At 37.5% G+C, this 136,482-nt stretch overlaps 16 protein-coding genes and 1 long non-coding RNA gene across 27 annotated transcripts; 10 read left to right on the top strand and 7 right to left on the bottom strand.

The window, feature by feature from the left end:
* Nucleotides 1–2,986: 2,986 nt before the first annotated feature.
* Nucleotides 2,987–5,738, bottom strand: LOC132199776 (cuticle protein CP14.6-like). Its single transcript, XM_059624756.1, has 3 exons — nt 5,606–5,738; nt 4,086–4,243; nt 2,987–3,338 (listed from the first exon to the last, which is right to left on the bottom strand). The coding sequence occupies exons 1-3, from the start codon at nt 5,612–5,614 to the stop codon at nt 3,068–3,070; spliced, it is 438 nt and encodes a 145-aa protein (XP_059480739.1). The 5' UTR covers nt 5,615–5,738; the 3' UTR covers nt 2,987–3,067.
* An 18,445-nt stretch (nt 5,739–24,183) lies between these two features.
* On the bottom strand, nt 24,184–29,477 carry LOC132199774 (epsin-2). 9 transcript variants are annotated; one of them, XM_059624749.1, is made up of 12 exons: nt 29,280–29,477; nt 28,120–28,212; nt 27,692–27,901; nt 27,337–27,555; nt 27,171–27,203; nt 26,575–26,596; nt 26,279–26,522; nt 26,116–26,221; nt 25,989–26,052; nt 25,163–25,279; nt 24,956–25,111; nt 24,184–24,828 (listed from the first exon to the last, which is right to left on the bottom strand). In XM_059624749.1, the coding sequence occupies exons 2-12, from the start codon at nt 28,210–28,212 to the stop codon at nt 24,656–24,658; spliced, it is 1,437 nt and encodes a 478-aa protein (XP_059480732.1). In that variant the 5' UTR covers nt 29,280–29,477; the 3' UTR covers nt 24,184–24,655. The 9 variants fall into 9 exon arrangements, with proteins under 9 accessions (XP_059480732.1, XP_059480734.1, XP_059480729.1 ...); XM_059624751.1 differs by having other exon boundaries at nt 24,956–25,108; nt 29,280–29,476; XM_059624746.1 differs by having other exon boundaries at nt 25,163–25,288; nt 29,280–29,475.
* Nucleotides 29,478–30,382: 905 nt separating this feature from the next.
* LOC132200896 (receptor-type tyrosine-protein phosphatase kappa) lies at nt 30,383–42,017 on the top strand. Its single transcript, XM_059626669.1, has 16 exons — nt 30,383–30,632; nt 35,469–35,584; nt 35,925–36,012; nt 36,131–36,207; nt 36,907–37,041; nt 37,111–37,248; nt 37,584–37,747; nt 38,047–38,182; nt 38,286–38,435; nt 38,490–38,589; nt 38,647–38,723; nt 39,137–39,268; nt 39,326–39,463; nt 40,025–40,212; nt 41,052–41,187; nt 41,658–42,017. Exons 1-16 carry the CDS (start codon nt 30,422–30,424, stop codon nt 41,751–41,753), a joined length of 2,082 nt encoding a protein of 693 aa, XP_059482652.1. The 5' UTR covers nt 30,383–30,421; the 3' UTR covers nt 41,754–42,017.
* On the bottom strand, nt 41,815–44,278 carry LOC132200897 (protein snakeskin). The gene is made up of 3 exons (XM_059626670.1): nt 44,108–44,278; nt 42,788–42,994; nt 41,815–42,454 (listed from the first exon to the last, which is right to left on the bottom strand). Exons 1-3 carry the CDS (start codon nt 44,156–44,158, stop codon nt 42,230–42,232), a joined length of 483 nt encoding a protein of 160 aa, XP_059482653.1. The 5' UTR covers nt 44,159–44,278; the 3' UTR covers nt 41,815–42,229.
* An 876-nt stretch (nt 44,279–45,154) lies between these two features.
* On the top strand, nt 45,155–51,709 carry LOC132199383 (phosphate-regulating neutral endopeptidase PHEX-like). The gene is made up of 21 exons (XM_059624042.1): nt 45,155–45,340; nt 46,232–46,355; nt 46,418–46,507; nt 46,557–46,604; nt 46,988–47,062; nt 47,119–47,178; nt 47,225–47,344; nt 47,718–48,005; nt 48,284–48,380; nt 48,567–48,777; nt 48,837–48,983; nt 49,042–49,134; nt 49,771–49,907; nt 49,966–50,152; nt 50,211–50,378; nt 50,436–50,548; nt 50,599–50,663; nt 50,713–50,978; nt 51,038–51,211; nt 51,274–51,350; nt 51,417–51,709. The coding sequence occupies exons 1-21, from the start codon at nt 45,167–45,169 to the stop codon at nt 51,514–51,516; spliced, it is 2,814 nt and encodes a 937-aa protein (XP_059480025.1). The 5' UTR covers nt 45,155–45,166; the 3' UTR covers nt 51,517–51,709.
* Nucleotides 51,564–64,586, bottom strand: LOC132199382 (mucin-2-like). Its single transcript, XM_059624040.1, has 8 exons — nt 64,548–64,586; nt 62,874–63,282; nt 57,476–57,626; nt 53,290–57,403; nt 53,018–53,239; nt 52,597–52,810; nt 52,275–52,540; nt 51,564–52,190 (listed from the first exon to the last, which is right to left on the bottom strand). Exons 3-8 carry the CDS (start codon nt 57,610–57,612, stop codon nt 51,891–51,893), a joined length of 5,253 nt encoding a protein of 1,750 aa, XP_059480023.1. The 5' UTR covers nt 57,613–57,626; nt 62,874–63,282; nt 64,548–64,586; the 3' UTR covers nt 51,564–51,890.
* LOC132199384 (GTP-binding protein 10 homolog) lies at nt 63,146–67,192 on the top strand. The gene is made up of 5 exons (XM_059624043.1): nt 63,146–63,271; nt 64,636–64,811; nt 64,884–65,240; nt 65,753–66,037; nt 66,511–67,192. The coding sequence occupies exons 3-5, from the start codon at nt 64,908–64,910 to the stop codon at nt 67,021–67,023; spliced, it is 1,131 nt and encodes a 376-aa protein (XP_059480026.1). The 5' UTR covers nt 63,146–63,271; nt 64,636–64,811; nt 64,884–64,907; the 3' UTR covers nt 67,024–67,192.
* Nucleotides 67,193–68,037: 845 nt separating this feature from the next.
* LOC132201306 (TATA-binding protein-associated factor 172-like) lies at nt 68,038–91,669 on the top strand. 2 transcript variants are annotated; one of them, XM_059627364.1, is made up of 8 exons: nt 68,038–68,204; nt 68,351–68,680; nt 68,735–69,003; nt 69,233–69,457; nt 69,510–69,671; nt 69,723–69,858; nt 69,991–70,355; nt 88,607–91,669. In XM_059627364.1, exons 2-8 carry the CDS (start codon nt 68,428–68,430, stop codon nt 88,622–88,624), a joined length of 1,428 nt encoding a protein of 475 aa, XP_059483347.1. In that variant the 5' UTR covers nt 68,038–68,204; nt 68,351–68,427; the 3' UTR covers nt 88,625–91,669. The 2 variants fall into 2 exon arrangements, with proteins under 2 accessions (XP_059483347.1, XP_059483348.1); XM_059627365.1 differs by lacking the exon at nt 88,607–91,669 and having other exon boundaries at nt 69,991–70,161; nt 70,213–70,653.
* Nucleotides 91,670–92,096: 427 nt separating this feature from the next.
* On the top strand, nt 92,097–101,676 carry LOC132200393 (TATA-binding protein-associated factor 172). Its single transcript, XM_059625829.1, has 24 exons — nt 92,097–92,277; nt 92,424–92,753; nt 92,808–93,076; nt 93,306–93,530; nt 93,583–93,744; nt 93,796–93,931; nt 94,064–94,698; nt 94,748–94,888; nt 95,046–95,282; nt 95,540–95,961; nt 96,092–96,209; nt 96,267–96,398; nt 96,591–96,806; nt 96,859–97,009; nt 97,062–97,162; nt 97,343–97,607; nt 97,841–98,366; nt 98,627–98,768; nt 98,829–99,036; nt 99,093–99,346; nt 99,741–99,889; nt 100,038–100,472; nt 100,533–100,614; nt 101,193–101,676. The coding sequence occupies exons 2-24, from the start codon at nt 92,501–92,503 to the stop codon at nt 101,370–101,372; spliced, it is 5,439 nt and encodes a 1,812-aa protein (XP_059481812.1). The 5' UTR covers nt 92,097–92,277; nt 92,424–92,500; the 3' UTR covers nt 101,373–101,676.
* On the bottom strand, nt 101,160–103,265 carry LOC132200394 (E3 SUMO-protein ligase RanBP2-like). Its single transcript, XM_059625830.1, has 5 exons — nt 103,033–103,265; nt 102,770–102,851; nt 102,516–102,704; nt 102,180–102,457; nt 101,160–102,120 (listed from the first exon to the last, which is right to left on the bottom strand). The coding sequence occupies exons 2-5, from the start codon at nt 102,837–102,839 to the stop codon at nt 101,908–101,910; spliced, it is 750 nt and encodes a 249-aa protein (XP_059481813.1). The 5' UTR covers nt 102,840–102,851; nt 103,033–103,265; the 3' UTR covers nt 101,160–101,907.
* Nucleotides 103,266–104,774: 1,509 nt separating this feature from the next.
* LOC132201456 (uncharacterized) lies at nt 104,775–108,182 on the top strand. Its single transcript, XM_059627630.1, has 18 exons — nt 104,775–104,896; nt 104,946–105,120; nt 105,187–105,228; nt 105,291–105,327; nt 105,391–105,455; nt 105,522–105,836; nt 105,902–105,967; nt 106,017–106,059; nt 106,113–106,189; nt 106,239–106,335; nt 106,518–106,744; nt 107,114–107,234; nt 107,295–107,407; nt 107,461–107,520; nt 107,578–107,611; nt 107,664–107,734; nt 107,788–107,887; nt 107,942–108,182. The coding sequence occupies exons 1-18, from the start codon at nt 104,775–104,777 to the stop codon at nt 108,160–108,162; spliced, it is 1,986 nt and encodes a 661-aa protein (XP_059483613.1). The 3' UTR covers nt 108,163–108,182.
* Nucleotides 108,183–109,515: 1,333 nt separating this feature from the next.
* On the top strand, nt 109,516–111,967 carry LOC132201452 (uncharacterized). Its single transcript, XM_059627626.1, has 15 exons — nt 109,516–109,639; nt 109,696–109,750; nt 109,804–109,919; nt 109,968–110,092; nt 110,143–110,203; nt 110,262–110,342; nt 110,408–110,449; nt 110,509–110,545; nt 110,615–110,679; nt 110,743–111,057; nt 111,124–111,189; nt 111,239–111,281; nt 111,335–111,411; nt 111,461–111,557; nt 111,726–111,967. The coding sequence occupies exons 1-15, from the start codon at nt 109,595–109,597 to the stop codon at nt 111,965–111,967; spliced, it is 1,467 nt and encodes a 488-aa protein (XP_059483609.1). The 5' UTR covers nt 109,516–109,594.
* Nucleotides 111,968–112,007: 40 nt separating this feature from the next.
* LOC132200797 (uncharacterized) lies at nt 112,008–113,406 on the top strand. Its single transcript, XM_059626524.1, has 10 exons — nt 112,008–112,082; nt 112,146–112,195; nt 112,253–112,288; nt 112,338–112,458; nt 112,519–112,628; nt 112,681–112,740; nt 112,796–112,829; nt 112,890–112,960; nt 113,016–113,115; nt 113,173–113,406. The coding sequence occupies exons 2-10, from the start codon at nt 112,169–112,171 to the stop codon at nt 113,403–113,405; spliced, it is 792 nt and encodes a 263-aa protein (XP_059482507.1). The 5' UTR covers nt 112,008–112,082; nt 112,146–112,168; the 3' UTR covers nt 113,406.
* A 187-nt stretch (nt 113,407–113,593) lies between these two features.
* Nucleotides 113,594–116,832, bottom strand: LOC132200265 (uncharacterized). 2 transcript variants are annotated; one of them, XM_059625605.1, is made up of 8 exons: nt 116,695–116,832; nt 116,551–116,639; nt 116,227–116,396; nt 115,807–116,167; nt 115,483–115,749; nt 115,063–115,422; nt 114,760–115,006; nt 113,594–114,697 (listed from the first exon to the last, which is right to left on the bottom strand). In XM_059625605.1, exons 2-8 carry the CDS (start codon nt 116,577–116,579, stop codon nt 114,422–114,424), a joined length of 1,710 nt encoding a protein of 569 aa, XP_059481588.1. In that variant the 5' UTR covers nt 116,580–116,639; nt 116,695–116,832; the 3' UTR covers nt 113,594–114,421. The 2 variants fall into 2 exon arrangements, with proteins under 2 accessions (XP_059481588.1, XP_059481589.1); XM_059625606.1 differs by having other exon boundaries at nt 116,227–116,391; nt 116,695–116,725.
* Nucleotides 116,833–118,087: 1,255 nt separating this feature from the next.
* LOC132199626 (uncharacterized) lies at nt 118,088–119,164 on the top strand. Its single transcript, XR_009442115.1, has 2 exons — nt 118,088–118,344; nt 118,865–119,164. It is a non-coding gene; the product is annotated as an uncharacterized LOC132199626 (long non-coding RNA).
* On the bottom strand, nt 119,054–121,397 carry LOC132199625 (protein Spindly-like). Its single transcript, XM_059624492.1, has 10 exons — nt 121,189–121,397; nt 120,953–121,135; nt 120,763–120,897; nt 120,539–120,709; nt 120,268–120,486; nt 120,112–120,219; nt 119,938–120,056; nt 119,665–119,873; nt 119,465–119,613; nt 119,054–119,408 (listed from the first exon to the last, which is right to left on the bottom strand). Exons 1-10 carry the CDS (start codon nt 121,258–121,260, stop codon nt 119,340–119,342), a joined length of 1,434 nt encoding a protein of 477 aa, XP_059480475.1. The 5' UTR covers nt 121,261–121,397; the 3' UTR covers nt 119,054–119,339.
* Nucleotides 121,398–131,818: 10,421 nt separating this feature from the next.
* LOC132200980 (uncharacterized) lies at nt 131,819–134,034 on the top strand. Its single transcript, XM_059626817.1, has 2 exons — nt 131,819–131,952; nt 132,276–134,034. The coding sequence occupies exon 2, from the start codon at nt 132,284–132,286 to the stop codon at nt 133,205–133,207; it is 924 nt and encodes a 307-aa protein (XP_059482800.1). The 5' UTR covers nt 131,819–131,952; nt 132,276–132,283; the 3' UTR covers nt 133,208–134,034.
* Nucleotides 134,035–136,482: the final 2,448 nt, after the last annotated feature.

The following is a 136,482-nucleotide window of genomic DNA, read 5'->3' as shown; positions in this document are numbered from 1 at the left end:
ATTATAATTCGCTATTTAAAAAAATGACGATTTATTTATGTTACAAATAGTTTTCTTGGTTTTTACCGTCGCAGGCAGTCACTGAAGTTAATGAAATGCAGCAAAAATCGCCAATTAAATACATTTTAAATTGATTTAGAGCAGGCAAAACAAATATGGTATGTTTTAGGCAAAAGATACATTTATTATTATTTTGCTTTTTAAAATCACAAAATTTCTTTCTATCAGACCAAGTTGTGACCTTATTACTTTTGAACTTCGATCCAATTTTATTCGGGCCAATTCAAAAGCAATTTGCGGCTCTGTAAAATAGTAATTGCAGTTGTCCATGTATGATCGCAGGTGCAGCGCAATCAAACGATAAATTACTGCGATGATGGCATGATTGCCGTTGGCCTGTTCGCGTAACCTCTCCGCCGCGCGACACTTTAAGGGATTAATTATGCATTTTTTCTGTAAAGAGGAGCTGCAAGGTCGAGATGCGGCGACACCGGCCGAGATTGAGACTGACTGTCAGTTGCTCACCTTTGCTTTTCTCACTCTCACTCTCTTTAGACTGAATTCGGTCTATAAATAAAACCGGCTTTTTATGCATTCATTATAATATAAACTATGCTCCATAATCGATTCTCACATACGCGACACCGCACTACTTGCAAATGAGAGATGCCTTTCTAATTGAAAAAATTAATCCCATTGCAAAAGTGAATAAACTCGCCTTTGCACAATGCGACGTATATAATCCTTCCCTTTTTTTCTCCGTCAAGAATGGAAATTACTTGCAATTATTACAACAAAACTCCGGTGGCACTTTTTAAGTAAAATTTATCGCGCGAGATTGGGGAAGGTCAAGTCTTTTGGCTGCCGCGAGCGCGAGGTATTTTAAATCAAAACAATAAAATGTCAGCTGCTGCGGTCGGCTCTCTTCAATGCAAGGGCAAATAACGTGTTTAAGGCACAACAGCTTTATTGGGAGCAGCGAGACCATTTCAACTGGTCTAGAAACACGCGCGTCACATTAATTCAGTTTATGGTCTTAAAAGCAGGTTCTAGTGAACTGAAATGTGATATAAAATTGGAATTATTGCGTTACTTTTAAGTTTCAAATAAAAAATGAACAAGCATAGCTAATTTTGGTAACAAAGATACAAAATTATATATCTCTGAATAAAAATAAATCCCCTTCTTTCAGAGACTTGCAATTAAAGTGGGAGTTAATCTTTGGTTTCAAATGAAAAATTTATTGGAAAAAATATAGAAGACTATAAATAAGAACAAGGAAACACATCCTTAATCCATGCAATATAATAAAATTATATATATCTTAATGTGTTTTGGGTATATCTGGGTATATCCATGATATATATTCAAGGAACAGGGATCAAATAGTGCTCTGATTCACATCAATTCACATCAATAAATAATTCAAATTAATATTTTCATGTAAATTATGCTAAATGTGTAGATTTGTTTTTTTAAAGTCTATATAATTTTGAAAACCTATTTCCCGAATTTCATTCTGAGGTATTTCGACTGCAGCGATAATTTGGAAAGGATCTGACTTTGTGCACATACTTGTAACCAAGTCAAAAATTTGTTTGGGTCTTTATTGAATTTAAATTAATTACATATATTTAAATCTATAAATACAATTATTACACCTCATTTTAGCCAATTAAAAAAAAAATGGATGGTACTTTTGCAAATAGAAGTTAAGGTCCATCACATTGACCCTGCATTTTTGTTTTTCTTGTTGCATACTTTCGTCCTATCAAATGAAGCAAATAATCAAAATTAGATTGAAATCGGAGACTCCGGGAAATTCCTCCCCAGCGAATCAAAATTTAAAGTCCAAAGGTAATTTCTAAAACTTGCCACGTTAATTTTTGAAGGATTCGAATGTAGCTGAAAGTGAGAGCTAGCGATTATTATTTTGCATGAAATATTGAGCACAAAGAGATTAAATTTTACCCCAAAAATCGCGAATTTAAAACATATTATTAGTATATGAAACTCAGTTCCTGATTTCCTGGGTTATGAAAGTTTCAACTTGTCAGTATATGCTTGTAAAAGTTAAAAGTCAATTTAAATGTTTCTCCGAGTTCATTCTCCTGTATGAATCAAATTGCACTTGACTGCTTGCAAATGATTCACTCCCCTCTCTCGTTCTATTTGAAGCCAAGTTAGACGATAGATGACTCACATCAGAGATTGTACACTCGTCGTATTATGTATTATTTACATTTTTCTGAGATTTTGTTTTCGTCTCTCTCGCGTTTCACCTCGCCAAGGTTTTCTGCTGCCGCTCATTTCAAATTCTGTCACCGCACGCTCTGTTTTTCCATTTGTTTTGCGGTTGTTTTGAATTTTGGCGCCGCGCCGCGCCGAGCTTCAGTTTCAGTTCTTTCAATTTATTATGTACCTCAGTTGGCATTTTAAAAAAGTATCTCCCGGCGGGGTGCAATCAAATTTATGGCTTTTTTATTTCCTCCAACAATGAAGACAGAAGAAAGGCCGCGCGCAAAAACCATCAACTCCCACACCGAGTCTCTTCTCCATTCAACGCCCAGCGCAAATGATCTTTTCTTTACTCGTAAAATAAATTAACTCCGGAGAAAAGAAATCACGTTTCTGAGCAGTAGAAAGGGCAACAAGTTGTTTTCATTTGAAAAAAAATGCAGCTTTTAATAATAATTTTATTAATTGGAATTGAATTGATTGTGGATCAAATGTCAAATATAATAATCAAGACAATTAAGAAAATTATTTCATTGCCCTTTGTTGAAGGCGGAGTTTTGCGGGAGGTCGTCCGGAGCGATTTGGGTTCGGTCGAGAATTATAATAATAGAGAGACGAGCACAAGCGTGAAAATTATTAATTCGTCTGCTCTGTTCTCACGGCTGTTGCGCAAAAGCAGACCGGCCGGAGGAAATCCTTGACATTTGCAGCGCCACGATTTTATTTGGGTAAAAGAAGAAGACCTCGATTTTATTGAAAACACAATTTTTGCATTTATTTTTGATTCGCTTTTCTACGAAGTAGGTACATAAGAAAGAAGTGCTCAGGGTCAACCGCTGAAACGGTTGGCGCCGGCGGCCTGCTGCTGCTGCGCGAACCTGATCTGCTCGAGGGCGTGCGCGGGCAGGGGTGGCGGGGTGGGCAGGTGCGCGCCCTCCGCCCTGAAGCCGTTCTCGTCGGCGATGTACGTCACCGTGTACAGGATGCCGTCAGGGCCGGTGTACGAGTACGATCCCTGCGCCACCTGCGCCTCCACGTTCGTGCCGGGGTTCTTCAGGTAGCCCTGCTCCTGGGCCTGGATTCCGTTGCTCGTCGAGTATCTGCAAAAAGTTTTTTATTATTTCAAATTCGGACAGTCCTCGGCAGGACGAGTTCAACCATATGTTGGAAGACCAACTTTAAATTGATTTTAAAAGGTACTTGAATGGCCGCCAGATTTATGGTGGCCAATTTGAGATTTCAAAGTCTTGTAATTTCCTCCATATGAGTCCAATTTAAGTCACTACATATATTTAGAATAGACTAGTCGTGATCTAACACAGAATGAAAAGAACTAGAAATTTCATTTCTGGAAAACTTTATAACACTTTAATGATAAATATTTATTTATTTTAATTGTTGGTTGAAAGTTCTGAAGAAATATAAAGTAAAATTTACAAGGCAAATTTAGTTCCTGAGAGAATTAACTTTATTCCCTCATCCAATGATAAATTTGTAAAAAATTTAATGATAAGGTTAATTAAAATATTTATAAAAATTAAGATATTAAAAATCACTATATCCTATTGTTATTGTAAAAAGAAATGATTGTTTAGTATTTTTACAATTTAAATTGATTGACACCAAAAGAAATTAGGAGATTATTTTCAATATTTTAAATTTTTATTTGATTAAAAAGTTATAATAGATAAAACTTGATAAATTTTAATTAAAGAAAAGCACAAAACCAATTAAATATTTTGAACTTTTATACAAATTGAATCAGTATAAGAAACAAAGGAGAATAAAATATATAAGAAATTCTATATATTATTTTGATATAATTCAGAGTAGTTTGTAATAATTACCCGTATCTGTAGTCGCCGTTGAAGCCGTGGTCGTTGTTGTAGGTGAGGATGGCGGCGCTGGCTTCGGGCGAGCGGTAGATGGGGCCGGCGGGGGCCACGGGCCGTCGGTTGAACTGGGCCGAAGCCACGCTCAGCAGGCAGGTGCACAGCAGACAGGTCTGCAATCAAATCGTGATGATTTGCGTCGTCTCGTGACCGACTAATTGCGCTCGGCAGTAAAATTGATTGACACAAACTGCATTAGAAAAGTGCACGTTGCAATATTTTCTCGACTGATTGCTTTTTAAATTGTTTTGCAAATACATTAAAACCGCCTTCACGTTTTCTATGAGAAAGTTTCAATTAATATTTATAATCTAAATATTCTTTTATAATTATATTTTAATTGAGAGTTTCAATAAATTAAATGTTTAAAACAAATGATATTTTTGAAATTTTGTAATTGAATTTTAAAATTTTGTCTCCAATTTAACAAGATTTATAAAAAATTTTATCAATGCTAATGAAACAATTTTTCAGTAAAAGAAATAAACCCGAGTAAAAATAGAAGGGAATTTGATTTGAGAATTTGCTGGTGGGAGCGAGCGAGAAAATGAAATATTGCGTATGCAAATTTGCCGAGCTGCAATTCGGTCTTGTTACACACATTTGAGATCGAAAAGTCGCGAGAGAGGGCGAATTATGTGCGCGCCGCCCTTTCTTTCTCTCACGCGAGTGAAATGTTGGGAAAAAAAGAATCAGAGAGTTTGTCCGCGGTGGGTGGAAAGAACGAAAGAAGAGGGAAAATCAGCGAACGGCTGGATGGATGCGCTGCTGGCGGCTGACATTTGTTTTGTTTTGCGACCTCGTTAAAAAGGGAGGAGGAGGACGGGACGCCACTTTGGCATAAAAATTCATGCAAAGGCCGAGATGGCTTCGTGAGTCGCAACAAAAGAATGCAGAGTTCAGAAAAATTGGGTGCAAAAATTAATTTCTTGCAAAAGAACAATTATTTTTGGATAATAATATAGGGCAAGTTATTTGAAATAATTTACTCTAAACATTTAATTAAAAGAAAGTGGGGCGAATAAATTTAATTGGAGAAACTTTTGCATCAAAATCAGGTCCAATATTTAATGGAAGAAATTAATTTATAAGTGGCTGAATCTTTTGTTTAAAAAAATTGTGTATAGATGGAAATTTTTAAATTAGACCACTTTTAAAAATAATTAATTTATGGAATTATTTAAATTATTGGAGTACAGAAATAAAAGGAATATTAAAAGGAAAAACTTGGTAAAAAAAAAAGAAATAAAATTTTGAACTTTTTTTTTAAATTTAACAAGTGAATTAGTACAAAATGAATTCAATTGTAAATTGGAGCACGAAAATAAAAAAGTGCGAATTATTGATAGGAGTTTTGTGCAGGTTTTGAAAATCGAACGGTCTCACCGAATGGGATCAGTAGATGTTGGGAAATCCGAGTTTGCATGCAGAGTTTGATTTGGTGGGTGGAAAAGTAGCGAGACTAGAGCACTTACAATCTTCATTGTTGAGGTGTTGGAGTGAATTTGACATGGGTTTGCGGCGGCTGGGTGCTTTTATAGTGGATCGTGATACACATAACTCCAGAGGGAAGGGTGTCTACCTACTCGCAGGACCGATCCCCACTCGCTGCAGGTTGCAGGGAAGTCGATTATTCGACCGGGTTATTAATAATAATAGAGAGAAGAAAGAACACAACTCACGAGAAGCGCCTCCCCTTTTTATTTCTCATCTCACTCTCAATGTTACGCCGCCGTGCAATTTTTCTTCTCGAGAGTTATGAAACGCGCGGCGTGCACGAGATTATTATTATTTTTTTTTTCCATTTTTTGCCGCACTCGATGCGTGAAGTAGTCGCTCCTTTGAACAATGCAGCGGCGGAGGAAGCGCCTTAAAAGATAAAATACAAGTAATTAGCAACGCGCTGACCAGTAGCGCGGCAGGAAGAAGCCCAACTTCATTCTTTCTTTCTTTTGATGCAACACACACACGTGGCATTTCAGATAAATAAAATTAAGCGTGAAATTTATTGTGCCTGAATCCTCTCTCTCTCTTGCAAAACCGCGCCTATCTTATATGTTGTACTTCTTTTTATATTCTAGTTTAAAGTTCGAAATTGAATATTTTTTCGGATTCGTCCTGGGAAAAGCGCTGAATTGCCTAATTCCATTAAGCATTGCACGGCACGGTTTTGCGGTTTTCAATTATTATGTGGAGGATTCCAGCGGTAAAGCACGTACTCCAATCTTGCGCGAATTGTAGTCTTCATGGTGGTCAAAGGTCATTTAATTGGGCCAATTTCATAATAATAAGAACAATATTTTTATTATTTAAGAGGCTTTTGCTGAAAAATAAACGGCCTGATTAATTTTGATGATAATTAGCTTTGGATTTTAGTTCTAAGGAGATGAAGATAGAAATATTCCATTCATTTGGAGAAATCAATTTTTGAAATGTAACTATTTTTCTTATGGGAATTTTCTAAAATAATTTTGACCTCTAAATTTGCCCAACCAAAATTTATAAAATTTCACCTAATCGCGTTCATATCACCCCAATGAAGATTGGTATGGAAAAAGGTTCAAAAGTTTTCATTCAGTGTATCATATTTGAAGCTTAAATTGATTTTTTACTTGGAATTTTTTATGTCTTTATTTCAGTGAAAACCATAAAGTAATTAATTTTAAAAAGTTGCAAAAATTTGAGTGCAAAAGCAGATGCAGCGACGACAAGCAAAACAATGCGCCTCTATAGAGTTTTACGACTTCCAAACTTCTCACGCGACACATTTTACGAAGGAAAAAAAACGGAGCAACTTTTTAAATGGGCCACACTTCTTTGTTAATGAGCTCGGCAGTTTAACGCTCTTTTGAAGGTAAAGTGGCTAATTATCTCTCTCTTGATTCTAATTGTTAAATAATTGTTGTTTGTGCTTTTCATCTCTTTCTCAATGGACCAGAGCATTTTTTTTTCTTACTTGAATGAAATTTATGGTTTAAGTTGAAAGGTATCAAGTAGCGTGTTGCGGATAATGCCGCGTGATTTGTGTAAGCAGGCCTGTCATCCTGTTTTGTGGGCTAAATATTTTTCAGATAAATTAAAAGGCTTTCCGCGTTGAACATCTGCTGCTGTAATAATTCCAAAAAAATAACAAGAAAAACCTCGTCTGACTAGTCTGAGCATCTCTTTCGTTACGAAATGAATAAATATATTTTTGACGCCCATTCCCGCTGCGAACAAGATCTGCTTTTCCAATCTCTCTTCGCATGTCTCTCTCTCTCGTTTTCACTCTCAAAAGCAAATGACTATTATTTTTACGAGATTATGCAACGGACACCTTTTCAATCGCCTATCTCGGACGAATCTGATGCACGAAAGACGAATTAAGAGTTATTTTTTTTATCTTGACTGATGCGCCGTTGAGGAATGCGCCGAGGAATTACGACATGGGATGAAAACGAAAGTGTCCATTTCAAGTGGACTGAAACAAATGATATAATAAAATAAACGAAGAGGCAATTAGTGGAAATTGATAAAGAAGTGAATATAAATAAAAGGCACTGAAATTTTCACGGTCCGAAGGATTTTATTTGGTCATAAAATGAAAAGAAAAAATAAAATGAAATGAATAAAATTTTACAAAAAAAGTAGGGAAATTTTTGTATTATAAAAAGCAATGAATATGAATCCCCACAGATTTTCTTGTTATAAAAACGATGCTATTGATGCTAATAAAAGTGTAATTAAATTATAATTCTTGCAGAAAGAACATTGAAAAGCTGGAAATACAAGTTGATTGAATTTTTCACCGTGTTATTGAAATTCAATTTAAGGAAGAAAAAATCATAGCAAATATTTATGTCATTGCAAGGATTTTTTTACTTCTTTTAAACTATAATTTTGACTTATTTGCAAACATAGGAATACAAATTAATATTTTCTGTTTGAAATAAAAGAAAAATCATTCCCAGCCCCCCAGCCCTTTATGATGAGATAAATTGCTTAGATATAGATAAATGAATAAAACTAAACCGAACTCGTCTCCTATTTAGGTGAAATTTTTAACGCAAAGAAAAAAACAACAATGTTTTTGGCTTTTTGAGGCGCGACGCGCGCGTAATTGCAGTTTACGAGCGGAGTCTGCCTGCGTCGCGTGCTTAACCTATTCGGCGGCGAAACAAAGAAAATGTCAAAAGCACGCACGTGTCTTGCATTTTATCTCGCGCCAAGTGCCTTTTAATTTGGCCTCAAATTAAAAGAGCGCACTTCCTCGAGAGCGCCGAAATTTATGCAAAATGCGTTTCGACCTCTCAAAGAAGATGGAGAGACTTCATTATTTTTGCTCGTCAGTTTGAAAAGCTGCACCTGTGCAGAACATTTTTCGAGACTCGCCTCGGGACTTTGCACTTGATCTCGTTAATTTGTCGACTTGTTTATTGCGATTTTCGACCTTCCGCCGAGAAAGAAAGCGACGTTTTGATTTAGATCGGATTTTAATGCGAGCGCACTTTTAATTTATTGCGTTAAAATATATAGACGGGGAGAAGATCTGCAAGGTTTTATTTATATGCAGTCCTCAACCCAAAAAGTTGCGTGACGCATTTGGAGGCTAAAGATGTTTTTAATCGACGATCCCTCTTTGGAATGTAGTTCCATCAATTTTAAATTATTATTCAGGTCAATTGAGATTGTTTAATAATTAAAGTCAAGTTTTAAATATGAACATTATGAGATTCTCTAAATCCTTTTTTTTTTGTAGAGCAAGGTGAGATTTCGGATATATTTTATATATATATTTTATAATAATTATTTACTAGCTATTTATTGATTTGCAAAATTTGACCATTTCATCAATAAAAAATGCATTTTTTTTTGTTAATTAATTGAGAGTGTGTGATTCTCCAAAAAATTTACTGTATAAGATTCAGAAACTGAGCGAGGAAACGAATTAAAAATTAAATGTTTAGCTATTAATTGGAAATCTGAAAGATCAGGATTTCTGTTTTCAATTTTTCTGTACTACTTTTATTTTGATCCATACTTTGGAAAGAAAAATTAATTTAACATCGAATTTTAGCCGCTTGGCAGAATTATGGATAAGTTTGAGCAGGAAATGACTAAAATAAAATTTAAATTTACGTTTTGCCAAGCTAAAATGGTAATGCAAAACGTCGCACAATCTCTGTTTGTTTTCGGGCATGAATCATGGAGCGGCTTTTTGTCGCAACACAAAATCAATTTTCCATTTCGGGGGACGTATGCTGTGTGTTTGCAGTTTATGGGCACTTTTGCGCTTTTCAATTACATAACAACTGCACATCAACAGCAGACACGAGAGAGAGAGAGAGAGAGAGAGCGAGAGGGGTTGGAATTTAAGGGATGCGGCGCGTTATTACATTATGTAAATGGGCGCGCGCGAGATAATTCGAGTAGAGAGCGGGGGCGTGATGTGGCCTAATAAATTGGCTCTATCAGATCGAGCCAGGGATGCTGCAACACCGACCAGCCGCTCCTCGCAATCGATACTTTGCAAACTCGTTCGCGGAGCGAGAGATGATATTTGATTGCGGCCTCTTATTCTAATTGATTCCCCCGTTCGCACCTTCTCAGTGCGTGTCCGAGCGAAGGATGACTTCCCCCCCCCCCTCCTCCTGGCCGCCACTTTTCCTATAAAACGATCGCACCCGTTCGCATTTGCATCTTTGCCAATCGTCTGCCTACACACACACGTCGCTTCCAACTTTTTTAACACATATTTTTCTTTTAATTAAAATCTTTCTATTAACATTTGAAGCAAAAGAGACTTGTTTTATATCAAAAAAGAGATAAATCTTCTTCAAGTGGCATTTCGGTTCAAAACTGAGACAGATAACTTTTACATTCCTTTTACTGTGCTTTTTCTGAGGTTGAAAACGTTTTTGTTTCAACTTTTTAAGCTTTAACTTTTGCAGCACTTAAGAAATTAAAAATTTCAGACATTTCAAGTGCAAAATTTTGAGATTCAATTAAATTATTTCTCATACAATGCATGCAAAATTGTAAAAAAAATCCTATTAAGAAAAGGAAATCGGTGTTTATTTGAATTCAGAATGTTGAAAGGAAATGATCTGGGATCTGGGGCACTTTTCTGATATAGGTCTTTGAATTTTAAATTAATTTATATCCAGATCAATCCAGATTCTGTCAATTTTACCAACAGAAAAATTAGTTGCAATTATATTTATTGATATGTCACAGAGGCAACCACTGCCCATATCAAGATTATGTTGAATAAATTCAAAATTTTTACATTTTATTCTATAATTGAGAATAAAAAGTACAGTTGTTTATACATTACAAATTTTAAAACAACAAAATTTAAACATTGATTCATCACATAACAAACATAATTAAAAGTTTTTTGCTGAAGGTTTGCATTTCTTTAGACGCATGATTATCCTCCAAATGTTTTATTTTGTTCTCCTATTCCTGGAAAAAAAAACTGCAGCTCCCTTGTCATAATTAGGATCAGACTTTATTTTCGTCTTTTCTTTTAGCCCGATGGCACTCCAGCTTTCTTTTATTTCTTTCAATCAGTCCAATTGCATTTATTTTTTGGGTGAAATCGGGAAAGAATGAGGTGTAATTGGCAGTGAAAAGTTACCATTTTGATTTTCACATATGTTGTTGGGGTTGTTGAAAGGTAGCTTCTCCTAAATTTTCAGCTTAAAATATGGTGCGCTTTTCCGGGAAATCGGATTTTTCCAAAAACAGAAAATATTGAATATCTTTGCTAAAAATGAGAATATATGAATGCTCTCTTCACTACCAGACGTAACTTTTCACGCCCGACAACTTTGCTGTTGATTATTTTCGTGTAGGTCAAAGGTCAAGGTCACTAATTAGCAAATTTCACTTTCAAACGCAATTTTCGCAAAGAAGCACACCTTGGATTTTTTTCGTGATATACAAAAAAATGTAGCCCTAAGTGTGTAGAACAAAATACTTGATTTCCAGATTGGTAACTTTTTCTGTTTAATTGATATTTTTAATTGAATATAAAAAAACAATGAAAAATCACTTTTCCGCAAACGAAATTAATTTTCAAACAGCGATAATTTTTTTTCTGTTAGAGATACGCAAAAACATGTAAGTACAAAAAGTGTTTCTAATGACCTAACCTATCGAACCATGTATCGATCATGTAGGTCGAGTCACTTAAGGTCATTGACCTCAGTGACCTGTGACCTTGAAAAACGATATTGCAAAAAATTGGAAACTTTTCGAAAAAGGCGCACTTTTTTCATTATTTAATGAACCAATATTTTGCAAAATCATTTTTCAAGGTCACAGGTCACTGAGGTCAATGACCTTAAGTGGCTCGACCTACATGATCGATACATGGTTCGATAGGTTAGGTCATTAGAAACACTTTTTGTACTTACATGTTTTTGCGTATCTCTAGCAGAAAAAAAATTATCGATGTTTGAAAATTAATTTCGTTTGCGGAAAAGTGATTTTTCACTGTTTTTTATATTCAATTAAAAATATCAATTAAACAGAAAAAGTTACCAATCTGGAAATCAAGTATTTTGTTCTACACACTTAGGGCTACATTTTTTTGTATATCACGAAAAAAATTCAAGGTGTGCTTCTTTGCGAAAATTGCGTTTGAAAGTGAAATTTGCTAATTAGTGACCTTGACCTTTGACCTATACGAAAATAATCAACAGCAAAGTTGTCGGGCGTGAAAAGTTACGTCTGGTAGTGAAGAGAGCATTCATATATTCTCATTTTTAGCAAAGATATTCAATATTTTCTGTTTTTGGAAAAATCTGATTTCCCGGAAAAGCGCACCATATTTTAAGCTGAAAATTTAGGAGAAGCTACCTTTCAACAACCCCAACAACATATGTGAAAATCAAAATGGTAACTTTTTACTGCCAATTACACCTCATCCTTTCCCGATTTCACCCTTTTATATTTTTCTCATAAATGAAAAGACAAATTTCAGGAATTATCTGTTGATATTATCATAAGACAAATTTTAATATCATTAAGGTTTAGATTTTTTTTATTAAATTGAAATATTTCAAATAATTTCCTCTTCAAAATTTAAAAATGCAACGACGCTGATGTAGATTAAAGGTTCATACTTTATCCATTTTTTTTATCCCCCTTTCGGTGAACTCGGACGTCTTACAACTCTGTTAAACACATAAAATGCACATAATAGCAGAAGTGAACACGATGTTTTGTTGTTTTTGTTATTGTACAATCGGTGCTCGAACACTGCACGGACGACTCGCTCCTCTCGTTTTTCAAAGGCGCTCTTTTAATAAAATAAAAACATTCGTGTTTATTTTTTTTTTTCAACTTTGGCTTTGGTGCACAATGAGCTGCCGTCTCTAATTGCTTCGCACTTGCAAGGTTTGTGCGCATCAAGTGTGACTTGATACGTCAAGTAAAAGAAGTTTTTTCTTGGAAATTAAAAAAAAAATGAATTATCGGATTCCAATAAAAAAATTAAAAAGTCAGCTCATGCAAATTCCAGCCAAGCAGGCTGCGAGTGTTGCATAAATTGAAAGGTCACACCGCATTTCACTCTTTATACAAATAAAAATCTTCATAATTTTCCGCGAATTATAAAAATAAGTTTAAATTATTCAAGTTAAGTAAACTTGGCCAACTTGGTTTTCAAAACTGTGAAGTTTTCAATTGAAATATAGAAGCACCTTAAGGCCTTTTCCTTTAATACAGCTGTCAGCGACAATTTATGAAAGACCGCTGCTTGAATATTAATTAAATTGCAGCGGCGGAAGCGAATTTTTTTTCTGAATGGCTTTGAATTTTCCGTCTGCGAAGCAAAAACAAAACTCGTTGCTCAAGAGGGCGTTTGAGGCGCGCGAAAATCGATTTCTATCAAAATATTATTTATAAATATAGGATTTAAAAGGAAGTGCGACGCCCCAGCCACACACGCGCGCCATGACACTGCACAATTTGCATTTTGACATCCGACCCCGGCGTGGCCCTTTATTTTCCGTAAATGAAAAGTGAGAGCAGTTTTTTAAAACTTTTATATCTTTGGAGCCGATTCAAATGCATTGGAAAGTGTTTAATTCTCGATTCAGCACATATGCGAGTTAATCGGCGCGTTGAGTGAAATTGGTTTTTCATTGTTTCTCGTCGCTACATAATAATCACCCGCAGCCGGATCGCAACAAAAGTCGCAGCCGTCAATATATTTTGTGCTCACATACTTTGCGCAACGGCAAAAAGCTCTTTCTTAACATATCTATTAATTGGACACACACAATTGAAATAACAATCAGCTTTAGAAGGGAGTTTGCACACCTAATACATTTCAATTAGTTAAGTGGCCCGAATTTAGTAATAATCGCTTTTTCAATGTGAGAGAAACAAAAAATTGAAAGTTAAAAATTCCTTTCGTGCATTTAAAGGAATGAAAGTAAAATAATCATTCCTAACTTTCTTAATTGATGTTTTAATAGTTATTTATTATTATCTAATTTCCATAGCTTTTCTTTATATGATGAAGAAAAATTGTAGTTTATTCTATTTTATTAATAATTTTTTATCAACAAACAGAAAAATGTGGATTTGTAATTATGAAATTTGTTGAAAACTCTATTGATTGCGAGTACAACTTTCAAACTTACATCTTTAAAGGTTAAAATTAAAATTCACTTACCAGTTTTAGCGACAAGATTTTCAGTATTTTCACTTATTTTTAGAATAATCATTAATGCTAAGCACTCGGTTTGTGCACGCGGTGTGAATTTATTATTATTTTTACTCTTCATAAATTAATTTACATTTGGAGAAGGTGATAATAAAAATAAAATGTGAAAAAACGGCAGCACCTCCGGCGAACAAGTCGCTAACATGAGTGGAGCAAAAAAAAAGGACGGAATTGAATTAACAAGATAATTTAATCCTAAAAAAAGAATGCCTCTTCAGCAAAGAATTAGTCTGGGACAGAATTTATTATAGATTTTTCAAGAAAAACATGAAAATAAGCTAAAAAAAATCTCAAAATCTGCTCTCAAAGAGGTTGAAAATAATGAAATTCAATGAAAAAGTCAAGTTACTATCAATGGTGAAGTTTTTTCCCTCCAAAATAGCAGCAACCAAAATTCCTCCATTTTAATTTTATTGCTATATTTTTTCTTTTCCTTAAGTCAGATGAGTCAGGCGTTCTTCCTCTCCAAAATGTTGTGTTAAAAAAATGAAAACTGTCAGATTTTTTTACATTTTCAATTCAAAATTAAACCATCGAAAAATCAGATGATTCGTTAGATTCACTCGTATAATTTGTGGCAAAATATGTTACTAACAACATTATTTGCAAATTGATTTACGACGGGGATTGTAATTTGGCTGGATCATGCAACTCTAATGCGTTTACAATCGTCGTGCTTGGGATTGCGGCACAGACGGATCGATGGCCATAAAAGCGCCGCCGACACATGTAATAATAATTTGCGACAGATATAAAAATGCAAATTTCGAGTCGTTGAATTTGGCCGCCGCCGCCGCCGCGTTCCACTGATCGCGAACAGGAAGATGCGAGGCCTTCAGACGAAGAAGGCAATTGTTGTGAAAATATTAAGCAGGCCTTTCTCCGCGCCTAGCCAAAGACTCAACTTTGCACTGACAAAATCGCGCGCGCGCGCGACCTTCAACCGCTCCCATCCGAAAGTGAAAGAGAGATGCTGCTCGCGGATGGATGGATGGACTAGAATAATGTGAAAGGTCAACTCTTCGACAATTGCAGTTGCATAATTAACAACCCAAAATAAAATCGCCGCGTTGATCTTTAATCGAACGTAATTTCAAAGAATCTATTGCGAATAATGGAAAACCCTGAGAGAAAGATTTTTATCTCCCTGAGTGAGCGAGGAGGAGAATTTCCTCCTTACATTCTTCACTGCACCCATTTGAACTAAGAGCTCTTGACATTTCCTCGATTTCCTTGAAATGTCACACCAGTTCTTCTCTATTAGTATTATTTATTAATAAGGATGCCGTAATTTTTCATGTCAACCGTTTCCTTTTTTTATCAAGGAAATATTTTGAAATCTTCCTGAATCAATTTAAATATCTCAAATTTCTTTATTATCCAGGATCTTGCGATATCCACTCTGCAATTAAAACTTCCAAAGCAGCAGATCTATGTAAATTTTTTATGTAGATTGACCTATTGATTTTATTTTTCCGTTCAATTGGGGTCATATGAACATGATTTGGTGAAATTTTCATCAATTTTAGTTGGACCAATTTTTAACAATAAAATATTTTAGTAAATAAAAATAAGAATATTATAATTGAGGGTAAAAATAAAAGCGAACAGGTTAATTTTTTAATGCAAGACACTACCAGAAAATATGAAAATAATATGATAAATTAATGAAATTTAATTTCACCTACTAATTTTAAATATTATTTTGAAGAGTTACGCTTAATTGAGGGTGTTGAATTAAAAAAAATTAAGCAACCTTCCATTTGGTTGCTCATGAATAGATTTTTCCTTATTCTCTTTCGGTAATCCACTCTTCCCATTTTTATAATTTTTTTAACATATTTTTTTTCTCGTAAATTGGCGTGTGCTCGGAATGGTCTGGAAGGTCATTTATCATCTGCTGTGTTAGAGAGACGCCGCGAAAAAAAGTTGTCCGCCTCTCGTCCATATATTCCGTGGCATTTGCCGCGAGTGCGTTATTTCGAGCTGAAAATGGAACGCGTAACCTTTTCCAACTGCAGCTTTTCCTTCGTGCATAATGAACGTGTACAATATTCGTGACGCAAAACGTGTCCAATTAACTCTCACTGCTTGAAAAAAAAGATGAGTCGCGTTGCAAAATGCATCGATTTCAATGTCACCCGTGCAGCAGGTCACTCAGCGTGAAATGCACACTCACTTTTGACGAATTACTTTTCAATTAGCACGCAAATTGAATAATCCATCACTCGCAACTGACGTAACCGGCAAGTTGGAAAACTTGCAAAAATTTGCATGAATTTTTTACCATCAAGGATTGAAGAGACTAATTAATTAATCTTAATTAGAAAGGCTTTCTTTAAATTACTTATTAATAAAAATTTTTATCAAACCCATTTAATTCAGCAATTTGATCAGAAATTAACTATTAAAGACTAATTAAAAAAAATTGTGTTCATGAAAATATTTTAATTTTTTCTTTTTAATTTTAGGAGAGTTTTAAATCACCAAGAATCACCACTCTTGTTTTATTTATTTTATATTGCTCCTTCATATAAAATGCAGTACATTTTCTAAATTCAGTGAAGTAAAAAGGGTAAAAAGCAGAAATATCAGTATATTGGAATAATAGCCCAGTATTGGATGATAAGTTTTTTTTAAAAATCCCATCAATTTTCAAATTTGTTCTCATTTCCTGTTCAAAGAAAGTAAATTATTATTAACAAAACTGTGGGAAAGATCTAAATTTAAAACATTCGCCTAATATTTTTTTGAATAAATTACTAATTTGTTTTAAAAATTTCTCCTACTTTTTATTTCCATAATTTTTAAAGAAAAATATGAATGAATTTTCTAAATTTCCTTAGAAATTAATGAACTTTAAATTACAATTGTAAATTAATATTTTGATGTTGAAGTGGGATGAAGAAACCAGAAGGTGCAGGTTTATCAATTTGAGGTTGAAACGAGAGCGATAATTGCGCGGTGGCGCGATAAGGAAACGAGCAAAGCGAGGTGAAGCAAAGTGGGCAGATCAGTTGCTGGACTTTGTCAGGTTCTCCGTGACCTAAGAATGCACTTTCACTCTCCTCGCGGACGAGAGGATGCTCCTCGCTCCGGCGGTGGCCAACAACTGGTCGGACACCAACGCGCCATAAACGCTTATGTGTTTGCCAAGCCGACAAATGTTAAACTCGCCTGCAGGCCTCGCGTGGTGTTGCGCGCCGAGCCAGCAAAGGACCCAACCAACCTTTCGCTACCCGTAACCTTTCAGTTGTGACGAAACCACTCCGCCTAATACCAGCGCATTCAAATATCGTTTCAATTCCTTGTCATCTGAAAAGATTCAATTTCAAATCATTTGAATTCATGTATCAATTTTTTTTTTTTTCAATATTTATGTTGAATTTTAAAATTTATTTTACTTATTGAAACTTTCAATTTTTACACCAAATAAAAAGGAAATTTCTGGCATTCTCAGCAATTTGAACGAATAAAAATTATAAAGGAAAATTTTTTGAATGCAAAAGAATGTTCAATTTTTCTTGCTATAATCAACTTTTTATTATATATCTCAATAGATTCAAACGTTTCATTAAAATAAAACCTATTAAAACTGCGACTTAATAAAATATTATATTGGATTAAAGAGTATTTTCTTGCTTATAAAATATTAATAAGGAAACATAACTTTTCCTCCTCAATCTACTTTTGTGCTCATCAAAATTGTGCGTTGCGCAAGACGGAGTCGAGTTGGAGCGGAATTGAAACTCTGCACAATCCTATATGCGAGAAATTATTAATAAGGACGGAAAATAGAGTGAGAGAATTTGCATGTTCGCCAGAGAGAAAACGCGATCAATCTTGCCCCGCGATCCTCCGAGCGAGGGGAAATTCAAATTGGCCTGCCAGACATGAGCTCGACACAAAACACACCGCGCGCGAATGAATTTGCATCGCTCCTGCAGACTTGATTTTTTTAACACTGAATGCACTCGAATCACATGCTCAACAACAGGCATCTACAAATTCAATAAAAATTCTGTTTTTATTTTATTTTTGTAAAATTAACTAAGTAGTTCATATCATGCTGCGGAGTTTTATCAAATTGTCAAGCAATAAAATTGACATAAGTTTCAAGCTGCAAATCTCATGAAAACACACTTTTCTGGCCACAATGATCTTTACCGACTCTTTTTTTAAAATTTTCATACCTATTTTATAATTTTTAATTCCATATAATTATTGTATATGTAAAAACATTTATAAATTCTAATGGTATTCAAATATTACAAAAATTGAAGTATTTAAACTTTTGTAATTTGTATTCGTTTGTAAGACCAAAAAATTCACACATTTAATAGATATTAATTTTTAATATAATAATCTTATTTTCTCCTTTTTAGTGTTGAATATTTTTTATACTTTGTAATGAGTTGAGTAGAATAAAAAAAAATAATGATAGTAAAATAAATAATTTTTGGCAAAAAAAAAAAAGAATTTCAGATCCGTCTTGTAAAAATTTCGTGATTGGGAGAAAAATGTCAGCGTTTTTCACCCGATTGAGTTTAAAATTAAGTACGCGGAGCCGTCACGGATTTGTATGGAGATTTTTATCATCGCCGTACAAAAGCAGAAATCGAGGAGAAGCAAAAGAGTCGCGGGAAAATCCACGGTTTGTTTGTGAATTCTGTAAAGCGCTCGGCCGACTGATGGCAATTTGATGTGCATCTGCCTTTAGAAAAAGTGATGTTGTCGACGGGTGCAGCGGCCGCTTTAATTCTACGGCAGAAAAATGATTCGCTGCTGGGAAAAAGCAAAATCCTGGATTGCCTCACGCGCGCGCCGTAATTTATGGTTTTTGCCGGCGATCGCAACACAAAAGGGCGCCGCGGCGCGCTGCAGACACAAAGATGCATTTTCATTTTTATTGATGTGCACCAACCGGAGCGCGCAAAACACACGTTCGTGACGTGAATCATTGTGTGGAAAATTAACACCTGTTTAAATTTTAAATTAGAATTTTGAAGCAAAATATTAGTATTTTTTCCAAAATAAAATTATTGTTAATTGTAGACACTTTTATTTTAAGTATTTTTAACCTGAATATTATTGTTGAAAATTTTATTTATTCTTATAAGAGTTTAAAAAATAAAAACAAGTTTTACTCTTTGCTTAATTTTTTTTTATTTTATAATTCAGATAAAAAATTCACTCTAAGGATTTCCCAGTAAGCTTCCAAACAAAGAGCAAATTCAGATTAAATTCTGTTTCATAAAAATTATGATCGCTGACAATGAGAGTCGCAGACCGTGACCAAAACTTATTTGTTTAATGAACAAATCAAATTTCTTTATAGCCTAATTTTTCACTTCATTGCTTCTTGTTTATGGTAAATCTAAAATAATTCGTTTCGGAAAATTTTACAACATGTGATGTTGTAAGTAAAATTTTAGATCTAATTAATTAAAAATGCCTTATTTTACAGAATAATTAATTTTGGAGCAAATTGAAGAAGAATTAAATAAATAATTAATTCTCTCCACTTGACCAAAAAATTAATAGTTTTAAAAATTAATCAACTTTTATCTCCACGTCTTTTATGATTTTGGTAATTTGAAATGGATTTGAATAATATATGTGTTGGCGACGATGGAACTTTTGTTCATTGTGCGAAAAGCGGGGCTTAATCTGGCGGGCCCAGGCTTCCCTTGAAAGTCTGAAACAAACAAACAAACAAAGTCTGGAATTGCGCGCTGCGTGCGAATTCCTGCGCCGCTTCCAACAATCGAATCGACATAGTTGCCGGCGAGAAATGCGTCGCGTTTTGTCTCTTGCTCGCATCCCAACGATTTATATTATTTTACTCATCTCGCAAACACACACAGGTCTATCGACCGCGCCGACTGCTGCGCCGCCTAACTCTAAAATGTCACAAAAAATTCAAATTTTAAGAAGAGAGAAAAATTTACAAATGAAACTAACAGACATTATATCAATCTTTTATAAGTTCTTTGCGACTTTTTAAATTAAACAGATTACTTGGATACGGAAATATTTAAAAAAAGTTTTAAAAATGTGAAGTGATTTTTCTTTTAATACAATTTGAAAACCGAAAACGTAAGAAAGAAAATTGATTTCGTCTCAAAATATTTCTGGGTATTCTGAATGATTTTACACTCTTGTAAGAGAAGAATGTTGAAAAGAATCAATAATAAGGTGTGGCATTAATCCTAGAAGTGGTTTACAAGTTTGTATATAAAAGTCGCAAAAAATATGTAAATGCCGAAAAATTGATCACAACAATTCAAGATTGCAGAAGAACGCTTCCTTTTGGGAGCAAAGTTTTTTCGTTTGGCGAGGACGGGAGAGAATCAACAGGCTTGAGCGGCAGCACCGAGTGGAAAGAAAAGTGTGGCCAGTCGTTGGCTGCGGCGGCGGCGTTATCTTCTTTAACACAAGAGAAGAGATAAGCGCGAGCGAGACACATCTCGGCGCTGCTGCGAATTGCGTTGCGCCGCCGCAGCCAGAGCGGACAAACAATTCATTTCATTTATCCGACGTTTCCTTTGTACACGGGGGATTAAAATTTATCTTGAACATGCGGAACTCGTTTCAAAACTTGCACAAAATTAATTGCGAAAAAAATGCAGTTGGACAATTAAACAGGTTAAAAAAAAATTAAAATTAAAAAACTGTTGAAAATTGATATAAAGTGAGGCCACGGTAATTGACGCGAATACAATTTACAGAGGGGGTGGACTTTTCCATGGGGGTTGATGAGGGGTGTGTCGAATGTCAATTTCGGCGTGGAAATCGATTCAGCCACTTTCGAAAACACAGCAGAGTTGAAGGAAGGTCTGGAAGAGCGTCTCTCTCACAAGCCCTTATCAGTTCTCCGTCCAGTTTTGAATTTCACACAAGACCAGAGAATGGTAAGGAAGCGTAAGAGGCACAAAAATTCGATCCAAAGAGCTGAAAATCGCAAATATTTATGAAAGAACGGCCGCGCCGCACGGATCGATGCGAAGAAAGAACTGAAGAAAGAGAGAGCGTGGACGAGGAGATCGGCATGGGAAAAATAATAAAAGCAGCCAAAGCCCCTCGCTTGCTCTTAACAAAAAAAAAAAAAAAAGCAGCAGCCACATGTGTGCAGCTCTATTGAAAAACGGTCTTTTCTTTCTTTCTTCTCCTCCCCATCCGTGTCTGGGGTCCACATGCACGCGCTACACAAAACGCGAGGACGAAAAAACAGAGAGCTCGGGGGCAACTCGGGGCCCCCGACGAACACCTACCCGAAGATGGAGGCGCCCCGCCTAGGGCGTCGCTGGGGCGCTTCGTCCACGTCGTCCCAGCCCTCTGCCCCCGGCCTGCCCCCGGGGGCGCCCGAGACCCCGGCCGGGGCGGACGGGAGGCGGGCGGGCGCGACCGAGCCGGCGGCCGCTGAGAAAATCGTTAATATTCTGCCTAAAATGGAGGAGCTGCTGTGTAATCGTGACGTTGCGTTCGGGAAGTAAGGGAGGCGCACCACGGCCGGAAGCTTCGGATTCTGCGCGGCCAAATTTTGAATGTACCGTACGATCGAGAGCAGAAAGGGAGAGAGAGACACACGCACGCGCCACCACAGCCGAACAAAATTATATTTAACAAAATATTAAAATTTTCAGCGGAAAACGTTTTTTTTTTTTTTTAATTTTCTCAAATTTTACAATTTTATATTCAAGTTGCAGAGATTTATTGTTTTGAATCAAAATTAAATTCGTATTTAAAATTTGAAATAATTTTAACAAAATTTCAGTGAGAAACTCGAGTTTATATATTTGAAAGGTCTGAAAGGTTTCTCCTGAATTGGGCGGAAGTAGGCAAGCCGGCGCGCACGCCTCCCGAGGGGGTTGCCTGATTCCTCGTTTCCCAGGAGCAAACCTACTCTCCTTTCTTTTTCTTCTCCTAATGCACGTGCACGTGTCGCGCATTTTGATTAAGGTCGAAAATAAAAACACGGTCCGTTTTAAAAATTTAGTGTTTCGCCGGCGTGTGTCGGACGTATAATAATTTATGGACTGCGCCAAAGCAGTAAAACGTGCGTGCGCTCTGTGTGTGTATAGGTATGTACTCTTGTTTTCTGCACAAATAACACACACACACACCTGAGCAAAATAAAAAAACGCAGACGTGCGCAAAAAAGAAAAAAAGGGGTTGTATTCAGAAACATTCAGCAAAAAGGGGAAAGTGATTAATTTTGAACAGTCATTTGTGCTTATTTTATAAAAAAAGCGGAAATAAAATTGTCTGGTAGATTAAATGGAGATTAATTTCCAAAATTTGAATTAATGGCTTCATTATTTCCATAATACAAAAAAAACACTGTTATAATGAAATAAATTTCAGAAACATTTTAGTGGTTAATTTTCTACTTGTGCTTATCGGTTGAGATAAAATAATGAAGAGGAAAAGGAAATCCGAGGGAGGAAGTTGATAAATTTGGTGCCACAATAATGACGAAAAGCTTGTGCTCTTTGGTTTAAAATGTGAGAAAAAAAATACCACTTAAAAGCAGATTTAATTATCTTACATACATACCACATTTTGTCCGATTCATTTCAACTTTTCTCGTCTCAATACTTTTTCAATCCTTATTTCCTTTCATGAATATTCCATCCTCTTACTAATTTCAACGCATTTCCTCCAAATTTCCATTTCACAGTTTCTGGCCTTCTCGGTTTTCCTTGCACCTGAAATCAATAAAATAAAAATTAATTTCCATGCTAAAATCATTATTTCAGAATGGAGAGAGACAGAGATCAGGTCGATGACCTCGTGTGATTTTCGCGGACCGAAGCGCATTCCAGAGTGGCGTGTGTGCGAGAGAATGAATGGGAGAGCGACGACGGCTCGCGTTTCGTCGCCGGAAGTGCGAATTGGCAGAATTAAAAGAAAGAAAAAACTGCAACAAGTTCGCGTGCAAGTCGGGCCGCGGCTGCAAATGAAGATGGTCGCCGACGTGAATGTGCTAGGGTGTGAAAATCGATCGCGCGTTCGGGGGATGGAGAGAGATTCGGGCCTTTCTCTTTCTCTCTCACTCTCGTTTTTCCACTCACGTGTGTTCCAACCCAAGTCGGCTTCGTGTCGGCCTCTCTCTCACTCTGCTCAATTTCGGGGCAAATCGGGCCGAATTGGAAAAATCAATCGCGGGGTCGGTCGGCGGAGGGCGAGCAGGGTGGTGGCCGCCGCCCGTGTCGGTGTCATTTGCTCCGCCGCCGAGATGTGCAGGCCCCTTTTATAGAGCGGGCGCCCGTTGCCATGGCGACTCGCGCATGACCCTCCATCTCGGCCCGAATTCATCGTTCTCCTGTGGATATGCCAGCCAGCCAGCGAGGGATGCTAATGCCCCCCTCACACACACACACACACACACACCGTGTACAACTCGCGCGCCGTGATCAAAACGAGCGGACGTAATTCCACCGCACATATACGCCGGCCATCCTAATCAAATAGAAAAATTGACACGAAGAAGAAACTGTCAATAAAATGTTGGGTTTCATCAATTCTGCACCGCTGTCTGTATTTCTCTAAATTTTGTCAAATATATTTGCTTTTAAAATGAAAAAAAAATCGACTCGAAAGATTTTCTTCCATTATTTATGGGGATTAATCTAGTATTTTGAGATTTTGTGAAAATTTTAATTTTACTTTGGACCAAAGCTGTTTATGAACATTTTTAATCAATAATGAGCGTGAGTTTTATTTATTAATACAAATTAATTGTTGAATTTTTTCAACACCAAAAACAATAAAACTATTAATTTAATACATTGAATTTTTTATTGAACAAGCAATAGATCTTTCCTCTATAAAACGAATATTATTTTTAATTCCAATTAACAAACTTCCGGTGCGTTCGTAACAAGTGGTTTTTCTGCTTATCTCGTTTTTTTAAAATTGAAATTCAACATTCTCCAAACAAAAACTCATTTAAGCGTGATAGAATTTGTGGAAAAGTGTGTGACGTTTTGCCGAACTCTTTGCTGACGTCGCTCTCCCCATATCATTTAATGTAGTTTTCGCAGAAAGCAGGTATAATATGGTTCCACCCGTGAGCGTAGCACGAAAAAATCAATATTCCTCTGTGTGCATGTGTTTCCTACTGTTTGTTCCTTCGCCGCTAGTGTTTTCCAACCTCCAAGCTCCGCAATTATTTATTTCTCTTGTGCAAAACTGAAAATTCATTCCGAAACGTGCAGTTTGAATTAATTAAATTCGTTATTTTATTTCCATACCTTCAAATAAATTCAAAACTCTTTAAATTTTTTGGGTAAAAGTGTGCGAAATAAAACTTCAGCGTTAGCATTTTCTTTTTTAGGAATAGCGCATTAAAATTCATTGATTGGCATTCATAGCAAACAAACAAAGAAGCATCATAAGTTCAATTCATTGTATAAGTCGGTTGAAAATTTTAGTTGCCTTGATACAAGAATATATGTTATTATTTAATTGTTTTTATTAAGCTTAATTACCGTAGACGTAGTAATAATAATAATATAAATACTGCGACGCTTATCATCTCAGGAATATAATTAAAAAGCAGTGCTAAAATCCGCTCTCTTTCACAATATGACTTGATCCAATAATTTACTCTCGTTAAACACGGAAATGCCTGCGCGGGTAAGAGTTGAAAAGAATTGTATATAGATTAAAGAGTGTGTGTAGAATAATAATAATAAACCTTGTTTCCCCCAACCACAACAACCTCTCTTTTTACACAGTGCTCTACTCGTTCTTTCTTTCATATATAAAATTACACAGCAAGTCTTAATGGGTCTCAAGTGAAAAACGGGTTGGGCACATTGTTCGAGGGGGCCGGCTTCGGGAAGGAGTTGTTGACCGGCGCCCAAGGGTCGTTCGGTTGACCCCCCGTCTGCTGGATCATCTGGTTCAGGCTGGGCTTGGGCTGGGTTGCGGGAGACGCTGCGGCAAACGGGTTCACAGGGGCAGCTAAACATTCAATTCAAATTAGAAATTGCAATTTCTTACAAAGATAAAATATTGAGAAAAAATTCAATTATTTTTAATTATTAAAACGCTAATTCTAAAATAAATTTTCACTAAAACTAATTTGCACCTTGGTTGGATTGCTTGGCGGGCACCAGGTTGTCCAAATTGACGAGCGCAAAGTTTTCACCCAAAAACGATTGAGGCAGTTTGGCCGACGACGCGTTCCCCGTCGGCGAACTCGGCAGGGTGTCCACCAGGTTTTGCACTTGGAAAGGATCTGCTGCTTTGAAATCGCAAATCAGAACTCAATTTTGAATAAAGGAGATTAAAATACCATTATTGTTCTTGAGGAAATCAAAACTAGTGTCATTATTGCTGAGCAGCTGGTTAGAAGTCGAAGGCGACCACGGGTTGGCGTTCGAAGCAGCCGGGTTGCTCGTCTGCCATCCATCTGCAAGCACTTCACCAATTTACAATTAATACAAGTTTTTTGTTTCATTGGAAATTAATTCATGTTAATTGATCACAAAATTTATCAGTATCAAAATCGTTTTTATTCTTAAAATTCACCAAAAAATTTGAAAGCTGTGATTTTTTTTTCACTCGCGTAATTTTAAGATTGTGATGTTTTATGCAGAAATAGATCAATTCCAAGTGCTCAACAAATTTTTTTCAAACAATTTTGCGGCGACTCCCAATTTCCTTGTGCTAAATCTTTAGCCACTTTATCAAGGAAAATGATGGTGGGTCACATTTATCAGGTACTTAAAATGCAATTAAGAATTTTATAATGAAAATGTCTCAAAAATTAACGCCATGACCTCCGATTTTGGTAAAAATTGTCAGTTTAAGTTTTAAGTAATGATTTTGTGATATTGACCTGTTAAAATCCTTTTTAATTTAAAAACTGTTTCATAATGATACACCCTAATGAATATCTTTTGTTTGGAGGACTTAACTGCCGTGTGAAGGTTTCATCAAATTTAATTGGCAATACTTCTTTACTAAAAAACGTGATCCAAAATTGCTGGACAGAAATTTAGGAATACATTTAAAAAAATTATGTTTTAAAACGTTTCATTTAATTTACATTCTTAAAAGCAAGGATTTAATTGTTCAAAGTTTTCTATTTTCATGTTCGAAAGATTTACTTTTCTTACCAGAAGTGTTCCAGGGGTCATTCAGTGGAAGTGGCGGCGAGGTCACAGACCACGGATCAGACTTCTGCAAACGTCATGAATTTAGAATTTTCCAATTGTTAGAGGTAGACAAAAGTTTGCTGCGTACCTGTGAAGGCCTTTTTGCAGTGTCGAAGGTGAGGTCGAAAGTGTCTGCAGTGGGTTCAGGACTGATGTCCAGCAGGTCAAGCATGTGGCTCTGATGCGTGTTGGAACTGGAGTGGAAATGCAAACATGAGTTTTCATTCTCTGTGAAATTCGAATTGACTTGCGAGGGTGAGGTGGGCCAGGCGTTGGCATTGGAGGCCTCGTCGCCCTTGCACTCCTCCTGGCTCTGCGAGATGGCCAGCTGGAGGCGGACGTCGTCGCTGCGCTTCTTCTGCTCCTCCTGGTCGGCCTCTTCTCTCGACATGGCCAGCGCCAGTTGCAGCTGCAGCTCCTCCTCCCCGATGGTCTGCGGACGCGCATTTTCCAGTTCCGATGACACCGACGAGTGCATCCTACTGCGACCTTCAACTTTCAACAGTTACAATTTTGCCTCTAAAGTAAAATAAAAAATGCAATTTACCTTTGTCCTCGGCACCTTGAGCCTGCGGAAATTCACAATTAGGTTAAAAATACAGACTTGGAAATTTTTATTGAAGGACGGATCAACTACGGTTAGTCCAGGAAAGGAAACCTTGAAAGTTGTAGAACGTTTTTTTTACCATTGGTTTGAGGACAATTTCCTTAAACATTTCCTTTTTGAGATAAAATTAAGATTAAAAATTAACCAAAAAATTCTAAATAACTTAAAATTTAATTTAATTTGATACTTTTATTAACAAAAATTATTCGAGTAGAATAGTTTAAAAAAGCTCCATCAAATTTCAATTAAAGAATCTCTTGAAATTTATACAAAAATAAAGAATATTTCTTTCCAATGAAAACACAAAAAGAGATACAAAAAATCATCTACAATTTTCAGAAAATATATTTCCTTTCCAAGACTTGAGATACGTGGACTGAGAAGCATTACAAGAGTTTACTCAAATTACAAAGCCGAACGTTTTGCGCAGTGTCTTTTGAACAATAATTATCCCCACTGACTAAATAATGAAAAAATCTACAGAAACTGAAGCAACATATTGGCCTAGTACGAATCACACAAGTGTCCATACTTACAGGACTATGGCCTGACGGGCTTTCCAGAAATTCCTGGAAGGCATGGATTAGAAAAACTTCACCAACTAATTTTCACTTTTGTATATAAAAAAATTAGACACCCGAAACGGACGAAAACAACATTTGTGTGGATAGACAAGGGACAAACTTTGAAAGCAACACTTACGACATCACTGCTGAAGCTATTTTGGGCCTGAGCAAACCGCTCCTTGGCCTTGAGCGCCCTGACCCTTTCGTTTTTCAGCTTCTCATCGTCCTTGAGCAGCGACACCAGCTGCTTGGCCTTTTCCCGGACGTTCAGACCCTGGTCTCGGAAGTCCTCCACGTACTGGAAGTCTCGAAGGGTCTGGATGGCAAAAATGTTCTCCTTGCATTGCATGGCCACCTGAGAAAAAAAAACGCTTATTTAGTTTCTTTCGGAGAATATCAATTTCCAGCATCAATGGATTAGTTTTGAAATTAAAAATTGGAACTAAGTTCAAGATTGAAAAATGGCTAATTTTTAATTTCGGAAATTGCACCTTTTCGGAGCCCGTCTTGATGAGGTACTCGAGGAGCACCAAGGCTTTGTAGACGTGCCGCCAGTTCTTGCCATGGTCGTTTAGTCTCTTCCAAATCATCTGCATGATTTCGGTGAAGGCAACCACGTTGTAGGTCAGGTCTGCGATTTCAGACATGATCGTTGACGACGGACCCCACGGGTCATTGCTCGTCGCTTCTCGAACTTTGACCTGTGGAAAGAGGAAAACGTTCAGAATTTTGGTATAAAATTAATCAAAAAAATCAGAAAATAAAAAAGTTATAAATTTAAAAAATTGAAATATAATTGAAATTTCGAGTATGGATTTTTGATAAGGCGAGGTCGGTGCGCCCGACAACAAGCAGCGCCACTTGATGCAAATTGCGGCTAAGTGTGGTGCTCTTATCACAATTAACCTTCGAAACCAACCTGGGCGTCCGAGTAGTTGTGGGCCAAGTTCTTGACCGTCCGTCGAATGCCGGCCACGTTCACCTGGATGTCTGCTGCTTTCTTGCTCGCCATCTGCAGCCAAAAAACAAATGAAATTTGAGCAAATTAAAAAAAAAAACCATAGCAAGGATTGCACAATGCTCTTGGCCAACGCCTAGTCAATTTTTTGAATGCACTTCATTTTAATTTTCTTGTGGTAAACTTTTTTATTAGAATTTGTGAATCAAAGAATGAGAGGAGGAAAAACGTGACTAAAAAAAGAGTTGTGATGAAAGTTGGAAATCCATGACGTGCGTGTTTTTCCTGATAAGCAGAGATGAGGATATTGAAATCAAATAAGTACACATCACAGGAAATGGAGAAAAACTAAATTTGCACCAAGATGATGAATGAAATTTAATTTTGATCTAATTAGCTGCATTTTTTTTTGGAAAATTTAAAGAAATTCTTTTCATATTTGTTGAAAGAATTTCTTGCGAAGAGAATTGAATACAAAAATCAATATTGGATTAAATTTGATTATTTATATCAAATTTATTCTCCGTGTGTTTGCGTGATTGAGACTAATTTGGGCCCATAATCGATAAATTGCGCCTCACAGGTGCGTTTAGCTCTGCACCTTGGCAGGGACAATGTCAATGACACACACACACAAACGTCTGTCGGTTTGCAAATAAGCGAATCGAAAAATAAACAAACTGATTCGGCTGACGCACTCTCCGCGCCCTCGCAAAAGCAGGCAGACTTTCCGATTTCCTCGCAACCTGAGCAGCAAAGCAAAATTAATAAATGAGATTATTGTTGGGTTCGCACGCAATTTGGTCGCGGGGCTTTGATCGATTGCGAGTGACGTTCCGCGGCTTAGGCTAATTTAATTACGCGCCTTACATGGCCTATTTGTCTGTCAAGGTTTCGCCCGACACACTTGCAAAAGCAGCGGCAAACTCTGGAGGTCACAGTGACCTCGGGTGCGCCGACGGCCCGCCGGGGTCTGACCCCGAACTGGCCGATTCGCGACGAAACGGAAATTAAGTGGAGCAGAGAAGAGATGTTTTTGGGTTAGAGAGAGAAATCTAGTCTCTATTTGGTTTTTTGGCGAGAATAAAAATATCGTGGATCTCGGGGCGGCGCTTTTTTACCTCGCTGCGGCGGGCGGAGGTCGAAGGTCGGTCTGCGGAGGTCAGCGGCGGAGAGTAAGGGCGCTCGAGAGGAAAAGCGAGTGGCAATAATTAGTCATCGGTCCTGCGAACCCAACCGCAGTGTTGCTTTGTTGGTTGCTTTCGTTCGTTCTCGTCTGGCAAGTGCTGCAAAGGACCTGCTGTGCGGAGCTGCCACTCAGCCTCGCCTCGACCAATCACGGCGCGCGCCTCGGCCAAAGGGTTGGGCCGCCGCACCTCCTTGCACTTCCTTGCTCCTCTCGCTACTACCCACCGAGACACGGCGACGCCGCCGCTGCGACGGGTGGAGGGGGAAACGTGGCGCGAAAACGAAACGCGGCGGGAAAGATACATAGGCTCTTACCATTCTTACAAGCTGTGATAAAACTTCTATTATCCTTTGGTACCCCAGAAAGGCTATTAATTTTTGCCAAATTTCCCGTGTTTAATTTTGCCATTTGAACTCGACGTAGAAATTGAAAGTAGACTAAATACATACACAGCAGACGCTTTTATCGTCTACTTTCCGCTACTTTCAATCATATTTTTGTTTGTTTTATTTAATGGAAAATATCAAACATTGTGAAATTGGGTAACTTTTGATAGCCATTCCAAAACACCCAAACCAACTTTCATCAAAATCGGGGTGTCTCATCTCGATACCATTTAATTGTTGGTGTCCTGGAAAATTCATGCCAGTCTGAAATTTTCACCCTCTGTTGGGGGTGCAATGATACACATTTTCTGAGATTTCCTTAGGATTTCCCCTGTCGCTACCCTGTTTTCTAGTTAAAAACAGAACCTTTGAAAGGTGGCGTATTTTTATTTTGTCTAGTAATTTTCCTATATCTTGTACAAACATGAGACCAACGCTAATGGATGAGGGCTAATGGATGCTCAAAATTCACTAAATAAATTTCAAATGAAAACGGTGCTAATGTAGCATAAAAAACTAAAAGTGCAAAATACTCAGTGAAATAAGTTGTTGTTGGCGGAATTGAATTTTTGGTCCGCGAGTCCGAAAATAGCGGTGCGCGGCGCGTGCTCAGTGGGACCGACCGGGCCGTGGGGGTAGACGAGGCAGCCAAGTCAGTCAGTCGGTCCGAGCGCATCGTCGGGCCAGCATGTCGAGCCACGCGACCTCGGTGGCGGCCACGGCCTCGGCGCACTCGCACCGCAGCGCCGGCGGCCACAAGCACCGCTCCAAGTCGAGCACGCGGCCGCAGGACCTGGAAAAGCCCAAGAAGAAGCTGCTGCACAAAAGCAGCAACTCGCTCGTCTCCATCCCCAACACCATCAAACTCTCCATGCTCAACTCCGGCCTCATCTCCATAAGTGAGTCCGACGACTATGAATTCCTTCACTAATAAATTCTAAATTGACCAACGTTTAAAATGAAATGCGGAGAGCAAAATTAATTCATATTATTTGAAGGGATGCAAAATAAAATGAGATTATTAGAGAGGAGAGAAGAAAACTTGGTGAAAATAACAAAATTCAATTTTTTTTTTGTCGTGATCTCTTTTTAACGTTATATAATTTGCAAAAATTTGTGCTCACAGAATGCCAGGAGAAAACACTTCATTTTATCATCAATTGATACTAAAATGGCCAAATTGAACAATAGAAATAATTAAATTTTCAAAAGTGAATACTTGGAAAATACTTTTACAAATAATTCAAAAATCAAGTATTACGAAAATTTATTAGAAGAGAAATGGAATTTTTGAAAAACGTGTCTTAAAGGTAATTTAAGAAGTATAAATTCAACTGATTAGTTTATATCTGGAGACTAAATTTCCAAATTGGATTTTGCTATTTTTCATATTAATTTTAGTTTTCATTTGATAAATTTTAAATTTAAGTAACTGAAAACTTGCAATAAACAGGCATGTTAAAATGACAATTAGAAACCATTTGAACAGATGAAAAAACTTCATTTATATCCACATTAGGTCCACATCAGGAAATAAATAAAAAAAGCAGGGGGGAAATTTGTGAAATTCCTATATTTTTAGGTGTCAATTGATTGCAATCAGGCCCATAATGTGTTTTGCAGTTTGCAGTTTAGCAAAAATCTGTATTTTAATTCTTAAAAATGTTGAAAAACGTTCAATGAATTAAAAATTGAAGACAGATTTATAAGTAACAATAAAATCAAGCAGCATTTTTTCACTTGGGCTGCAGAGAAGTTGTAATGAGTGCGAGTTTTGCAATTAGCTCTAACTTCGTTAAGGTGAACAAAAGACCAACTTTGCTCTTGTCGCAACAATTGGATTACTGTAAATGGCGCTGTTTGCTGATTGCAATTATGGTGCTCGGCGGCGCTGCATAATTGGGGCGACTCTGACTGCAGGCGATGCCACTTTGTCGCGGAGAGAGAACAATATATTCATTTTCGCACCATGTGAGGTGGAATCGATCGGCGGCAACACACACGTCCTGCACGCCGCGTGCTTTTCTTTTTAGAACTTTTTGCAAACTATGGCAATAAAGTCGACCGGGATGTCAATAAAATTACATAATTAGAATTTTTCATTCCTCTCTTTCCGCGTGTGCGTCACTCGCGCTTCTGGAGACGACTTGCGAAAATTTGGTTCAATGAACAGAGTGTATTTCGGGACACGCTTGCTTCGTCCGGCTGCGATGAATGACGGACGGACTGCGGCTTCCTCTCTGCGTCGTTCGTTTCATTTTGGCGAAAAGTGGGCCGAAAATCTATATGTTACATCAGCTAAATACAGCAAGAGTGAATATTATTGGATTGGGGTTGATTCGGACCTTCCTTCAAAGTTCAAACGAAAAATTTCCAACAATTCTGTTTTAAAGGGGCGAGAAAATTTTGGCTCAAATGTTGCTGGAAACTTGTTTGTTTTTTATTATTGTTTTATTAAATTTATTAACTGCATTTGCTGCAACAAGTTACACAATTTGAACGAAAAAAGATTTTTGATGTGAAATTAAATGCTATTTTGTGGGAATTATTATCAGGTATATTCATTGTAATTCTGTTGTGTTTGTACAAATTTTGATAAAAGTTAAATTTTTCGTCTTGCAAATAAAATATTTTTCATAAAAAAAGCTCAGAAATTAAGTTTTCATTCTGGACGAAAAATCAAATCAGCTTCAGTGCATATAGAACTTGTATTTTTCGTGCTTTGAAACTTTTTCAATTGGTTTGGAATGAGCTTCCAGAATGTGTGGGCAACAAGGAATTGAAATGTAATTCAAAGGTCACGGAGCACAAAGTATCGATTGTGGACCGCATAGACTAACTAAGGTCACCGCGCAATGTTCACAGAAAAATCAGCAAATCAAACAAAATGCGCGAATTTTACCAAAACCAATTTTCTCCAACGTTCGTCTATATACGTATGCAATCTTTATTAAAATTTTTTTATTAAAAAAGCAAATTTAGCAAGAAGCTTTTGCGGTACCGAGAGTGGCTGCGTATTCCTATATAGCATAATTTCAAATTGAGAGATCAAATAGATTTAGTCTGCCAATTTGATTTGGTTGATATGAATTTGGTTTGTTAGAATTTTTATTAATTTTAGTGGGGCCGATTTGAAGGAGCAAAAATATTGAAGAAAATTCCCATGAAAGGAGAAGTTATTAAAAAAAAATGTTTTTCTAATTCAATTCCATTTTCTTGTAATGTCTTTTTTGGATTTTTTTTTTATTTTTGATTTTTTTGGAAAATTGTCAATGCCTGAAAAATAGTCATCAAAATTAATCAAACCCCATTTTAGGATTGTCTTAAATTTTACCGAGTCTTATTATTTATTGGCAAAAAATAGGTTAGGACGGTTTATAAGTCCCAGTCTAACTATATTGAAGTTGAAATAGAAGTGGGTCGACGCGGAAACCTAATTAGAGCGGTGCAGTTCCAATCGTTCATTAACAGCATCGATTGCACTTTTGCACTCGAGAGCTAAATTCAGCTTTGGCTCTCGTAGTGCCTGTGCGCGCGATTAGTCACGCCCAATCAGTCAAGGCCAAAGTCCACTTTAATTAAAAGTGGAAAATCCTGAGTGAAGGCGGCGAGATAAAAATATATATTTTCCACTCGCTTTAGAATTTCATGCAAAAAGCAGGGAGTTCCATTCAACCCGCATTTTTCTTTCAGCGTTCCTTCCACACTTGTGAAAAGCGTTTAGAAATCTTGGAGAATCTCGTTTCTTTGTTGTTTGCCGCACACGCAGAATGAACGCGCCTTTGTCCTCTGGGAGCCGCGTCTCGCTTCATTATTTTTCGATCTGACCCCAAAACGCGGTGCCAAGAGCAGAAAATAAAAACGCTGTTATATATGCAAACGGCAACCTTAAACTTTAGACGGTTTCGTTCGCAAGTGCATATAAATTATTCCAATCAGAAATTAAATTTAATTGAACAAAATTAAGTATAAAATGCATTTAAAATATAATTAATATATATTGAAATTCATTTAAAAAGTGGCAAATAATTGAAAAAATGCAACATTTCTCTGATATATCTCTGATTGTGCGATGGAATGAATCGAAACTTCTTATAATTTAATTTGTGTTTTGACCTCTCACTAATAGACTTAAATTGCAAGTCACAAGGGCAGAAATAAGCTAACGCCTGAATGAATCCAACTTGCAACAAACCAATCACACAAATGCAGTACAGAGGTTAATTTAATTTTTTTTTAGACTTACACAAATTAAATTATTTAATTTTTCGAACAAAATTTTTACTGTTCATCTCTCATAGCAAAATTAATTTATAATTGATGGACTTAATTAAGGAATATGACCAGGTATTTGATCAAAGTTTTAACAAAAGTTTGATTAAACCTGCACGTTTTCACAAACTCATCATCGCAGCTGCATTTTGCAATTTGTTGCGGTTCGTGCCCCTTGTTGCGGTGAGAATTTGCCAACTTTGACGCGACGCGACACTTATTTTTATTTCGTAGCTCACCGCTCCGCCAAATAAACAAGTGATAAAATCAGCAATGCCAAACACGAAACCCGGCCAACGAAATTTAATGCTTTTCTGAGAAAAGGCAAAAAGGGTGGAGCAAAAAATTAAAACAGGCATTTTTCCTGGAATTATCCAATTTTTTTGCACGTTATATCACTTATTTTTCGCTAAAATATTTACGAGGGAAATTAGTTTGTGCAAAAAATAATTAATTAATTATAATAAATTTCAAATTAGAGGCTGTGAGCGGATGAGTTGAGCGAAAAGAGGATTGCAGAGGAAGGCAGAATGAAATAGTGCAAAAATCGGTGCGGAGCGAGGGATTGGTTTCACCATCGGCGCTCGGGAGCTGCGTGGCTATTTCGGGCGAGAGCGAGCGGCGAGAGAGGGCCTTTGAGTTTTTGTAAGAGGCCGACCAGCGGTCGAGATCAAATCGGCCTCGCATTCCATCGCGTCGTTTGCCACCCACGCGCCACAATAATTGCAAACAAACGCACTCTTGATTTATAAACTTTCCCTCCTTCTCCAGAAAATAATTAAAAATTCGAAGCTCACAAATTTTATTGCGACGTTTCTTGGCAAAAGATTCTCGGCAGAAAAAAAAAGAAAGAGGCGCGACAGGAAATTACGCACTTGGATTGGCGGCGAGACTTGTTGTTGCTCGCGATGAACCAGGTTGGCGCGCAGCAAAATTGCTCGTGACGCACTCGGAAATCATTCCAGCAAAAACGCGCCTTGGCTAGGCCGCGGTATGCAACCCGCACGTCCGCAACGCCCCACTGGTTGCATAACCGAAATGTTATTTTCACCTTTTCCGAAAAATTTATAATCGAAACTACGAAATTTTCAGCAAAATGTTTCTTGATAAGTTGTATTTTGAAATCAAGTTTTACTTTATTTAAAAATTGAAAGTGAATTGGTTTTTATTTCTGCCATAAATTCGTTTTATATTCTTAACAGCTTGTAATTAATCTTTTTTGCAAGTGAAAGAAATTTGCAGTTGATTTCAAAGGTAAATTGTTCTCTCAAACCAATTCATTAAAATAAATAAATAAATTGTAACTAATTACCGTTTTTATGTTAAAAAATTTGAGGTTTTTGCGAGTGAAGTAATGAAATAACAATGTTCTCTCTCTTTCTCTCTTTCTTTCTCTTTCTCTCTCTTTTTGAGTTTGGATCCCTTAGAAAGAGTTTTGACGTGTGCCTTCTTCTGTGTTGCAGCCGAGCAGTACGGAGTGATGTCGACGGTGCAATGCAAGCCCGTCGAAGTGAAAAACTATGTCAAGCTGTGCGAGCAGCGAAGAAAGTTCCCCGTGCTGTACAAAGTAGAATTCCAAGTAAGTGCAAACATTGGCTCTCTCTCTCTCTCTCTCTCTCTCGTACATATTGAAAGAAATCGATTGATTGCTCTTGAGAGAAGTCAGCCTTCGGATCGCTTTCCAATCAGCCAATCACCGGCCTCTAATTGACTCTCAATAACTGGAACTCTTGTTAAAGAAAGAAAGAAAGACTCGAGCAAGCCGATTAGCAATATTTCATTTGGCGAAATGCTTTGAAAAGGGAACATTAAATGGGAAAATTTTCAAAATTTTAAAATTGTTGAAAAGAAGTTATTTTCAATGAATTGTAAAAGCCTAAAACAAGAACGTACATAATTTTATTTTGCCTCTTTTTCAGTCCGCATGCAAAGTTGAGGTGCATTCCTGTAGACACGCTACGAAAGCGAGCAACAAAGTGAAGAACCAAAACCAAAAGTGTATTCCATGTGAGTAAATAAAGCTTTGCCTCCGCCTTTCTGACGCCACTGTGGATGAAATTTATGCACTACGTGGACGCACAGAAGCACGCCCTCGAGTGTAATCAAGTTGTTCTTGTAATTCCAGATGACTATAACAGAGTCGTCCTTGACCCGATTGAGGGCGCGGTGGACTCGGACTACATTAACGCATCCTACGTAGACGTAAGTTGAGATGATGCACATTTTGAATTCATTAGCCAGTAGGCTTGGGAAAAATAGGAGATTTTTCAGCCGGAATAAGTGGCAAATAGGTAAAAATCCAAATAATTAAAAATAGGTGAATATTTTTTGCCTTAAATTTGTGCGTTTTATGAAATTTTTTTTTTGTGAAATTCATATATAGGCCAATTTTTAAATAATCAGTGTTTTTAGCTGAAATTGTAATAAAAACACAAATAGGTGATAAAAGGTGATAAATCTCAAGTGAAAATAGCTAGATTGTTTTCTCAAATAGGTGAAATACAGTGAGATAGGTGATTTTTAATCAAGTAGGTGATTTAAATTGAGAATTTGTACATAAAAATTGTATATTTTTGTCTTGATTCGCAAATTTTAGTTCATTTCGGACAAAACAAGTGAAAAAGGTAATCAATCACCTATTTTTCCCATCCCTGGCAGATTGCAACTTTCTATCGCGCGCATTAATTTCAAAGCCATTAACATCGAAACAAGATACTCCCATTTTAAACGCCTCTTTTTGTTCTAAATCTAAAAAAGTGTGAGGTTTTGATAGAAGTAAAAATTGTCATATTATTCTAAAAGTTGAACTTATTTAAATTTTAAGCAGTTGTAGCAGTAAAATCAAATTTATTTTTGAAGAAATAAGGAGATTTAATTATATATTTGATAAATTTTGCGCAGAGTTTGTTGAAACCGAACGCGTACATCGTGACGCAAGGGCCGATCGAAGAGACGGTGTACGACTTTTGGCGGATGGTGTGGCAGGAGCACGCCAGCTGCATCGTCATGCTCACCAAAACGTTCGACTTCATTCGCGTAAGCCGCTCTCCCGCTTGAGAAAGCAAAATTCGAACGGGCAAATGACAATATTATTCAATGAAACAGGTCATGTGCGTGCAGTACTGGCCGGCGTCCCTCGCCAAGAGCGAGACGTACGGCGACATCACCATCAAGGTCTTGCAAGAGGAGGAACTCGCAAACTTCCGCATCCGCACCATTCACATCTCCAGGGACTTCGGACCGGTCAGTCAAATTTACTTTAGTAAAAATTCACTCACTTTACTAAAAAACATCAAATGAAAATTGTAGATGAAAAAATTTAGTCTAACTCTTACTAAAACTTCATAGAAATTTTGATCTCTTTTAAGGATATTTGAATCAAAGTTGCAACTTTCAGGTTACAATGTAATTTTGTAATAAATCTTATATTACTACAAAATTTCATTTTAATTATAATAATTGTTTATTTAATAGTTTCAAATTATTTGAACTGTTTTACTTTATTTAAAATTTAATAGATGATACTATTAAAGATTTAAATTAGATTTGAGTTTCTAATTAAATTGGTGGCTGTGCAGGATAAGCCGGCGGAGGAGCGCGTTCTGCTGCAGTTCCACTACACCGAGTGGTACTCGCACTCATGTCCCTTTTCCAACGCCATCCTCGAGTTCAGGAGGAGAGTGCGGTCTGTGGCGAAGCACCATGTCGAAAGTGGCGACGGACCAGTCGTCGTTCACTGCAAGTGAGTCAAAGGGGCAAAATACTAACCGTAGATCAAAATTCAATTTTTTCAAATCCTGACAAATCAAAGTAAGATTATTGGTTTCGGATTTAAATAAAAAAAAAATGCCAAATTTTCCCAACCAGTACATATCAGTCTTGGTATTTTGTTTTTTAACTTTTGAACGCAATAATTCAAATATAATTTTTAATAAACCGATGAAATTGTTGGATAACGTTAAAAAGAATATGCAGTTTTTGTGATTATAATTTTTCGAAGGTTGTTAACCCTTTGAAGTTGAAACGACGCAATAATTTCAGTGATGGTGGTGGCCGGTCGGGCGTTTACCTGGCGGTCGACGCCAATTTGGAGTTGATGGAAGAGGAGGATTGTTTTGACGTTTTCGGCTACTTGAAGAAACTGCGGCAATCCAGAAAAGGACTGATCGAAACCATGGTAAGGCTCCACGCAGGCGAAAATTTTTGAGAAAAATTTCATCAATAATAAAACTTTAATTAACTTCAAAAATTTTGCTAATTTTTAAATTGTATAAAAACAGGAACAATACAAGTTTGTGTACGACACGCTGGAGGAGTTTGTGGTTTGCGGCAACTCGTGGTTCCCGGTGTCGGAACTTTCGGCGCGGCTGCGCGCCAAGTCGGCCAAGAACCCCATCACGAAGCAGAACGAGTACCAAAGGGAGTACGCGGTAATGGCATTTTAATTGCTCTTAACATTTCACTTGAATTTGGAAAATCGGCAGCAAATCTGCAAACAAACGCCGCGCTTCACGATCGGCGACTGCGCCGGCGGCCACCGCGGCGACAACCGCGCCAAAAACAGGGACGTCCTCATCATCCCACGTGAGTTGCGCTAAAATTACTGCAAGAAAGGAAGAAAGTTAATTTTTCTTTTCTCAGCCGACAACTTCAGGCCGTACTTGACCTCCTTCCAGGGCAACAGCTTCACAGACTACATCAACGCCGTCTTTGTTGATGTGAGTACGATAAAAAAATTAAAAACTTTTGTTATCGTTTAAAGTAATTTTTCTATTACTCTGAGAAAAAAATTAGACTTATTTAAATAGATAGAAGGTTTAATGAACTTTCGATACAACATTTAATTATTTTATCGAAACTCAGCGTGTTTTAATGCTGAAAGAAAATTTGAAACTAGCTTTTCAGGAAAATACTTTGTACTATCGAAATTGAAGTAAAATTTGTATATTTAAATCACTATTTATATTCTGATAAAGAATAATTAGTATAAATTCCAACCGCACCTGATGGATAGTTGAAAATTTTTTTGTGATTTTGTGGGCAGATTTGCATTTATTCCATTTCCACGGTCGTTCCAGATAAAAATCAACTTTTTTTGCGAAAAAAAAAATCAATCTTAATTAAATTGCAGGGGTACACAAAGCCGCGCGAGTACATCGTGACCGAGTGGCCGGTGAAGAACAGCCTGGGCGAGTTCTGGTCGCTGGTTTACGACTACGAGTGCAGCGCCGTCGTCGTCCTCTGCGTTCCTGACCCGGGGCTGGTGAGAAAAAAATATAAAAATTTTGATGCGCAGAAAAAAAAGCAAACGTGTCTGCAGCAAAACACGTTTCCGTCGTTCTGGCCCGAGGGGCGGCCGGGCCACTCAAAGAAGTACGGCCCTGTGTTCACCATCGACCACGTCTCCCACCAGCACTACACCAACATCAAGTCCTGGCTCTTCAGAATCAACAAAAAGGTATTCAAGTATAACACAGCCAAAACACAACAATAATTAGCCTCTTAAATTATTTCTTGCATGCAAAAAATCTGCCAATTCTATGAGGGTTCAATTTAATTTAATAAAAATTGACCTCGAGTGCTTAAAAAAAATACTAATAAAATATTTAAAAATATTGATGAAGAATAAAAGAAAGCCCTAATTTTAACAGGAAAAACTCAAATTTAGCATTTAATTTTATTTAAAATTAATTATTTGTTTCTTTCATTCACTTTTTATCCTTTTAACTGAAATTTAACCAAAGAAATTGAAAAATAATTTTTAAATATTATTTTGATTTCATTTGAATACCTTTTTTTAACAACAGCTACATTAACTAGAAAAAATCAATTAATACAACACAAGAAGCTGTATTTTTTTTTCAGTGCAAAATTTAAATTAAGCATCATGATTAGCCTTGGATTTAAAATCTAAATTTGTTGCTTAATTAGTTTTAATCCTTTAATTGAAATTTAAAAATAACTAAATTGAAATGTATTTTTCAAATATAAGTGATGCTAAATTTGATGAATTTTTAAGATTGTGTCGCTGACGGAGTTGATGGCCGGCGTGAAGGCGCCGCCGCGGAACGTGCAGCTGTACCAACTGATGTGCTGGCCGCTGGGTCACAAGGTGCCCACCTCCACCAACTCGCTGGTCGAGCTGATGAACATGGTCGAGCGGTGGCGGCAGAGGACAGACTACGGCCCCGTCGCCGTTGTCTCCCCGTAAGTTCGGCGACCCCAAACTTAATTTTAGAAAAAAAGCGGAAATCATATAAAGGCTTAAGTGTTCTTGGCGCCGCGCTGGAATTCCATTGTCGTCAAACTTGCGCAACTTCAGAGCCAAAAATAACCAAGTAAAAAAATTTCTTTCCACAATTGCGCAATCCAGGAGTATTTTATATAATAGTCAATATCTTTGTAACAGTTTTGCTTGAAATTTATGTTTTTAATTGCAGCAAAGAAATTATCTCTTAAAATGATAATTAGGGACATCCTCCCAGGACAAAAGTCCTCCCAGGGGGATCACTAGTGAATCTCCTCATATTTTTTAATATATATCAAACAAACCAAATTTGCAGAGTAAAAATTAAAAAATAATATTCTAGGCAAAAAAATTGAAGAATTAAGGACTTGTAGCTTTTGGATTTAATTTTTATGAAATGTGTTTTTAACGTTTTTGATATTTAAAATACTAATTTTATGTTCCATTGATATTTTCAAAGTTTGAAATTTTGTTAAAAAATATTTGATATTTTTTTCTTTCTTAATTTATTTCTTTCATAGAGTCGCTGAGTGCAAAATGTGATTATTTTATTTATTTGAACGACGCTACTTTTACTTGATTTTACAAACAATTCAAATTTTTCACACTGTTTTGAACTCATATTCATAAAAAAATTTAAGATTTAAAATGTGCTAAAAGGAGGCGACGATAAATTTACTACCAAAAATATTATAGCTTTATTATATTTGGTTTGAACCGAATTATTTAAAAAGAATGACGATTGCTTTAAGTTTTGCAGAAAAGGTCAGCAGTAAAGAATTTTGTCTGTTTTGCTTAGGGACGGCCGAGGCAGGTGCGGCGTTTACTGCGCGGCGAACGCGTGCATCGAGCAGGTGATTCAGCACGGCGAGGTCGACATTTTCCAGGCGGTCAAAACGGTGCGCAGACACAGACCGCAGCTCGTCGAAAACATGGTCAGTATTTTTCTTTTTTTTCCAATTAATTAGAGAAATGCTATAGAGCAAAATGTCTATTTTAAAGATTTTTAAACGTTAATTTCATTAAATATTTCAAATTATGAAAAGAGATTGAATTAATTGTTGTACCTAAATTTTCTTTTTGTTCAAATTTGAGACTTAGTTTTTGTAAAGCTATAGTTTTTATTTTTTCCAAATTATATTTAAAGTATTTTTTCTTTTTCATTCGGCTTTACGAGTTTTAAAACATTTAAATAGAAAAATGGTATTGATATAAAAAATTCTAAAAATTGTTAATATCTTTTGTTTTTTAAGAGGTTTTTTCCGTGGATTTACTGAAACTGTGCGAGAGACACTTGGCTTTAAAGAATGGAATATACAAACCAAAATTTTGACTTTTAATTGAAAAATTAATTTTTTAAAAATGACTATCTGCATGAAATCTTTTGTTTTTATTAAAAATTCAGACGGAGTACAAGTACTGCTACGACTTGGTGCTGCACTACGTGCTCCACTACTTGCACAAGGTGCTCAAGGAGAAGGAGACGAAGGATAAAAAGTGAATTGATGCATTGCAGCGTTGGGAGTTGTTCAATTGTCGCGTGTGCACACTGGGAACTGTGAATGCACACGCATAAATTAAAAAAAAAAAAAAAATGTACCCAGAAGAGGAAAGAAAGAAGAAAGGAAGGACGACGAGACTCTATTTTTAGAAGAGACTTACTGCGGTGAGAATCAAACGAAAAGTGCCAAAGTCTGCAGAGCGCAAAATTTTATTGTTGTACCACTTTATTATCAAATAAATCAAAAGTATCCAAATTTCGTAATTTACAAGTTTTTTAAATCATTTGCGCCAAGAGATATTTTTGTACACAAGTTTTATTATGCGAAAAAATACAAAATCAACGGCGGGGATTAAACATAAAAAACTGCTGAAAAAAGATGATGATGAATTGGGGACGTTTTTTCTAAATAGTTTTAAATAATGAATGAAGAAGATTTTTGGTTCCGAAAGAATTGTAAAAATTAAGGTGATAAGTTAGTATTTGTCGCCCTTCTTGGCGAAGTGCAGGAAGGAAAGGACGGTGTCCCCTAAGTAAACGGCGCCCGAAATGACGCACAGACTTCCGAGCGCCAAGCCGATCTGCTTCTCCTGGGCGATGCTCTGGTACTTGTGCTCGTTCTGGTAGCCGCTCCAGTAATGCAGGGCCGTTCCGCCCACGGCCACGAACATGAACGTGCCCACGAAGTTCATCATCACGTCCTGCAAAGTTACAAAATCAAAAATTATTCAAAGTAAATGAAAAATCTTAAATTTGAAGCAAAGCTCAAAGTAATTTTATTCTTTAAGGAAACTTTGAAGGTTCTTTAAACAAAACATTTAGTTAGAAAAAAAATTATGCAAATTAAGTTATTGTTACACTTTTAAACTGATTTGAACTTTCAAAAATAAGAACAGAGTGAAGAGAAACTAGCAAATATATATATATTTTTTTTTAATTTTATAAAATTTTAACAATTAAGAAATTGGTTTATTTTAAATGCTAAAAATAAAACCCATTCTGCTATATTTTGATTGAAAATTTGTAATTCTTACGACGAGCGTGTTTTTCTGTTGCGTTTGTCCGAGGCAGAAGGAAATGAGGACAACCGACGTGTAAATGAAGTAGCCGACGAAGACGCCCGAGGCGACGATTTCCGCGTCAGGGTTTTTCTCCTCGTTCAGGTTCCACGTGCCACCCACGCCCAGGAACTGCCCTCCGTACCCTGTTCTGTACAGAATCAGGATGATGAGGTTCATGACCTGCAATTTATTCCACATTAATTATTTATTAACTTTCTATTCTTCCAAAACTTTAGCCTTTAGTAAATTTATATTTTAAAGTTTAAAAATTACCCGTGAAAGTTATGTTCTAGAGCAAAAAATTAGTTAAAAGCCTTTATAGCTTTTTGAATTATTCAGAAAATTTTAATTTTCCGGATACAATAAAAATCCCAAAATTTCAAAAGATTCAAAAATATAAATAACATTAACACGAAGGTTCAATTTATTTTCCAAGCTATTTGCTAAAAATAATTAAATGTATTTATTCAAAAATATTGTTTATTTTAATTCACTTTAAAAACATTTTTGGAGTATTTTGTAATAGTTCAAAACAATTGACACGGTTTACAATAATCTGTATAACAAATCCAAAGATGTAGAGTTTGTACTGCATTTGCATTAATTGGAGAGAAATTAAAAGTTAATGTTTTTAAATAATTTAAGTCATAATCATTCCTCTGTTAATGTTCCATGTATACTTCAAAAAATTGTTATCATATCTAACAAAAGATAAAATTATGTTCAAATTGCTGAGAATCGTTTTACATTAAAAATTTTCGTGTAGAAAAATTATCTTAATAAAATTGAAAAGGGGAATATTAAAAATGATTTTGTTTTATTGATTTGGTTGTTTGAAAAGTGACTCGCAAGGCTAGAGAGCAGCAGTCGCTTTTCTTGCATCACTCGCTCGGTGCCTCCGACCTGATAAGATATAAATTTACGGACTGACTATACGAAAGTGAGCAACACCGAAAGTGATGCATCCAACGTCGTCATCACCTCTATTTCCAGTGAATTGTTTCCGCGATTGCAACGAAAAGAATTCATTCTCACTTTTTAATAAACGGTTTTTATTGAAAACCCTCTTGAGTTTAAACTAGCATTGAAATTTTCAAGTTCAAATATCACTTTTATATTAAGAGAAGTATTCCTGTAACATGAGCTGTAAATGAACCTGGAGGATAAAAAAAGTTTAAATATAAATCGGCTTGAATAGAAATTAGAAATGAATGATTATCATTTTAAGCATGTAAATTTCTGCTAATCTTGTTTAAAAGAAGAAAATAATTGCAAAAAGAAAATTATACTGACCAGCTTGACAACCTTGATGACAATGGAACCGACACTTTCTGCGCTGGGCATTTTGAAAACGCGATTTTTACGAACGGGTAACAAAAGTGCCAAACGATGCACCTGTTGGAGACGAAGCAGCGACTGGCGAACTCGAGATTCACACCCATGCACACTCTCTTATCAAGCTCATCCCAGCCAGCTTAGTCCAAATAGAGCACAGAAAATGTGTGATAACGCGCGCGAGCCAGAGATATGATATTACTTGTGTAATTAAACGTCACTTTGTTACTCACCTAGGCCCCACCCGGCCCGCGCCGACGTCGAAACAAAGAAAATAAACAGGTGACACTGTTTCGCGCACCAAATTTGGACTCATCTCGGAGCAAAATTCTTAGAAAAAAATTTAATTTTGCCAAAATTTGTATTTAAATGTACCAAGTATAAATGTATTAAGTATAAATAAAAATAATTAACAAAATTTCAAAAAGACTTGTTAATTTTAAATACTAAAATAATAATTTATTGATTTATTCTGATAATTTATTTTAAATTTAAATTACAAATTTTGTAAAATCAAGTACTGCATTATTTTATTTGAGCAATAAATACAAGAAGGATTTAATTTACCTTTTTATGACTTTTTATTATAACAATTTGTTTTCAGACGAAAAATAATTTACAGAAATTAAGTAAATTCAAGAACATCAAGGCCGTATAAGAAATCGAGGCTTCTTGCTCTTGAAATTCATCTACGGAATTCTTTTTCAAATCTTATTTTTACTCAATAAAATTCTACACAACATTTTGTTCACTTTATAAAAACAAATTTTATTTGCAAAAAATTGTTTACGTTTGTCTTCGATTTTCAAGGAAAACCAATAAAAAAACCGCTTTCCCGCAATTAAAACAATCCTTCTTCGTACTTCCACAATTTTTTTTGTTCGTTTGGCGATAACAAAGTGGCGAGAAGGAAATAATGAACTTTCCTGTTGTGCGGCGGTGCGGTGTTTGTGGTTTTTCCAGCAGGCAGCTGCGCTTTTACCCTCCAAACTTGAGAGTGCAGTACTGGCGCCGACGATGCCGAGATCGGGCGGCTACAGGTTGACGCAGGTGGGCCCTGGCGAAGGGTACCCCACGCCCCCCAAGGACCATTCGTACGCGGCGTGTCTCGCCTCGATGCTCGTCTTCCTCGCCATCTGCGTCATCATCCTCATCGCCACGCACCCTTGGATGGCAAAACCTCCACATAAGGTCAGTAAATTTTGATCAAAACATTTGATATTTAATGACGAACACATTTTTTGAGATATGACAAAGAATTTAATTTTAGTTAAATTATATTTAAAAGTGTTCTTATTGTAAATAATTGTTGTAGCTGGCAGGGATATTAAGAAGACGCCAATTTTTCTTTATTTTATTTTAACAACAGCAATTTATTAATTAAATAAAATTGAATGTTTAATTTTTTTTGTATTGCAAATTTGTATTGTAAGTAAGATAAATACAAATTCAGGTCTGAATCAAATTTAACTGACAATGAAACAGCAGTAAAATGTTTTCTTTCTACATCATCTTTATATATTCAAAAATAAATATTGAGAAATTTAGAATGTAATAATTTTTTACACATTTTAATTTTATTTTTTTAATATAAATTATTATTTTATAGGAAAAACGAATACGGAGTTCCCTCAATAAAAAAACAACCTATAACGTGATTTCTTTTCCTCTCCGTTTTTCTGGCACTGATTGTGATAAAAACAGTGGCCATTTTATTTTTAGATTTTACCTCCACTATTTTCTAAATAGAAATGAAGATTCGGGCTTTTCCTCGTTGCAAAAAATTGTTTTTATTCAAAAAACAAACGGCTCTACCAGTTTCGGTCACGGTCTGCGACCCTATTTCATGTATTCTTGTATTAGTCAGCGAGCAGCGCGTTTGCTCATGAAATAGGGTCGCAGACCGTGACCGAAACTGGTAGAGCCGTTTGTTTTTTGAATAAAAACAATTTTTTGCAACGAGGAAAAGCCCGAATCTTCATTTCCATGATCATCTCCTCGAGTGTCAACTTCTTCAAACAAATTTTCTAAATATCTTATAAAAAAAGATTAAAATTATATTTTTTTTTATTGATTTTGTAGAGTGGTTCGGACGACTTGAGCACGGGAGCCTTTGGCGGCGGAAAATACAGTTCGATGGCAACAACCTCCACTTTTAAACCAACAACACATGATGACTCTGAGGACTACAAAGATGTCGCAACTGGTTAAGCTAAATTTCATTGAAAAATTCTCCAATGTATTTTGAATCTATAATTGTGCCATCAGAGGTGCGTTCCAACAACCAGTCTAGTAACGCCGCATCAACAGAGGAGGCAACTCAGACGACCTCACCGTTGCCGAAAATTGACGACGAAGGTTGGAGAATAAAAAAATAAATTCAAAAATAACTTTGATATAATTTTAGATCTGCCAAGCTCTCGTGATTTGAAAGATTCCTCTGAAGAAAAGCAAGGTCAGTGAAATATTTTTATTTATTTATTTTTTTTTTTTTTTGTATTACCTAACTTAAAATTGTAAATTGCATTTTTATTTTAAATATTTCTAAAATAATATGAACCAGGAACCTTACATATTTCTTTTTTAAACTTGGTGGTTAAATTAAAACGAGATTACGATATCCTGCTTTTTTAAGCATTTCAAAATCCCTGCAGGAAAATCCCAATTTAAACTTAAACCTCACGAATCAGAAATTTTTTACCAGAAAAAATTGAGGGAATGCCGGAATTTTGATGTCAGGTGCTGTGATTTACAATAATAAAAAGAATTAGCCAAAACATTTATTTGAAAATTAGGCGATTCATACTATTAAAAATATGTATATTATTTTATTTCAAGCCTCTAGCAGCCCAACAAGCACAGAAGCTTTGTCCTCGGAATCTTCATCTGTAATCACCTCTTCTGAAGCGACAGGCAAAAATTTCTTAAATTAATTGATTTTAGTTGAAAATTTTAAATTAATTGTGCAGAATTAACTACAGTAGAGAAATCAAAGTCGGAAGCGGCAGAAACGACAACTTCTGAAAATGGTGAAATTTGAAATTGTTTCTAACGAGACATAAAAATTATATCTAGATTTGACGTCGACTTCTAACGTGACCGAATCTGGGGCGGAAACTTCGGCGACCGCAACTTCCGTTTCGGAGCGTCAAGGCAGATCGGCCTCTCAGCCTCCGTCGACCGCCTCAACAGAAGGTGAAGCTTTGCCGGAACTTTTATCCAACTAATCTCGATTTAATAATGTAAATATTTTGTACAAAGAGAAGATAAAATAAAAATTAACTATGCTGTACATAAAATAAATAAATACTACTTGAACCTTGCAAACCCAAAGAGCCTGAAATAAAACCATTTAACTACAAAATTTTATTTCAAGTGAAAAGAAATAAATTTTTGAAATACGCACTAATAATTGAAAAAGGGAAATTTGGAGTGAAATAAATTACTCATTTTTCCATTCCTGACAAAGATAATGAAACTTGTATTGTAAAATATGTGAGCTTCAATTCTCGATTAATTCAAAAAGTGCAAGACTTGGAATTTTAACAAAGATTTTGTGGGGAAACAGAGGCGCGGTGTTCAAGTCAGCAGTGCAGCGCGATCGCGAGTCGGCAGCTGAGTTTGCTGAACGTCGACGCGAAACCGTGCGACAACTTTTACGAGTACGCGTGCGGCGCCCTCCGCAGGACGAGGGACCTGGCAGAGGCTGACCCTGACGCCAGGGTGGACGAGCACATTCGCCTCGCCATGCTGGGCAACGAGTCCAAGTCGATCATGCCCAGATTCTTCCAATCTTTCTACGTCGACTGCCTCCGCTACGAGACCAAATTCAACCACACGCAAAGACTCCAAAAAGGTTCAGAAGTTTTCCAATTAAATAATTAATTCTTTTTATTTTTTTAATGAAACTGGATTGCATTATTTTCTTTTTAAATGTGAATTAAAAAAAAAACTAAATCATTTTTTACAGAAAATTCCAAAGGTCAAATTGTAGCAAAAAATTTGTTTTATTTAAAGAAATATTTATAAAAGAAACAAATTTTTAATTATTATTATAGTTTGAAATGATGTCAGAATTTGCTATTAATTTTTCTTTCAAAATTGATCTTTATTTTTAAAAATTTCATCGCTCAGCAAAGGAGATTCTGAAAAGCGTGGGCTCTTTTCAAGACCAGAGGGCAGAGAGTGACGCTTTGACTGATTTGATTGCAAAAATTTTCCACCTTAACAGGTACTAATTTGAAATCCACTCAATCTTCATAGGAATTTAACATTTCAAATAATAATTAAAATAAAAACTTTTAGGAAAAAATGTAACATTGAATTCATAGAATGATTGAATTTGACGTGCCATTTTTTTCCGAAATGGAACAAATTAGTAATGGCAAATTTCAATTATTAATTCAATTAAATTTAGTGCTCCCTTGTTTGACATTCTCCTGGACGTGTCCGAGGCGGGCAGAGATGACCCTTTTTCAATAAAAATCGTGCCTGCGATGCCGCAAAACACTTTCCTCCACACCAGTTTAGACCAAAACGCGAAAAAGTGCTTTTTGCAAACGCGCCCCGCCCAAGGAATTAACGTCAACTTGGAGGACCTTTACTACTCCCATTACGTTCCATGCAAGGTATAAGCTTAAAAAAGTATCAGTTAGTTTCTTCATGTAAAATAAAATTTGTTTAAAAGGACAATGAGATGGAATACTTCAAGAGTTTGGAAAAGACGGTTGCCGAGTTTGAGGCTTTCAACGAGTTCCCCGAGCAAAAAGCGGTCCTTTTGCAGGGCACCATGTTCGCCGCCGAGGAACTCATCCGCTCCAAACTGATTTCCCAGGTATTTGAATTTATAAAAAAGTGAATTTCTGTAACTTTATTGAATTCAATAAAAAAAGGCGTCCCTCTCTGAAGCGGACGTCCGAGTCAGCATGCTAACCAAGGGCTACGAAAAGCACACTGTGTCAGAACTGCAGGAACTTTATTCTTTGGTAAAAATACAAAATATTCTTCAATTTTTCTGATTTCTGCCTATTTCAAATGATTATAAAACTCAGTAAAAATTGAAAATTCTAATAGAAAATTAAAAATTTTTTGTTATGCTTCTTCAAGTAACCAATAATTTTATAAAAGCATCGTTTTATTTTAAGTTGAAATTCTCAATTTCATCACAAATTAGTTAATTGCATACTTATTGTTGTTCTTTTTTTCTAGAGACGAGATTATTTATTTTTTGAACTTAAAATGTCAATAATGAAAAGTTTAAGGCTATCAACCATCAAATAATTTTAAATTACATTTTCTAGCAACAAAGCAATTTACGGAAAATTATAATCTGATAACTAGAATTAATAATTATAAATATTCAAACCAAAAATTCCATAAAACATGACTTCAAAACCGGTTAAAATCTAGCGAAAAGTTAAAAGTAAAAGAAAGCCTCATTTTAAATTTTTAAAAGTATCTTAATTTTGTTGATTTAGATCCTCAAATTGTTTGTACTTGATACTTAATTAGGAAAATCTGAAAAAAGATTTTATTTCAGTAATAGTTGAAAAAGGAGTTAAATCTAACTCCCATCCCAATTTGCTTTTTTTTTTTAACTAAATCTTGAAATTTTAATTAAGCTGAACTGGGAAGATTTGTTGCGGAAAGTGGTGAAGGCGAATTCATCGATGATCAACGGTAAAACGGTGGTGCAGGTCTACATGAAGGGCTACTTTGACGCCCTTTTTGAGCAGTTCGATACGTACAGCGGCGAACAGTAAATAAACAATGAATTAATTCCTATATAATTTATGTAAATCTTTTACGATTTGAAGCTCTCTTTACAACGCGATCCTGGCGATGTACGCACACGTGCTGTACGTGGACTTTGTCCTGGAAAAGGGGACGTGCGATCGTTCGAAAATGTGTCTCGACATGTCCAAGCGGCTGATGGCAGATACTGCTTCTTCACTCTATCTGTCCGCCTTCGACGAAAAGAAGTACGAATTCCTCACCGAAAAGGTCAGGCAACCTGTCGAGCGTCGCTGTCCAGCGGGTTGCCTAACTTGTCGTTTTTCAGGCCACGGAGATTTTCGAAAAGGAAGTGATGCTCCTGACCAAACGAATTCGCGAGTCGCCTCTCATCAAGGACCAAACGGAAAAGGACAACCTGGTGGAAAAACTGCAGAACATGAAGCTCGAGGTGGGAGGCGCCAAAAAGCCCACGCCCGAAATCTACATCACCGAAGTATATTTCAATAAGGAATTATTTTTAATTTCTTTAATTTTCTTCGTATTGAATAAGGGTGATTTTGCTGAAGACTTTTTACAAAAGGCGATTCGCCTCCTCAGACGTCGCCGCCAACGAATGTATAGCGATTTCAGACTCGGAAGAAAACCGTCCGGAAACAGCCAAATGTATTTTATTTTTTAAATTTCATAAAAAATATTGATTTAAAAAATTTTAGTTGGAGCCACTTTTCCCTGGCCACTTTGACCAAGCCCATCGTCGAGTACGGACTCAATGCGATTGGTTTGAGAGAAATAATTATTTTAACAAAATTCTATATATTTTCATTAAGTAATTCCGTTCGGAGTTTTGACGAGCAAGTACTTTCTGAACGCGCCCGAGTACATCAACATGGGCACGCTGGGGTCGATGATGGCCCACGAAATAATCCACCACTTTGATCCAACCGGGATAAATTACGATGCGATCGGGAAAAGGACGACGGCCATCACAACGCTGAATGAGTACATTTTCCAAGACCTGACCACCCAACTCGAGCAGCAGTTTTCATTCCAGAAGTCGTTCTTCCTCGAAAATGGCGGAGTCGCTGATTTTACAGTGAGGACAAAATAATCTTGCAAATAACGTGCAATTTTATTGAAATTTTACTCTCCCAGGTCAAGTCGGAGTTGTCGATGAACGAGCGCTTTGCAGACGTGGGCGCCATGGACTTGGCCTTTGAGGTTTACAACGAGTGGCGCGTCGAGGCCCAAGGCAAAAACAAAAGCGACCTCAACTTGCCCTACATTAACTACGACCACGCCAAGAGCTTCTTCATAGCTCACGCTCAGGTTCAAAATTTTACTCTCCGAAAAATTAAATATCAGAAAACATGTGCAATTTTTAATTTTAGATGTTTTGCACCAGGAAGGAGTTTTTGGATCACAGGGTGGAGCTGTACGAAGCAGAACACTTGCCACCGCAACTTCGGTATTGCTATAATTTTTTTTTTTTTTTTAATTTTAATTGTTTTAAAATGGAACTTTTCTTTTGCAGGGTTGACATGATTATGAAAAACTCAAAGTACTTCATGAAGACTTTCGCCTGTCCAACAAAACAGAACAAAATTATTCCCAGTCTTGATGCCATGCTGTGATTTCAGCCGAAGTATTAATAATGCTTATATTAAACTTGGTTCCTTTTCCATTGTTAAAAAAAGATTTTAATTCAAATTGTTTTATTATTTAAAAATCATAACATTCACATAGACAACATAATTTGCTCATAAATAACACACTGCCTAGCACAATTAATAAATTACTAATATTTACACACCCTAAAAATTAGAAGTATTTCTTAAGAAACAACATGTCAACCAAGCAATCGGCATAAATGAATCATTTGGTCAAGATACAGCAACAATTTTTGCCGGCCACTTTTTGTCTCGTCGTCAAGTGAGCGGCAAAAATCTCAATATATAGGCGGGGGCACTAACAATTAAGCAATCAAGTCTTTACAAATGAATGAAAGTCAGGGTTCGTCGCGGGGATTGAACCTGCCGATGTGCAGAATCATGCCGGTCGGGTTGTGTCTGATGAAGTAGAGGAAGGGTCGATCGATCTTAAGTCTTGAGTTCTCGGACGCGGGCAGCCTGGCCTGGCGCGGCCGCAGGGGCAGCGGCACCTTCAGCAAACTGCCGGTTCGCCAGTCATAATCGTCCTCGTAATCCTCGCCGCCGCGACTTCCCAGCCGCCCAGTCCTTTTTGAAGAAGGGTACGTCTCCACGTGACCCTCGGCGTCCGGCGTTGAGCACAACGAGAAAACGTTCATCTGCAAATCACAAATTTAAAATAAAATTCAATTTTTCCACTGATACAAACACACGCTGACGAATTCTTTTTTCCATCAAATTACCTGACTTATGTCACTCAGGTAGAGCTCCTGGATGCCATTGACGCCTCTCAGGTCGGCCTTCCCCTCAACAAACACGTCTTTCAGGCCCATCCTGCTCAGTGGGACGGTCAAGTTGAGGACTGAGCGGTGCTCGAATCTGGGCACTTGCACGTCAATGGCGTGTTCCGATCGCTGCAGATTCCTCAGCAGCCCAGACCAGGCGCGTCTGGAGATCAGTCTGGCCTCCAGCCGCGCCAACAGGGGCACGCCGGCAAAACTGTTGGTTCCTGAGGATTTTTGTACATTAATTGCGAATTTGAATATTTAATGAAACAAAATGTACCTGGCTTGCCGGGCATGACGAAAACGGTGCTGGTGAGGGCGCCTGTTGGAGAGTTCGAGTGCGGAATTTCTACGGCGGTTGCGTCTAGTCCGACATCATAGCCAATCATGAACTCGCCGCTCCACACAGCCGCGGGCAACACGTGTTCATTCTTTTCTCCGTGGAAGGTCATTTCGCCGTCTCTTCCAGCCGATGTCGAAAGAGTACAATCCATCTGCAATTCATATATTAAAAATATTTAATATTTTAGAAATTATGGCTATAATTAATATATTTACTGTGATGCTTAAAATATTAAGATATAAAATCATTTTTTTTTTTTATAAAAATTTAAATAAAAAACATTTTCAGGGTGTATTGTTGTCTGCAATGATTTCATTTTAATTTAAATTCTTGCAGGCTTCATTTGATAAAAACTAACCTGGAAAACGTTGGCGCTGAGTGCGGCAAAAGGCGGGTTGAGGCGCAAAACGGCAGCGTCTCCCAAGAAGAGAGGCACTTTGTTCGAGGTCTGCGTTTTCACCAGTTCATTCGTGCGCACCCTGACTACTTTGGCAATGTCCTCGAAGTCTACTTGTTGCATCAGGCCGTCGTAAAACGCACTGGCGCGCGCCTTATAGAAGTCCAAAGGTTCTTTGCTTCCCTGCAATTTCCAAAGTGATATTATTTCATTTAAATTTTTAAAACTGGTACCTTTTGGCTGTAGAGCTCTCTGACGATGGCGGCAGAGTGGAGGTCAGGACTCATGATGACCGAGTCGGTGATGTTCCTCATGACAAGGTGGGGGTTGAAGGTGATCATGTCGTCGAAGGGGAGGAAGTCGTTGATTTGTGCAGAGGTCTGGCCTCGGGCGCCGATGAAGACCATGGCGATGAGGGAGGTGGCGCCGAAGGGTGAGATGGCGATGCTGCGTCTTTTGTCCAGGTCAGAGGTCGTGTGTTTGTAGAGGCGGATTCCGATATCATTGCTCAGGTCAATGAAGCGGCGCACGTCCTCGTCCAGCGTGACGGTGGTCGCCTCCAGGCCCAGGTTATTGATTGACGCCGCCTTCAGCTCAACCGGTGGCGCCGAGTCTGCGTAGGGTTTGGGTCGGGGCCGCATGGATGGGGTGGAGGGGCGGATTTTGTCGCTGGAGGCGATCAGCTCCATGCCGTCGTCGTTCGACTTGGTCAGGGTGGTCGGTTCTTTGTCAGTCGGTTTCTTGGTAGGAGCAACAGTGGTCGTCGTTGCTTGTTTCACGGGTGGTTTTTTGTTGCTCGAGGCGTTCTTTTCCGCCGTCCAAATGACCTCAGGAGGCTCCTGCCAGCTAACTTCCAGGTCGGTAATGTTTTCAGTGACAAGTGTCTGTTTTTCAGTCGTGGTCACAGGAATCGTCTGGTTTTTCGTAGGTTTAGTCAGGGTGGTTTGTATTTTGTTTGGGAAGGTGGTGTTCTTTGCGGGCTGAGGGGAGGTGTTTTTCACAGTGGTGGACGCTGGAATGAAAGTGGTGTAAATTTCCTCTCTGACCGCCTCCTCGGAGCTGTCGCCCAAATTGAGAATGCCCGCCGTGTCCAGAATCTGATCCAAAACCTCTTTAATCTTTTCCCTGTCAAGCTTGTTGACGACAGGCTGCATGCTACTCGCGCCAGGGCCCTTGCTAGTGTCCAGTTTAATTGTGGACGCATGCTTTATTGTCGTGGGACTCACCACGTACTCGGTGGTCGACACCAATTCCATCTCCTCTGTGCTCGAATCATCCGCATTCGCCGGCGGGTTAGTGGTTTTAGTAACTGGACTAGTAGAGGAGGCTAGTTTGGTAGTTTGCGTGTTTGACTGACTTGACCCAAAACCAGAAGAAGGACTAACTGTTACCTTGCCAACAGTGGAGGATGCTGGCGGTGCCTGGGTGGCCTTCAACTGCGGCTGGACTTTTGCAGAGGTGGTAATTATTTTGGTTGTAGAAGACGCTGGACTTGTAACTTTTAGGGAGGTTGTAGTAGTAATAGGGGCTCTAGTTGTGGGAATTTTGGTGGTAGGAGTTTCAGTTCTGGGACTTTCATATAAAGGAGTATTGGTTGGGGGAGTTTTATTTGTGTTAATGAACAATTTTTGAGTGGTTGTTGTTTCAGGCGCCACTGTTGAGGTGCTCTGCGTGGTTGTAGGTTTCACAGTAGTTTTTACTGGTAGTGAAGTTGTAATTTTGACATCTTCCTCTTCTTCACTGGACTGTGAAGTAGAAACATCATCGAAGATTTGAGACAGGAAAGGAACTTCATCGTCGGTTTCAATCCTTTCTGTACTTTCAAAATTTTCTTCTTCCTCATCGGACTCTTGTTCTGAAAAATCATTTTCGATTCCGTCAAAATTGCTTTCGGTGGCGTCTGCCTCGATTCCTGATACTTCCGAGGTCAGTTCAAAATCAGACGATTTAGAGGTAATGTCCTCCATGACCAAGTTATCGGCTACTGGGGGCTCATTAACAGTGGTCATCTGAGTTTCAAAAATCACAGATTCTGTGAACGCTTCTGTTGTGCTAGTTGTTGGTTGCGAAGTGGTTGTGGAGGGTTTCATTGTAGTATAAACTTGGCTTGTCACTTTAGGAGGAACAGTAGTTTTACCAGTTTGAACAGGGCCAGCTGACGAACCAAATGCAACAGTCGTAGATGAGAAAGAGGAGACAATTGGCCTTTTATCCGTTTGTTGTAAGAGAGTGGGTTTTTTATCAGTGAGAGACTGAGTTATCTGATCCATTTGAATTTTCAAGTCATCGAAAGGAGGAAGTGTTATTTTAGGAATATTTACAGGTTTTTGCGTGAAAACCTGCTTTGTTGGTGTGGTAGAGACAGTAGTGACTATTGGCGAAGAAGTGGTTTTTTCAGTTAATTTTTCTGGCACATTTGGTGTTGACGTAGCTGGGCGTCGAGTAGTCTCAGTTGGAAGGGCAATAAAATCTGCATAATCAGATTCAGGTTGGGCATCAAAAACAGGGGCAGGAACAACTTCAGTGGTCACTTTAACTGGTGTTTTCGTCGTGGGAATTGTGATTTTAGATGTTGAAGTTGTCTGAACTGTGACCTTGCTAGGCGCAGAAGTGGTGGGAATTGTGATTTTAGAGGGTGAAGTTGTCTGAACTGTGACCTTGCTAGGCGCAGAAGTGGTGGGAGCAGTAATAGGAACATTGGTGTTCTGCTTCAGTTGCACCGGAGCAGCTGATGTTAGAACCGAGTCACTGGCCACCATATTGGGGAACATGACGTTGGAGACGTTCACTTTAACAGGAGCCTGGGTCGTAGTTTTCGGAGCCTCGGTAGGGGTGATATGAGTGGTGAGATAAAAGCCAGAAATGCTTTGCGAATTGGGCAGAGCAGTTGAGGGCGCCTTCGTTGATGAGGGTTCGGTGATATTGAAAGATTCAATCGTGGTTGCAGAAGTTACTGGTTTGGCAGGACTGGAAGTTGTTGATGATGCTTGAGTTCTCAGAGATTCGGTTGTGCTGCTTATTTTCTGCATCAAAGCAGCAGTTGTTGGCTTTGTAGCAGATTCGGTAGTCTTGATCGCAACTCGAGTTTGAGTTTCTACTTTCACCATCGTAGGCAGAGGTTTTGATGTGGTTTTCTGCGGCGTCTCGAGTTCAACTGTGGTTGCCTTTTGAGTGGTTGATGGTGGAATTCTTTGAGTGGTAGACACTGGCTTTGGGCTTGTAGAACTGGCAACAATGATCGATGGTTGGGCCGTCTGAGTGGTGGAAATTGGTTTGGGTCTAGTTGAACTGGCAAATGTGGTTGGAGGTGGGATTTTCTGAGTGGTGGATATTGGCTTGGGGCTTGTGGAACTTGTAACTGTAGATGGGCTTGTTGAACTGGCAGCTGAGGTTGTGCTGGTTCGCTCTTCAACTTGGACAGGCTTTGAGGTTGCATCTTGCTCAGTGTGTTTGATCTTTTCGTACATATCCTCCACAAGCAAATCAGCAATGATTGTCGACGGAATTGTGATTGCTGGTTGGTCAACATCAGGTTTGACTTGGAAGACAGGAATGAAGGATGCTTCTTCTGGAGGAATGCGAGTGGTTGTCTTCAAAATTGGAGCCACTGATGGAGGTTCCGTCGACTTTTGAGGCATTTCTGTTGAGACTTTGACGAGATTTTCAGGCAAAGTTGAGGAAATTTCAATGGTAGCGCTAACGGGCGCCAAAGTTGGAGTGGAGCTGGGTGCAATTTCCGCAACTTGTTCAATCTCCTCCTCGGTCGGCTTTGAGGTTGTGAAGACTGGAGGAACAAAAGTGCTGACCTTTTCGGGGGTGTCCTTCAAAAGGTGCAGGGTTGAGCCGGGAATATTTTGAGTGGCGTGCAGAGGAGTGTTAGGAATGTTGGGCCTGTTGATTCCCCAGTGGGGCACGTGACTGCTCTCCTCAATGGTGATTCTATTCTGGACGTCAGCCAGCACATCCTGAACTTTCTTGATCACCTTGTCGACACCAGGCGGTGACCAGTCAGGGTTTCTTTCCAATGGCCTAGGCAGCAGGAAAAACGAGGTAGGACGTTCCTCGAGGGGCTCAACATCCTGAGGATCCATGCCCGGCAGGTCAGAGCCAATCTCAACACTCTCCCCGGCGATCAGACCCTGGATTTCGTCCATAGTCATCATTCTCTTGACCAGGTCGCCGGCGTCGTTGAACGTATAAAACTCGTATCTGTCCGGGGACATGAGACTAGGAGGGCTGGACAGGTGCGAAGCGCTTGCAGGCTTGTCTACGGGACGTCCGGTTGGGTCAGCATACGTTTGCGATCCGTTCCCAAGATCCATTATCACGGATACGGAAGTGACCACGCTGCGAACAAAGAATAAAAAAAAAACATACAAATTGTACACTAAAAATTTATTTAATCCTGCAAATTAGTACCTTGATCCCAAAACTTTTCTCGTGTCATCTCCGTCTAATTCTTGTTCCATCAAGGACGCGGCGGGAAATGCAATCACATTGTGGAGGAGTGAGCTGCAGAGGAGCAGGGCTGCAGCTGCCCTTTTTGCAGCTTGCATCGTGACTTTCCACTCTGCAAAAAGATTCAAATTATTGAAAATGAGCTACGGTCCAGAATTCAAGATTAGTTTGACCCTCTTTTTCAGGAGAGGCACACACATACTTTAAAGGGAAAAAATGTCGCTCTTTTATGTTTGGTCGGATGACACACCATTGCCGTAAAGATGGAAATTTGGTGCCTCCGATAACGGTACAATTTTTTGTGGAAGCATTTAACTGCAAATTAATTTCTGAAGGAAAGTAAAACTAACAAGACGTCGAATGTTCATGTGTGGCGACGAGCACGCCTTTCGTTCCACGAAATCAACTACACGCTCGCTTGCGCTGAAATAGCGGATTTTTAGATGGCAGCGGCTTCTGTTAATTATTATATCACGGCAATCTGACAACTGGAAGTGAAACAGTAAAAATCGAAAACGAATCACTCTCTTGAGCTTTAAAGCAAAGAGGCGCGTTTCATTAAAAATGAATTTTTCTGCTTAAAAGTTAAAAGCGTTATTTGTTGAAAAATATTGTATCATGTGAATAATATTCGCACATGGAAATCGCTTCTCATCATTTTGGTTTTAACGACGTGTGAAATCCTGGTGGGCTTGGCGACGTTTAATAATTTTCCTGCCAATCTCTTTGTCTTTCGGGCCAGTTATGTTTGCGCAATGACACACAGAAAACGAACTTGAAGCTCTAATTGCCAAGGCAAATCCCGCCGTTATTCAAATATTCTCTCACTGGGCATTCAACTGAAATAACGCAATTATTTACCTATTGTGCGCGAAACCGCGGTCCAATTTCGTGGAAATGCGCCGTTATGAAATTTTGGCAGAATAAGTGCATTTCGTGCTGCATCAGCCCGCATGTATTTCAATAAGGTTCATTAACTTTTTATATTCCTCAAGAAAAATGAGACTTAACTGTTCACGTGAATCGTCTTTGTTATACTCGCAAGTGAGGAAATGCTCGCGCACGTGAAAAAAAACTAAATCGGCTGATACAATTTTTTACTAAAAATAGTGTTACATGTGAACACGATTAAGGTCATTACGATTTTATAATTTAATAGCACCAACAATAACACACGTTTTTTTTGTTCGAAGTTAACTGTAAAATTTCGAGATGGATCGGGCGGTGCGTAATAACTTTCGATTCGCCAATTACGGAAATCCTCTTGCTTATTCCACTTTTGAGAATGGGCACAATACCGACCGATACATGCATGACATCATCACACACCGAGATTCATTGTGAAAGTAGTGACTGGCCAAATTGGGCCTATTCAACCCAATGATCGGTGGCTGCTCTGAATTACTGGCAAATTATTTCAAGCAAAAAGTCGGGACCCCTTCGAATTATTCTCATTGAAAGTCGACGTCATTATCACAGTTTAATTTCACAAAAAAAAAAGGAATTTCTTGTTTATGAGATACAAATAAATTAATTTAAAAACTAGTTGTTTGCATATTACAATCCGCTAAATAAAATATAAGCATTGCCGAGGCAATAAGTGCACGCGCCTGATGGATCGAGAGAATTAAACGCGGCGAGAGATACCGTAATATTCGTTCGTTTTCTGCGGAGAGCACATTGTTTTCGCGATGAAACTTGCTGGGGTCAGGGGCACGTCGCGCGCGATCGCCATCAATCAAGCGACTCGTGAGCTCACTGAACTAAATTTCCTGCATCGCCACACTTTGTGAATCCATTTTTACCAAAATACAGAGACTAGAGCCAAAAAGTTCCCATCGGTGTGAGCAGAAAATATTGCCACACATTTTCGGTCCATAATCTTTTGTTCCCATAAGATAACCCCGTTTTGTATTCCCTGCGATTCGTCAAGGAAATTAAAGTATATTCTTCAATCATCAGCTCAAAAGTGGGTGATTTTTCTGTCCATATATTATCATATTTTGTAATTTTTACTTGGTTTTTCACATATATTGAGAATTGATAGATTTTTATTTAATTATTTGAAGGGGAAAATTTAATTTTTGGACAAAATGGCTTCACCTGAAAATTTAAAGACTATGATGAGCCTTGCTTGAATTTAATCTTTAATTGATAAAAATAGTAAAATAGTAAATAGATTCTTCTGAAATGCCATTTTTTTTAACAAAACCTTTCTATTTTATAATTTCTTTCCTATTATAAAAATCTCAAATGAAAATAATGAAAAATAGGAACCACCTGAATAAAAATAAAATAATTGGTTTGACCTTACATTCAGATTGAACGCATTTTAATTAAAAGTTTCCCGTTGTTCAACTTTTGAGATTGATATAAATTGTAAAATTTGAGCGGTTAACCGCGACTTTTTGCTTCAGTTCTGTCGGCGGAACAAAGAGACTTGTCACTCAAATTGGTTCAGAAACACAGATTTTGCGAAACCAGTTTGATTGATGAGCGACAATTAGACAGACTAGTTCGGGTTATGATAATTCTTCTCAGCCCGGATTCGTCTGCGGCCGCCGGCAAAAAGTCTAATCGAATTACTTTTGATTTGAGCTGCCTTTGTTTGCAGTGAAGTGAGCCTATGCTAAGTGAGCAGGAGCACACTTTGCCGTTATTCTCGTAATATATGTGCCAACGAACGAGTCATTGCCATCTCTCAAGACACACATCTCACTCGGTGTTTACCGCGCCGTGTTTTACACTTTTACAACAATCCATTCTCTAATGTCTGAATTTACAATTCGCTGCTAATTTGATCGCCACCCCATTCAATTTATAATGAAAATGATATAAAAAATAATTTTTTTTTTTTTATTCTTTTGACGATCAAATTTGAAATTAAAACGGTAATTTGATAAATTTGGGAAAATCACTTTTTACAAACCGAGAATTTTTATAATGTATAATATAAATTTTATAATTTTTTGACAGATTTTGTTCGGTGGCGAGGAGACGAAATTGATTCGCGCAGTGCGGCTGCCGGCGTGCGCGCGCGACTATAGAATTATTAGATAACCCGTTACATCTCGGCGCGAGACTGAAAGAGAGATGAGAGAGCGGTGACCAGAAAGAAGCAAGAAAAGTATAGAAAACTGGCCCCGTCGCGGGACAACAAACCACACCGCGCTGGCTTACGCAATTCTCTCGCACTTTCAAAAATTCATGTACGTCGTAAATTAATAAAAATCGACCGACCGCGAGAGAATTCTTATAGAAAAGTTAGCTCCGAGAGTAGGAGAAACGAAATGATCCGTTAGCAGGGCGCACAAAAAGTTAAATTCCAGGGTATAAATTACGCGCTGATTAGAGCAGCCTGCCGATAAATAACAGCTGCGGCCGATCTCGCGTAAACAGACACGCCACCGTTTCTGAGATCATTTTATTTTTTGCTCCGTCTCGTATAAACGAAACGCGCTAGATTCCACTTGCAGCTCAAGATTCAAACGATTTTCCTGCAGCTTCAAAAACAAAATTGTTGGAAATTTATAACCGATACCCTCAATCAGTTTGCATATTTCAAGTGGAGAATTTTAATAACGAGAAACAAAAATGATGGAAAATGGCCAAATTTCAATGTTCAAGTGCCAAAAAATAAATATACTAAAATGGAAAATGAAGTCCATTATTTGTATTTATTTAATATTACATTTGCCAAAAATTGAAATATTTATTTATTAATTTTAGATGTTGATGTTTGGACGTTTAAAAGCTAAAAATTTTCCCTCTTAATTTTTTTTTGTTATTCCACCTTTTCCTGTTTTCTTCTTCTCAATTTTTACTAAAAAGATTGGTTTTTATCTTATAAAATAATGAGGCACATTAAAATATTCAAATAATTGTCCAAGAGTGAAACGAGCCATTCAAATGAATATAGTTGATAATCGCACTAGAACGAGAGTTGAATAAATTACGGGCGCAGCCTTGAACCACTGGGGACGGACGCACGCCTTTGATTGTACTTAAAACGATTAGATCACATAGATGTTTTTTTCGCACTTCACTTTTTGTAGGTCGGCGCAAAACCAATAAAATACAGTTTTTGTGGAGCAGCCAGACTTACATCCGAAAATTCTCTCACTCGTCTCACTCTCGGGGTCAAACGATTTTCACACCTTTTAAATGTGGAGCGCCCAAACCGCGCCGAGCATTAAAACAAACAAAGCCAAAAATTCTAACTCGCGAAATCCCACGCAACACTTTTCGACTTCCGCTCGAATTGTGTCTTATTCGAAAAAAAATGTGACATTTCTTTGCGTCTCATCAAGTCAAGTGAAAATGCAAGTCGGCGACAAAGGAAATCAATGAATCGCGAAGAGCAGCTGTTGGAAGCAAAAAGATTTTAAGGCGCCGCCGAATGGTACATTGACCGCAGAGCTCGCGGCTAATTTCTCAGAGCGAACCGGCAGCGGCGGCGGCAATTAGTCGCGCCGCCGTGAAATTCGCGAGCAACAATTCACACAACAATTGTTGCAGATAATTAATAATAATAAAACGCGATTGACACTCACAAAAGCTGAAATTACACACTCCTAATTAATTGCTTTATCTTTTTATACATTTAATTTTTGCAAGTAAAAAGTCTTGCGAACAAATTGATTGCAAGGCAGGTGTTTGAATTTTATTTCTTTCTTTCTTTCTTTTCCATTCAAGCGAATATTTTCACAGGCCGAATAAATCTCACGCGGCTGTTATTTTTTGCCCTTCGGGAATTCGAGTTTTTTCGTCTCATTCCAATCAAGTGCGCAATTAGTTGTGTGTGGTGCAGCTGTTTGATTTCAGTTACATAATAAGTGAGAATGTGGAGAGAATAAAATTGAGAAACACACTTTTGGGTTTGTGAGGCGCGGGCACTCACAAAAAATGCAGGTCTTTTCACACGAGGCGTTAACGTGAGACGCGTTGCGACTCTCGCGACAACAATTTTTATACTTCCCAGAAGCAAGTTCGAGTTCACGGCAAAGTGTGCGGGTGTTAATTGCCCTCTTACAAAAAGACCTTAATTCGTCCTGTTTGCAAAACCTTTTAGCCTATTTTTGTTGATTAATCAAATTTCGGTGCAGAATTTGATGGAAAAAACAAAACATTTTAATATAAAAATTTAGAAACCAAAATAATTATTAACAATAAAATGTATTTATTATATAAATTAAGGCCATAAAACTAAAGGAAATGCCAAGTTTTTAAAAAAAAAATCATTGCATAATTAGCGACTTCATTGTTAGGGGGAAATTAATATTGTTTTGAGCCAAGTAATTGATTTTATGAAAACAAATTCATGGTGGAATTAAAATGATTGAAATTGAAGTGCACTCACGTGTGTGTTTGTGGCGAGTTTCGAGATGTGTTGCGTTCGTCCGTCTGTCGAGTGCAGTGGCCCTGGCAGGTACGACGAGCTCTCAGGTCTGCAGGCGGCGAGCCAATGAGCGTCAGGTCATGTTGCACATGCCCGCATCTCCTCTCCTGCCGCCGCCGCCGCCGCCTCGGAGGAGGAAGAGCCTTCCTTCTTCATTAGGCGTGGATCTGTAGCGGTGGTTGTGCCTACCTGAGCCGCGCGTCACTCCTAACGGGATTCATTCAGTCCACCTGAGAGACTACCTGAGAGCAGCGCACTGACCACTCCGCCGGCCGAATCGCTCTTTTTCGTTCTTCGTTCCCACGCCGAACTTTCCGTCTTTGCGGAAATAGCCAGAAATTAGTTCCACGGTTGACGAAGTACATATTTTCTGCCAAAAATCAGGATAAAAATAATAATTGAAATCATAGTTGTCAAGCAACAAACATAAATACTATACTTTTTTTTTGCGTCGAAAAAAGGTTTTTTGTCTCTCGCACAATTTCAAGTAACCCTTGAGACAACTCTTTATTAAATTTTTTGTTAAAATTTAAAAAGAAAAAAAGGAAATTTATTTACGATATAAATAAAAATATATGGAATATTGTATAGTTCATTGAGAATTTATTTAAGTTAATATTTTAAAATTTATTTTGCCGTACCTCAAAACCGCTTCAAAAATTATTCTGCATTGTGTAAAGTTAGCTAGAAATTTTTTAAATAAGAAATTTATCAAAAATTGCTCAATATATTTAAGAGATTTCCAATTTATGATTTTTCGATGTTTTTTAACGGAACAAAAACTTTTTAAAGTGACCTTAGGATATTTTAAAATTGCAAATAACACTGAAATTTTTTAAATGACTCAATTTTGATGAAAAATTATCAAGCATCTTGGTACGCAAATTCACGAATTCTCCAATTTGTTTAAATTTCTATCATTAATTTTCTTTAAATTTTGCACATAATATCAAATCAAGAAATAAAGTTATACACAAGCTTTAAAAAACGTCTTCACGAGAGACTATTACTGTAAAAAATAAATTTCATACTTTCGACAATAATCAGAATATTGTCATGGGAAGTCCGATTGATTTGAGATTTTCACTTCCTTTAATCTACGGAAGATTTCAAATTTATTGCAGCTTTGATTCAGTATCATTATATTTAATTCTAAAAAGTGAAAAATTGCTTCATTTAGCCACTGCAATTTATTTCAGAAGCGGTTTTTAATTTTGAACGTCTGTTTAAAAATGGAAAGAACTTTCAAGGTTTAATTTCTAAAACAAATTCGCCATAAATTTCTCTTTGGCGCTTTCATAGAAAAAATTCAGTTTTTCTTATTTCAATTAAAAAAAATTCTAAAGTTTTCCTTTCATTATTTTAACTATCTTTTGTAAACAATTATTTTTTGTAGAATTTTAAATTCCTAGATGCATCATAGACTTCATAATTATTTTTCTTCATCCTCTAATCAAATGATTTTATTTTATGCTTCCCTCGTCATGCACATTTATGTATGTAGATAATTTTAATTAGATACGATACATAATGTTTTTTATGAATTGGTTGGAAACAATTGCGGAATATTGATTATGAATCTTTTTTGAAATCTCTAATTAAATAATTATTGATCATTTCTTTGGCAATACTTACATTCGCTTGGTGTCTTTGTTCTTGTCTTACTTGAGCTGCGAACATTGTTTACAATCAATTTCCATGCATGCTTTTATTGTTGGCGCAGACGCCGCCAGGGGTCAGCGGCGTCGCGTTTCGTACTCGTGAGAAGGGGGCGTGTCAACAAAACAAACCAGCGTGTATTTTGTCTCCTCAAAATCGTCTCGTCCAAACCAACAAGGTCCGAACTTTGCTTGGAGCCGAAGAATGGCCTCGAAGGGCGAACGTACGGTGATGGCGCAGGTTGGTACCTATCCTTGACTGACCACGGACACTGCTCCCTTGTGTACACCCCTTTTTTCCTCTCGAAAGCAGGACTGAACTTGAACTCGAATCGAGATGCGTTTTTCGGCTGTGCTAAACAAGAAGATTCGCCGCTTCATGGTCGGCAAGTTCATCGACTCGGCCAAGGTGCGCGTGCGAGGTGGCAACGGCGCCGACGGCCTCGCCAAACTCGGCGGCGTCGGCGGCTCCGGCGGCGACGTCGTGCTTCAGGCCGACGCCGAGGAATCGCTCGACGCCTTCTACAAGCGGTGGCGCCGCGTCCCGGTCGTCGCTGCCGAAAACGGACAGCCCAGCGCACGCAAACGCATCTTCGGACACTGCGGCGCCGCCAGCGTCCTGTCGGTGCCCATCGGCGTCGCCGCCTACCGCATCAACGATAAAGGAGGCGTAAGTTAAAAATTCTTAAAGTGATTGTGAATCAACCCAAATTTCTAAAACCTTTTGCGGTCACCAATCGGTTCCTTGTGATCTGACCTTTCCAAAGATGTGCCCCTCAAAATTTTTGGAATTTTTTCAAACACAGTTGTGGGGGGAAGTTCTCGGACAAATTGGGACAAATAAATTCAATCGTTTGTTTGAATAAAAGTTTTTAATTTAATATCGTAATGAAAACTCCCAAATTAACAAATAATAAGATTACTTAATTTTTTACCAACCATTTGGAGATCTTTTCCTTGCATTACCAATAAAAACTTGGATTTCAATAACTAATTTTTGCAAAAGTTGATTTTTTTATTTTTCGGCACATTTTCCGGCAAACAGCCATCTACTGCCGATCATCAGGTCTTTAAAGGTTTTCTAAAGTCATTCTTATTTTTCATATTAACAGAAAGGTTCACTTATGTGACTGAAATTTAACCAAAATTAAATTATGGTAAAAAATGTCTCATTTTTTGCAGGGTTTGATGGTGGGGGAGCTGAACGAGATCGGCGAGCGGCTGGTGGTGGCCAAGGGTGGTGCGGGCGGCGGCCCTGACAATGACTTCAAAGGTGAAAAGGGCGAGGCCACGTTTTTGCAGCTCGACCTGAAGCTGATTGCGGACTGCGGCCTCGTCGGCTTTCCCAACGCCGGCAAGTCGACCCTGCTGAGGGCCGTGTCCAGAGCCAAGCCCAAGGTCGCCGCCTACCCTTTCACCACAGTGAGACCTGAAGTCGGCTTCATCGAGTACCCCGACAAGACAAAAGTATGTTTTAAGTTGTAAAAAAAAATCCATAAACTTGACAATTTGGTACAGATATTTGAAGGGTAAAGAGGGTAAAGAGGAAAGAAAATCAATTTAAATTGTCTGAACAACAATAAAAGTAGTATCAATTTTTAAGATTCTCATAATACAATTTTATTTCTTTGTAAATAAGTTAATTAACAGTTGTTTTCTTAAACTATTGTTACAGTCAATTTAATAAAAAATTGCTAAGAGTCTATTATAATTCTCAAATTTTTTTAGGAAGACTAATTTTTTATTCCTGTAATGAAAAGAGAATTTCCTCTTTCCATTTGTGAATGGCAAATTCCATACTGAATCACAGCCACTTTAATAATGGCATATTAATCCATTTCAATTCTAACCTTCCTAATCTTGAATATGATTTCATCAGTTGATAAAAAAACATGGATAGATTATTTATTCAGAGTATTTATTTTTGAACCATTTGTCAGGTGTCGATGGCCGACTTGCCAGGATTGCTGGAGGGGGCGCACTTGAACCGGGGCATGGGCCACAGTTTCCTGCGCCACATCGAGCGGACCAAGCTGCTGGTGGTCGTGGTGGACGCCGAGGGCTTCCGCCTCAGTCCGATGCACCCTGAGCGCACCTGTCTGCAGACGGTGCTGCTCCTCGCCAGGGAGCTCGAGCTTTACGAGCCGACCCTGCTGGCCAAACCAGCCCTTCTCGTCATCAACAAGCTCGACCGGCCGGGCGCCCTTGAGGTCTTGGAGAATGTCCGTCAGCAGGTTGACCTTCAGGTCGCCGACCCAGAGGCCCTCCTCAGGGACGTCCCTGAGGAAATGAGGCCTAGCCAGCCTCTCATTTTCCGCCACGTGATAGGCCTGAGCGCCCACCAAGGCCCGGAGGCCGTCGGCCACCTCAAACAGCTCATTAAGGAAACCCTGGGCGAGCAGATCGCCCAACCTGACGAGGACGACTACCTGATTTCGGAGAAAAATAATTGATTCGATCATAGTTCAGTCCTGTTTAGAGATTGTGATTTGTTTTTATTGCAAAAAAGAGACTTTGGAAATTGTTTGTGTAGGTGGAGGCCGTGGAGGAGGACATCCGCAGGTGCCACCACCGCATCGAGACCATCGAACGCAACCTCAGGTCCAGACACCTTGAGATGGACAAAAGGTGCTTTTAATTATATTACTCGAAACTAGGTCCCTGCACATATTCGAATGAAAACTGAAATAAAATTTTTCTAATCATTTAAATTGATTTGTCGTCAGGGAGGAGTTGGAGAAGGAGCTGCAGAACGTCAAAGGTCTGCTGGGACAGCAGGAGGAGGACCTGAAGCGGCTGCGGAAGGAGAACAGCAAGACCTTCCTTGTTGCTTTTGCCCTCATGTTCTTGGCCTTCCTTGTCTTTGGCCTCTACAAAATGTTCTTCGATCAGCAGTGAGCCTAGTTTGGTGCTCCGTTGATTTCAAATTTGAAAACTGACATTCCAAAGACTCTGAGCTTTTTAATTTTGCAAATAAATATTATAGGAAAAAACATTGTTTTAAGCAAAGTTAGATAATCCTCTCATACAAGAAATGAATGTTGCTGGAGAGCAAAGTAGCATTTTGATGTTTAAATGAGAGATTTGACTAACAAACAAAGATTAACATCGCATGCAATGATTTGTTATTTTTATACAAAATATGCTTTGCTTTATTTAGTGCAATGATCATAACAAATTTAACTAAAAATGTGAAAGCAAAATTTATTAAAAATACGATTATAATTTATTTTGAGCAAAATCGCCAGGTGGCAATTTTTTTATTTTATTTTCACAGACTATTGAAAACGATGTTTCATAATCATGAGAAGATAGAAGGCGGATAGAAGGTTTTACAATTAGGGCGAAAATTTAAGACGCGGGGATGTCACAAGTTTGCACGTGGCTTCGCTGACACGGTACTTTCAAAAAGCAGTTCATTCGCTCCGATTGGCTGTTTGAAGGGGGCGTGGTCTTGTACCATAACATTTGCTTTGCATACAGACTACAGACGGACGTCGAACAGGAAGAGAAAAGTGCCGGCCTTTGGAAAAACCTGATTAGAAAAGGATCACCTGGGCCGACCTGGCGATGGAACGGACGACGGAAGGGACGGGCAAGTGTCCTTGATCGGCCTGCGAGCCTCTCCACAGCGGTACGTAGACGTGCATGTGTGTACTAGGAAAGTACCGTTTTAACTTTCTGAACAGCAGTGTGTGTGGCACATACGCCAGGGTGTCCGGGGGAAGTCAGGTCTCGACCGAGGTCAGTTGATTATTGATTCGACTTGGTACTTTGCAGGCGTGACACGTGAGTTTTCGGCGAGGGATGGCGATTTGAGAGACGAGAAGAGAGTCCAAGGAGAATAAATCCTGACCATGACGTCGCGACTGGACAGGCTGTTTGTGCTGCTCGAGAGCGGGTCTTCGGCGGCGACGAGGAAGGCGGCCGCCCAGCAGTTGGGCCAGGTGCAGCGGTTGCACCCGCACGACCTGCACCACCTGCTGGCCAGGATCTCCCTTTTGCTCAGGGCGCCCTCTTGGGACACTCGAATCGCCGCCGGACAGGCGGTCGAGGCCGTCGTCCGCAGCGTCCCGCCGTGGGACCCTCCTCCTGCCCAAATCAAAACAGGTCCTTCTCAACGTGATTTGTAATTTACAAAGGTATTAAATTTTTGTTTTGCAGAAGAGGAAGGTGAAGGGAGTGCGGAAGGAAGGCTGACCTTTGAGACCTTCGACCTAGAGAAGGTCATCATGGAGGGCAACCACCTGGTTGGTTCAGAGGGCAACGAGTTTGAACTGGACATGAAGGAGGAGGGTGCGGCTGAGAGACTGGCCAGTCAAAAGGCCGCTCTCAATGCCACACTCGGCCTCCCTGAAAATGCAGAGGTTGCCGAAGGGCTCATCACGGACGAAGACCTCATTCCCTCCTGTCCGCAGGAGAAAAACTGCAAAGTAATTGTTATAGTTATGCTTTTAAAATATAAATTGTTTCCATTTCATTATTAATTTTTTGAAGAAGAAAAAAACATCTAACTAAAGATAATAGTAAAATTTCTCATAATTTAACAAAATGCTTTGTTTAAATTGAAAAAAGAAACTATATTTTTAATTTAAAAAAATAAAAATATTTAAATTGTTGTCAATTTTTTTTTAATAAGTTAATTGTCAACTATTTTTACAGCAAAGTGCTCTGAACATTGCTCAAGGGGACGGTTTGAGTTCACGTGAAATGAACCGAGCCAAGCGGGTGGCACGTCTGGTGGCCAAGCAAAGGTCGAAGGAGACATCTGAGGACGCAGAAGCCCCTGAAAGCAAGCGGCCCAAGGTAGAGGTCAAGCAGGAGCAAGAGGAACACGACCTGAGCACAGCCGAGTGTCTGACCGAAGGAACTGCTCTCTGGGAAGAGGTAAATCCTTACAACCTTATGACCTTTTGACCTGACTTCTTGCCACTTTAAGCACGCCACTGGATGGCCCTTTGAGGAGTTCTGCGCACAGTTGGGCCAGGACCTGTTCAGTTCTGCGTGGGAGGTGCGGCACGGAGCGGCCACGGCCCTCAGGGAGGTGCTCAAGGTGCACGGTGCGGGCGCTGGCAAGGCGGCCGACATGACCTCTACTCGGGTAACACTGAATTGCCACTGCCAAAGAGGTTAATCACAGATGAATTTGCAGATGGCTGGTGCCCATGAGGCGTGGCTGGAGGACGTGGCCCTAAGGATTGTCTGTGTGTTGGCGCTCGACAGGTTTGGCGACTTTGTCTCCGACCAGGTTGTTGCTCCTGTCCGAGAAACATGTGCTCAAACATTAGGTAAGGAAAATAAGAAATATTTTTCTTGCGGTTTATTCCTCCAGCTAGATAGATTTGAGAAAAATTTTCTGAACTTATAAGAATCTTATTTTTTTTTTTGTAACTGACAAAAAAATCTGTATGGTTTTCTAGGTGTATTGGCGTGCCTGATGAGTTCAGAGGCTGTGCAGAAGGTGGTGGCGACGGTGCTGCGTCTGTTGTCTCGACCTGAGTGGGAGGCTCGGCACGGCGGACTGCTTGGCCTCAAGTACCTGCTGGCGGTCAAGGGTGGTGCGGGCGGCGGCCCTGACAACGACTTCAAAGGTGAGAAGGGCGAGGCCACGTTTTTGAAGCTCGACCTGAAGCTGATTGCAGACTGCGGCCTCGTCGGCTTTCCCAACACCGGCAAGTCGACCCTGCTGAGGGCCGTGTCCAGAGCCAAGCCCAAGGTCGCCGCCTACCCTTTCACCACAGTGAGACCTGAAATCGGCTTCATCGAGTACCCCGACAAGACAAAAGTATGTGTTAAGTTGTAAAAAAAATTAATAAACTTGACAATTTGGTACAGATATTTGAAGGGTAAAGAGGGTAAAGAGGAAAGAAAATCAATTTAAATTGTCTGAACAACAATAAATATGTGCGGTAAGTGAGTTAGTTGGTCAAATTTAACTAAAAATGTGAAAGCAAAATTTATTAAAAATACGTCTATAATTTATTTTGTGCAAAATCGTCAGGTGGCAATTTTTTTGTTTTAATGCTTGAAAACGCCAAAATGTATCTCAGCGGATGCCAGAACTTGAATTAATAAAGTGAAAAGCCAAGATTTTGAATTTTTAGTTTAATTATAATTCTAATAGTTCGTATCAAAATCACGAAAAATTACGATTTTACTTAATTTGGAGCGAAATCGGCAGGACGCTAAATTCTGAATTCTTCGTCACTGAGCGCTGAAAGTTCCGATGGAGATGAAACTTTAGCCATAATTTAAATTGTTTGTTAAATATGTGCGGTATGTGGGTTAGTTGGTCAAATTTAACTAAAAATGTGAAAGCAAAATTTATTAAAAATACGTCTATAATTTATTTTGTGCAAAATCGTCAGGTGGCAATTTTTTGATTTTAATGCTCACAGAGTATTGAAAACGCCAAAATGTATCTCAGCGGATGCCAGAACTTGAATTCATAAAGTGAAAAGCCAAGATTTTGAATTTTTAGTTTAATTATAATTCTAATAGTTCGCGTCAAAATCACGAAAAATTACGATTTTACTTATTTTGGAGCGAAATCGGCGGGACGCTAAATTCTGAATTCTTCGTCACTGAGCGCTGAAAGTTCCGATGGAGATGAAACTTTAGCCATAATCTAAATTATTTGTTAAATATGTGCGGTATGTGGGTTAGTTGGTCAAATTTAACTAAAAATGTGAAAGCAAAATTTATTAAAAATACGTCTATAATTTATTTTGTGCAAAATCTTCAGGTGGCAATTTTTTTATTTTAATGCTTGAAAACGCCAAAATGTATCTCAGCGGATGCCAGAACTTGAATTCATAAAGTGAAAAGCCAAGATTTTGAATTTTTAGTTTAATTATAATCCTAATAGTTCGCGTCAAAATCACGAAAAATTACGATTTTACTTAATTTGGAGCGAAATCGGCCGGACGCTAAATTCTGAATTCTTCGTCACTGAGCGCTGAAAGTTCCGATGGAGATGAAACTTTAGCCATAATCTAAATTATTTGTTAAATATGTGCGGTATATGGGTTAGTTGGTCAAATTTAACTAAAAATGTGAAAGCAAAATTTATTAAAAATACGTCTATAATTTATTTTGTGCAAAATCTTCAGGTGGCAATTTTTTTATTTTAATGCTTGAAAACGCCAAAATGTATCTCAGCGGATGCCAGAACTTGAATTCATAAAGTGAAAAGCCAAGATTTTGAATTTTTAGTTTAATTATAATTCTAATAGTTCGCGTCAAAATCACGAAAAATTACGATTTTACTTAATTTGGAGCGAAATCGGCGGGACGCTAAATTCTGAATTCTTCGTCACTGAGCGCTGAAAGTTCCGATGGAGATGAAACTTTAGCCATAATCTAAATTATTTGTTAAATATGTGCGGTAAGTGAGTTAGTTGGTCAAATTTAACTAAAAATGTGAAAGCAAAATTTATTAAAAATACGTCTATAAATTATTTTGTGCAAAATCTTCAGGTGGCAATTTTTTTATTTTAATGCTTGAAAACGCCAAAATGTATCTCAGCGGATGCCAAAACATGAATTCATAAAGTGTAAAGCGAAGATTTTGAATTTTTATTTTAATTATTATCCTAATAGTTCGCGTCAAAATCACGAAAAATTACGATTTTACTTAATTTGGAGCGAAATCGGCAGGACGCTAAATTCTGAATTTTTCGTCACTGAGCGCTGAAAGTTCCGATGGAGATGAAACTTTAGCCATAATTTAAATTATTTGTTAAATATGTGCGGTAAGTGAGTTAGTTGGTCAAATTTAACTAAAAATGTGAAAGCAAAATTTATTAAAAATACGTCTATAAATTATTTTGTGCAAAATCTTCAGGTGGCAATTTTTTTATTTTAATGCTTGAAAACGCCAAAATGTATCTCAGCGGATGCCAGAACTTGAATTCATAAAGTGAAAAGCCAAGATTTTGAATTTTTAGTTTAATTATAATCCTAATAGTTCGCGTCAAAATCACGAAAAATTACGATTTTACTTAATTTGGAGCGAAATCGGCGGGACGCTAAATTCTGAATTCTTCGTCACTGAGCGCTGAAAGTTCCGATGGAGATGAAACTTTAGCCATAATTTAAATTATTTGTTAAATATGTGCGGTATGTGGGTTAGTTGGTCAAATTTAACTAAAAATGTGAAAGCAAAATTTATTAAAAATACGTCTATAATTTATTTTGTGCAAAATCTTCAGGTGGCATTTTTTTTATTTTAATGCTTGAAAACGCCAAAATGTATCTCAGCGGATGCCAGAACTTGAATTCATAAAGTGAAAAGCCAAGATTTTGAATTTTTAGTTTAATTATAATCCTAATAGTTCGCGTCAAAATCACGAAAAATTACGATTTTACTTAATTTGGAGCGAAATCGGCGGGACGCTAAATTCTGAATTCTTCGTCACTGAGCGCTGAAAGTTCCGATGGAGATGAAACTTTAGCCATAATCTAAATTATTTGTTAAATATGTGCGGTATGTGGGTTAGTTGGTCAAATTTAACTAAAAATGTGAAAGCAAAATTTATTAAAAATACGTCTATAAATTATTTTGTGCAAAATCTTCAGGTGGCAATTTTTTTATTTTAATGCTTGAAAACGCCAAAATGTATCTCAGCGGATGCCAGAACTTGTATTCATAAAGTGAAAAGCCAAGATTTTGAATTTTTAGTTTAATTATAACCCTAATAGTTCGCGTCAAAATCACGAAAAATTACGATTTTACTTAATTTGGAGCAAAATCGGCGGGACGCTAAATTCTGAATTCTTCGTCACTGAGCGCTGAAAGTTCCGATGGAGATGAAACTTTAGCCATAATCTAAATTATTTGTTAAATATGTGCGGTATGTGGGTTAGTTGGTCAAATTTAACTAAAAATGTGAAAGCAAAATTTATTAAAAATACGTCTATAAATTATTTTGTGCAAAATCTTCAGGTGGCAATTTTTTTATTTTAATGCTTGAAAACGCCAAAATGTATCTCAGCGGATGCCAGAACTTGTATTCATAAAGTGAAAAGCCAAGATTTTGAATTTTTAGTTTAATTATAACCCTAATAGTTCGCGTCAAAATCACGAAAAATTACGATTTTACTTAATTTGGAGCGAAATCGGCGGGACGCTAAATTCTGAATTCTTCGTCACTGAGCGCTGAAAGTTCCGATGGAGATGAAACTTTAGCCATAATTTAAATTATTTGTTAAATATGTGCGGTATGTGGGTTAGTTGGTCAAATTTAACTAAAAATGTGAAAGCAAAATTTATTAAAAATACGTCTATAATTTATTTTGTGCAAAATCTTCAGGTGGCAATTTTTTTATTTTAATGCTTGAAAACGCCAAAATGTATCTCAGCGGATGCCAGAACTTGAATTCATAAAGTGAAAAGCCAAGATTTTGAATTTTTAGTTTAATTATAATTCTAATAGTTCGCGTCAAAATCACGAAAAATTACGATTTTACTTAATTTGGAGCGAAATCGGCGGGACGCTAAATTCTGAATTCTTCGTCACTGAGCGCTGAAAGTTCCGATGGAGATGAAACTTTAGCCATAATTTAAATTATTTGTTAAATATGTGCGGTAAGTGAGTTAGTTGGTCAAATTTAACTAAAAATGTGAAAGCAAAATTTATTAAAAATACGTCTATAAATTATTTTGTGCAAAATCTTCAGGTGGCAATTTTTTTATTTTAATGCTTGAAAACGCCAAAATGTATCTCAGCGGATGCCAGAACTTGTATTCATAAAGTGAAAAGCCAAGATTTTGAATTTTTAGTTTAATTATAACCCTAATAGTTCGCGTCAAAATCACGAAAAATTACGATTTTACTTAATTTGGAGCAAAATCGGCGGGACGCTAAATTCTGAATTCTTCGTCACTGAGCGCTGAAAGTTCCGATGGAGATGAAACTTTAGCCATAATCTAAATTATTTGTTAAATATGTGCGGTATGTGGGTTAGTTGGTCAAATTTAACTAAAAATGTGAAAGCAAAATTTATTAAAAATACGTCTATAAATTATTTTGTGCAAAATCTTCAGGTGGCAATTTTTTGATTTTAATGCTCACAGAGTATTGAAAACGCCAAAATGTATCTCAGCGGATGCCAGAACTTGAATTCATAAAGTGAAAAGCCAAGATTTTGAATTTTTAGTTTAATTATAATTCTAATAGTTCGCGTCAAAATCACGAAAAATTACGATTTTACTTAATTTGGAGCGAAATCGGCGGGACGCTAAATTCTGAATTCTTCGTCACTGAGCGCTGAAAGTTCCGATGGAGATGAAACTTTAGCCATAATTTAAATTATTTGTTAAATATGTGCGGTATGTGGGTTAGTTGGTCAAATTTAACTAAAAATGTGAAAGCAAAATTTATTAAAAATACGTCTATAATTTATTTTGTGCAAAATCTTCAGGTGGCAATTTTTTTATTTTAATGCTTGAAAACGCCAAAATGTATCTCAGCGGATGCCAGAACTTGAATTCATAAAGTGAAAAGCCAAGATTTTGAATTTTTAGTTTAATTATAATTCTAATAGTTCGCGTCAAAATCACGAAAAATTACGATTTTACTTAATTTGGAGCGAAATCGGCGGGACGCTAAATTCTGAATTCTTCGTCACTGAGCGCTGAAAGTTCCGATGGAGATGAAACTTTAGCCATAATTTAAATTATTTGTTAAATATGTGCGGTAAGTGAGTTAGTTGGTCAAATTTAACTAAAAATGTGAAAGCAAAATTTATTAAAAATACGTCTATAAATTATTTTGTGCAAAATCTTCAGGTGGCAATTTTTTTATTTTAATGCTTGAAAACGCCAAAATGTATCTCAGCGGATGCCAGAACTTGTATTCATAAAGTGAAAAGCCAAGATTTTGAATTTTTAGTTTAATTATAACCCTAATAGTTCGCGTCAAAATCACGAAAAATTACGATTTTACTTAATTTGGAGCAAAATCGGCGGGACGCTAAATTCTGAATTCTTCGTCACTGAGCGCTGAAAGTTCCGATGGAGATGAAACTTTAGCCATAATCTAAATTATTTGTTAAATATGTGCGGTATGTGGGTTAGTTGGTCAAATTTAACTAAAAATGTGAAAGACAAATTTATTAAAAATACGTCTATAATTTATTTTGTGCAAAATCGTCATGTGGCAATTTTTTGATTTTAATGCTCACAGAGTATTGAAAACGCCAAAATGTATCTCAGCGGATGCCAAAACATGAATTCATAAAGTCAAAAGGCAAGATTTTGAATATTTAGTTTAATTATAACCCTAATAGTTCGCGTCAAAATCACGAAAAATTACGATTTTACTTAATTTGGAGCAAAATCGGCGGGACGCTAAATTCTGAATTCTTCGTCACTGAGCGCTGAAAGTTCCGATGGAGATGAAACTTTAGCCATAATCTAAATTATTTGTTAAATATGTGCGGTATGTGGGTTAGTTGGTCAAATTTAACTAAAAATGTGAAAGACAAATTTATTAAAAATACGTCTATAATTTATTTTGTGCAAAATCGTCAGGTGGCAATTTTTTGATTTTAATGCTCACAGAGTATTGAAAACGCCAAAATGTATCTCAGCGGATGCCAGAACTTGAATTCATAAAGTGAAAAGCCAAGATTTTGAATTTTTAGTTTAATTATAATTCTAATAGTTCGCGTCAAAATCACGAAAAATTACGATTTTACTTAATTTGGAGCGAAATCGGCGGGACGCTAAATTCTGAATTCTTCGTCACTGAGCGCTGAAAGTTCCGATGGAGATGAAACTTTAGCCATAATCTAAATTATTTGTTAAATATGTGCGGTATGTGGGTTAGTTGGTCAAATTTAACTAAAAATGTGAAAGCAAAATTTATTAAAAATACGTCTATAATTTATTTTGTGCAAAATCGTCAGGTGGCAATTTTTTGATTTTAATGCTTGAAAACGCCAAAATGTATCTCAGCGGATGCCAAAACATGAATTCATAAAGTGAAAAGCCAAGATTTTGAATTTTTAGTTTAATTATAATCCTAATAGTTCGCGTCAAAATCACGAAAAATTACGATTTTACTTAATTTGGAGCGAAATCGGCGGGACGCTAAATTCTGAATTCTTCGTCACTGAGCGCTGAAAGTTCCGATGGAGATGAAACTTTAGCCATAATCTAAATTATTTGTTAAATATGTGCGGTATGTGGGTTAGTTGGTCAAATTTAACTAAAAATGTAAAAGCAAAATTTATTAAAAATACGTCTATAATTTATTTTGTGCAAAATCGTCAGGTGGCAATTTTTTGATTTTAATGCTCACAGAGTATTGAAAACGCCAAAATGTATCTCAGCGGATGCCAGAACTTGAATTCATAAAGTGAAAAGGCAAGATTTTGAATTTTTAGTTTAATTATAACCCTAATAGTTCGCGTCAAAATCACGAAAAATTACGATTTTACTTAATTTGGAGCAAAATCGGCGGGACGCTAAATTCTGAATTCTTCGTCACTGAGCGCTGAAAGTTCCGATGGAGATGAAACTTTAGCCATAATCTAAATTATTTGTTAAATATGTGCGGTATGTGGGTTAGTTGGTCAAATTTAACTAAAAATGTGAAAGACAAATTTATTAAAAATACGTCTATAATTTATTTTGTGCAAAATCGTCAGGTGGCAATTTTTTGATTTTAATGCTCACAGAGTATTGAAAACGCCAAAATGTATCTCAGCGGATGCCAGAACTTGAATTCATAAAGTGAAAAGCCAAGATTTTGAATTTTTAGTTTAATTATAATTCTAATAGTTCGCGTCAAAATCACGAAAAATTACGATTTTACTTAATTTGGAGCGAAATCGGCGGGACGCTAAATTCTGAATTCTTCGTCACTGAGCGCTGAAAGTTCCGATGGAGATGAAACTTTAGCCATAATCTAAATTATTTGTTAAATATGTGCGGTATGTGGGTTAGTTGGTCAAATTTAACTAAAAATGTGAAAGCAAAATTTATTAAAAATACGTCTATAATTTATTTTGTGCAAAATCGTCAGGTGGCAATTTTTTGATTTTAATGCTTGAAAACGCCAAAATGTATCTCAGCGGATGCCAAAACATGAATTCATAAAGTGAAAAGCCAAGATTTTGAATTTTTAGTTTAATTATAATCCTAATAGTTCGCGTCAAAATCACGAAAAATTACGATTTTACTTAATTTGGAGCGAAATCGGCGGGACGCTAAATTCTGAATTCTTCGTCACTGAGCGCTGAAAGTTCCGATGGAGATGAAACTTTAGCCATAATCTAAATTATTTGTTAAATATGTGCGGTATGTGGGTTAGTTGGTCAAATTTAACTAAAAATGTAAAAGCAAAATTTATTAAAAATACGTCTATAATTTATTTTGTGCAAAATCGTCAGGTGGCAATTTTTTGATTTTAATGCTCACAGAGTATTGAAAACGCCAAAATGTATCTCAGCGGATGCCAGAACTTGAATTCATAAAGTGAAAAGGCAAGATTTTGAATTTTTAGTTTAATTATAATTCTAATAGTTCGCGTCAAAATCACGAAAAATTACGATTTTACTTAATTTGGAGCGAAATCGGCGGGACGCTAAATTCTGAATTCTTCGTCACTGAGCGCTGAAAGTTCCGATGGAGATGAAACTTTAGCCATAATCTAAATTATTTGTTAAATATGTGCGGTATGTGGGTTAGTTGGTCAAATTTAACTAAAAATGTGAAAGCAAAATTTATCAAAAATACGTCTATAAATTATTTTGTGCAAAATCTTCAGGTGGCAATTTTTTTATTTTAATGCTTGAAAACGCCAAAATGTATCTCAGCGGATGCCAAAACATGAATTCATAAAGTGTAAAGCGAAGATTTTGAATTTTTATTTTAATTATTATCCTAATAGTTCGCGTCAAAATCACGAAAAATTACGATTTTACTTAATTTGGAGCGAAATCGGCGGGACGCTAAATTCTGAATTCTTCGTCACTGAGCGCTGAAAGTTCCGATGGAGATGAAACTTTAGCCATAATTTAAATTATTTGTTAAATATGTGCGGTATGTGGGTTAGTTGGTCAAATTTAACTAAAAATGTGAAAGACAAATTTATTAAAAATACGTCTATAATTTATTTTGTGCAAAATCGTCATGTGGCAATTTTTTGATTTTAATGCTCACAGAGTATTGAAAACGCCAAAATGTATCTCAGCGGATGCCAGAACTTGAATTCATAAAGTGAAAAGGCAAGATTTTGAATTTTTAGTTTAATTATAATTCTAATAGTTCGCGTCAAAGTCACGAAAAATTACGATTTTACTTATTTTGGAGCGAAATCGGCGGGACGCTAAATTCTGAATTCTTCGTCACTGAGCGCTGAAAGTTCCGATGGAGATGAAACTTTAGCCATAATTTAAATTATTTGTTAAATATGTGCGGTATGTGGGTTAGTTGGTCAAATTTAACTAAAAATGTGAAAGCAAAATTTATTAAAAATACGTCTATAATTTATTTTGTGCAAAATCTTCAGGTGGCAATTTTTTTATTTTAATGCTTGAAAACGCCAAAATGTATCTCAGCGGATGCCAGAACTTGAATTCATAAAGTGAAAAGCCAAGATTTTGAATTTTTAGTTTAATTATAATTCTAATAGTTCGCGTCAAAATCACGAAAAATTACGATTTTACTTAATTTGGAGCGAAATCGGCGGGACGCTAAATTCTGAATTCTTCGTCACTGAGCGCTGAAAGTTCCGATGGAGATGAAACTTTAGCCATAATTTAAATTATTTGTTAAATATGTGCGGTAAGTGAGTTAGTTGGTCAAATTTAACTAAAAATGTGAAAGCAAAATTTATTAAAAATACGTCTATAAATTATTTTGTGCAAAATCTTCAGGTGGCAATTTTTTTATTTTAATGCTTGAAAACGCCAAAATGTATCTCAGCGGATGCCAGAACTTGTATTCATAAAGTGAAAAGCCAAGATTTTGAATTTTTAGTTTAATTATAACCCTAATAGTTCGCGTCAAAATCACGAAAAATTACGATTTTACTTAATTTGGAGCAAAATCGGCGGGACGCTAAATTCTGAATTCTTCGTCACTGAGCGCTGAAAGTTCCGATGGAGATGAAACTTTAGCCATAATCTAAATTATTTGTTAAATATGTGCGGTATGTGGGTTAGTTGGTCAAATTTAACTAAAAATGTGAAAGACAAATTTATTAAAAATACGTCTATAATTTATTTTGTGCAAAATCGTCATGTGGCAATTTTTTGATTTTAATGCTCACAGAGTATTGAAAACGCCAAAATGTATCTCAGCGGATGCCAAAACATGAATTCATAAAGTCAAAAGGCAAGATTTTGAATATTTAGTTTAATTATAACCCTAATAGTTCGCGTCAAAATCACGAAAAATTACGATTTTACTTAATTTGGAGCAAAATCGGCGGGACGCTAAATTCTGAATTCTTCGTCACTGAGCGCTGAAAGTTCCGATGGAGATGAAACTTTAGCCATAATCTAAATTATTTGTTAAATATGTGCGGTATGTGGGTTAGTTGGTCAAATTTAACTAAAAATGTGAAAGACAAATTTATTAAAAATACGTCTATAATTTATTTTGTGCAAAATCGTCAGGTGGCAATTTTTTGATTTTAATGCTCACAGAGTATTGAAAACGCCAAAATGTATCTCAGCGGATGCCAGAACTTGAATTCATAAAGTGAAAAGCCAAGATTTTGAATTTTTAGTTTAATTATAATTCTAATAGTTCGCGTCAAAATCACGAAAAATTACGATTTTACTTAATTTGGAGCGAAATCGGCGGGACGCTAAATTCTGAATTCTTCGTCACTGAGCGCTGAAAGTTCCGATGGAGATGAAACTTTAGCCATAATCTAAATTATTTGTTAAATATGTGCGGTATGTGGGTTAGTTGGTCAAATTTAACTAAAAATGTGAAAGCAAAATTTATTAAAAATACGTCTATAATTTATTTTGTGCAAAATCGTCAGGTGGCAATTTTTTGATTTTAATGCTTGAAAACGCCAAAATGTATCTCAGCGGATGCCAAAACATGAATTCATAAAGTGAAAAGCCAAGATTTTGAATTTTTAGTTTAATTATAATCCTAATAGTTCGCGTCAAAATCACGAAAAATTACGATTTTACTTAATTTGGAGCGAAATCGGCGGGACGCTAAATTCTGAATTCTTCGTCACTGAGCGCTGAAAGTTCCGATGGAGATGAAACTTTAGCCATAATCTAAATTATTTGTTAAATATGTGCGGTATGTGGGTTAGTTGGTCAAATTTAACTAAAAATGTAAAAGCAAAATTTATTAAAAATACGTCTATAATTTATTTTGTGCAAAATCGTCAGGTGGCAATTTTTTGATTTTAATGCTCACAGAGTATTGAAAACGCCAAAATGTATCTCAGCGGATGCCAGAACTTGAATTCATAAAGTGAAAAGGCAAGATTTTGAATTTTTAGTTTAATTATAATTCTAATAGTTCGCGTCAAAATCACGAAAAATTACGATTTTACTTAATTTGGAGCGAAATCGGCGGGACGCTAAATTCTGAATTCTTCGTCACTGAGCGCTGAAAGTTCCGATGGAGATGAAACTTTAGCCATAATCTAAATTATTTGTTAAATATGTGCGGTATGTGGGTTAGTTGGTCAAATTTAACTAAAAATGTGAAAGCAAAATTTATCAAAAATACGTCTATAAATTATTTTGTGCAAAATCTTCAGGTGGCAATTTTTTTATTTTAATGCTTGAAAACGCCAAAATGTATCTCAGCGGATGCCAAAACATGAATTCATAAAGTGTAAAGCGAAGATTTTGAATTTTTATTTTAATTATTATCCTAATAGTTCGCGTCAAAATCACGAAAAATTACGATTTTACTTAATTTGGAGCGAAATCGGCGGGACGCTAAATTCTGAATTCTTCGTCACTGAGCGCTGAAAGTTCCGATGGAGATGAAACTTTAGCCATAATTTAAATTATTTGTTAAATATGTGCGGTATGTGGGTTAGTTGGTCAAATTTAACTAAAAATGTGAAAGACAAATTTATTAAAAATACGTCTATAATTTATTTTGTGCAAAATCGTCATGTGGCAATTTTTTGATTTTAATGCTCACAGAGTATTGAAAACGCCAAAATGTATCTCAGCGGATGCCAGAACTTGAATTCATAAAGTGAAAAGCCAAGATTTTGAATTTTTAGTTTAATTATAATTCTAATAGTTCGCGTCAAAGTCACGAAAAATTACGATTTTACTTATTTTGGAGCGAAATCGGCGGGACGCTAAATTCTGAATTCTTCGTCACTGAGCGCTGAAAGTTCCGATGGAGATGAAACTTTAGCCATAATTTAAATTATTTGTTAAATATGTGCGGTATGTGGGTTAGTTGGTCAAATTTAACTAAAAATGTGAAAGACAAATTTATTAAAAATACGTCTATAATTTATTTTGTGCAAAATCGTCATGTGGCAATTTTTTGATTTTAATGCTCACAGAGTATTGAAAACGCCAAAATGTATCTCAGCGGATGCCAGAACTTGAATTCATAAAGTGAAAAGCCAAGATTTTGAATTTTTAGTTTAATTATAATTCTAATAGTTCGCGTCAAAGTCACGAAAAATTACGATTTTACTTATTTTGGAGCGAAATCGGCGGGACGCTAAATTCTGAATTCTTCGTCACTGAGCGCTGAAAGTTCCGATGGAGATGAAACTTTAGCCATAATTTAAATTATTTGTTAAATATGTGCGGTATGTGGGTTAGTTGGTCAAATTTAACTAAAAATGTGAAAGACAAATTTATTAAAAATACGTCTATAATTTATTTTGTGCAAAATCGTCAGGTGGCAATTTTTTGATTTTAATGCTTGAAAACGCCAAAATGTATCTCAGCGGATGCCAAAACATGAATTCATAAAGTGTAAAGCGAAGATTTTGAATTTTTATTTTAATTATTATCCTAATAGTTCGCGTCAAAATCACGAAAAATTACGATTTTACTTAATTTGGAGCGAAATCGGCAGGACGCTAAATTCTGAATTCTTCGTCACTGAGCGCTGAAAGTTCCGATGGAGATGAAACTTTAGCCATAATCTAAATTATTTGTTAAATATGTGCGGTATGTGGGTTAGTTGGTCAAATTTAACTAAAAATGTGAAAGCAAAATTTATTAAAAATACGTCTATAAATTATTTTGTGCAAAATCTTCAGGTGGCAATTTTTTTATTTTAATGCTTGAAAACGCCAAAATGTATCTCAGCGGATGCCAAAACATGAATTCATAAAGTGTAAAGCGAAGATTTTGAATTTTTATTTTAATTATTATCCTAATAGTTCGCGTCAAAATCACGAAAAATTACGATTTTACTTAATTTGGAGCGAAATCGGCAGGACGCTAAATTCTGAATTCTTCGTCACTGAGCGCTGAAAGTTCCGATGGAGATGAAACTTTAGCCATAATTTAAATTATTTGTTAAATATGTGCGGTATGTGGGTTAGTTGGTCAAATTTAACTAAAAATGTGAAAGACAAATTTATTAAAAATACGTCTATAATTTATTTTGTGCAAAATCGTCATGTGGCAATTTTTTGATTTTAATGCTCACAGAGTATTGAAAACGCCAAAATGTATCTCAGCGGATGCCAGAACTTGAATTCATAAAGTGAAAAGCCAAGATTTTGAATTTTTAGTTTAATTATAATTCTAATAGTTCGCGTCAAAATCACGAAAAATTACGATTTTACTTATTTTGGAGCGAAATCGGCGGGACGCTAAATTCTGAATTCTTCGTCACTGAGCGCTGAAAGTTCCGATGGAGATGAAACTTTAGCCATAATTTAAATTATTTGTTAAATATGTGCGGTATGTGGGTTAGTTGGTCAAATTTAACTAAAAATGTGAAAGACAAATTTATTAAAAATACGTCTATAATTTATTTTGTGCAAAATCGTCATGTGGCAATTTTTTGATTTTAATGCTCACAGAGTATTGAAAACGCCAAAATGTATCTCAGCGGATGCCAGAACTTGAATTCATAAAGTGAAAAGCCAAGATTTTGAATTTTTAGTTTAATTATAATTCTAATAGTTCGCGTCAAAATCACGAAAAATTACGATTTTACTTAATTTGGAGCGAAATCGGCAGGACGCTAAATTCTGAATTCTTCGTCACTGAGCGCTGAAAGTTCCGATGGAGATGAAACTTTAGCCATAATTTAAATTATTTGTTAAATATGTGCGGTATGTGGGTTAGTTGGTCAAATTTAACTAAAAATGTGAAAGACAAATTTATTAAAAATACGTCTATAATTTATTTTGTGCAAAATCGTCATGTGGCAATTTTTTGATTTTAATGCTCACAGAGTATTGAAAACGCCAAAATGTATCTCAGCGGATGCCAGAACTTGAATTCATAAAGTGAAAAGCCAAGATTTTGAATTTTTAGTTTAATTATAATTCTAATAGTTCGCGTCAAAATCACGAAAAATTACGATTTTACTTAATTTGGAGCGAAATCGGCAGGACGCTAAATTCTGAATTCTTCGTCACTGAGCGCTGAAAGTTCCGATGGAGATGAAACTTTAGCCATAATTTAAATTATTTGTTAAATATGTGCGGTATGTGGGTTAGTTGGTCAAATTTAACTAAAAATGTGAAAGACAAATTTATTAAAAATACGTCTATAATTTATTTTGTGCAAAATCGTCATGTGGCAATTTTTTGATTTTAATGCTCACAGAGTATTGAAAACGCCAAAATGTATCTCAGCGGATGCCAGAACTTGAATTCATAAAGTGAAAAGCCAAGATTTTGAATTTTTAGTTTAATTATAATTCTAATAGTTCGCGTCAAAATCACGAAAAATTACGATTTTACTTAATTTGGAGCGAAATCGGCAGGACGCTAAATTCTGAATTCTTCGTCACTGAGCGCTGAAAGTTCCGATGGAGATGAAACTTTAGCCATAATTTAAATTATTTGTTAAATATGTGCGGTATGTGGGTTAGTTGGTCAAATTTAACTAAAAATGTGAAAGACAAATTTATTAAAAATACGTCTATAATTTATTTTGTGCAAAATCGTCATGTGGCAATTTTTTGATTTTAATGCTCACAGAGTATTGAAAACGCCAAAATGTATCTCAGCGGATGCCAGAACTTGAATTCATAAAGTGAAAAGCCAAGATTTTGAATTTTTAGTTTAATTATAATTCTAATAGTTCGCGTCAAAATCACGAAAAATTACGATTTTACTTATTTTGGAGCGAAATCGGCGGGACGCTAAATTCTGAATTCTTCGTCACTGAGCGCTGAAAGTTCCGATGGAGATGAAACTTTAGCCATAATTTAAATTATTTGTTAAATATGTGCGGTAAGTGGGTTAGTTGGTCAAATTTAACTAAAAATGTGAAAGCAAAATTTATTAAAAATACGTCTATAATTTATTTTGTGCAAAATCGTCAGGTGGCAATTTTTTGATTTTAATGCTTGAAAACGCCAAAATGTATCTCAGCGGATGCCAAAACATGAATTCATAAAGTGTAAAGCGAAGATTTTGAATTTTTATTTTAATTATTATCCAAATAGTTCGCGTCAAAATCACGAAAAATTACGATTTTACTTAATTTGGAGCGACATCGGCGGGACGCTAAATTCTGAATTCTTCGTCACTGAGCGCTGAAAGTTCCGATGGAGATGAAACTTTAGCCATAATTTAAATTATTTGTTAAATATGTGCGGTATGTGGGTTAGTTGGTCAAATTTAACTAAAAATGTGAAAGCAAAATTTATTAAAAATACGTCTATAATTTATTTTGTGCAAAATCTTCAGGTGGCAATTTTTTTATTTTAATGCTTGAAAACGCCAAAATGTATCTCAGCGGATGCCAGAACTTGAATTCATAAAGTGAAAAGCCAAGATTTTGAATTTTTAGTTTAATTATAATTCTAATAGTTCGCGTCAAAATCACGAAAAATTACGATTTTACTTAATTTGGAGCGAAATCGGCGGGACGCTAAATTCTGAATTCTTCGTCACTGAGCGCTGAAAGTTCCGATGGAGATGAAACTTTAGCCATAATTTAAATTATTTGTTAAATATGTGCGGTATGTGGGTTAGTTGGTCAAATTTAACTAAAAATGTGAAAGACAAATTTATTAAAAATACGTCTATAATTTATTTTGTGCAAAATCGTCATGTGGCAATTTTTTGATTTTAATGCTCACAGAGTATTGAAAACGCCAAAATGTATCTCAGCGGATGCCAGAACTTGAATTCATAAAGTGAAAAGCCAAGATTTTGAATTTTTAGTTTAATTATAATTCTAATAGTTCGCGTCAAAATCACGAAAAATTACGATTTTACTTATTTTGGAGCGAAATCGGCAGGACGCTAAATTCTGAATTCTTCGTCACTGTGCGCTGAAAGTTCCGATGGAGATGAAACTTTAGCCATAATTTAAATTATTTGTTAAATATGTGCGGTAAGTGGGTTAGTTGGTCAAATTTAACTAAAAATGTGAAAGCAAAATTTATTAAAAATACGTCTATAATTTATTTTGTGCAAAATCGTCATGTGGCAATTTTTTGATTTTAATGCTCAGAGAGTATTGAAAACGCCAAAATGTATCTCAGCGGATGCCAAAACATGAATTCATAAAGTCAAAAGGCAAGATTTTGAATTTTTAGTTTAATTATAATTCTAATAGTTCGCGTCAAAATCACGAAAAATTACGATTTTACTTATTTTGGAGCGAAATCGGCAGGACGCTAAATTCTGAATTCTTCGTCACTGAGCGCTGAAAGTTCCGATGGAGATGAAACTTTAGCCATAATTTAAATTATTTGTTAAATATGTGCGGTAAGTGGGTTAGTTGGTCAAATTTAACTAAAAATGTGAAAGCAAAATTTATTAAAAATACGTCTATAATTTATTTTGTGCAAAATCGTCAGGTGGCAATTTTTTGATTTTAATGCTTGAAAACGCCAAAATGTATCTCAGCGGATGCCAAAACATGAATTCATAAAGTGTAAAGCGAAGATTTTGAATTTTTATTTTAATTATTATCCTAATAGTTCGCGTCAAAATCACGAAAAATTACGATTTTACTTAATTTGGAGCGACATCGGCGGGACGCTAAATTCTGAATTCTTCGTCACTGAGCGCTGAAAGTTCCGATGGAGATGAAACTTTAGCCATAATTTAAATTATTTGTTAAATATGTGCGGTATGTGGGTTAGTTGGTCAAATTTAACTAAAAATGTGAAAGACAAATTTATTAAAAATACGTCTATAATTTATTTTGTGCAAAATCGTCAGGTGGCAATTTTTTGATTTTAATGCTCACAGAGTATTGAAAACGCCAAAATGTATCTCAGCGGATGCCAGAACTTGAATTCATAAAGTCAAAAGGCAAGATTTTGAATTTTTAGTTTAATTATAATTCTAATAGTTCGCGTCAAAATCACGAAAAATTACGATTTTACTTAATTTGGAGCGAAATCGGCGGGACGCTAAATTCTGAATTCTTCGTCACTGAGCGCTGAAAGTTCCGATGGAGATGAAACTTTAGCCATAATCTAAATTATTTGTTAAATATGTGCGGTATGTGGGTTAGTTGGTCAAATTTAACTAAAAATGTGAAAGTAAAATTTATTAAAAATACGTCTATAATTTATTTTGTGCAAAATCTTCAGGTGGCAATTTTTTTATTTTAATGCTTGAAAACGCCAAAATGTATCTCAGCGGATGCCAGAACTTGAATTCATAAAGTGAAAAGCCAAGATTTTGAATTTTTAGTTTAATTATAATTCTAATAGTTCGCGTCAAAATCACGAAAAATTACGATTTTACTTAATTTGGAGCGACATCGGCGGGACGCTAAATTCTGAATTCTTCGTCACTGAGCGCTGAAAGTTCCGATGGAGATGAAACTTTAGCCATAATTTAAATTATTTGTTAAATATGTGCGGTATGTGGGTTAGTTGGTCAAATTTAACTAAAAATGTGAAAGACAAATTTATTAAAAATACGTCTATAATTTATTTTGTGCAAAATCGTCAGGTGGCAATTTTTTGATTTTAATGCTCACAGAGTATTGAAAACGCCAAAATGTATCTCAGCGGATGCCAGAACTTGAATTCATAAAGTCAAAAGGCAAGATTTTGAATTTTTAGTTTAATTATAATTCTAATAGTTCGCGTCAAAATCACGAAAAATTACGATTTTACTTAATTTGGAGCGAAATCGGCGGGACGCTAAATTCTGAATTCTTCGTCACTGAGCGCTGAAAGTTCCGATGGAGATGAAACTTTAGCCATAATCTAAATTATTTGTTAAATATGTGCGGTATGTGGGTTAGTTGGTCAAATTTAACTAAAAATGTGAAAGTAAAATTTATTAAAAATACGTCTATAATTTATTTTGTGCAAAATCTTCAGGTGGCAATTTTTTTATTTTAATGCTTGAAAACGCCAAAATGTATCTCAGCGGATGCCAAAACATGAATTCATAAAGTGTAAAGCGAAGATTTTGAATTTTTTATTTTAATTATAATCCTAATAGTTCGCGTCAAAATCACGAAAAATTACGATTTTACTTAATTTGGAGCGAAATCGGCAGGACGCTAAATTCTGAATTCTTCGTCACTGAGCGCTGAAAGTTCCGATGGAGATGAAACTTTAGCCATAATTTAAATTATTTGTTAAATATGTGCGGTATGTGGGTTAGTTGGTCAAATTTAACTAAAAATGTGAAAGCAAAATTTATTAAAAATACGTCTATAATTTATTTTGTGCAAAATCGTCAGGTGGCAATTTTTTGATTTTAATGCTCACAGAGTATTGAAAACGCCAAAATGTATATCAGCGGATGCCAGAACTTGAATTCATAAAGTGAAAAGCCAAGATTTTGAATTTAGATAGATTTGAGAAAAATTTTCTGAACTTTTAAGAATCTTATTTTTTTTTCTTTTGTAACTGACAAAAAAATCTGTATGGTTTTCTAGGTGTATTGGCGTGCCTGATGAGTTCAGAGGCTGTGCATAAGGTTGTGGCCACGGTGCTGCGTCTGTTGTCTCGGCCCGAGTGGGAGGCTCGGCACGGCGGACTGCTTGGCCTCAAGTACCTGGTGGCGGTCAAGGGTGGTGAGGACATCCGGTTGCTGCCCACCTCCTTGCCACACATGCTGCGAGGTCTCGACGACTCTGTAGTGGACGTTGGCTGCGCCCTGGGACCGGCCGCCTCCGAGCTGGCCGCGCGTGCCGCTTTTCCCTGAGCAGCTCGGCCACACCGTTGACCTTTTTTGTATACTGCTTGCTGAGCAATTATTGCACACAGCAAGCCTTGATCTGATCGATGAGGCCTTCCGCATCGCAGAAAACTGTCCGGTTCTCATGAGGTGACAGGAAGAGGAGTTTTTTTTATAAACTGTTACAGCGAGGAGTGTCGGCTTCTTTTCTGTTAGTTTCAAGCCGTGTGCGGATACAAAATAACCGCTATGAGCCGTCATTAGTGTCTATAAAAAGTTCAAATAACTCATTGGGAAATTGGTTATCGATTGTATACCTATTTTTCAACAGGAACGAACAAAACATAGTTGATGTACAATCTATCAAACTCAGTATCCGTGGCGCCGGGGTATGGTTTTGCCCAGTCTTCAGGAGAAGAATCGCAAATGGCTTTGATGTGCCCCGCATCCGTCCTCAAAAGCACTAACTGATGGGCGTATTTATCAGGACCGAATTCGCTAACAGCTGTATTAGAATCATGATTATGATAAAAAAGAAAATAAACGGATTAATAAGGCTTACATGCGCAAGCAAATTTCCAGAGCTTCTTGCCAATAGTCACTACCTGTGGGTACTCTTGCAGCAAAATCGTTGGGTCACTAACCTTTTCCGGTGGCCTGTCTTGTCGGAGGTGCTCAATGAGAATTACGGATGAGGAAACTTGTATTTCTTCTCTACACGGGCGTTCTTCTCTGCACTGTTTTAAATAATTTTCAACTTGATGTAAGTTGTTCACCTTAAAAGTATAACCATTAATACCTGGGGACAGGCAAACTGTTCGAGGTCTGCAGAACCTGGTCCTTTTGTGCCTTGCAACTTCGCCAGGTACTTAAAAAACTCCTCTTTTAGTACATTTGAGTTTCGCTGGACGTCGAAGCTCGTGTTGCATGAGGAACAAGTGGCAAAGTGGGCCCTTTTGGTTTGGTAGCGAAAGCCCTCCCTCACCCACCATACATGGTGGTCTCGGCAAGCTTCATTCTTCGCCAGGTGGTGTATTTTAGGCTTCCTGTTTTCATGAATCACTTATTAAAACCTCTTAAATAAATGATAAATAAAAGATTAATCATACAATCGCACAACACTTCTCACTCTCGCCTGCTCCGATTCTTCTGTCGGCGTCCCTTTGCCTGCTCTTAGCAACTCAAACATCAGCCACAGGTCCGGATCAGCAATGTCCTGCACCAACTCGTCAAATGATATCACACCCTATAATTTTAAATTGAAGCTAATATGTGCCATAATGTTTTAGAAAATTAACTTATTAGCTTTATGGGGAAAATATATACTTACACCAGCACGAAGTGCCACAATAGCCATGTAAATTGCAGACGAATTAGTGCAGTTGTTGTCCTTGATCCAGGGTTTTATTTTTTGTGGGGTGTCCTTAAGGCTTAACAGCTCATTGGGCTCCTTCTTTAGTTTTTCTCCTCCCTCGCCAAACAAAGCTATTTCAAGCAAGGATATTAAATTTAACGTGAGATAGTCAATTTGAACTCACGGGTGCTGTTGGCTCTCTTATAGTGCGGTCCGTGCTTTTTATTACTCACAAGAGGCTTGATACCTGAAAGAGTCACATAATATATTTAAACAGAAAACAGAAGTTTCCACACACACACACAGTGCGCTGGAAGATTTAAATAATAATCAATTTAAGCCGCAGACTCCGCAGAGCAAAACTTATCGGCTGAGGCGCTGCCTAAAAACTGCACGCGGATAAGATTTCTTGATAAAAAAAAATATATACCAAATTCTGGTTGTTTCTCTTGTCGAAGACGCTTGGCATCACTTTGCGACGTCCGAGTATTCTCAAAGCAGGTTCGAACCGCACTCTCCGGATAAAAACAAGTGGATCTTTCTTGTGCCTCTCGACCTAAAAAATTAAATGCCTGAAAAATATTTTCAGCTAATTTCAATTTACCTTCAACCATTAATTCCTGAATCAGGCTCCGACTCTGATCCAAAAATTTCTTACTGGTTGCAGCATCCTTTTTTATCCAGCGATTGTAGATCTCCACCACATGGCGATCAAAGCATGGTCCATTTTGGTCAAGCCAGACTTTGGCATCGGCACCTCCAACACTCTTTAAGATCGCTAAAGCTGATCTTATTTTCACTTCTTGTCCTACAGCTCTAGGAGCTGCTGACCTTTGAAGGAATAAGTTATTAAATAAACGCTGTTAATTAAATTGTTTAAGAAAGTGCAGATAAAAAAATAAAAAGAGACTATTTTATCGACACAGTTTTCAAGTAATTCGATGGAATTTCAGAAGACATGCAATTTATAATGCATATATTTTTTTAATATAGAACAAATGCTGCAAGCCGTGCATGATTGTCGCTTTTGACGTCCGGCCCAATATTCTAAAAAGGCTCACAGTCGCTTATTGGGAATTTTGTTAAACGCTATGTATGACCCGCAGTTTAAAAAGATTGCGTGATTATCATGCGTCAAAAATGTAACTAAAAATATGACGCTAACAACATTAATAAGTTTACTAAATTTATCTAATACAAATTGCGTCCCTCAATTAAAAGTCATCGCTACGCTCAATTTTTTCTCCTCTCCTCGCAGTTTGTCTTAACAATCTCTACCTGTATTGAGAGCTATATAAGAAGAGCGAATTTTCGCTCTCTGGTCTTATTTCAAAGAGGGAGTGCGCTGGAGCGACGACATAATATCTGATTATTATAATATTACTTACATGGTTAAAAATCACGCAGAATGTAAAATTAACACTAGCAGATAAAATGAATCTCAGAAAATACAGCTTTAACGTTAAAGTGGCTTTAAAATGATTGATTTTCTACAATTGGATGTAAACAATGTGTTTGTAAAATATTTAGAAAATAAACAGCAACAATCAATACTAATAACGTAGTTTCAACAATACAAAGTATTAATAGTTGTGTTTAATTCTGAAATGTGATTTTATGACATTTTGCACAACAATAATGGCACATCATAATTATATAATATAATTATGACTTATTCATTTTGTGCCAAAAGCGTAGCTCCTCTTGAGTTACATCATATTTTGCTCAGCTCTTATTACGATGTATATGTTTTTTAAGTCGAGCAAAAGATATAAAGTTAGAGGGCGAAATTTTAAGACGCGGGGATGTCACAAGTTTGCACGTGGCTTCGCTGACACGGTACTTTCAAAAAGCAGTTCATTCGCTCCGATTGGCTGTTGGAAGGGGGCGTGGTCTTGTACCATAACATTTGCTTTGCATACAGACTACAGACGGACGTCGAACAGGAAGAGAAAAGTGCCGGCCTTTGGAAAAACCTGATTAGAAAAGGATCACCTGGGCCGACCTGGCGATGGAACGGACGACGGAAGGGACGGGCAAGTGTCCTTGATCGGCCTGCGAGCCTCTCCACAGCGGTACGTAGACGTGCATGTGTGTACTAGGAAAGTACCGTTTTAACTTTCTGAACAGCAGTGTGTGTGGCACATACGCCAGGGTGTCCGGGGGAAGTCAGGTCTCGACCGAGGTCAGTTGATTATTGATTCGACTTGGTACTTTGCAGGCGTGACACGTGAGTTTTCGGCGAGGGATGGCGATTTGAGAGACGAGAAGAGAGTCCAAGGAGAATAAATCCTGACCATGACGTCGCGACTGGACAGGCTGTTTGTGCTGCTCGAGAGCGGGTCTTCGGCGGCGACGAGGAAGGCGGCCGCCCAGCAGTTGGGCCAGGTGCAGCGGTTGCACCCGCACGACCTGCACCACCTGCTGGCCAGGATCTCCCTTTTGCTCAGGGCGCCCTCTTGGGACACTCGAATCGCCGCCGGACAGGCGGTCGAGGCCGTCGTCCGCAGCGTCCCGCCGTGGGACCCTCCTCCTGCCCAAATCAAAACAGGTCCTTCTCAACGTGATTTGTAATTTACAAAGGTATTAAATTTTTGTTTTGCAGAAGAGGAAGGTGAAGGGAGTGCGGAAGGAAGGCTGACCTTTGAGACCTTCGACCTAGAGAAGGTCATCATGGAGGGCAACCACCTGGTTGGTTCAGAGGGCAACGAGTTTGAACTGGACATGAAGGAGGAGGGTGCGGCTGAGAGACTGGCCAGTCAAAAGGCCGCTCTCAATGCCACACTCGGCCTCCCTGAAAATGCAGAGGTTGCCGAAGGGCTCATCACGGACGAAGACCTCATTCCCTCCTGTCCGCAGGAGAAAAACTGCAAAGTAATTGTTATAGTTATGCTTTTAAAATATAAATTGTTTCCATTTCATTATTAATTTTTTGAAGAAGAAAAAAACATCTAACTAAAGATAATAGTAAAATTTCTCATAATTTAACAAAATGCTTTGTTTAAATTGAAAAAAGAAACTATATTTTTAATTTAAAAAAATAAAAATATTTAAATTGTTGTCAATTTTTTTTTAATAAGTTAATTGTCAACTATTTTTACAGCAAAGTGCTCTGAACATTGCTCAAGGGGACGGTTTGAGTTCACGTGAGATGAACCGAGCCAAGCGGGTGGCACGTCTGGTGGCCAAGCAAAGGTCGAAGGAGACATCTGAGGACGCAGAAGCCCCTGAAAGCAAGCGGCCCAAGGTAGAGGTCAAGCAGGAGCAAGAGGAACACGACCTGAGCACGGCCGAGTGTCCGACCGAAGGAACTGCTCTCTGGGAAGAGGTAAAAACTTACAACCTTATGACCTTTTGACCTGACTTCTTGCCACTTTAAGCACGCCACTGGATGGCCCTTTGAGGAGTTCTGCGCACAGTTGGGCCAGGACCTGTTCAGTTCTGCGTGGGAGGTGCGGCACGGAGCGGCCACGGCCCTCAGGGAGGTGCTCAAGGTGCACGGTGCGGGCGCTGGCAAGGCGGCCGACATGACCTCTACTCGGGTAACACTGAATTGCCACTGCCAAAGAGGTTAATCACAGATGAATTTGCAGATGGCTGGTGCCCATGAGGCGTGGCTGGAGGACGTGGCCCTAAGGATTGTCTGTGTGTTGGCGCTCGACAGGTTTGGCGACTTTGTCTCCGACCAGGTTGTTGCTCCTGTCCGAGAAACATGTGCTCAAACATTAGGTAAGGAAAATAAGAAATATTTTTCTTGCGGTTTATTCCTCCAGCTAGATAGATTTGAGAAAAATTTTCTGAACTTATAAGAATCTTATTTTTTTTTTTGTAACTGACAAAAAAATCTGTATGGTTTTCTAGGTGTATTGGCGTGCCTGATGAGTTCAGAGGCTGTGCAGAAGGTGGTGGCGACGGTGCTGCGTCTGTTGTCTCGACCTGAGTGGGAGGCTCGGCACGGCGGACTGCTTGGCCTCAAGTACCTGGTGGCGGTCAAGGGTGGTGAGGACATCCGCTTGCTGCCCACCTCCTTGCCACACATGCTGCGGGGTCTCGACGACCCTGTCGAGGACGTGGGGGCGGTGGCGGCGGCCGCCCTGGTGCCGGCCGCCTCCGAGTTGGCCGCGCGTTTCCCCGAGCAGCTCGGCCCCACCGTCGACCGTCTGTGGACCCTGCTGGCCGAGCAGGACGAACTGGCAGCCGCCAGCAACAGCTACATGGCCCTGCTGGCCGCCCTGGTGGCGCAGCGGCCGCCCACGGACAGTGAGGCCCTGCACCTGCAGCAGCGCCTTCCACAGCTGTGGCCCTTCCTCGGCCACACCTCCTCGGCTGTCCGAAGGTCCACCCTGCAGACCCTGTCCACGCTGGCCAACTCGATCACCACTCTCGGCGTGCCCGTCGACCCCACCGCCCCCTCCCTCCTGCAGGACGCCCTCAGGCACATCTACCAAAGAGCCCTGTTGGAAACCAACCCTGAAATCCAGACCCTTGCAGAGCAGGTTTGAAATTATGGAACTGTAATTTTTTTCACTTTTTTGTTCTTCATAGGTCTGGGAAAAATTGCTGAGGAACTGCCCTTTGGAGGAAGTCCTGATGGCTGCGTGTCCGGTCGCCAGCTCCTGGCTCTGCCTTGCCATGCAGTCTCACAAAATCCCCTTCGACCCCTCCATACTCATTAAAGCCAAAATGGTAAGTGAATAACGAAATAAACTTACCTGAAAGTTTTCATCAAATTCATCGTAATACAAATGTTTTAACTGGGCTGCTATTTTTACAATAATTTTTTATTTAGTCAAACTAAAATTTGGCATAATAATTAAAAGATCCTTTTTAATTTTTGTTACAGAACAAGTCAAGCAAGAAGTCAAATTGTGTCCCTGGCGAGTCCGACGAGAATCACATGACTGTGGCCGAGCCAAAGTGGTTCATCGGCGGCGGAGACTCACCAGGGTCAGAGTTGAGTGTGGTCAGGGCGCGCTGCATGGCGAGCCGCATGCTGGGCAAACTCTCAGTCTACTTAGTCAAACCCTTTCCAGGCCTCGAAGGCGTGCCAGGAACTCCTCCTATTGAATGCTACGTCAAAGTAATTATTTTAATGTTCAATTATAGGTCATTGAAGTGCAGCAGTTTGGAGTATTTTGTCTTTGGATAAGTTTTAGTAGAAAATTAATTAACGAAAAGTCTATCATGCTATATGCATTGAAGTTCAATTTTTGTGTAAATTTAGTCAAAAAGAATTCAATAAATTTAAAATCCTCCATAATAATGTTGTTAAAATTATGCTTTATATTTTTCATGTATGAAATTGTTAATCTAAAACGTAAATCTTGTCAATTTAAGGTGCTACTGGTGCATTTGCAGTCAAAGTCGTCGCTGCAGAGGCTGGTGGTGGGTCTGGTGGTGCGGTGGTGGGCGCAGGTTGAGCCGGAGGAGGCGTCCCACTCGGAGCTGGTGGCGCGTCTGCAGCAGTGCCTGTCCGAGAGCGTCTACTTTGACGAGATCGCCGTGACGTTCACAAAACTGCTGCAGGAGACAAAGGATTTTGTGGCAATGCTGCGCCACTACCAGGTGCCGGTGGCCCATTCCGAGGGTTCGGTGCTCACCCTCGAGCAGATCTCGCAGCTCTCGGGCGCCACCACCCAGCAGACCGTGGCCAACGCCAAACTCAAACCCAAGACTGCAGAAACGCTCGAGCAGCGTCGAGCCGCCATCCAACACTCGGTCTCACAGACCAGCCTCCACCAATCATCCCTTGCAATTACGTAAGTTTATTTATTTTTACATTGTACAATTATTTTCAGAATCAAAAGTGTTAAGTTTGAACTATTTTTTTAAGTTGCATTCTTATTTCATATTAATTTATTATAAAAATCTTCACATTTTCCTTTGCAGAACCCAAGCTGCGATTGCCGGAGCCATAGTGAGCATGGGCTGCCTACCAGAAAAGCTTCACCCTGTTGTCAAACCACTGATGGAGGCGATCAAGAAGGAGCAGAACGAAATGTTCCAAGTAAAAAATTAGCACTACTCTGATTTTGTATCGAAGTTCAGACTTTTTCGCCATCAGAGACTGGCCGCTGAGCAACTGACGCGGCTGATGGACAGGTGTGTTGGTCGAACGCCGTCGCCAAACTCAAAAATTGTGACCAACCTGTGCGTATTCCTACGTGCCGACCCTGAATTCACTCCTGTCATTATGGTAGGCACAATTAATTATTCCAAGATTAGACTAAGGAAGGTTCAATTAGCTTTTTCAAAGGTTTTTTTTTAAGTAATTAAATTTAAATAGCTCGACTTGAAATTTACTAACATTATTATTGCTGCGTATTTAATGATTTTTAATTTAAGAAGTAAAATTAAGAAAAATGAAATATATTTATTCAAATTTAAGGATGAGTCAAAGGAGTTGAAAGGTGACGCGCAAGCGAGCATCAACATTCCGAGCAACACGCTAGGCATCCTGACCCTGATCAATCAGCAGAAGAATGCTGAAAGGGCTGTCCTGAAGCGCGCCACCTCCGTCACAGGCAGAGGTCCTGGAAGACCGGCCGCCGTTGTAGCCTCTCCTGAATTTGCCCTCGAGGAACTCATGTGCACCGAGGACGAGGTTTCATACTTAATATTTACTCTGCCCTTTTTCATTAAATGAACTTTGGCAGGCTCAACGGGCAAGAGAGTTGATGCGTCAGGGCGCCACCCTGGGACTGAGTGCCATAACGGCGCATTTTGGTGCGGAATTGCCACAGAAACTGCCCACCTTTTGGGAAACTCTGCTCTCAGCCACCAGACTGCCTCCATCTCCAGCCGATGGTAGATTTTGAATTTCATATCGAGTTTTGACCAAAGAATAAAAAAACTTTAGGTACTGCTGCTGAGAAAAAAGCAGTGGCAGAAAGTTTGATTGCTGGTCTCCAAGTCTTAGAAGTTGTCCTGCCCAGTTTGAATCAGGCTTTAAGACCTCAGGTAATTCTGGAGTATTTATTTTTGTGCTATAAATTAAAATGAATTAAAAAAATTCTACAAATAATTTAAGTAATTGTTGAAAATCTTGTATTTTCTGAAAATTAAATTAAAACTTTTTTTAAAAATATCTTTTAAACTGTTAAGATAAAAGTATTTTTTTTTTTTTGCTTCTTTCCTTAGATTGAGGAAGGTCTTTTGTCGTTTTGCGGCATGTTGAGTCACAATTTTCGCGCCGTTCGTCACATGAGTGCGCGCGTTTTGGCCGTCTTAGGCAAACTGGACTCTGTGGCGGTTGTGACAGCTCTGGTGGAGCGCGTTTTGCCACTTTTAGAGTCCTCAGAAGAGACTTGGAGACAGGGCGGCATCGAATGCATTGCCTGTCTTGTTGACCTACTCGGAATCCAGGTTGTTCCCTACGCCGTTCTTCTTGCTGTTCCAGTCTTGGGTAATTCATTATTTATTTATTGGCTTTTTCAAGTTTTTAATTTAAAAATAAGTAAATAAATAATTTGAAGAGTCAACAATTAAAGATTTCTTTTGGGATTTATTCTTCATCAATATAATTTTCATTATTTACAAAATCTTTCCCAAAATTGTGATCCATTGCGGAGCTTTCATGAAATTAATTAATATTAAAAATAATTTTCTTGAAATTTCTTCAAATTTGTAATTTGCCAGGTCGAATGAGTGACCAAAACGCGTCTGTCCGGATGATGGCGACGCACAGCTTTGCCACGCTGATCCAGCTGATGCCGCTGGACGGCGCGGTGGCGGAGGCGGAAGGCCTGGAGGCGTGTCTGGGGGCGCGACGTGAAGAGCAGCGCCTCTTCCTGCGGCAGCTCTTCAGCCCGAGCACCATCGAGGACTACAAGGTGCCGGTGCCGCTCAAGGCCGAGCTGCGCTCCTACCAGCAGGCCGGCGTCAACTGGCTTTCCTTCCTCAACCGCTACAACCTGCACGGCATCCTGTGCGACGACATGGGCCTCGGCAAGACCCTGCAGTCCATCTGCATCCTCGCCGGCGACCACTGGACGCGCGCCGAAAACTTCCGACGCACCCGACTGCCCGAGTACTCGCCGCTGCCCTCTTTGGTCGTTTGTCCGCCCACCCTCACCGGACACTGGGTCGACGAAGTTGCCAAATTCCTCTCCAAAAAGTACCTCAACCCTTTGCAGTACGTTGGACCACCCAACGAGCGAGAAAAGTAATTTATTTATTGAAATTAAGTTTTGAATTAGGTTTGTTAAAATGTTCACATTTAAATTTTTGTTAGTAAATATTTCTCTTTGCATCTTTTAATCCTAACTGTAATTTTTAATTTTTTTTGTTATTCTAGCATTATTTTTTTAAACATAAGGACATTATAAAACCAATTGATAATAATTGCTAAGAAAATTTGTAAAGCATATGGCTTTTTAATTTTAATGTTATAAAATTAATAAAATCCATTTTATAACTCCCAAGGTTGCGCAGCCGAGTCAAACAGCACAACCTGATAGTCGCCTCGTACGACATTGTGCGCAAGGACATCTCCTTCTTCAGCTCAATCAAGTGGAACTACTGCATTTTGGACGAGGGCCACGTCATCAAAAACGGCAAAACCAAAGTAAGACTAAATTATTTATTCTTACAATTTAATCTATTTTTTAATAAAAAAACTTTTAAGTCTTCGAAGGCAATCAAGCAGTTGGTGGCAAACCACCGGCTCATCCTCTCAGGCACCCCTATCCAGAACAATGTCCTGGAGTTGTGGTCACTCTTCGACTTCCTGATGCCCAGTTTCCTGGGCACCGAGCGCCAGTTCACTGCCCGCTACAGCCGCCCCATTCTTGCGAGCCGCGACCCCAAGAGCAGCCCCAAGGAGCAGGAAGCCGGTTTGTCTTCTTGAGATTTTTACCTTTAAATGAAAATTAAATAAAATACATACCAGGGGTGCTGGCAATGGAATCTCTGCACAGACAAGTGCTGCCGTTCCTGCTGCGACGAATGAAGGAGGACGTGTTGAAGGACCTGCCGCCCAAGATCACGCAGGACTACATCTGCGAGCTGAGCCCCCTTCAGCAGCAGCTCTACGAGGACTTCCAGCGCTCCAGGGCGCATCAAAGCCTCAACGACTCCATCAGCAGGGCTTCGGCAGACTCCTCCGGCTCCTCTTCTGTCCCCAACCGCTACCACATTTTCCAGGTCGAAATTAAATTCTAAAGAAACAAAAATTAATTATCTACAAATTCTTTACCCAGAAATTAGGATCCATTAAGAAGCATTTATATTATTTTAGTAGAGATAGAAGAAATAATTTAAGAAAAAAGGGAAAAAGTAAAATAAATAATATTTCCAGAGCCAAGTGAAATGGAGGCTTCAAAATGAGTTTCTTCCTCAGCACCAAGAAAGTGTGCTGACAGAGGGAAAAGTTAATTTTGCAGCCTCTACCCCCAGGAACTAATTTCCTTTTCAATTCCCCCTTTTTCCTTCAATTTTAACTTAAATCAAGTTTAATGAAAACAAATGATTTAAAAAGAAAGAAATGCAAAGAAATATTAGATACTAATGTAAATTCTGACAAAATTTTGAATTTCAGGCGTTACATTATTTGCAAAACGTTTGCAACCACCCGAAACTAGTTCTGACGCCGCAGCATCCGCAGTTTGAGAGAATCCAACAGCAGCTGAAGCAGCAGGGCTCGTCACTCGCAGACATCCAGCACGCCGCCAAGTTGCCTGCCTTGAGGTGAAATTCTTGACATTAAAACTGCAAATGTACATTTCAATGGGCAGAAATTACCCAATAATTTCCTAAGAATTCTTTAAAATTCAAATATTTTTCTTGAATTATTATTATGACATTCTGTATTTAAATATGAATTAATCATTTGCAGACAACTGCTGGTGGACTGTGGAATCGGGGCAGAGGAGAGCGAGCAGACGCAGGAGTTGGTGGTCAAGCAGCACCGGGCGCTCATTTTCTGCCAGCTGAAGGCGATGCTGGACATTGTGGAGAGGGACCTTTTGAAGAGGCACATGCCCGGGGTGACGTACCTGCGGCTGGACGGGACGGTCCCTCCCGGACAGCGCCACTCGATTGTGTCGCGCTTCAACAGCGACCCCTCCATCGACGTGCTACTGCTGACCACCCAGGTTGGCGGCCTCGGCCTCAACTTGACCGGCGCCGACACGGTCGTCTTCGTCGAGCACGACTGGAACCCCATGAAGGACCTGCAGGCCATGGACAGGGCACACCGCATTGGTCAGCGCAAGGTCGTGAACGTCTACCGCCTCATCACGCGCGCCACCCTCGAGGAAAAAATCATGGGGTATTTTTCTAATGAAATTAATTTTATTTTAATTATTTATTTTCCTCTCCTAAAACGCAGACTGCAAAAGTTCAAACTGCTGACGGCAAACACCGTGATCAACAGCGAGAACAAGAGTTTGGAGGCCATGGGCGGAGTCCAGGTAGGAAAAGAGTTTTAATCAGAATTTGTTTAATTATTAACCATGGCGGGCATATTTTTCGAGATTTATTTTTATGCAAAGCTGCATTTTAGCCTATTTTATATAGAAATTTTTGAAAGGATTTCTTTGATAAATCTATTGCTCAAAAAAATTCCATGACCTAAGTAGAATTTATCTGCTTTGCAAAAGTAATTTAGATCTGAAAGGATTGTCGTCCTGGTTGCGTCTCTAAATTTGGTTAAAATACGTCATTCTTTTTGGATGAAAATATTGACTCTCTTTTTGGTAGACAAAAGGCAAAAACTTGTTTAAAAAAGCTTAATTTTTTCATCAAAGTTAAAAGGTTTCATCTATAAAATTTGTTCACTTTCTCACACATGAATATAAGATTTACCAGTTTGGTTTTTAAATGAGAAAAATCTTTATCACAGATTTATTGGGCTTATTGATATGTAGGACTCATTTAGAATGCCTGGGTCTGATGAAAGGGTTATTTGTCAATATCCCACAGCAATTTTGTGCTTTTATTAGGAAAAAATATAGGAAAATAATAATGTGTGAAATTTGTGTTTGCGCAGCTGATGGAGCTGTTCTCGCTGAACAAGGGAAGGGAGGAGGAGGGCGGCGGATCTTCAGGGTCTGGAGCAAAGGCGGCTTCGGTCAGCAGCGTCCTGTCCACCCTGCCCGACCTGTGGGACGCTTCACAGTACGATGAAGAGTACGATCTGTCCAACTTCCTCAACACACTCCGCCAGTGACCGTCAAAGTGCGGCGAACATTAAAGTCAAAGTGAAATTTGCTATTTTGTACCAGTGTCAAAATAAAAGTGTGAACTTTAAAACACTATAATATTGTTATGCAACTATTAAAATATCATAAGCCGTTAAAACCTAGAAAAGGGAAAGCGTCGCCGACTCTGTTGCGCATTGCTAAATTTACATATCTTTGATGGAGTCGGATGGAGTAAAGACAGCAAACATATTATTTGAAATGTCCAACATGAGATTTTTCGAAAGGGTGCGCGCCTGTCCCGCGCATTTTTATGGCAACCACAACTCCTGTATGATGCCTCTTATCCGCTGTATCACTTTCACAAACAATTTAGAGTAAAATTTGAAATATTTTAAAATGATATCAACATTTCAAAATCTTGTTTAGATAAAAATAGGCGACTTATATCTTAAATTATTCCATCTTGGCCTTTCATTAGTCATCAAATAGCAAACAAGAGTTTTTAGATTTTATACTCAATTATTGCATGAAGGCAATAATATTATGTCAGGCACTGTGCCCCTATATGGTTTCCTCATCCATCACTTCCATTTGTTCGTAACCAGAAAAGGTTTCTTCCTTGTCAGTGTCTTCTTTGTTAGCAAAAGGAGCAGAGTTTGGGTTGGTTAGCCCTTTAAGCTTGCTGGCCAAAGGAGCAGGTTTCGTCTCCATTGAGGCTAACTGCTCTTTGGCTTCTTCAATCTTTTCTCTGAAATTGTCAACCAATTCCTGATTCTGTAAATAATTTAAAATATAATTGAGTAAAAATTTATTGTAACATTGTTGGTGCATACTTTAAATTTGATTGCAAGTTCTTCAAATTTTCCCTCTCCTTCAGCATGGTTGAATCCAGACCACAAAAGAGCATTCTTAGTCTGTTTCTTGGGTTTCATCTCTAAGTCTGTTGTGAGCAACTGGTTCAGCACAACCTTTTGGACCTGCTCTTCGCGCAGCAGAAGTCTGTACCTGCCACTGGCCTGGTGGTAGAGCAATTTCATCTCTCCGACTCCTTGTTCAATCCATTTCCTGCTTTCAGAGTCGTATTGATAAAGTTTTGCTCTTTGGGCGAACACTAAAAACATTAATTTATTTGGTCAACAAATACTAAAAGAAAATTCAAATGCAAATACTTTGCTCCTCATCTTGATCTTTTTCTGTGGTAGGGCTTGCATCATCGCCTTCATTTTCGCAGCCCCTGCAACCACTGCAAGCAGGTCGTTGCTCGTAGGCATAGAATGAGTCTGGCAATTTGAGACCACGGGCTTTTTCAACATCCTCGTCAGTAACTTTGGGCTCAATCACCGCAACAATCAGCAATTCTATTATAATAATGGATTTTTTAATGTATGATGCATACATAAGAAATCAAGCTTTTTACACCCACCATCATCGACAGCCTCGGAAGAAGAGTAGTCTTTGCACGAATTTCCTATTACATCATCTATCGGTTCCATCTTTGCTGCTCACTTGGGTGGAAATTTTACAGTTTTTAAGGCATGATCAAAAAGGACAAAATCAAAAATTTTCATTCAAAATTATAATATTATCTCAAGAAATGAAATGTACACATCAATTTTTTTGGAATAGAACACCTTAAAAAGATGCGGTGACTTAGCAGGGCTAATCATCTTTTTATCGTTCACTTACCTATCGCAAACAGAGGAGGATAAACTTTTAAAATGCAAATCACGAAATGAGTCCAAATCGAGAAAAATTTCACCCCATTCCGATGTAAACAATAGGGTAAGATGCGTTCAGTGTTCAGTTTTGTTCTTTTGATGATGGGTGTAGATGGCGCGCGCGTCGCATGGATGGCGGGAAAAGTGATACCAAGGGCCTCTCACACTCGGAAGTTTGTATCTTTTCCTCGTGCTCGTCTGTGCTCGTCTATCAAGTTTTAGATAATTTTATCAATTTTATATCAGATCTATAAGTCGCGTAAATTTATAAATATATATATAATAAAAAATGAAAAAAAAAATACCAAACTATCTACACAACTGATTTGGAAAATCGCAACATAATTATCGATAATTATTTACCATATTTACCCCTCAATTAAAATTACATTACGCACCTCACAACAAAATGCTGAAATACGTCTCAGGGCGTCTCAGCATAAAACAAGTAGATATCACAGTAAAAAATTATTGAATGCGAATTGGAATGTGTTTATGTTGTAAATTTATATGACCGTGACATTTTTTGCATATTTAAGACAGCGATAAATAAATCAATGATAAGAATAATAATAAGGTTTTGTAGTAGAATTTCACGAACGAGGTTTGATTCGTGGTGATTTGAATTGAAAGTTGGCTTTCCCTCGAAACATGTAGATCAGGATATTTATTGTTTTTCTTAAACTATAAACAACTCACAAAACCTATCGAGGAAGCCGACTTAAAATTCAAATCACGAATAATAAGATTGTTGAACAAATATTCAAATATTTTGATTTTTTTTGTGCAATGTGGACAAATTAAACATAAACAACAATGATAATATGTATAAAATAGGAAGGATTAAATTTAACTACTTTTGATCCCATCTGACTTTATAAGAAAACAATTTAAAAAAAAAAAACTCTTTTCTGCGTCAGATCTGCGTCAACGCTAGAGGAAAGTAATAATTTTGCAACGAATGGGTTTTACTGCTGGATTTTCCACTCATATATGAAAACAGACAGTCAACAAAGTTTTACATTCGCAAAATTATTCATTTATGTAATTACATTTTTTTTTAAATTCAGATGAACGTCATAATATTTGAATAATCCCATAAATAATATTTCCCCGCCCTATGCCATATTTTTCTTAATGTGTAGCAAAATAAATGTTCGTTTGTTCATTTGAAATGCTCATAAAATTCGCATTTTTTATTTTGTAATTTCCGACTGGGGAGTCCCGTTACCACAAAAATCAAATATGAAAAAGGAGGACACCAGGAATGTAATGTAACTTTCGATAGGACGCAAGAGCATGAACTTTTTTGTTCGATTCCTATTTTCCTTATTAGTTATTATCAATTTGGTATAAAAGGAGATGCACAGTTTTTATAATACCTTCTTAATATCACAGCAATGATTTAGGCACTTGAAATTTATGACGTCGATGCTGCAGTTTACATAAGAAGGCTCTCTCCTTGTTTGAAAATACAGATTTATAAATTTATACAGAGTTTTTGACTGTTAATTTTCAGCTCACAGAAGAAGTCCAAGACGAAGCAAAATAATAAAGTGCTGCAGCTTACCAAGTTGCTTAGGAATTTCCAGCAAAAATGAAAAACATGAAATGTCCAACGTCACTTCAAACAAGGTTAGTTTGATGTTTTTTTACAGCTTTTATTAAAATTATGAAGACAAAAAGTTGAAATCATCAAAAGCAACAACAATGAACGATCATGAGGTTGAACAAACGGAACTGGTTCAAAGTACGACTTCACCCACAAATGATGAAAAAACAGGAGAGAGTTCGAAAGTTGAAGAAACTCAGTCTACAAATTCAGCAGAGCAGTATTTTCAGTTTTCCATCCAGGAGTGATTAAGAGAAGAATCTTTTAAGATATTCGGAAACGCAGGAAAGTTCAACGCCGGGTCTGTTAATTACAAATTTTTCAGCTTTGGGGACTAAAAAAAAACAAGAGGAGAGCAAGAACATTGGTAAGTCAACAGGCAGCACTGCAAAGAGTGAAAACTTGCGGACCTCAATACCACCACCAACAACAGCAGTTCCTCTTGTGAGTGGCAGCCAGAGTTTGAATTAAAAACATATTATGGCAATAAATGCGGAAAAAAATTATCAGATTCGAATGGACCCCACGTGCGCCACCAAAATACTGCCAAATGTAACTTTAACGATTATAAAATCAACTTTTTTGTAAACAATAGTTTTTTTTAAATATAAAAGGAGCAAGCACTGTTCAACTCTGACGGAACTTTAAATGGTAAAAAAATTTAAACACAAAAAAGCACAAAAAGAAAGAAAAGTGATAAAATATGTATTTAAGATCCTGATGGGTACGGTTTATGGGTTCAGTCATGCGAACAGCAGTTTTTGCTGGGGAAAACTTTGGTTTGCTAAATATTATGTGTATATAAATATTTTATATTTAATTATTATTGCACTTTCCATTAAAAGGCAACCTGGCAAGAGAATGTGATGAAGTGTCGACAAATCGGAATGGAGCCTTTATCCTTTGAAAGCGTGAAAAAACTCGATTGTTTTGCAAATTATCTGAATTCTGTCAATATTTCAAAAAACTTTTGGTCGTCCGCTTTCAAAGGAAATACAACAAGCCAAATTTCGTGGTGCGCGCAAAACGGTCCCATTACCGTGGACAAGTCCATTGCGATGCCACAAATCACGGACGACAGAAAATGTGTTCAATTCAAAGCAAGCAATTCCCAATTTTCGAGCAATTTGTGTAACGAATTATCATATTTTGCTTGCCAGGTAAAAGAAATTGATGAAAAATATATAAAATTAAAAATTTTTATAATTCTTTTACATTATTCAAGAGTCCACCGACCCCGGCACCTGCTTGCTCGGAACCTCTTTGTCCCAACATAACATGCGCAAAAAACGTAACAAAAAAGAATATATCTGGGCGAATTTATAAAGCTCAATTTTCAGCTATCACTCTTCACAAGCGACGCCAAGGGACAATATTTGAGCAGTAAGAATAATGATTTACGCTGGAAAATCTAAAGAAAAACTTAATTCTCATAGAGCCAACATTACATGGCACTTGGTACACCTACAACGGAAGACAATTTCTCTTCAGCTTTCAAAGAATCAACAAAACAGTAAAAGTCGGACACTTTGGAAAAGCGCAAAAATTGATCTTGATTAAAGTTTCAAGGCGCGATTCAAGCGTGTTGCCAGTTGGGGATGAATCTGCTCAGTCTGGAGTACGACTACAAATATAAATCAGTTATTGCCGCAACTAAAGGTGAAGTTTGGTGATCAAAAATTTAATTTAAAAATCCTTTTAAATAACATATAAAAATACTTTATGTCAAAAAATATGCATTGATGCAAAATATTCAAACGAGTTGACTTTCACGCAGCGCCAGTTGCCGAAAATTACTTTTCGGTAATTATTTCTGATGAAGTTTTTATTTTTAAATGCAGCGACCGCTTTCCAAGATTTTTTCTGGACGTCGGGCTCGGACGCGGGTTGCGAAGGAAATTACGGATTCTGCAGCGCCAAGAGACTTTTGCGGAAAGAGGCCATTTGGGCGGATGGACAGCCAGACAATGCAAACAAAAGCGAACATGCCGTGGCTGTTTTTCTCAACGGAACTCACGCTTTTCGCTACGACTTTGACGAGAACTCCAAATTTAGATACATTTGCGAGGCAATAAAAAATTAGTTTAGTTTGAATTTAAAATTAAAAAATTCAGGCTCGCGATTCGTCAAATGCTTCGTCGGGCGGAGAAGCGATAAGAAGCGAGTGTGCGTTGGCCTACAACATCAGCCAAGGTTTATTTCAATATAAAATTTTAAATTTTAAATGCAATATTGAATTAAATAAAAAGTTGAATTTGATGGTTTGCTCAACATGACATCGTACGATCTGCGTTTGAAGGTGAATTCTTTTTTTTTTGTCTGGCCAGAAAATAACTCTGATAAACTCAGTGTTTTTTGAAATGCCTTGGAGAAAATTCAGGACTGGTTAAAAGTAAAATTAATTTTATTAATAAAATAATTAAACTTTTGATGAAAGATTGTGAATGGAATCATGGTGGACAATGATGTGTTGGCTATTTTGGAAAAAAATGCCAATGGAAATCTGGACGAGTTGAAGAAAAATATGGACGTCAAAGACGAGTGCCAAAAATCAACATGTAATTGGATTTCTAAATTGCGTCGATTCTATTAATTGAAATATCAAATTTCAAAAACAGCGGGCATGATGGACGAGTGCGATAAGGCGGCGCAAATGATTCAGTGCACAAAGGAAAAAGCTCCGGACGTTTTGAGCGGCGTCATCTCGGCTATCGACAAGTCAATGCCTATTGTATATTTGCTTCAATTTTTAAGCCCAAATTATTCAATCAGATTCCTTTCCAGGAAAAGGTGGAATTTCCTCCAGCGGAAATCTGTACTGAAATTGTCCCTGGCGTAATTAATGTGTGAAAATCCGATCCGTTGTTATGGCGATATTTTGAATCGTTTGAAACTTTCCAGGTAACTTTGAAGCAGCTGTTTGATTCAACTACAAGTAATTTTGGAGTTATTTTTACCAAAAAAGAAACATTAAATCTTGATTACAGCGAACCAAACCATCACTGGCGGCTATCTTTTTATTGCTTGTGGAAGGAAGTACTTGCTATCCCAAAAGAAAGTATAAAGCCGCGGAGATGAGTTTAAAGAAGCATAAAAATCAATTTTAAACAGATGTCCCTCTCAGAAGGCTACACTTTTTGCAACACTTTTGGCCTTCAATTGGTGACCATTGACAACGTAGCGGAAGTTGCGTGCTTGAAAAAGGAAATACGTACGCAGAAGAAGAATTTTTGTACAAATGATTTCATCTATTTCATATTCTCAGGGGCCATAGGTGCAATAAAGTTCACGTGGCTCGCCGCGAGCAGGAGGGGCAATGTGAACAACCCGCGCTGGTGTTTGTCCTCCCTGCCCTTCAGTCTGGACTCTTACGTTTCAGTGATCGAGACGAACTTGACTTACAACTCGTACGCTCTAAAACTGCAGTCGTCAGTGTTATTAACGTATGATGAATCAAGCATGGTTGAATTTGCACTTTGCGAGTAGACAAGTGCGAAATAAAGTAAATAAAATTGGATTCAAGTTTCAAACCAGCAAGACTTTTCCCATTTTTTCCCTGGACGAATTAAAAAGATATGAAAACTTTCATCGGCGTAAAATGATTTCATAAAAAGTTGTTGTAATTGAATGACTAATAAATTTAATCAATTATTTACTAATCATCTAGCTTTTGTCTCTATATTGTATAGTTTTGTAACTATTTACTTAATTAAATTTAACCATCGCGTGGCCTAATTTTTTTTAGCCAGAAAAAATCCAAGTCAAAGAAAGGTAATTGGATGCTTTGACTCACGAATTAGCATTAAAGTTACGAGAAAAAATGTAAAGAATTTTGTGCAATGGTGCGCATCAATCAAGGTTAATAATTTAAATATTTTATTAGATTAAAATTTTTTATCAAAATAATCTCTCGCTAGCTGATAGAGGTGGGAAACGTTGAAAATAAATATAAAGCGAGAGAACTTTTACAAGTCTCCTGTCCTGAAGGCACGGACCGCACGGACGGCGGGAAAAAGTGACACAAAGGCCCTTTACCTTGATGTTTTCCATCTTCCTCGAGCTCTTAAAAGCAAAACACAATTTGCAACTAAAATGACAAGTTTAGTACGTTTTTTATATTAGAACAGTCGACCGCATATTAAGAAAAACTTTTTGCAAAACAAACAAAGAGAAACAAAAATTATAATCATCATGATAATGTACAAAATGCAGAAATCATATTACGTGTCAGTATAAAAAAAGTTGATTTCATGCAGGTAAAAAAGATATTAAATGCAAATTGAAATGGGTTTTTGTTTTTATTATGTAAAAGTTTTAGATTAATGTCATTCGTTTGCTCATTGAAGAGGGTAATAAATACATCAATAATAATTAGATTGCTGAAAGAAAAAAGTTTAAATATTATATTATGTTTCAATTTTTAAGTATAATGTGAAGGATTCAAATTTTTAAATTTAACTAATTTTACACAAATTTTGATCCATCTGATTTTTCTATACAAATAAAAATAAAATCTTGTCTGCGTCAACGCTAAAGGAAAAAAACCATTGTGTAACGGATGGGTTTTCCACTCATATGGAAATAGGAAGTGAACAACATTTTCCATTCGCAAAATAATTTACTTTTAATAGTTCATTATTATGTAAGTAAATTCTCATCTCTTTTAATCCGAAGGAACGAAAAAATATTTTTATAAATCATCCCAGAAATAATTTTTCTGTCCAATGTTATTTCTAGGCTGATGTGAAGCAAAATAAATGTGTGACTGTCTATTTGAAATGCCCATAGAATTCGCTTTTTGCCGTTTTGTAGTTTCCGACTGGGAAGTCCCGCTATGCACTGCAAACACCAGACATATGAAAGCGGTAGGACACCAAGAATGTAATGCAACATGTAACTTTTGATAGGACGCAAGAGCATGGACGTTTTCGTGCACCTGTTTTCCTTAATTATTATCCATTTGGTATAAAAAAGTTGCACAGTTTTACACAAAAACTTCTTATCGCAAGAATGATTTAGGCACTTGAAATTTATGACGTCGATGCTGCAGTTTACATCAGAAGGCTCTCTCCTTGTTTGAAAATACAGATTTATAAATTCAGAGTTTTTGACTGTGTTAATTTGTAGCCAACAGAAGAAGTTCAAGACGAAGCAAAATTGTAAAGTGCTGCGGTTTACAAAGTTGCTTTGGATTTTCCAGCAAAAATGAAAAGCCTGAAAACGTCACTTCAACTTCAGACAAGGTTAGTTGGATTTTATTTCGCAGCTTTTATTTAAAATTATGAAAAAAGTCGAAACCAACAAAAGCAACAATAATAGACGATCAAGAGGCTGAAAAAACAGGGGAGATAACGAGTTCAGAAGTTGAAGAAATGACGCAATCAATAGAAGAAATACAATCGTCAAATTCAGCAGAGTATGTTTGAAGTTTTCTTCTGCAATTGTTTAAGAAAAGCATCTTTTCAGTGTTTCCGAAACGCAGGAAAGTTCAACGCCGGGACTTTTAATTACAAATTATTCAACTTTGGTGACTAAAATAAAACAATAAACAATAGGTGAGCACAAATAATGGCAAAATTGTTCAGTCAACAGACATCACTGCAAAGAGTGAAAACTTGCGGACAACTCAACCAACACTACCACCAACAACAACAGCAGTTCCTCTTGTGAGTTGTAGCCAGAGATTGAATTAAAAAAATATTGGCAATAAATTCGCGAAACACATTAACAGATTCAAATGGATCCTACGTGCGCCACCAAAATACTGCCAAACGTAGCTTTAATGACTATAAAATCGATTTATTTGTAAACAAGAGTTTTTGTATGTAAAAGGAGCATACGCTCTTCAACTCCGATGGAACTTTAAATGGTAAAAATCAAAATTATTTATGCATAAAACTCACAAGAAGAAAGGAAAGTGATAAAATTTGTATAAAAGATCCTGATGGGTACGGTTTATGGGTTCAATCGTGCGAACAGCAGTTTTTGCTAGGAAAAACTCTGGTGTGTAAAAGTGTGAATATATTTTATTTTATATTTAATTATTGTTTTCCTATTCTGTAAAAGTCGTCCTGGGAAGACAATTTAATGAAATGTCGACGATTCAGAATGGAGCCTTTATCTTTCAAAAGCGTGAAAAAACTCGATTGTTTTGCAAATTATCTCAAATCTGTCAATATTTTGAAAAACTTTTGGACATCCGCTTTTAAAGGAAATGCAACAAGCCAAATTTCGTGGTGCGCGCAAAATGGTCCCATTACCGTGGACAAATTGATCGCATTGCCACAAATCACGGACGACAGAAAATGTGTTCAATTCAAAGCAAGCAATTCCCAATTTTCAAGCAATTTGTGTAACGAATTATCATATTTTGCTTGCCAGGTAAAAGAAATTGATGAAAAATATATAAAAATTAAAAATTTGTATTATTCTTTTACATTATTCAAGAGTCCACCGACCCCGGCACCTGCTTGCTCGGAACCTCTTTGTCCCAACATAACATGCGCAAAAAACGTAACAAAAAAGAATATATCTGGGCGAATTTATAAGGCTCAATTTTCAGCTATCACTCTTCACAAGCGACGCCAAGGGACAATATTTGAGCAGTAAGAATAATGATTTACGCTGGAAAATCTAAAGAAAAACTTAATTCTCATAGAGCCAACATTACATGGCACTTGGTACACCTACAACGGAAGACAATTTCTCTTCAGCTTTCAAAGAATCAACAAAACAGTAAAAGTCGGACACTTTGGAAAAGCGCAAAAATTGATCTTGATTAAAGTTTCAAGGCGCGATTCAAGCGTGTTGCCAGTTGGGGATGAATCTGCTCAGTCTGGAGTACGACTACAAATATAAATCAGTTATTGCCGCAACTAAAGGTGAAGTTTGTTGATCAAAAATGTAATTTAAAAATCCTTTTATATAAGATATAAAAATGCTTTATGTCGATGCAAAATATTCAAACGAGTTGACTTTCACGCAGCGCCAGTTGCCGAAAATTACTTTTCGGTAATTATTTCTAATGAAGTTATTGTTTTTAAATGCAGCGACCGCTTTCCAAGATTTTTTCTGGACGTCGGGCTCGGACGCGGGTTGCGAAGGAAATTACGGATTCTGCAGCGCCAAGAGACTTTTGCGGAAAGAGGCCATTTGGGCGGATGGACAGCCAGACAATGCAAACAAAAGTGAACATGCCGTGGCTGTTTTTCTCAACGGAACTCACGCTTTTCTCTACGACTTTGACGAGAACTCCAAATTTAGATACATTTGCGAGGCACTTGAGAAATAATTTACAAATTTTGAAATTTATAATAATAAATTTCAGGCTCGCGATTCCTCTAATGCTTCGTCGGGCGGAGAAGCGATTAGAAGCGAGTGTGCGTTGGCATACAACGTCAGCCAAGGTTAATTTCAATATAAAACAAAGTTGAATGGAAAACTGGCAGCTAAAAAAATATATATTACAGTTGAAATTGATGGTTTACTCGACATGAAAAGTTTAGACTTGCGACTTAAAGTGATTCTCTCATTTTTTTTTAACAATCTGAAATTAAATTTAGTTTTATATTTACAGTGTTTTATGAAATGCCTTGGAGAAAATTCAGGCTTGGTTAAGTACAATAATTTTATGAATGAAATAATTAAACTTTTGGTCAAAGATTGTGAACGGAAAAATGGTGGACACTGATGTGCTGGCGTTTTTGGAAAAAATGGCTGCTGGAAATTTGGATGAGTTGAAGAAAAATATGGATGTCAAGGACGAGTGTGAAAAATCGGCGTGTAATTAGAATTTTTAATAACCATCCCAATTAAATTTAAGTGAATATTTTAAAAAATTAGCGGGAATGGACGAGTGCGACAGGGCGGCGCAAATGATTCAGTGCACAAAGGAAAAAGCGCCGGACGTTTTAAATGGTGTCATCTCGGCCATCGACAAGTCGATGCCTATTGTATTTTTTTTCCTTCAAAGTCAAAATTTTATTCAATCGGATTCATTTCCAGGAAAAAGTAGAATTTCCTGCAGCTGCAAACTGCACTGAATATGTCCCAGGCGTAGTTAATGTGTGAAAATCAAAATTTTCTATAGTAAAGATTTTAGTTTTGAAACGTTTTTCAGGCAACTTTGAAGCAGGTGTTTGATTCGACCACAAGTAATTTCGGAATTATTTTCACCAAAAAAAGAGAAATACTCATGAAATGTTGATTTGCAGCCAACAGAACAATCATTGGCGGCAATCATATTATTGCTTGTGGACGGAAGTACCTGCTTTCCAAAAATCAGGTATACAGCCGTGGAGGCAGCTTTAAAATGGCATAAAAATTGATTTTCAATGCAGACTTCCCTCTCAGAGGGCTATACTTTTTGCAACACTTTTGGCCTTCAATTGGTGACAATTGACAACGCAGAGAAAATTTTGTGCTTGCAAAATGGGATAAGTGAGCGTATTTATTTTGCTTTGAAAAAATTAATATTTTTGCTGTGATTTTCCTCAGTGAACAAAGGTCTAAATAAGTACACGTGGCTCGCCGCGAGCAGGAAGGGCAGTTTGAACAACCCGCGCTGGTGTTTGTCCTCCCTGCCCTTCAGTATGGACGGTTATGCTTCAGTGGTCGATTCCAACTTGACTTACAACTCATACGCTCTAAAACTGCACATGAAGATATTGGAAACGTATGATGAATCTAGCAGGGTTGAATATGTACTTTGCGAGCAGACGAGACTTTAATTGATCCCATAATGCAATAAAATAAATATAATTGGTAAAGGTTTTTTCTTTTACCCGTACAAATGAAGGAAATATAAACATTCTTTGTCTTAAAAGAAACTATTTATTTAATTGTCAACTGGATTTATGAAGAGAGGTTTGTGCCTATTACTATAATATTTTGTATAAATTAAATAATTTTGTGTCAACCCAAGGTTGACGCGCGCTAATTTTGGGAACGCTCGCGCTCTTTGCAGCAAGTAACGCTCGCGCTCTCCACATAAAAAAACCAACGCTCGCGCTCCGGAGCGCATCAACCTTGACGGTGGAGAATGGCGTGTTGGCGATTTTGGAAAAAATGGCTGCAGGAAATTTGGACGAGTTGAATAAAAATATGGATGTCAAGGGCGAGTGTGAAAAATCTGCATGTAAAATTATAATTTTTATTTTTTATTCCAATTGAAATCATTTGAATATTCTAAAAATTAGCGTGCATGGACGATTGCGATAGGGCAGCACAAAAAATTCAGTATTCAGTGCACATAGGAAAAAGCGCTGGACGTTTTGAACGGCGTCATCTCGGCCATGGACAAAACAATGCCTATTGTATTTACTTTTTCTAAAAATTCCCAGCTTTTATTATGTTGAAACTTGGTGTTAGAGGAAAAAGTAGAGCTTCCCCCACCTGCATTGTGTCCTGCAAATGTGGTTGGCGCTGTTGATGTGCGAAAATTGAACTCGCAACATTTTAAAGAATATTTTATATTTTCAAGTAGGCCACTTTGAATCAAACATTTGGCACAGCTGATTGTAATAAAATAATACTTCAGTTTAAATCAATTCCATTTTCAAAAATCTAACAGACAAATCAAACTTTCAACTCTTACCTCTACAACATTAATGGAGTTGAAGTGAAGACTTGGGACGATTCTAGGCTTGAGCCTGCACTTAAGTTCACCTTGATTTTGAAGAACTTGGTGATTTTGTTGGTCCAACGAAACATTTTCTTCTGCAGACCAATTGAATTCTTCCCGAAATTACTCCATGACAACGTCCTCATCAATCTCTTCCCCTGAGCAGTAAACATCATCATTTATCAAGTCTCCGAAATTGCCGTTCCTTTCAAGAAATGCCAAGTCGGGAAATGAGCGGTCCGGAACAAGTTTGCAGACGACTCCAACTTTAGTGACAAGTTCTTTGAACCAACTGTGGTCTTTGTCAATGGCCCTCTGGATGAATGAGGTTGTTTTGAGCAGAAAGCAAATATAAACTTTCTTGAGATTTGGAGAGCAGAAGATCAGGCACTGGACCATCTGAAATTTTAGAGCAACAAATTTGCTGAAAGGTTTGGCAGCAAGAAAATGGCAAGCAGTACCTTCAGAGCCGCCTCCAACATTGAATAATTGTACAAAAGCACACTGACATTTTCTAGAAGCTTCAAACACTCAGGCCGTACCGCTAGAGCCTCCGAAATAGCAAGAATTTGGCCCAGGTTGCTAACCTCAAAGTTTTTGCAGTCATGGCGTTCTGAGCCAAGCAGGAACTGTTTGTAAAATTCATTTGCTTTTGAGTCGTCTTGGAGAACTTGATTCCAAGTGTTTGTTGAAGTGATGAACTCAAAACTGGAGAAAAAAAATCATCGGATAATCCACAAGAAAACACAAACACTTTTACTTACTTTTTCAAGTTTCTGAACAGTTCTGGCGACTTTCTGATGTTATGAGGTAGGGAGAAGCCATCAGAGAAGCAGCGCAGATTTTCCAACTTTGGGCAGTGCTTAAGAACGACTGATAGGTCAAGGGGCACCTTCTCCGATTCCAATCGAGGTGTATTGATTTCAATGGATTTGGTGTTCTGCCCAAGGATTTCAACTAGCAAGTAAATATAAACGGGGTCAGCAGTCACAACAAGCCCTGCAGGCGAGCAAGGAACAGAAGACAGTCTCTTGATATACACTGCTGAGCTTTGATCAATATCAACGTGAAGGTTTTCAACAGACACATTGGACGGCCAGTTAATTTTGATTGGTAGATTTACACTGGAAAAGTAAAGAATAAATGTCAAGAATGATCCTCACGAAATCAAATGTAATTTATACGTCATTTGTGTGATGGTGATTTTTTTATACCAATACATTTTCCAGAACATCAAGACAAAATCAAACTGGCCAGTATAGCTCAAGTGGGCTTCATGAAGATGAAAACTTTGCAGATTGGGCGTTCGACCGACGCAGTGCGCCAGAAGTGGAAAATCAATCTCAGCAGATCGACAGCCTGCTGTGATGCCGAGGTGTTTGAGATTCTGCATTTTTGAAAAAGCGTTGACAGCTTTTTCTGTGTTTTTCCCCATTCCTATCTCGAGGTGCCTGAAATCAATGTTTTTTTACATATTAAATTTTTGTATATAAATTGTTGGTACACACTTGAGTCGAGGCAAGTGCTGTTGAATTAGTTCCAAGTGTTCGTCAGAGCAGACGTAGCTGGAGAGACTGGCGTGCTCCAACTTTGTCCACCGGAGCAAATCTTCCATGGGCCAGTCTGGACTATAAATATCGTAATGCCATTCATCATTCTGGACAATTTTGTAAACTTTTGGGCAATTTTTCAAAAGGTGGCTGAAAATATCGTCCCACGTATGGAATTTCATTCCCCAGGAAAATTCGCATCCGTCAAATTTGGTTGTGTTCGAGTTCAGCAGTTTCTTCAGAAACAATCTTTCGAAAATTGGAATCATCGTTATTTCACCACTTATCAATTCAAGGAACTCTTGGATGAGAGTATCAGCTGCAAATAATTCGGATTTGAACATTTTAACATTCAGTTAAAAATAATTGCAAGTTTACGCAAGTGCCTCAGTGAATTAGGTTTTTGTTTGATGAAAAACATGTAGCTCCGGGCAATTGTTTTCATCGACAGCCTCTTCAAACTTTCAACATCAGAAGTACCTTTACTTGCGCCGTAATTTCTTCTCCTGCTTTCAATTATTTTAACGAAATTGCGACGTTCGACTGGGCTACGAAATAAAAAGGATGCCTTTTTTATAAACGGTGGAATACAAACTTAGAAAGCAATTTTTCATTTTACAGACACTAATTTTTTTGCTTAAATCTCAACTTTAGAATTTTGTTTCAAAATTCCTTGAAATAATTACCAAATTAAAATCTCACCTCAAGTCTTTATAGTCTATTTGTTCCATCTTCTATATTATTTTAAAATATTTATTTAATGGATGGAAGGCAGCATTATTTTTCAAAAGCTGTAGAAGAAGGACATAGTAATTTTGTTAGCTTTTAATTCATTGTGTAAATTACCTTAACGAGAAGAAATCTCACTAGCACAAGCAGGAAGACACATCGTTTTAAATACAAATCAACGAAATTAAAATAAATGGAAAATTTAATTTCGATCGCTCCTCTGTCTCCGATGTAAACAAAAGTTGGGAGAAGGCGTGGCGATCGACGGCGGGAAAAAAGGCTAGCGTGATTGCTTTGCCCTTTTCTTTGCATGGGAAGCTGTGTACATTTCCTCGTGCTCAGAACACAAAAGAGAATTATACTAATGCATAAATTAGGAATTTAAAAAAAATACGTTCCTCAGGGGCTCCTTTTTTGGCACCATTAAGTTTATTTAATACATCAAACATAATAATAATAATAATTATATTTTCCATTTATGAACATATACGTAAATTAGAGACGCCCCGAAAGAAGGGCAAATTCAATTGAAAAAAGCATTTCGCCCGCTGATCAAAATAACAGTAGAAATAAAAAAATTCCAAGATTCAGGTTTAAAAACATCCGATTTTCAGGTCTTAAAGAATATAAAAGTGCTACTTTTGTTGTTGCAGCAATTAATTTTTCCAATTTTTAAATAAATTGATATTTTCCATATTTTCCTTTTTTTAACATATCCATATGAAAAAGGCCGAAAGAAAAGCGATTTGATTGGAAAGACACATGACCGCTATAATTTAATTAGCCGAAGAAATTAAAAAATTTCAGGTCTAAATGAGGGCTATTTTTATTAATATATATATATATAAATATATATATATATAAATAAGTTGTTCTGGTTTAAAACAAAAAACCTAAAATTTCTAGTGGTCTCACTCTAGTGTATTTCTTTTTAATCACATCGGGGGGGGGGGGGGTTTGCGGAGGTTGGATGCGCCCAAGGAGGATGCGCCAGTCCCACGAGCCACCTCAGCCACCTTGATTGAAATTTCCCTACGTTCGAACTTTGCCCCAGTCCGGCCCTGAAGTGAAATTCTCTTGAATAATTAAAATCAATCAAATAAACCTGGACTTTTTGTGATAAAAAAGACGAGTGTTTTTGTACCTAATTTTATAAAAATAATACACACAATTAATGTTGCATTGTGCTGTGCTATTAATTTGCTAAATTGAGAGGTCAAGTGAATAATTAATTAATTTTCCTGGTACATGATCTACTGTTTACAAAATATTAAATAATCCCCACACAATTCATGTAAGACTTACATCATCATATCCAACATAATTAAAAAATGAATATATTTTATATGCATGTACCATGAACTTGGCCACAGCTGGCCGAAACTGGATTTTCTCAAATCGCCACACTATAATATCAACATGAAAGCGAAAAAGACCAGAGAGGGGACATGTTTCTTTTCATAAATAATATCCACCGCAAATTTTGCGCAGCAACGACGTTTCGGTAAATCAGCCACTCAAAACTTCTTTTATAATTTAATGAACGAGGAAAATTTTTAACAAAATTGTGTTCTCACGTATGTGTGCTAAATAAAGAAACCAGTTGGCCTTGCTGCCTCTTCATTTGGCCGCACATTATATAAAGGAAAACCCGCAAGCAGGAAAAACAACATTCGCATCTTCGGAACAGAATCGCAAGCATGATGCAGTGCACCTTCCCTAAAGTCGCGGCTTTACTTCTCCTTTTAGCCATTGTGTCTGCGCAAGGTATGGTTATTTTACTGTTAACGCAAATGAATTTTTAATTCCTTTTTCATATTTCGATATACTTTAATTATAAAATGAAAATGTTCCAGTTCAATTGGTTTCAGGGGCAACAGCAAACAATTTAATTTTGATTTTAACTCTTAAAGAAGCTTAAATGTTGCTAAAATCTGATATTTTTTTTAATAAAATAACACACCCTATAAATTTATTTGTATCAAAATATCATTTCAAAATTACAATTTAAATTTATAAAGCTAATGATAAGTTTTTTAATGCTTAAGAAATAAAAGTTAGAAGCGCTTTCAATGAAAAAATATAAGGCAAAAGAAATAATCATAAGGGTGGGGATATATTTTGAAACAGGCGAGAAATTAATTGGATTGCTTAGTATTGACGCTTTCAACTAAACCAATTTGTATTTAAAAAAAAAAACTCAATAAATGTGTTCATGATACTGACAAAATTAATACATAAATGGTTTTCACGGCTGATTAAACTTTTCGTTATTCCTTAATTCTAGCGCAACAAGAAGGCGATGTACTATATTTGGACCGCAATTCAGAATGCGAAATCAAATTGAATCCAGACGGCTCTCGTGAAGAGAACTGCTTTGCACTGGCCTCAGCCCCCGCACGAAAGAACTGTGCGTCAGGATTAACTTCGTATCACGGAGTTTGCAGGAGAATTGTATATGTATGATTTAGTATGATAAAAAAAAAAAATTATCTTTGGCAGTTTGCCATTTCGGTTCATCTGAAACCCTTTTAAAATTTCGGAAAAATATATATCTCATTAAATAAATTGGTTCTTTTCAAAACTCTTTAAATTGTTTGTTTAAAAATTTATTTCCTCATATATCATTGGTAAAATTTTATTTGAATAACAAATACTTGCATTTACTTGTTTAATTTGTATCAAGGAAACTGTATTAAAGTGAGCATTCAAGATGAAAAAGCAACTTATATGGAATTCAATTTCTAGACGGATTATTGGAATCATTTCTTGGTTGTTAGAAAAGTGGTCGTCTTGACGACACTTTTCACAGACCTGGCCGGCTTTCGAGCCTGAAACAGAAATATGATATTGGTCAAAATCAAACATTTTTCTATAAAAGAAGTACCTCTGATTTGTCATCATCTTGAGTCTCACTTTTGGTCCCAGGAGAAAATTTAACGTTGAAGCACTTGTTCTTTTTCTCGAATGTGGTGAAAAGTTTGCTCAAGGCATCGACTCTGCTGGGTGTCATGTATGGAGCATTGTCACCAGAATCTAATTTGAATTTAGTCAGAACAGGAATTGTTTAATTTTCTTTTGATTTACCTTCAGGTAAAGGTATATATTTGGCCTCTTCGTCCATAGGCACTCTGTTTCCCACCTCCAGTTTGAGTTTTCCGAGTTCGCCCTTGAGAGCAGTGACCTCGGCAATGTACATGTTGCTTTTCTTCCTCAGCTGGATTTGCGCCTCTTCCGAATAAAGCAGATTCATTTCGAGGGTGCGAATCTTCATCGTGAGCTCGTTTTCCTTCTTCCTGAATAAGAAAAAATAAAAAAAGTTATACATTTGAGCAAAAACTTCTTTTTAAAACAACATACAGCTGGTCCTGCATGATTAACTTGATCCACTGGTTATTGTCCACCGTCGACTTGGGAATCGAGTCCAGCAAATTCTGCATACTCCTGACCTCGGAGGCGTCCAACTCTCGGTTCAAAACCTAAAATGAAACCAAGAATTATAGTAAATTTGGATATTGGATGATTCACACAAACCTCAATTCTCTCCTTCAGCTTTTCAATCAGACCATCCTCCAATGTGGTCAACATGATGTTTGTCGAAACAAGTTCTTCCCATTTACGATGAAGAGAGAAATTCTCTACCTATGATTTTTGTTAATTTATAAGTTGAATCAAAATAAATTCATTTACCTTGAGTGCCTGGATTTCCGATTTGGCGACGGCAAGGTCTTGGTGCGCCTGTTCTGCGCTTCGGGTTGTATTCTTGAGAGCCGCAATCGCCTTCACCCGGTTGTCCTCAACCTCAGAAAACAAAGAGTTTCCCCTTTCCCTATTTTCCTCGAGCTCAGTTTCCGGCTTCCTCAAAAGCATCAACTCGTTCCTCAGGAAAACCAACTCTTCGTCTTTTTGCTACAAACAGTCAATTGAAAAACAACTCATATTTCAAATTTTTGGGTTTTACTTCAATTTCCTCCTTGATGGTCTCCAATTCAGATCGAAGTTGTTCGGAGGAACTTTGAAAGTGGCAAAGTTGCTGAGCTTTTTCTGCCAGCTCGGAGTTCAAGTTGGAAAGGAGCTCTTCTAAGTAATCACACTTTTCATGATGTAAGGTCTCCATGTTGATCAAGTCATTCTAGAATTTAATTATTTAATTGGCATAGAATTAAGAATTTCACTCTTTCATACTCGCAGCAAAGACAAATCGTGAGCAGATGACTCGTTGTGTTTTTCAGACTGGGCCAATTCCAAATCTTCCTTTGTCTTCCGCAGTTCTTTCTCCAGTTCTTCCAGTTTTTGTTGAAGCTCATCAATTAAGTTGTCCTTCAATTGGAAAGAAAAATAAATTAAATTGGTAACAAATATTTAGGAAATTTACCCTCTCAGAGGTGTCAATGACAGGTTTGCTGGCGTTCTTCAATTTAGCATTTAATTCCTTAATTTGCTGATCTTTGCTGGCAATGTCAGCCAAGTCCGATTCATGTTCAATTTTCAGGTCGTGTTCCAAAGTTTCCTTCTGCTGCAGTTTCCTCATCAGTCCGTAGTTCTCCTGCTTTTCCTCCTAAAACTCCAAATCAATCAAGGCTTGCTATCAATAAAAAAAAATTATCATACCTCAAGTTTTTTGCTTAATTCGCGAATATGTTTTTTGAGCTCGTCGACGTCCAGGTTGTCCAGGTCGGCCATTTTAGGAGAGGTGGAAGTACTCGACGGTGCAGTTCAGAGCCCTGCGGAAGAGCAGGATGTTGGGCTCGGGCGCGTGGAGCATGTAGTGGACCCAGCCAGGACTCTGTTGCACTCCCAGGTTGCGCCACTCGGTCTCGGTCATCAAGTGCGTCTGCGGCACCTTGCTGGCGATGTCCGGCGGTAGCTGCACGTGTCGGTACTCGAACTGGTCGTCGGTGTACTTTTCACTGTACCTGATGTCATCCACTGGCATCCCTGACTGAAAAAAGAGACCCGAAAAGCCAAGTCAAAACTGGCGAACAGAAAATAGCTTGATGAAAGATGAGATAAGAATTTTTTGAAAAAAAGCGTGACAAATCAACAGAATTTCAGAAAATTACGAATAGATTGCATTGCTGACCACTTAAAGTACCTATGAGTCCACGTTGTTTCAAAATTGCCGGAAATTTAAAGGTGAAAATCGGCCTGGGAGACGACGAAAACAACACGTCTGCAGCAGACCGGCAGAAACAGGTGGGATTTGGCGCGTTTTGAGCTGCACGAAGTTGATCGTTGCGGCAACAGATGGCGACACTGTGTCATTTTTAGAGAAAAGAGCCCAAAAACGTGCTGTTGCGGTCTTGTTGGTTGCGGTGTTGCGTTGCGACTGATCTTTTGTTAAAAGGGAAATAAAAGCAGAGGCACATATGTTCTTTTCCAGGAAAGTTTGGTAAGAAACAATTCAATCGGTTACACACTCAATTTAAAAATTCATTAAACAATAGAAACATTAAATAAAAAAGGCATAAAAAATCTAATATTACGAGTTCAGACATGTTAAATTTGTTGACATTAAATTTTTATTAGTCATACCACAATTAGTCTCCCTATACAACAACTTCCAGTAATTGATTTTCATTAATCGCCGAAAATGGCTTCTAAAATTGTTGTAAAGACTTATGATTTCATTCTAATTTCATTTTTGATTGTTGTTTAATCGTCCAAATTATGTAATACTTCAATTTTTCTTCGACATCTTGAAAATGGAAAATAAATTTGTTTATGTAAAATAATTATGTAATTTAAAAAAAACACTTTATTTACCCAAAAATATTAAAGTATTATAAAAATTAAAGAAAATTATTATTACAAAATATTTTATATTTTACGAAAAATTTGGATATAAATCCTAATATTTTTGCAGGAATTGCCATCGGTTTTTGAGAAAAAGGTTGGTCTGGCGCTCAATCATACCTTTTCGGAAGCAGCAGGACTTTTTTGCTCTTTTACCAGTAAGTCGATTTTGAATCTCTTTAGATCGGAATTGCGCGTCTTTTGTGCGATCAATCAGGTGCGAAAGAAGTTCTCCCTCGCGTTGCAATTCTTCTCTTATTGAACAAACGAAAGCAGGTGCAATCATATTTGCAGGGTCGGTCTCGGGCCATTTGGCTTTCTTTGAGATCGTGAAATGCACTCGGATCAAACGCTCGGCTCGGCTGCAGGAAATTGAATCGGGGAGAGAAGAGGCGAGGAAGACAAGTGTCCCTCAGGAGAGAAAGAGCCTTTTTATCCATCAAAGAGTAACTATGTAGCTGATCTTTTTCCCACTTTTCTGGGGCAGAGCAAAATCGACCGACAAGGCCAAGCAAATCTATGTAAACGGAAATTCTCACAGACAAGCACATTTATTTGTGCCACTGACAATGAAGAGAAAAAAAATCGATAAAAATGCCTTTGAATTTAAAAAGAAGAAAATACAAAAGAAAAATTGCTTCCAGTTTTTGCAAATTCAATGATTATTTGGAGAATTTCAACATACGAATTATGTTTGGAACCAAATTTCGCGTCGAATGGGGAAGAAAAATTAATTAAAACGCGGCGAGGAATTTAATTGAGGTGTGGGAAGGCGACGCACTTGTGTCTCGCAAACACACATTGCGCATTAGAAAAAGCTGGCCCCGTTTTAAATTAGCTCGCTCGTCCGTCAATTCAATTAAGGAAGAGAGACTGCGAATAAAATTTGTAATTCTTATCAACAAAACAAGCCGTGTCGCTTCTCACAAATAACAAGCCGCACGCAAAAATCTCTCCGCAGCTGACAAAGGCCGCGAGTAAAGCCGATTATACGTGGGGCGAGACATGTTTCTCTTCCCTGCTGCATTATTTCGAAAACAGAGCTGCGGAAAATTTATTTAACACGCCCCGGCTCACAATCCATTTATTCCCAGCGAACACACAATTTCCACGGAAAACATAAATATAGTTTATTCGTAGACATTAATTTTTATTATAAAATACAATAATGTTTTATTTTACAATTTTCCATTATTTTTATGGGAAATAGTATGAAATGTAAAAAGAATGTTTAAATTAAACTGCAATATGATTTATTTTTTAAATTGATAAAAGACTGTATGCAATTATAACGCAATAGTTTTGTTGCTCCACAAAAGGTGGATAATTCAAACTAAAGTTTAATTCAAATCAAACTTTTAAGCTGTTTTCTCAATTAATGTAAATATTTATGCATCAATGGCAAAATTGACAGTTATTATCACCATGTACGATTTATAATTTTATAATTTAACCTCAAATCAATTCCTTATTGAAATTAATTTCCTTAATGAGCCGATTGTGTAAAGGCTGACTACAATTTGATCCAAGAAACAAAGTATTGTGATAATTGTTTTTCTAATTAATTATTTAAAAACTTGATTATATTTAAGAAATGTGACTTATTTTTTCATTAAATATTACAAATTTCTCCATGATAATCATTAAAATTTTTTACAATATATAATAAATAACTTCCTTGTTTGTGAAGAAAGAAAAAGCTTTTGGTGTCGACCTGAACTCTCGCGGATTCATAATTTATGGCCATAGTAAAGCGATCCGATTGTACGCGAGCAGTAAAAAAGCAAATAAGGCGAGGAGGAATAAAATGCACTTGACAAAACGCGGAAATATGAGAGGAGGGATTATTTTATTGTTGTGGTCGGAGATCGCGGCCGGCGATAGTAGTTTTGCTCCCCGGCCGGCGACAAAAAAGGAATAGCGTCGACTCGGCGCATTTCGATGAATTGCGATTATTGTTATTACCATAAGCAGTGCTGCTGGGGTGTGACGGACGCGATCGCCAAAGATAATTGCGCCGATCGTATCGCCAGGCCTCAATTTATTCTGGCAGACGCTGCACTTTGTTGCCGTTCCCAGATTATCTTTTTTTCAATGTCGGCCAAACATTGAAACACGATATCACGATATGTATAGTAAAAAAACTTGCATGCTGAAAAGGCAGTTTGAAATTTTACTTTAAAAAATTCTATTGAATTGTCAAATGGAAATCAACAGACTTTGGCTTTTTTTTTGTATTCTGGTTTTAAACTTTTGAATTTTCCATGTGAAAGGTATCTTTTTCAAAAACAGCTTTTTTCTTTCTCAATTTATCATCAAGTTTGGATGTTTTGCCTAATTTTGAATATTTTTGATAGCACCATTGTGCAATTTTATTTTCTTTTTTAATTTTTAATTGTGAAATTCTTCTAAAACATTTATTCGCCTTTGCTTAAAACGTCTTAAATGAACAGAATTATTTTTAATGAAAATAAATTTTTGCTTTAAATTCAGAAATGTCTGTTTTTGAAAATATTTAGTTCTTAGAATCTTTTGGTAAATTTTCAAATTTAATAATTACATAAATAGATCAAATATTTTTGCTTCATTTCAATTGCAAACATTTTAGGAAAAGCTGACTTTTATAAATTTTTAAAAAAAATCTAATTATTTGAGTCTCATATCATAATAATATCATTTAAAAATTTTAGTTTCATTCTTCACAGGTCACATAAAAAGAGCAAAATTACAACTTGTGAAAAAACGGCAACACCTTTGTCAAAATCCAGTCGATAAAACGCGGGGCCTCAGACTGGCCGAGACTGAATTATTTCACCAAATTGATTTTCCACTTTTACATAAAAAAAAAAAAAATTGTGAAATCTGCCAAATTTTTCAAGACAGAAATAACTGTATGTCCAGAGCGGTATTTTCATCATAAAAAAGGTATAGGAAAGTTAGTGATTGTGGGCGAAAAGACGTTGAGTAAAGTGAGGTGCCTGTTTTATCTGGAGCACTTTTCCAATATGTCGGTGGATCGAGAGCGCTTGCAACTCTTTTGCCCAAGAAATATGCCAGCCGCTCTGCGCTATCGGCCACCGCCCCAGCCCAGCTCTCCTGTAATAATGTATTCGGAAAACACACGATCGAGGTGCGCCGCAGAGAGAATATAAATAATGTGTTCCCCCCACTCGACCCTCCTCATGAATTTGTTATCAAAAGAGGTCCAAACATATTTCTGCTGCAAGGATGCGACACAGACATATTTCGGATAAAAAAAAATGTGTCAGAAATATAAATAATTTATTCTAGAATTTATTTTTCCAACTAGGGTGGAAAAAGTCCCAACGATTTTTTTTATGAGATTAAAAAAAATGATTTCTGGTAATGATTTTGTTGAACGCGGGATATTTTTGAACTTACAAGAAAATATTTAATTTAGCGCCCATGCGAATGAAAGTTTTGAAACAGAATTTTTTGATCAAATTCAATTAATTAGAAAAAGAAATAATTTTAATGTTTTTTGCTCAAAAAAATTATGATATTTGAAGCCCAAAAGACCTATTTTGTTAAAAATAAACATTAATTTCAAGCGTAAATTTATATTTTACAATTTTATCATTTTTCTGATGATTTAAAAATCTTTTGAAATTGAAACTTTGTATACATTTGACTTGTGTGTCGCGTGAATGCAAATGTTTTTGTTGAAGTTTGAATGAATATTTTCGGGGCGGCCGCGACTAAATGAAACGTGACTAGGTCTGAAGAGAGCAGCTGCTTCGTGCCGCGTCCGAACAACAGCGCTAAATGGAAATGCATTCGCTCTTACTTGCGTGTTAATTTTCTGGGGGGGAGATTCGTTCGTTGGTTGAATATGCGGGGCCATATTGTTAAGTACGGCGCAGGGATTTTTCTCGATAATGAGGTGAAATTAAGAGAGGGTAGCGCGGCCATCTGTCGAGCGTTCTTTATTCAAAGCACTTGTCGCAGTCGAAACGACGCCCTCAGCTAACCGCATATGTGCCGAACCTGCTGTTCACTGCAGTTCTTTGTCCCTTCAAAAGCTCTCCAACAATATAGACAGAGTCTATATATATTCGTTTGCTATTCATACGCAATAAAACACCTGTTTTTAAATAACACACACACACAGAGTGAAATTTAAAACTCTGCTTGCGTGCGGTCACAAGTCGGAAAACATTGTGGACGAAAAAGTCAAACCGAAACAATTAAATTTAAATAATTTAATTTTTTTGTAAATCTTAAATCGAGTGGAATTTTGTCAATTTTATTTTTTTAAATTTAAAAACAAGCCAGTTTATTTAGCATATTTTTTACTTTAAATAAACAAATTTCTTCAATAAGTTAAAAAAAAAAAATCAATATGAAAATCAAATTATTTTTTAAAGATTAATAATAAGTGATAATAAGGATAAAAAGTATAAAAACCAAAAACAGCTATAATTATTAATTTGAAAAATACAATTCTTTGAGAATTTAGAGAAAAATATTTCACATTTTTTTTTTGTTCCTAGAAAGCTTTGATCTTTTGCTTCTCGCTAGAAGTTCACGCTTAAATTGAGTTTTATCTGGAAAAAAATTAGTTTTTAAAAGAATAAATTATAACTCAACATCTTCTTATGTTATGTTTGAATTTTCTTATATTAATAATAAATATTCAAACTGACGCTTTTTCTGTCACTTTGAGTTTATTTTGTACAAGTCGGCAGGAAGGACATTATTCGGGGCAACTTATTCTCACTCATTTGATTCAGTGCCGTTGTGAATATCAACTTGCGCAAGGGGTCCGTCTCGTCCGTCCCCTCTTGGCCGCAAGATGTGGCCGCTCTGATTGCGACCGCGACGATTTGGCACCCTCTGTGATCACCACTGCCCCACTAATCACCATGGAATTCACAAAAAAGTTTCGAATTTCTAAAAAAAGGAATCATTCCAAGTTGGAATTTTTGTTCCGTATCAAAAATTAAGATCAAAGCGTGTCGTGTTTCAGAAATATTGTAACAGATGTGCAGTAATCGTCGCGGGCACTCAATGCGATGCGTGCCGCTCTCTCGGGTCCATTCGAGACACAGGGTCGCCCGCATTTGTCGGAAAAACGAGTTAAGTTAAATTTTAATTCAAAAACGAAATACGTTGATACAACAAACTTATTATAGATCATATTATTTTCTCCTTTGTTTCATTATTCAACCGTTTTTTTTAATTCATTTTCCTATTTATAATAAGGTTATTTTTATAATTATTCTTATTTATTTTACCAGTTAATTGCTGCAATCACACTTGTTCACAATCAATTATTGAAAAAAACAACAACTAGTTTAGTGCAGTTGAATTTTGCGTTGAAATATTGATATCTGTTAAATTTGCAAAGGATAAAATACTAATATTTTTCTAACTCCAAGTAAACAAGCATCGCATTAAATTAAAATTAAATATTAATTTGAACAGGTTCTTTTCATATTTAAAAAATTATTTTAAATATATGACATATTATTAGTTTAATTAAATTTAAAAACACATCAGATCTTTTTAAAAATTTAAATTTACCAGAAATAATTTTTAAAGTACTGAAGTTAAATTTTTTGCAAAAACTACAGTTATATTATTTGAAAAAAATATAAAACGGCCAGACCTAACTAAAATTGCAGACGACAGACGCGTTGAAATTGTTGAAAAAGAACTTTGGATGAAGGGGGGTTGCCCGAGGAGGGTTGCTCATTATTATTTTTTGCGTCACCCTCTGGCGGCGGCGGCCGGGGGAGGCTCAGAGGAGCGACTGGTCTCTCTAGAATGCAAGCCCAATTAAAAGGCAATGTATTAACCATATGCGCCAAGTAACCACATAAACACCCTTTGTCAAGCGCATGACGCAACGCTACCTTCTGTTCAGCTCCAAATTTCAATCCGAGCACATCTCTATTTGTGTGCCAAAGCGAAACGAATGCGGTCGTCGTGCTTTTCTATTCGGAAATCGATTTTCGGTCCAAGGAAATTCAAAATAGTTGTTAAGTTTAGTGGATTCTCCCTGGAAAATATTGTTTGAGAATTTAAAAATATTTAATTTGGGTAAATGTTATAAATTTAGGACTGGGAATAAACTCATTTTTTTAATAGAGATTCATTTCAATAAATAATAAGAAATTAATTATTTAAATTCCAAGCAAAATTTTCTTTCCTTTACCAAAATTTTCAGAATTCCTAAATAAAATATTGATTAAATTCTTGGAATTCAAGTCCATACATAAAAATTACTTTCTTTTCTGTTTATAAGTTACAGAAAGCTATTTAATTTAAATGAATTTTTCTCTTCAACTGTCAAAATAACAAAGGTTGGATCCGAATATCAGAGAAACAGTTCTAGAAACGATTCTCGGGCAAGGATTCTCCAAGATCGTTTCTGCATTTAAAATAGAACTAAATAAACGATCGTGGAGAATCCTTGCGCGAGAATCTTTTCTCGAGGAACGTTTCTTCTGAATCGTTTCTCTGATATTCGGACCCACCCAAATAACTTGTTTCTAATTTATCTTTTTCTCCAATTTAAAAAAGTTTAATATTAATTAATAATTTTTAAAGAAAAAAGTGAGCATGTGATCAAAATTAATAGCGTCGTTCTTCTGGCAGAAGTTCTTCTTTAAATCCAATATAAAACTTCCATATTTTGCAAACTTTTCCTTCCAAGGGTGACCAGCATAAGTTTTGGTGTTTCCGAGAGGCCGGCGCTGGTCTTTGGATAAGAAAAAATAATAATTTTCGTTGCTAAGCCTGAGGGCAGCAATTTGGGGTTGGCTGCTGGCACAAGAGAGTGGAAGTCAATTTCTACTTTAATGAAATGATGTCACACTCTTGCCATGATGGATGTCGCGCCTCGGGCGGTTCTTGCGCTTTTGTTTTGGTCGCAGCAGTTCTTCTTCGAATGTAATCATTACACTGTAAGATTGGCTGGCCGGTCCGCAGGGATCTTCTCCTGCTAACAATCAATCGTGTAAACCCCAGAGGCTGCCGCACACCCGCCGATCAAGAACCCATCTGGGGTCTTTTCCTCTTCACAGCAATTTATCTTCGAACACCACCACCAGCTATACTCGCTCGTTTATGTAAAACTTTATGGGAAAAACGAAAGCCCATTACGATGGAGCGGCTGGCCGGCAATATTGGCGCGGCTTTTCCATTTTCCTCCTCTCCGACCCACGCCAGAAAATAAAAAGCAACAATTTCACTCACAATAGAGCAACAAACCACCACAGAAACGCGTGCCAAATACACGTCAAGAGCTTAATTTGGCGCTTAAAAGGCGATCAGTCAATCCGGGCAAATCCAAAAATTACTACAATTTCTAGAAAATCAGTCATAATTTTCTGTTTAATGAGTTACAATCTCTAACCTTTAATCGTCAATTGTTATTCGAAATTGGAGTTAATTTAGGGAAATTAAATACTAATTAATTCACAACCAATATAATTTAAAAAAAATTGTAAACTTTAGAAAAGTATTGATTTTGTGGCAGACTTCAAAGATTTCTTCATATTTAACTTACAGAATTAAAAAATTTTAAGAAAAAAAAATAATAAATTTAAGGGGGTTTCCTTTGTCGCGGTTAAAAAAGTAGCTCAAAGATAAAACATGGGATCATCATCATATGAATGCAGAGAAATTGAAAAGTGAAAGACCATGACAAAAAATTAAAAGAGTTTCAAAGGAAAAATCAAGAGAAATTAAATGTAATTCTCATTATTGAAAGCTTCCAAAGTTTTGAACTTAAATTTAAGTAATTGTTCCCATGATTTTAGAAATTAGAAGCTCAACTTTTATTTGAATGTTCAGAGCAAAAGAAAAAAGTTTTTTGTTTAAAAAAAAATGGAGAACCGATTGATGGATTGATTTTTTATCAGAATTGAGATTGGGAACGTTGGAGTTGGAATTGAATAAACAAGTCAGCAGCTTTGGCTGACAGAATGAGTGGTGGTTTGCATTTCTCGTCGCGATTTCGTTCCAATAACAAAACAAATCAATCTCGGATAAAACGTCGATGTGCGCCGAGAGCGAAAAGCTTTCGTAAACAATATTTGTAAAGTGTGCTTTTGTTTTGCTCGATCGAATTGAATTGAAATTGAAATAAATCTCTCTCGCCACTTTTGATTTATGTCGAGAGATGAAACGGCACTTTTGAGAAATCGTTTGTTTCAATTAAAAAACAAGTTCTACAAGTAATCTGCGCGAAAAAATAAGTGTCGGTCATTAGCGGGCTTTTAGCAGCCGCGCCACCATTAATAACCAAAGCGACTGATGGCAAATTGATTGAGCAGTGATGAATTGCCGCCACTCGATTTCGAGCGATGACAGACGACCCTCCTCGGTGTAAAACAACCCTCGCGCGCGCGCCAACAAATGCAAGCGGACCGTGAACGCTAAATTTGATTTGTGAGACCGGTTGACTCTTCAAACTGCAGCGTACGTGCGAAACTCCCCGGCCAAGTTTTCCAATTCAAACTCCATGAACCAAATGTGAATCGCAACCCTCTGGCTCTACATTCTTCTTTTTTTACACTTCGGGAGATTAATTTTTAACGTTATATTTGAATTGATGTTCTTTTATTAGTTAAAATCTGATTGAAAAGATACAAAAAAAACTTGTATTCAATTTGTTTTATTTATTCTATACAACTACTGTCATTGTTTTATTCTGATTGTGGAATACTTATTGAGATTGAAAACGACTTAATCTTCTACTTCTTCAAGATAAAATTCCATTTCGAGATTAATTTTTGTTTTCGCTAGTGCCTTCATTGGATTTAATAAAATTAATCTTAAAATAAGAGTGATATTAAAATACCATGCGCGTAATTATTGAAGTATAAGGACGCGCCTGTAGGTATTGTAGTTAGGCAACCTGCTTGTCGAGGAGGCCCTGCCTGGTTGCATACCTTCTCCTCTTTTGCAGGCGAAATACTACAAACAATTTTTTCTTTTGAATGAGAATTGGATTTTTGAACAAATTCCGTTGCAGTGTCGATCGGAATGTCATTAGCGCGACCTCTTAGAGAGCCTGTCTAAGTGGCTGTCAGGAAGGAAAAGGCGGAAAAACAAAACGGCCGCCGCAAATGTGGTGATCTGGAAAATTGCCAAATGGAAAACGGCGGATTGGGCATCGGCCCAACACAAGAAATGGCAAAAGATTGGCGTGCGCGTGCATTAAATCACGTTTTAAATGTTCCATAATAATCACATTAGGTGAAAACACAAAGTGTACACGCGGAGAGAGCGATAAATAAATTTGTATTGCGTGGAGGGTGGAGGGGGTGGGGGATGGAGCCGAAAGAGAGAGATAGCTGCCGGGGTGAGGGTTGAGCATGCGGTGATTTTGTTCCAAGCTGTAAATACATCTGCTGCAGCATAGGGATGCGAGACGAGCACCCCATTGGCCGCGCCCGCTCCGGCTGGTCCAACCCTCCGGTCCTTATTGGGGGTGGGTGTTGTTCGGCGGCACAGCCGGCCCTGCCGTCGTCGTCAGTGTGCTCGCACCCGCCGTCCTCGAAGCACCCAAAGCTGCCAACTGCATCTTCTCGCGCCGACCATCTGGTGAGTTCCCTTTCATTTCTGCAACCTGTCGTATCAACCACCCTCACATTGAAAAATCAAACCACCCTTAATGTTTAAATAAACATACGTCAAAAGCTTCATTTAATTTTCTATCTAACTAAGATTGCTTTAATAATTAAATAAAAATTTTTTATTATTAGTTGTTTTTGTTAAATTCCGTGAAAAATGAAAATTAATTTTTCTGATTTGCTACCAGACAAAGACTTACCCTCTCCATCTTTAAATATTCCAGAAGATTTTGTAAAATTCTTATTATTGTTGGTATTTTTTTATATTTAATTCTAAATTTGATTGGTTTGCAGGTATCAGGATGACTATGGATTTGCAGCAGCGATCCAGGGAGCCCTGCGCAGGATGCAACGACTCAGGTCGCAGACCAAACAGCCCAAGTGGCACCCTGAAGTCGGCCGCCGAAATCACTACGCCCTCTGCCGTGAAAAGGAGCTTTGACGTCGCCTTCCTCGTCTCGCCCGACATCAAAATGAACAAGAAGGAGGACTTGCAGGTCACGCACGACCTGAGCCGCAAGAGCGCTTTCACGAAGGTCGTCAATGGTAAGGAGTCACCTGAGCGGTCGCCCTTCGACTTCACCCCGAAGCACTTCCAGCAGCAGAAAGCCACCTTCCAGTCGTACGCCTTTCCTCAGTCCAACCTGATCCTGAACTCGCCGGGCAGGGACAAGCTGATCAACAGCTACCTGAGCAAGCCGCGCTCAGGGTACCCCTACTCGAGCGGCGAGAAGGACCTGCTGCACCCCCTGCTGTACCCTGCCGAGGCGTACATCTCGGCCGCCTACCCCTACTCCAACTTCATGTCTTCGCCCTCCCCTCCGCAGCCTCGCGACCTGACGCGCGCCTCCAACCCCCCCTCCTCTACCTCAGGTTCGTCGCCGGCAACGGTGGCGCCGTCTTTTCTGTCGGTGGCCGTTTCGCCGGCGGTGTCGTCGCTGCTGCCGCCGTCGCTGGCCGCCCTGAGTCTGCCGGCGCAGAACGTGTGCGCCAAGTGCAACCTGAGCTTCCGCATGACCTCCGACCTGGTGTACCACATGCGGTCGCACCACAAGCACGAGGCGGCCGACCCGTTGCGGCGCAAGCGCGAGGAGAAACTCAAGTGTCCGGTGTGCAGCGAAAGTTTCCGCGAGCGCCACCACCTGACGCGCCACATGACGGCCCACCAGGACAAGGCCGGCGACAGGGAGGACCCTGCCGACCTGCTCGTCAGCGCCGCCAAGTGACGCCAGCCGGCGGCCAAAAGGGCCACGGCCGCCCACCTCGTGCTGCAGCAGCCCTTCGGCCAGTTCCACGATTGAAATCAGACTTAAAGTGGCTTTAAGGGGGTGAGAACTTTGACAAAATTTGAAGAATTATAAAGATAATAAATTTAAATTTTAGCCCTGGTGATTCAAGTGGGTGTTTTTAGAAAAAAAAAATCATAGTCAGTTCAAATTTTTTTAACAAAATAAAATAATTCTGTTATTTTTTGTGAAAACTGATAGAATGTTTGCGCGAATCTACCCCTTTTAAAGCCACGAAGATTATCTTAAATTTAGGAAACGTTGTTGAATTGTATCTAATCCTCAGTCGGGGCCCAAAATAACAATTGAGAAATGTTAAATAAATTGCATTCGCCCGTGAAAAATGTATAATGTTAGGCCTAAATTGGACGAGATAAGCATGTACTTGTGTTATATATACCCACGCGACATTGTTAAGCTGTGCACGCTGAATTTTCTCTCCTTATCAAGACCAAGCTAATTAGTTGATGATGTACTTTGTTACTCGCTGGTATGTTTGGCTAATCAAATACTACACGCGGTAGATTTAGAGAGATGAAATCTTGCACGCAGACCTCTCACCTTATCGCCGGGCTAAGTGCATGTGAGATGAATATTAAGTGCGCCGTGTGTAACCTCTGAGCAAATTAACTTTCCCCTCGGCCCCCAAACCATTATCACGCTCTCCATCATATTCCGTCGGCCACTCGACTATACCATCAGTGTTTGACGTGCAGCTCTAGTCCGTTACGTATATTTGTGTTCAATGTGATCTTAAGATAATTGATTTCGAGCGAATAATAAGTTACATAAAATATGATTGTGATTTAGTAAATAATTTGAGATCTATGAATACGAAATAAATCTAGCACACTACGAAACCACAAACTTTGTTTGCCTTTTTGATGAATTTCCTGCTTTCATTGGAGATTACAACACAGGGAAATATAATTTAGTGCAGCAACAAAAGGGGGAAGAAGAGAGCTGAAGGGGTATTAATGCAAATATGCGCGTGTTTCTGCCTGGTAATTAAACGCGGGCGGAGATTTAGTATTATTTCATCGATCTGCTCTCATCGGGGCCGCTTGCTGCTGTGTGTTAGTTCCGCACTTGTGCCTCCATTGTTTTAACACACGCACACACAAAACCGATTGAAGTTAAATGGAGCGCGAGACGAAGATAGCGGGTGCGTGTATATGAACGTGTTTTTCTTCTCATGCAAATTGAAACAATGTGCTCTCATTCCAAAAAGCGAGTTCATATAGCAGAGCCGCCGCGATTACGCCCGGCAATAAATCACACAGCGGGAAAAAGTAAAGCGCCAGCTGATTGCGATATTACTCTCCTTCAACCGTAATCCGATCGGAAAACAAAAAAAAGGAGCCGCACGCCGATGTACCGCAGATTCTTTTCCGAATACCAAGTATAAAAAAAAGTAGTGTGTTTTTTTTTCTGCGCAGGGAGAGGCTGATATTTCTCGCGCGCGCGTTGATAACAAGTAAATATAGGAAAGTGCAATCTTCATAAAATGCTATTTGGAAGATGAAAGCCGCCCTTGGGGTGTCGTTCGACGGCCCTTTTTGCTGAAATGCGATTCTGAAAGACTGCTCCCATCTTTTTATAAATACGTATTTACTTGAGTGTAAAAAGGAAAGCAAATAATCAAAATGTGTTTTGGAAGAGGGGAAATACGAGTTTCATTCTAATTTTTTTTAATTCTCATGGCTTAAATTGGTAATTTCAATATTAAGTTTTCATTTTATTTGCAGATGAAGTAAAAAATCACATAATTTTTTTAAATCAATTAAATTGTTCATATATTTCCATCTTCTCTTACACAAAAATTCAAAATCTTAAATTCATTGAATCAAAATATACTAACTTTTTTTTAAATTTTCGCTCAAAAAAATTTATCTTTCAACATTTAAATTCTGAACATTGTAATTCTTTTGGTAGAAATGTTTTTGGACAAAATAGTTTTTGAGACTTCCAAATCTAAAAATTCTTTTACTTTAACAAAACTAATTATTTATTCGCAGCCGAATCAGTAGTGAAAAAGATTATGTAAAAACCGACGTGATTTTCCTTTCATTGTGTGTTTTGCGCGTTGTTCCCAGAGAGAGAGGAACAAACTTTGAACAACAAATCAAACACTTCCGTCTGAATGGAGCGTGAAAGAGTGAAAAGCACACTCGAGAGTCGTGACGAGTCAATCTGCGCTCGGAAGGGGCGTCACGCTAATTCTGTCCGCGCGCGCACCTTGACTAACAAGAGCCGCTTGCCAACTTTCCCATGCCGAGACTGTCATATTTATTATCATCATTTTTTTAGCTCATCCCCAGCTCGCTCTCTCTCTCTCTTTAGGAATAATAATTTATATAAGAGGGATAATTCGGCACGCTGCAGAATATCACTTAGGACGCGCGCATAATAAAATAACTGTCCCCCGTTGTCGCTGGGGAGGGTGCGGGGGGGATTCTGATACATATCAAATTGAAAGAATTTGTCACGCGTGCAAGCATGACTACCGCGCGCCCTTCTTGCTGTATCTCATTTGCTCTCTCGCACACTTTTTCACGCGCTAAGAAGATTATGTTTTATTTCACTCCGGCGGCGGCGGCGGCGAATGAAATACACACGCGGCGGCAAACACGTTAATTAATCTCCACCGAGCTTCAATTTGCCACCACCAAAATTATAATTGGTTGCACTTCAAGACTCAAAACGAGCAAGACCACATTTCTGAATCGGAAAAGGTAAAAAATCTTCCCTTTTCCAGTAGAAATATGTAAAATTTATTTAGTTTTAAATTTCAGTTAAATTTTTTTAGCAAAATTATAATAAAAAAGTCATTTTTTTCATGAAAAGTTCAGTCTAAAAGCTTTATTTTATTTTTACCTTAAAATAGCAATTGCACATAATTATTTCAATAGAAGATAAAAAGGACATTTTTTTTTTAAGATTTTATATTTCCCTTTGCTTTCCATATTTCCAATGATTTTTGTGGAAATTTTTTAAACAACAATATTGTCAAACAGTAATATTTAAACTCTGCTAAAGATATAAAAAAAGTCTCAAAGTAATCCAGAGAAGGAAAAAAAATCTCTAAAAAGCATTTTCTTCCTGAAAACATCCAGAAAAGTCGCTTTTAATTCAACACATTCTGTATCTGAAATCTGAATGTCACAATTTGCAAAGATCCATTGTCATATAATTCATATTTGATGGAATTTAGA

This window comes from Neocloeon triangulifer, unplaced genomic scaffold (assembly GCF_031216515.1).
Source record: "Neocloeon triangulifer isolate White Clay Creek 2 clone unplaced genomic scaffold, ASM3121651v1 ptg000014l, whole genome shotgun sequence".
NCBI lineage: Eukaryota > Metazoa > Arthropoda > Insecta > Ephemeroptera > Baetidae > Neocloeon > Neocloeon triangulifer.
This window is presented reverse-complemented; position numbering and strand designations above follow the sequence as displayed.

What these genes read in the sequence shown, in the direction of transcription:
- LOC132199776 (XM_059624756.1), bottom strand. An exon ending in AACGGCGACTACAGATACGG is followed by an intron (nt 3,339 to 4,085) that starts GTAATTATTACA and finishes AACTTTTTGCAG; the next exon opens with ATACTCGACGAGCAACGGAA.
- LOC132199774 (XM_059624746.1), bottom strand. Translation starts at nt 28,212, where the DNA reads ATGGCGAGCAAGAAAGCAGCAGACATCCAGGTGAACGTGGCCGGCATT. An exon ending in ACAACTACTCGGACGCCCAG is followed by an intron (nt 27,902 to 28,119) that starts GTTGGTTTCGAA and finishes CTCTTTCCACAG; the next exon opens with GTCAAAGTTCGAGAAGCGAC. An exon ending in TCAAGGTGCCGAGGACAAAG is followed by an intron (nt 26,523 to 26,574) that starts GTAAATTGCATT and finishes AACTGTTGAAAG; the next exon opens with TTGAAGGTCGCAGTAGGATG.
- LOC132200896 (XM_059626669.1), top strand. Translation starts at nt 30,422, where the DNA reads ATGTCGAGCCACGCGACCTCGGTGGCGGCCACGGCCTCGGCGCACTCG. An exon ending in TCTTCAGAATCAACAAAAAG is followed by an intron (nt 39,464 to 40,024) that starts GTATTCAAGTAT and finishes TGAATTTTTAAG; the next exon opens with ATTGTGTCGCTGACGGAGTT. An exon ending in CCCGTCGCCGTTGTCTCCCC is followed by an intron (nt 40,213 to 41,051) that starts GTAAGTTCGGCG and finishes TGTTTTGCTTAG; the next exon opens with GGACGGCCGAGGCAGGTGCG.
- LOC132200897 (XM_059626670.1), bottom strand. Translation starts at nt 44,158, where the DNA reads ATGCCCAGCGCAGAAAGTGTCGGTTCCATTGTCATCAAGGTTGTCAAG. An exon ending in TCATCAAGGTTGTCAAGCTG is followed by an intron (nt 42,995 to 44,107) that starts GTCAGTATAATT and finishes AATAAATTGCAG; the next exon opens with GTCATGAACCTCATCATCCT. An exon ending in AACAGAAAAACACGCTCGTC is followed by an intron (nt 42,455 to 42,787) that starts GTAAGAATTACA and finishes GTAACTTTGCAG; the next exon opens with GACGTGATGATGAACTTCGT.
- LOC132199383 (XM_059624042.1), top strand. Translation starts at nt 45,167, where the DNA reads ATGCCGAGATCGGGCGGCTACAGGTTGACGCAGGTGGGCCCTGGCGAA. An exon ending in CACCTCTTCTGAAGCGACAG is followed by an intron (nt 47,063 to 47,118) that starts GCAAAAATTTCT and finishes TTAATTGTGCAG; the next exon opens with AATTAACTACAGTAGAGAAA. An exon ending in TCTTCATAGCTCACGCTCAG is followed by an intron (nt 51,212 to 51,273) that starts GTTCAAAATTTT and finishes TTTTAATTTTAG; the next exon opens with ATGTTTTGCACCAGGAAGGA.
- LOC132199382 (XM_059624040.1), bottom strand. Translation starts at nt 57,612, where the DNA reads ATGCAAGCTGCAAAAAGGGCAGCTGCAGCCCTGCTCCTCTGCAGCTCA. An exon ending in GAGAGCTCTACAGCCAAAAG is followed by an intron (nt 53,240 to 53,289) that starts GTACCAGTTTTA and finishes TGGAAATTGCAG; the next exon opens with GGAAGCAAAGAACCTTTGGA. An exon ending in ACCTGAGTGACATAAGTCAG is followed by an intron (nt 52,191 to 52,274) that starts GTAATTTGATGG and finishes TGTGATTTGCAG; the next exon opens with ATGAACGTTTTCTCGTTGTG.
- LOC132199384 (XM_059624043.1), top strand. Translation starts at nt 64,908, where the DNA reads ATGCGTTTTTCGGCTGTGCTAAACAAGAAGATTCGCCGCTTCATGGTC. An exon ending in GCATCAACGATAAAGGAGGC is followed by an intron (nt 65,241 to 65,752) that starts GTAAGTTAAAAA and finishes CATTTTTTGCAG; the next exon opens with GGTTTGATGGTGGGGGAGCT. An exon ending in AGTACCCCGACAAGACAAAA is followed by an intron (nt 66,038 to 66,510) that starts GTATGTTTTAAG and finishes ACCATTTGTCAG; the next exon opens with GTGTCGATGGCCGACTTGCC.
- LOC132201306 (XM_059627364.1), top strand. Translation starts at nt 68,428, where the DNA reads ATGACGTCGCGACTGGACAGGCTGTTTGTGCTGCTCGAGAGCGGGTCT. An exon ending in CGCAGGAGAAAAACTGCAAA is followed by an intron (nt 69,004 to 69,232) that starts GTAATTGTTATA and finishes CTATTTTTACAG; the next exon opens with CAAAGTGCTCTGAACATTGC. An exon ending in CCGACATGACCTCTACTCGG is followed by an intron (nt 69,672 to 69,722) that starts GTAACACTGAAT and finishes ATGAATTTGCAG; the next exon opens with ATGGCTGGTGCCCATGAGGC.
- LOC132200393 (XM_059625829.1), top strand. Translation starts at nt 92,501, where the DNA reads ATGACGTCGCGACTGGACAGGCTGTTTGTGCTGCTCGAGAGCGGGTCT. An exon ending in CGCAGGAGAAAAACTGCAAA is followed by an intron (nt 93,077 to 93,305) that starts GTAATTGTTATA and finishes CTATTTTTACAG; the next exon opens with CAAAGTGCTCTGAACATTGC. An exon ending in AACATGTGCTCAAACATTAG is followed by an intron (nt 93,932 to 94,063) that starts GTAAGGAAAATA and finishes ATGGTTTTCTAG; the next exon opens with GTGTATTGGCGTGCCTGATG.
- LOC132200394 (XM_059625830.1), bottom strand. Translation starts at nt 102,839, where the DNA reads ATGGAACCGATAGATGATGTAATAGGAAATTCGTGCAAAGACTACTCT. An exon ending in AGATCAAGATGAGGAGCAAA is followed by an intron (nt 102,458 to 102,515) that starts GTATTTGCATTT and finishes TAATGTTTTTAG; the next exon opens with TGTTCGCCCAAAGAGCAAAA. An exon ending in AACTTGCAATCAAATTTAAA is followed by an intron (nt 102,121 to 102,179) that starts GTATGCACCAAC and finishes AATTATTTACAG; the next exon opens with AATCAGGAATTGGTTGACAA.
- LOC132201456 (XM_059627630.1), top strand. Translation starts at nt 104,775, where the DNA reads ATGAACGATCATGAGGTTGAACAAACGGAACTGGTTCAAAGTACGACT. An exon ending in CAAGGGACAATATTTGAGCA is followed by an intron (nt 106,060 to 106,112) that starts GTAAGAATAATG and finishes TAATTCTCATAG; the next exon opens with AGCCAACATTACATGGCACT. An exon ending in ACTTGCTATCCCAAAAGAAA is followed by an intron (nt 107,735 to 107,787) that starts GTATAAAGCCGC and finishes AATTTTAAACAG; the next exon opens with ATGTCCCTCTCAGAAGGCTA.
- LOC132201452 (XM_059627626.1), top strand. Translation starts at nt 109,595, where the DNA reads ATGGACGTTTTCGTGCACCTGTTTTCCTTAATTATTATCCATTTG. An exon ending in TTACAAATTATTCAACTTTG is followed by an intron (nt 110,204 to 110,261) that starts GTGACTAAAATA and finishes AAAATTGTTCAG; the next exon opens with TCAACAGACATCACTGCAAA. An exon ending in ACATAACATGCGCAAAAAAC is followed by an intron (nt 111,190 to 111,238) that starts GTAACAAAAAAG and finishes CTCAATTTTCAG; the next exon opens with CTATCACTCTTCACAAGCGA.
- LOC132200797 (XM_059626524.1), top strand. Translation starts at nt 112,169, where the DNA reads ATGAAAAGTTTAGACTTGCGACTTAAA. An exon ending in GTTTAGACTTGCGACTTAAA is followed by an intron (nt 112,196 to 112,252) that starts GTGATTCTCTCA and finishes TTATATTTACAG; the next exon opens with TGTTTTATGAAATGCCTTGG. An exon ending in GTGCTTGCAAAATGGGATAA is followed by an intron (nt 113,116 to 113,172) that starts GTGAGCGTATTT and finishes GATTTTCCTCAG; the next exon opens with TGAACAAAGGTCTAAATAAG.
- LOC132200265 (XM_059625605.1), bottom strand. Translation starts at nt 116,579, where the DNA reads ATGGAACAAATAGACTATAAAGACTTGAG. An exon ending in CAGCACTTGCCTCGACTCAA is followed by an intron (nt 115,750 to 115,806) that starts GTGTGTACCAAC and finishes CATTGATTTCAG; the next exon opens with GCACCTCGAGATAGGAATGG. An exon ending in TGTTGGAGGCGGCTCTGAAG is followed by an intron (nt 114,698 to 114,759) that starts GTACTGCTTGCC and finishes CTAAAATTTCAG; the next exon opens with ATGGTCCAGTGCCTGATCTT.
- LOC132199625 (XM_059624492.1), bottom strand. Translation starts at nt 121,260, where the DNA reads ATGGCCGACCTGGACAACCTGGACGTCGACGAGCTCAAAAAACATATT. An exon ending in TCATTGACACCTCTGAGAGG is followed by an intron (nt 120,898 to 120,952) that starts GTAAATTTCCTA and finishes TTCCAATTGAAG; the next exon opens with GACAACTTAATTGATGAGCT. An exon ending in CGGAAATCCAGGCACTCAAG is followed by an intron (nt 120,220 to 120,267) that starts GTAAATGAATTT and finishes CAAAAATCATAG; the next exon opens with GTAGAGAATTTCTCTCTTCA.
- LOC132200980 (XM_059626817.1), top strand. Translation starts at nt 132,284, where the DNA reads ATGACTATGGATTTGCAGCAGCGATCCAGGGAGCCCTGCGCAGGATGC.